Genomic DNA, 107500 nt, shown 5'->3' on the forward strand with positions numbered 1-107500 from the left:
GTATGGTACAGTGGGTGGTGTAGGGTACAGTGGGTGGTGTATGGTACAGTGGGTGGTGTATGGTACAGTGGGTGGTGTATGGTGTGAAGGGTGGTGTATGGTACAGTGGTGGTGTATGGTACAGTGGAGGTGTATGGTACAGTGGTGGTGTAGGGTACAGTGGGTGGTGTATGGTACAGTGGGTGGTGTAGGGTACAGTGGTGGTGTAGGTACAGTGGTGGTGTAGGGTCAGTGGGTGGTGTATGGTACAGTGGGTGGTGAGGGTCAGTGGTGGTGTATGGTACAGTGGGTGGTGTATGGTACAGTGGGTGGTGTATGGTACAGTGGGTGGTGTATGGTACAGTGGGTGGTGTATGGTACAGTGGGTGGTGTAGGTACAGTGGGTGGTATGGTACAGTGGGTGGTGAGGGCACAGTGGGTGGTATGGTACAGTGGGTGGTGTAGGGTACAGTGGGTGGTGTATGGTACAGTGGGTGGTGTATGGTACAGTGGTGGTGTATGGCAGTGGGTGGTGTATGGTACAGTGGGTGGAGTATGATGGGTGGTGGGACAGTGGGTGGTGTATGGTACAGTGGGTGGTGAGGGTACAGTGGGTGGTGTATGGTACAGTGGGTGGTGTATGGTACAGTGGGTGGTGTATGGGGTGGGTAGTGGGTGGTGTGGTACAGTGGGTGGTGTATGGTACAGTGGGTGGTGTATGGGTACAGTGGGTGGTGTATGGTGCAGTGGGTGGTGTATGGTACAGTGGGTGTTGTGGTGCAGTGGGTGGTGTATGGTACAGTGGGTGGTGTATGGTGGTGGTACAGTGGGTGGTGTTGGTACAGTGGGTGTGTATTGCAAGTGGGTGGTGTATGGTACAGTGGGTGGTGTAGGGTACAGTGGGTGGGTGTATGGTACAGTGGGTGGTGTATGGTGCAGTGGGTGGGTATGGTACAGTGGGTGGTTGTATGGTACAGTGGGTGGTGTGTATGGTACAGTGGGTGGTGTAGGGTACAGTGGGTGGTGTATGTGGGTGGTGTATGGGGTACAGTGGGTGGTGTATGGTACAGTGGGTGGTGTATGGTACAGTGGGTGTATGGTACAGTGGGTGGTGTATGTACAGTGGGTGGTGTATGGTACAGTGGGTGGTGTATGGTACAGTGGGTGGTGTAGGGTGCAGTGGGTGGTGTATGGTACAGTGGGTGGTGTATGGTACAGTGGGTGGTGTATGGTACAGTGGGTGGTGTATGGTACAGTGGGTGGTGTATGGTACAGTGGGTGGTGTATGGTACAGTGGGTGGTGTATGGTGCAGTGGGTGGTGTATGGGTACAGTGGGTGGTGTATGGTACAGTGGGTGGTGTATGGTACAGTGGGTGGTGTATGGTACAGTGGGTGGTGTATGGTACAGTGGGTGGTGTATGGTACAGTGGGTGGAGTATGGTACAGTGGTGGTGTAGGGTACAGTGGGTGGTGTATGGTACAGTGGGTGGTGTATGGTACAGTGGGTGGTGTATGGTGCAGTGGGTGGTGTATGGTACAGTGGGTGGTGTATGGTACAGTGGGTGTATGGTACAGTGGGTGGTGTATGGTGCAGTGGGTGGTGTATGGTACAGTGGGTGGTGTATGGTACAGTGGGTGGTGTAGGGTGCAGTGGGTGGTGTATGGTACAGTGGGTGGAGTATGGTACAGTGGGTGGAGTGGTACAGTGGGTGGAGTGTGGTACAGTGGGTGGTGTATGGTACAGTGGGTGGTGTGGTACAGTGGGTGGAGTATGGTACAGTGGGTGGTGTAGGGGTGCAGTGGGTGGTGTATGGTACAGTGGGTGAGTATGGTACAGTGGGTGGAGTAATATAGTGGGTGGAGTGATGGTACAGTGGGTGGTGTATGGTAGTGGGTGGTGTATGGTACAGTGGTGGTGTAGGGTACAGTGGGTGGTGTAGGGTACAGTGTGGTGTGGTACAGTGGGTGGTGTAGGGTACAGGTGGTGGTGTAGGGGTACAGTGGTGGTGTAGGTGCAGTGGGTGGTGTATGGTACAGTGGGTGGTGTAGGGTGAGGAGTGGGTGGTGTAGGGGTACAGTGGGTGGTGTAGGGTACAGTGGGTGGTGTAGGGGTACAGTGGGTGGTGTGATGGTACAGTGGGTGGTGTAGGGGTACAGTGGGTGGTGTGGGGACAGTGGGTGGTGTAGGGTACAGTGGGTGGTGTATGGTGCAGTGGGTGGTGTGGTACAGTGGGTGGTGTATGGTACAGTGGTGGTGTATGGTGAGTGGGTGGTGTATGTTTGATGGGTGGTGTGGTACAGTGGGTGGTGTAGGGTGCAGTGGGTGGTGTGGGTACAGTGGGTGGTGTAGGGTACAGTGGGTGGTGTATTACAGTGGGTGGTGGTGTATGGTGCAGTGGGTGGTGTGGGTGGTGTGGTACAGTGGGTGGTGTGTATGGTACAGTGGGTGGTGTGTATGGTACAGTGGGTGTGGTGTAGGGGGTACAGTGGGTGGTGTATGGTACAGTGGGTGGTGTGGTACAGTGGGTGGTGTATGGTGCAGTGGGTGGTGTGGAGGTGCAGTGGGTGGTGTGTGTGGTACAGTGGGTGGTGTATGGTACAGTGGGTGGTGTAGGGTACAGTGGGTGGTGTGATTACAGTGGGTGGTGTATGGTACAGTGGGTGGTGTAGTGCAGTGGGTGGTGAGGTACAGTGGGTGGTGTAGGGGTACAGTGGGTGGTGTATGGTACAGTGGGTGGTGTAGGGTACAGTGGGTGGTGTGAGGGTACAGTGGGTGGTGTAGGGTACAGTGGTGGTGTAGGGTACAGTGGGTGGTGTGTGGGTACAGTGGGTGGTGGGGTACAGTGGGTGGTGTGGTGCAGTGGGTGGTGTAGGGTACAGTGGGTGGTGTGGTGCAGTGGGTGGTGTGGGGTACAGTGGGTGGTGTAGGGGTACAGTGGGTGGGTGTGGGGTACAGTGGGTGGTGTGGTACAGTGGGTGGTGTGGGTACAGTGGGTGGTGTAGGGGTACAGTGGGTGGGTGGGTACAGTGGGGTGGTGGTGCAGTGGGTGGTGTAGGGTGCAGTGGGTGGTGTGGGGTACAGTGGGTGGTGTGAGGTGCAGTGGGTGGTGTAGGGGTGCAGTGGGTGGTGTAGGGTACAGTGGGTGGTGTAGGGGTGCAGTGGGTGGTGTATGGTGCAGTGGGTGGTGTGAGGTGCAGTGGGTGGTGTGGGGTACAGTGGGTGGTGTGTGGTGCAGTGGGTGGTGTAGGGTGCAGTGGGTGGTGTATGGTGCAGTGGGTGGTGTATGGTACAGTGGGTGGGTATGGTACAGTGGGTGGTGTATGGTACAGTGGGTGGTACTCCGCCCACCTCTCATTCCCTCACACCTTAAGTAACTCACTCCTCACTTCCTCCTCTCCTCCTCTCCTCTCTTATTCACTCACTCACTCTCTCTCACTCACTCCCTCCTCCTCACTTCCTCCTCCCTCTCCTCCTCTCTCCTCCTCTCCCTCCTCTCTCTCACCACTCACCTTACTCTCTCACTCACTCATTCCTCACTCCCTCCTCTCTCTCACTCACTCACTCACTCTCTCACTCACTCACTCACTCCCTCCCTCTCTCACTCACTCACTCTCTCACTCACTTTCTCCAATTTTCTCTCACAAGCGAAACCACTTCCTCCTCACTCTCATTCCCTCACTTTCTTCTACTCTCTCTCACTCACTCACTTTCCTTTACCCTTTCTCACTCTTTCTCTCACTCACTTTCTGCCATTCTCTCACTCACTTTCACCCACTCTTCCTCACACTTTCTCCTACTCTTTCTCACTCTCCCACTTTCTTCCAATCTCTCACTCACTTCCATGATTTGAATACGCAATCAGAGAGAGAGAGAGGGAGAGAGAGAGAGAGAGAGAGAGAGAGAGAGAGAGAGTGTTTCACCTACTTATCGGTTAAGGTGTGTCCTGTGCTGTTCCACATCTAGCCATAACTGACCCCGATACACCGCCCGCCCCGCTATACTGATACACCTGCCCACCCCATTACCAGTGCCCATCAAGTACAGGTACAAGTAAAATTACAGGTAGAGATACGAGTACAGGTAAGGAAATAATTACAGGTATTTAGTTACAGGTAGAGACAATTGAATATGGTGACAGTACACTAACACTCCCCAGGGTCAGTGTACACGGTTCAGTTTTAGTCACCGTATTACAGAATGGATATAGAATCCCTAGAAAGCATTCAGAGGAGAATGGAAAGACTAATCCCGGGCATTAGGAACCTTGAGTACAGAGACAGGTTAAAGCATCTGAATTTGCACTCCCTTGAGAGACGTAGAGTGAGGGGCGATATGACGGAGGTGTATAAATGAAAGTCATGGTTAATCAAAGGTCATATAACAAAGACATTCAAACTATCCAACCAAGAGCGAACTCATAGCAATGGTTTTAAATTAGACAAATTTAGATAAAGGTGCGAGATAGAGTAGTGGATGAGTGGAACAAGTTACCAAACATCATCATTAACTCGAACATGCTAGGTAGCTTCAAATATAGGTTGGATGGATTTATGAGCGATAGGGGTTGGGTGTAAACGGGGCTACCTAGTATGGGTCAATAGGCCCGCTGCATTTTCCTCCATTCTTATGTTCTTATGTTCATCTTAACGCGACGAGGACACCAACCTCTAGGCAGACCTAACCTATTATGGATGAGTGGACTAACATTAAGCAGACCTAACCTAAGCTAACCTATCTTGGATGAGTGGACTAACATTAAGCAGACCTAACCTAATCTAACCTAAAGCAGACGGGTGAACTAACATTGGGGTGAGCAGACCAGACAAACACTGAGCAGTCTTCACGTAACCTAATGCAGGCAGCCACGCGAGGCAGTGTATGACCGTGGCTTCACCAGGTAAACATTACTATTATACACCAGAAGCGTTTCTGTATTTCCTTTTCTGAGACCTAAACAACATAATAATTATATCCCTCTTGCACAGAAACTATCACCCGTCAGGTCAGGAGAGGCGGGCGGTGGGCTGGTTAAACACTGCCATAATTTATGGTATTTGGGAAACAAAGCTTCAAATGTTAAGAGAAAAGAAGAAATTATTATTTTTTTTTTAATTTTTCAATATTCAGTGAGTGTGTGTGTGTGTGTGTGTGTGTGTGTGTGTGTGTGTGTGTGTGTGTGTGTGTGTGTGTGTGTGTGTGTGTGTGTGTGTGTGTGTGTGTGTGTGTGTCAGTGTAAGAATGAGCGAGTGAGTAAATGCGTGAGTGACTGAATGAGTGTGTGAGTGAGTATAAAATTGGGTGAGTGAGTGAATGGATGACAGACAAGTGTAAAATTCTTGCCTCTAAAAATAAAACCAACACGAGTTTTAAAAGGAATTCGAAGATGTCTACAAAATTGGTGTGATTGTTACTGCTTTCTATGAGAGATGGTCACACACACACACAAAGGGAAACTCCATTTGTGTGTGTGTGTGTGTGTGCAGTTTAGGTGACCTTCCTCCCGGCCAGGAAATATTACAATGTCTTCTTCTTCTTCTTCTTCTTCTTCTTCTTCTTCTTCTTCTTCTTCTTCTTCCCTTTCTAACGTTTTATTATTTGCATTTTCGTTTTTATTATTTTTCTATTTCTTCATTTTCTCTACCATCACCTGGTCTGGTGTGGATACACCTGACCAGCACCCCGGTAAATGTCAGGACGACTGAGTAACTCTTCTTGGAAAGGCGTGGAATGGTGGGCAGGGTGTGGTGGTGGTGATGATGACGGTGGTGGTGGTGGTAGGATAGGACGTGTGGTGGTGGTGGTGATGGTGACGTGTGGTGGTGGTGGTGATGGTGACGTGTGGTGGTAGGTGATGGTGACGTGTGGTGGTGGTGGTGACAGGACGTGTGGTGGTGGTGATGGTGATGGTGACGTGTGGTGGTGATGTTGTGGTGTGGTGATGGTGTGGTGTGGTGGTGATGGTGTGGTGATGGTGACGTGTGGTGGTGGTGGTGATGATGGTGACGTGTGGTGGTGGTGATGGTGATGTTGTGGTGTGGTGATGGTGTGGTGTAGTGATGGTGACGTATGGTGGTGGTGATAGTGACGTCTGGTGATGGGTTTAAGCAGGTACGATCAGGTCTGAGGTTAGGTTAGGTTATACTGTTATAACTGGGGGAGACATTAGCGAGTGTCAGGGAAGGGCAATGGCCAATCAGCGAACGACAAACCCGCATAGTACGTGGATTCTGCCTCGCCTTTGCCTGACTCCGCCCATGGGCATGTGACTCCTCCTCCTCCTCTTACTTTCTCCTCCTCTTCTTCCTGCTTTCTTTCTCCTCTTCCTCTTTCTCCTTCATTCCATCTCTCTCTTCTATCGTCTTCTCTTCCTTTATTTTATATCTTACTATTTTTTCTCTACCTTCTCCTACTCCTCCATTCTATATACTCCTCTTTTCTCTCTCCTTCTCCTCCTTCATCCTTTCTCTTTCTCCCCCTCTCTTGTTTATTCTCCTCTATTCTTTCTCCTCTCTCTTCTCTTTCTTTCTTTTTCATCCTTCTCATACTGTCTTCTTTCTCACTCCCTGTCTGTCTGTCTGTCTGTCACCTGTCGGAGGTAGAGGGTGAAGATGGTGATGGTGATGGTGATGGTGAAGGTGATGGTGATGGTGATGATGGTGAAGATGATGATGGTGAAGATGATGATGATGGTGAAGATGATGGTGAAGGTGATGATGGTGAAGGTGATGATGGTGAAGACATTACGGTTACTATTAGACAGATATAAATCCTTTAGTAAGTCTTAATTTATGTGAAAATATTGTATTGAAAGTGTCGTAAGTCGAAGGTATCGTAAGTCTTGAGAATGTGTCGTAAGTCTTTGAAATTTTCAATTCCTTGAGAGTGTCATAAGTCCTGAAAGAAATGATGGTGATATTATATAATTTTGGTGATAGTGAAGATAATGAATGTGTAAGTCTTGGTAACAGAACATCAAGCTGAGGATGGCGACTGTGTTGACATCTGGGTCAATCATCTCTTGGCATGGTGTTGTGTATGTATGTATGTATGTATGAGCCACGACCACCTGTGTGTGCATGTGTGTATGGAGGGGGGTGGGGGGGTTCCTTGTCTGTCTGTCTATCTTATTTGTCTATCTTTCGCTTTCTTTTTTAGACTATCTGGGAGCATAAATACTCTATCTATCTATCTATCTATCTATCTATCTGGATTGTCTTTCTGTTCGACTGTCTCTCTTTCTATCACAGACCATCTGGGTGTACCAAGACCACCTCTAATCTCTCTCTCTCACTCTCTCTCTTTCTTTCTCAGACCACCTGATGGGTATACCTGAGGCTCACCTGTCTGTTTACCTGTCTGTGTGTGTGTGTCTCTCTCAAGACACGTGATAGACAGACGACGACCATCACCACTTAGCTGTCCTAGGATCACCAGCTGGTCACATGTACACCGCGTCACCAGGTGTGTTGGGGAGGGAAGGAGGACCAGCTGAGGCATACCTGGGCGGGCGGGAGGGTAAGGGGGGGAGGGGGAGCCCATCTAGGTCACACCAGGTTACTCAAGTTAGACCTTTCTCTATGTCAAAATACTTTCCTCTAGTTGTAAATCTAATGAGACCATGTGGATTACTGGCTGCTGACGGAGGGGGAGAGAAGAGACTGAAGGAGGCATGAGGTGGAACACGAAGGTAGGTGCTTTAGGTGATGATGATGAAGGAGAGGTCATGGCACCATCTCTTGAGGATAGGTGTTGAGTCAGTCTCTCTCTCTCTCTGTTGAACGCATGACTTTCAATTGGTTTTTATCTTTATATCAATAACAAGATGTCTTATCGGTCCCTCGTGACTCTCTCTCTACTCCTGGTCGACCGATCATTGTTTCAGTCTGTGTGTGTGTGTTCCTACGGCCACATTCAGTCCTACACTCACTCACACACTCGCTTTCACACATTCACTCGCACAGATACTCACTCACTCACTCACCCACACACATCCACACACTCACACCACACACTTACTTACCCACACACTCACTCACCCACACACCCACACACCCACACACTCACACACCCACACACTCACTCACCCACACCCACACACCCACACACCACCACCCACACCACTCACTCACCCACACATCCACACACCTGCCACCACACCCACGCCCCACACACACACTCACACCCACACACCCACACACTCACTCACCCACACACTCACTCACCCACACACTCACTTACCCACACACTCACTCACCCACACACACCTACACACTCACTTACTCTTTTGTCACCAGCGGTAAGGTCAAACAAGGGTAATTAGGATTTGATATCAGACTTGACCTATGACTCGAGTGGGTCATAGCCGGTATTGGATTAATATCTCTCCCTGTTGTGTAATAAACAAGGTGAGGAAATTGTGTTGCTAGTTGACAGTTTTAGCTTATGGTAATATTGTTAACATGTAAGACAATCAGAACTTTATACGGGGATAATAATTTTGATCAATAGTTATTGATCAATAGCTGTCAGTTTTTTTAATATTATCTGTAATTTCAGACGTCATAAATTTTTTAACAAGATTAATTAATTTTCATATTTTCAGTGAATTTTTATTACTATAATAGTCACCTAACCTAACCTAACCTAGCCTAGCCTAGCCTAACCTAACCTAACCTAACCTCCACCTCCCACTAACTTGGCTCCTCATTACTGGTCCATAACACTGCTACAAGTTTTGCTTTTGCCGTCACTACCAGGTTTTTATCTTCTATGGACGTTCTTACTCGGTTAAACATATGACAGACAACCCAGGGATTAAGGAGACAATTGGTCCCTCAGTCCAGGAACTCTGAAGATCGTAACAGTGAGGCATAATAGAATATACTGGACAATTAATATCACCTCACCTAGATATTTTACTTGGACTATTATGACGCTTTTAGGTATATTATTTATTTGACTATACAAGACTCGTGTTGTCTCTTACTGAAGTCTGGTCGATGATAAACAGTTAGATTTGAATGACAACCTGAACTATTGGTCAAGTTATCCATTATTGGAGCGTCAAGGACCACCTATGATGACCTTCAAACTACATGGTACCAATATCCTTTATCATTGTGGGCAATGGGGGGGGGGTCATGACCTTCAGGGCTAACGAGGTCACAGGGATACACAAGGAAAGACAGTGGTCAGTGTGAGTCTGGAGGCATGATGGCAGTATAGTCACCAGCCTACGGACTGTTCCTTTATAAGTGGTTTTCTGAACAACAGTGCCAGTCACCAAGACAGTGCCAGAGGTAACTAGTACACAGTCACTCAGATACGGACAGTCACTTAATACCAGAGCTAAAAAGACACAGTTCCGTGATGGAGGGAAGTATTGTGGTGAGTGCCCGAAGGCAGGTGTGGCCGCATGCGGGATGGTGTGAGGCGTGTGGGCTCGTACACGTGCAGCAGCAGTACCGCAGGTGGGCAGCAGGTGCGGTGACAGGTGATCCAGGCGAGGAGGTGCGAGGAGGGGGTAGAAGACCCCCGAGTGCGGCCAGATCTGTGGCAGGGCAATAATTACCCCTGGATTATCATAGTGGCCACAAAAACTAGGCCCAGCGAGCCAGCCGACCCCCGAGAACGCTGCCACAGCTAGGAAGTCCTCCACCGGACTCTCTCACACACGCACAGGAATTCTGGACGTCGGGGAAGTGGGCGGAGCTTCCTATAGCAGCAGGCGGCGCCAAAATGTATGGACGAGATGGGAATGTAGGTGAAGGGGCGGGGGCTAAAAGTGACGTCACGCGACCGAGTGCCGCTGAGCTCGCCTCAGCCAATCGTGGCGCTGAAAGTTGATGACGTCGGCGCGTGTCGGAGGCGGTGCCAGCTCTACGTCACACAAGAGGTTGGTTGCTTGCGGGCCTGGAATGTGGGGTAACGTATAATGTAGGTCTCGTGGAGCCAGCAGCGGATTATTAAGTATTGAACAGCAGTGCCGTGTGGACGTACAGTAGCCCGTCTCTGGAACACTGGTAGGTAGCTGGTGTGTGTGAGGACTGAGTGTTCCTCCATACTCAACGACCATCTTCCTCAACGCCTCGAGCTCATCCCCAAAAAAGAGGATTAATTCTATATTAACAGATCGATATGTTTACCTTTTTCTACAAACAGTGAACAGAAAAAAAAGAAAGAGAAAAATTAGCCCCCCTAAAATAACATCAACATGCTAAGGGAAAAGAAACAGTATCATGCGGCAGTGATTTCAACGGCCGGGGAAGGAGGAAGCCACGCTGTGTTGTGTTGTGTTGTGGTGATGTGGTGGTGGTGGTGGTTGTCACGCTTCCGGGGGCAAGGAGTCTGGGACACCCTCACCTATCAGTCGGGCATGGAAGGAAGGACTATCCGAGAGGAGGAATAGTCTATCTCCCAGAGGATAGTCTCAATAAGAGGGTGGAGTAGGAAGGAATAGTCACCGCTAGGATAATAGTCTGGCGGAAATATTAACCAAGACGTAACCTGGGAGAGAATATTGGAGTCATATAGGCATTACTCCTTCAGGGGAATAGCTCCTTCGTCGGGTGGGTAATCGCTTGAGAATATTTACAAGGAAGAATCACAACCCCCCATAAATATCCTCCGGTTAAATGCTCGTCAGGATAATATTCTCAAGAATAGTCACACGGGGATAGATAGGATTACAAAACAAGTGGATAGTCTTCAGGAGAATGGATAGTCGTCAGTTATGTAAGGATATTCAATGATAAGAATTAACCTAAAATGTTCTGGATAGTCAAGAATAGTCAACAAAGTTAAGAATAGTCAAGAGATAGTTACCCAGATAGTTAATTGAGGATAGTGACTAGTTGAGGAGAAGTGAGGATAGTGACCTCTGATGTGAGGATAGTGACCAGAGGAGAGGAGAGGTGAGGATAGTGACAAGTGAAGGGAAGGTGAGGATAGTGACAAGTGAAGTGAATGTGAGGATAGTGACCAGAGGAGAAGTGAAGATGGTGACTAGTGGGCAGGTTGGCTGGACAGGTGGGCAGGTGGGCTGGATGAGTGGTGAGGCGTGGGGAGGAGGAGGGGAGTGGTGAGTACTAGGTCAGTAGGTAAGCTGAGTGTACTATTTCCTGCACACTCACAAGTCAATTCACACACACTCACAGACCAACTCACACACTCACAAAACACCTCTGAAATACACTTGTACTGAGTGTATACCGAACAGAACACAGACCATGGTAGTATATGTGTATTTATCATATAATATAATGGTTGAGGTAATACACTGTCTCTGTATACTTGTGGTCTCACCTAACCTAACCTAACCTAACCTAACCTAACCTAACCTAACCTAACCTAACCTAACCTAACCTAACCCAACCTTACCATTAACAGACATACATTGACACTGAAAGTTTATTTACCTGAAAAATATAGGCAAAGTGAACAACAATAACAACAACAACACTATCGACATCTCAGCATAGCCCCACAAGTCGACACAGTTACGGTGAGTGTGTAGATCGACACGTGCAACAGTCGAGGTCAAAGGTCGAGTGAATCATGTCTCAAGTGTACAACGTGATCGTGAGTAAGAGACACATTTAAGAGTGACTTTGGTGATGTCTTCTCATTAAGGTTCTTCATTATTTCTCATACTTGGGGTCAGTATTTCTCATACAAGATCTATAGTGAATGTTCCTCATATTTAGCCTGTTATAGTTACCCCTTATGTCATAACTAAGAGTTCAGCGCCCCTCGTAACTAAGAGTTCAGCGCCCCTCATAACTAAGAGTTCAGCGCCCCTCGTAACTAAGAGTTCAGCGCCCCTCATAACTAAGAGTTCAGCGTCCCTCATAACTAAGAGTTCAGCGCCCCTCGTAACTAAGAGTTCAGCGCCCCTCGTAACTAAGAGTTCAGCGCCCCTCATAACTAAGAGTTCAGCGTCCCTCATAACTAAGAGTTCAGCGTCCCTCATAACTAAGAGTTCAGCGCCCCTCATAACTAAGACTTCAGAGCCCCTCATGACCAAGAGTTCAGCGCCCCTCATAACTACCGCCAAGAGGAGTTAACCATCTCACTAACACGAGTTCCTCCTCATAAGCAATTGTCGGCGTCTTCCTCATCAAAGCTTTTCACCAAGTATTTTCACTCACACTTCCTGTTCCTCACCTCAGCTGCTCCCCGGCCGGTGTCTGAGCATGGAGGGAGGGAGGGAGGTAGTCGGCCCCCACCACACGCCGCCGTGACCTCACTCCTGCTCGTCCTCACTAAACATCAACAACAAAATGATGACACCTCACATGTCCTCTTTCTCATTCCTCCTTCTCCCCCTCCTTCACGACTTTATTCTTTTTCATAGCCTTTCTCTCTCCCTTTCCTTCTTATTCTCGCCACTTCTTCCTTCTCCTCTACCTCCTCTTCTTCTGCTACCCTCATGACGTTATCCTTCCTCATATCTCCTCTCTGATGCCTCTAATATTTCCACCTCCTCCTCCTTCTTCTTCCTCCGTACAGGCACTTCCTTCCCTCCTTCTCCTCTATCATCACAACGCCTCTCCCTCCTCCCCTCCCCCGCCGCCTCATCTCCCCACCACGGCCCGCTCCCGTCATAAAAAGAGAAAGATGGTGCAGAGAGCTGGAGGAAGTGTGTAGCCTAAATTCAGTGAAGGTCCCGCCATGACCCTGCACCAACCTGGCGGTGAGATCGCGCTAACCCGGCACCGCTCACCCCCGTCCTCTGGCCTCCTGTTAGTCCCTCTCCTGTCTCTCCCGGGGATATTTAGACGGGAAATAACCTCTAGATGGATGTACACGAAGGAGGAGGAGGTAGTAGAGGCCAGTAAGTCTCCAGGTGTTGATCACTGGCGGTAGCTTAAACACGCCAGGTAAAAATCGCTCGTCGACACCTCGGTGACCCAGCCAGCGGCAGCCCGGCTTAGCAAGTGAATGTTGGTCCCCCACAGCCATTACGTTCCGCTACTAAAATTATGACGGGAATGGTTAAAAGTTTCTTGTGTGGTGCCAGGGTCACTAGGGCTCCCCCACGTTCACCAGCCGTTCATATAAGATCATCACCACCTGGCCGTGTCACCAACCTACACGATAGAGTGATGGAAGTCGTCAACCAGATCTTCCTCAATTGTCAGTACATATCGAAAATTAGCAGCAAGACTATTTCATCTACGACTGGTCAAAACAATCCGCGTACACTCCAGTTCTAGCACCAGTGAACGTCTCAACACCACGATGACCACAAAAATGATTCACGACACCAAGAATTATTGCATTCAATACCTATTACATATCTCCTATTATAACTGTCTTAAAATAAACAATATTTACGATAGTTCTCAGCTCCAGTGAACGCCAGGATAACAAGACAGTTAACATGTCCTTGATCCATGGCTGCACCAACAGTCGCATTCATAAACTAAAATTTTTTTTTTTTAATATGCATCACAAAACAACAAAACATAATTAAATTCAATAATAATAATAATAATAATAATAATAATAATAATAATAATAATAAACATTCACAAATTTGTATCCGCCTCAAAAAAAAAAAAAAATCAAACTTTACTACGGCTTTCATCATCAGTGAACGCCAGCACATCAAAACAATAACATTGCTCTGACAGATGGAAAGTGACGGACAGCTTGAGTTATCCTATCCACAACACCTCTCTCTGCCCTCTACCAGTTGGATATCCTTCTCTGTACAACGATAACATACCAGTTGGATATCCTTCTCTGTACAACGATAACATATTTTTTGCGTTTGAAAATAAGGATATCTTGTTAATTTGATATTATTTGTTTGTTTAGTGAATATAAATGAAATAAAAATAATTGGCTGAAGGAAATTATATAAATATGGACACAGTGATAAGTTGTGAAAGTGATAAGTGTAAATTTAAGTGAACTTGGTGTGTAGTGATGGTGATAAAGTGCGTAATATGTGGTGGTGATGATGATAAGTGTACAATGTATGGTGGTGATGTAGTGTAGTAATGGTGAAAGGTGTATATCCTGTTGTGTGGGGTGAAGGTGACAAGTGTAGTTACGTTACATGTTGATGGTGACGATGTGTGGTGATGATGACAAACGTATAGTGTCTATGTGGTGTGGGGTAGTGATGATGTGTGATGATGATTATGATATGTAGCAGTGATGGTGATGAGTGTGTAATATATGGTGATGCTGATGGTGATGAATGTGCAATACGTGGTGATAATGGTGATAAGTGTATACTGTGTGATGGTGCGTGGTGATGATGATGATGATGATGATGATGATGATGATGTCTACAAATAGTGTTTATGATTAATAATGGTGATGCTAGTGACACTGACGACACTGATGGTGACAAAGCATAGTGATAGTGAGTGGAGATTGGTGATATATTATGGTGATGGAGATGGTGATGGTGACGTACAGTGTTGGAGATGTCGACGTGTAGTGGTGGTGATGGTGACGTATAGTGATGATAGTGAAGTTAATGGTGATGATAATGAAGTGTAGTGATGGTGATGATAGTGGTGGTAATGGTATTCAACAGTGCTGCCAGATAATGATGGTACCAACACACAGCACTGGTGGCAGATAGTGGTGGCAAATAGTGGTGGTAGTGGTGGTAGGGATGGTGGTTGTGGCATGTAGGGGTATGTGGTATGTTCTCGTGATGGGAATGGTAGTAGTAGTGGCGTATGGTAGTGGTATGAATGGTATAAGAGATGGGAATGGTGTCAGGGTAGTGGTAGTGGTGGAAATGGTGTCAGGGTAGTGGTAGTGATGGGAATGTTGTCAGGGTAGTGGTAGTGATGGGAATGTTGTCAGGGTAGTGGTAGTGATAGGGAATGGTGTCAGAGTAGTGGTAGTGATGGGAATGGTGTCAGAGTAGTGGTAGTGATGGGAATGGTGTCAGAATAGTGGTTAGTAAGCAGCATTAACAAGGCGAGGAGCTGCTGTTATTACGTGCATTAGTGACGATAAAAAGTTGAATGAGGATAACAGTGTGAAGTAATAGTGAACCTACCTAACCCACCTAGCCCACCCCTTTACCCATCTAGCCCACCCCCGTTTACCCATCCTCTGACCCACTTACCCACCCCTACCCATTCTCTACCTAACCCACCTAGCCCACCCCTTTACCCATCTAGCCCACCCCCGTTTACCCATCCTCTGACCCACTTATCCCCACCTCTTACCCATTCTCTGACCCACCTAACCCACCTAGCCCACCCCTTTACCCATCTAGCCCACCCCCGTTTACCCATCCTCTGACCCACTTATCCCCACCCCTTACCCATTCTCTGACCCACCTACCAATCCATTCCTAACCTATTACCTATTCCACTCACCTACTTACCTAAGCTTCTATCTACACCTCTTCCCTATCCTTGTACCCACTTACCCACCTACCAACCCATTTACCCACCCATCTACCCACCTAGCTACCTACCCAGCTCATAAGTGGGTCAGCCAGGCAGGATCCGGGGAGTCAGTCCAGTCTTGTGAGAACCTGATAGTGGTCAGCTGGTACTGTGGGGGGAGGTGGAGGTGGGGGGAGGTGGAGGAGGTGGTGGGGAGGAGGAGGTAGGAAGGAGGAGGAGGAGGGGGAACAGGAAGAGGGAGACAGAAAAATTGGAGGAAGAAGACGGAAGAGTTGGAAGAAGAAGAGGAGGAAGAAGAGGAGGAGGAGGAGGAGTAAGGGAAAGACGAAAGAGTTGGAGGAGATAAAAAAAAGGGGGAGGTGGAAGAAGATAGAAAAAGAGAGAAAGGCAATAAAGGTGGGAAAAGAGAAGACAGGAAGGGCTCCAGGAAGAAGAGGAGGAAGGGGAAAAAGCGTGATAGTGTGTAGGTCAGTGAAACACAATATAAAAACAGGCATTTAGGCTATAAGGTCAAAATTTCCTTCTTTAAATTAAACCTCAAAACATTTCGAGTTATTTTATTTATCTTTATTCCATCTTCCTTTATCCTATTTCTCAATTATTGTTTGTTTATTATTGGTAGTGCAGTGTTACGTAAAGCTGGCCAATAAGGACATAGTTTTTTGAATACCGAGTAGATTATTATTATTGTTATTATTATTATTATTATTATTATTATTATTATTATCATTATTATTATTATTATTCCTCTTTTTCGTCTACATCACTAGTATTTTTATCATTATTGGTGTTATTATCGTCATTATTACAACTGTTATTACTATTATCATTATTATTATCATTACTATTATCATTGTCATTATTGTTATTACTCGTATCACTGCTGTTATTATCGTCATTTAGGTCAGTACACACACAACATGTACACAGTGTGGAGGTACGTACACAGAGGCGCTACAGGCAGTGAGTTGTCTTGACACTGGTGACTGGATTCTCTCACGCACACACACACACACACACACACGAGCGCACCTACAAGCGGATATACGCTCACTCACACACAAATACACACATACGCACACAAACGCTCACACACACACATATACAAACACACGCACTCATACATACTTATACACACACTTGAACACACACGCAATCATATACACACAGACGCATACATATCCCTTAATAAAGTGGACAGCGCGGTGGAGGAGGGAGGGAGGGAGGTGTCCGTGGCATTGACCGAGAGAGGGAGACTGAGCCAGGTGGTGGTGCTGGGAGGGGCGGCCAAGTTCAAGGTCTGTCTCCTGTTTCTTGTTCCGTTGTCGACAGGCGCCGGGATTTCTTGTTTCTGTGTGTGTGTGTGTGTGTGTGTGTGTGTGTGTGTGTGTGGTTGTGTGTGTGTGTGTGTGTGTGTGTGTGTGTGTGTGTGTGTGTGTGTGTGTGTGTGTGTGTGTGTGTGTGTGTGTGTGTGTGTGTAGTGGGGTTGGCGTGTGTGTGTGTGTGTGTGTGTGTGTGTGTGGTTGGCGTGTGTGTGGTGAAGACTCAGGACCTACCGTTAGTAGGCCACATCTCTCTTTCATAAACATTAGTCTTGTTTATTTCTCATAGTAATGTGTTACCTTAGGTCAGGTACTGATGAAAAAACACAAATATGCTCTATAATACATGAAAATACAGCAATTACAGGTAGATTACAGTACATTTACCTGCACACCTGCAATATGTGTATATGTGACATTTAACATGGGAACGAGTTAGGTTAGGTTAGGTTAGGGTCAGAGCTCAAAGGGACCATGATATAGGGTTTCTGGACACACACACACACACACACACACACACACACACACACACACTACAGGAGTCGAATAACAAAGAAAACAGCAAAACGGTAAAACAGAGAGTAACAGTGAAAAGGGATTATAAACTTACAAACAGATGATAATAAACAGTAGTAGTGGACGATGCGAGGAACAACAACAACAGAAAAAACGGTAATATAAAGAACAACAGATTGACAACAACAGACAGTACTATAAAACACGGGAGAAAAACAATATTGTAAACATAAACGGAAATGTCAACAAACGGTAAAAGGTTATAAGTTGGCAAAACGGTAAAGTGAGACGACACAGTAAGCCCAAACAGAAGGTAACAACGGTATTCATAACCACTGTTGAGGCTTGTGGTTACCCGCCTTTCTGCATATACCACACACACACACACACACACACACACACACACACACTTACATATATTAACCCCATCTTCCTATTATCCATGTATCCTCCTTTATCATCCATGCATCTTATCCACGTTATCAATATTATCTGTGTACTCATATTATTTCTTTCCTTACACCCAACAGATCGAGGCAGGGAGGACGCCCCCCAAAGGACCATGTTATTGATAAGAGTGTGTTGGCTCTCCCTACTGCTCGCCCTGGTCAGTACACCAATATATTTTCATCATAGTTCATTATCTATTCTCATTCACAAGTTTAATAGTGGCGACTTTAGTACCAGTGAGAGGACTATACTTGGGGCTATTTTGATCTATGATAATTAATACTGTGGTTTATTTATTTTTTATTTGATTATTTAGTTTACATTGTGATGGCAAATCCTGATGTTCGTCTCCTATTATAAATGATTTTAATACCAATACCGATATAATATAATTCATCTTTTACGTTCCTGATCAGTGAGTTAGTTCCTTAGGTCAACCAATGCTGTGTCGAGTATTTCTTATTTTTGTTTTTAATGTGGGTTAGACAGGTATAACCCACAGGTAGGTGAGGTCAGGTATTGTCAGGTGTTGGGGGGGGGGGAATATTTGGTTATAATTTATAATATACTTTTGAGAAATACTTTTGGTTGGTTCTATAAAATTCCTCAAGGTTAGGAATATCAGGCTATGAACCCTCGTGTGGTGTGTGTACCGACCAAACAACTTCTCTTCCTTCTTCTGGTTAAAGTACTATCACAAGTAATATGTATTAATATACTTTTCTTGCTATCATCATTACTAGTATTATATCTAAATACAGCTATTTATGATTTACATGATTACTATTATTGTTTTCAAGTACAGCTATTGACGATTTAATATTTTTTCCCCTGCCAATAATCGTCAGGTTTTTTTAACACTGAATATCTTCACACTGTATTAACGTTTATCATTATCCTTTGCTCGTAATTGAAGGTCATTATTACTAATCCAATTACGTAGACAAGTCGGTACATTAAACTCGTAACTAGGTCATTACCAAGCAAACAACTCGTCAATGACTGTGCAGTAAATGGCGTTTTGTGGATCTAACCTACTGTGACGTCAGATGTAAACAAACTTTCCCGCGCTGTGGGTCCTCCGTGCCGATGACGGGTTCCCTCCCCTCCATTCACTCCCGTAGACTAACACACACACACACACACCTGGTCTATGGCGCGTGTTTATCAATACGTCTGTCGATTGTAACTGAAGGGACACGAAAAGTAGTTTAAAGAGTATATGTGTATGAGTAAAGAAGGTGGTGATAATGTGAATAAGAGATGCAAATACGGTCAAATTAATGAACATATGAATAAACTTTGCAGGCAGAGAAAGCATAATTATTATACAAAACACATTAATTAGATTTTCAGACACCAATTTAACGATACTGTAATATCATGGGAATTACGGTCTGTTTAATAGATGCGTTTAGGGACAGTTCTTAACATATTCAATTAAGAGCATCACCTGTACAATACTGTCACCCCTGGATAATTATCACACCTGTACTACACACCTGTATACCTAAACCCACACATGTAATACTTAAACAAACTCACAAAACTTGAAACCAAACGCCACGAGAGACACGCTGGGGAAAGGCTGTGGAAAAACTAATGACAACAAAACCAGAGTAGGAATGATTGAGAAGGCCAAAACACAACACACAGGGAGATGACACTAACTCGTGGTGTGAGAACTCTTGAGAGAATAGGGTCAGTCGAGTGTGAGATGAGAGTGTTTGCTGAGAGAAAGCTGTGAGAAGGTCCCTGGGCGTGAGAACTACAGCTAACAGTGTGGTGTGATGTGATGTAAGGAGAAGCAGTAAGAGTTATTTGTCTAAGGAGGAGGAAGTAGAGTGTAGAGGAAGGGTGTGTCGCCAGACTGAACAGGGTACAAGAGGGAAGGATGTGAGGGGTGGGAGACCAGCTATTGATCTGTCTAGCTTTCACAAGAGAGAGTAACTTAGCTTTGGATTCTACAGTTATCAGTTTAGAACCAAAAATTATCAGTTACCAATCAGTGTTATTAATCTAGGATCAGAATAATACAATCTTTAGAGCACCAATTGTATTTTTTTTGAGTTAGAATTATTGATCTAAAGTGATAACAAATGAAGAGCTGTGGTTATGAAGTTATTACCACCCACACACCTCGTTGTAAGTCTTATGTTGCGTGTGCGGTTGTTAGTGCGGTGGTCTGTAAAGCGTCATTTAGTGCGTCGTTTAAGATAATTAGGAATAAATGAGATAATAATCGGATAATAGGATGATTCAAGATAATAAGCAAGAAAATGGTGAAACGCCTTGTGGGGGTAAGTACAGTAGGTGAGGAGTGTAGGGTGAAGGGGTGGGTGAAGGGGTGGGTGATGGGTAGAGGGGTGGGTGATGGGTAGAGGGGTGGATGATGGGTTGACACAATGGGTGGAGGCTGGTGGGTGTCTTAATATGGGGGGGAGACAACAGACGACAGACTCTGGTAATAGTGGGTGGAGAGAGAGAGAGTAGGTCTTGATGGTGGGTGTTGAGGCAGAGACTATAAATATTCCGCCCACACACACACACACACACATGTACTCTGCCCCCCCCACTCACGCACACACACAACCTGCACGCATACACCCACACACCCCCAAATGAGGAAGACAGACTCGCCACACCTGGTCTCGACTCCACTAACAAGTAGTGAAGACGCCTCAGCTGTCCTCCCCAGGTGTGAGAATAACCTTAAAGGCAACACGACAAACCACTTAAGATGTCTTCAATACGATGATTATATTCAAGTGTTATGATGAGCCATTTCTGGTACATGTAAGAATACAGGTGAACTTACAGGTAGAAATACAGGTATGTGGGTCTATTAATTCCGAAACAGTAGTGATGGTACAGACGAAGACTTAGGTACAGAGATTCAATGATTCTGAAACTATGGTAGAGGTACACACACACACACACACACGCGCGCGCGCACACACACACACACAGCTCCCCGCCCTTGACACCCTAACTCCAGCAGCATCATTAAATGAACGTGAGCCATGGGAGGTGCTGATAGTAGGACTGCACCTGGATACCTCCGCCCGCCCGCCCGCATATGTGGGTTACTGTGTTGTGTCGTGAGTGAGTGAGTGAGTGGGTGGGTGGGTGGGTGGCGTGGGAAGGTGGGGGAGGGGGGGGTGGGTGTGGATGCTGCAAGTCACGGTTGGAATTCTCGCGACAAGTCATCTCGTAACCAGACGGAAACGATCCCCGGGGATGAATGTATGTACACCTGAGCGAGAGGAATGTGTCTAAACCCTGGCAGATAAAACACTTAAAACTAAAAACCAATTAAACGATGCTTAATAACCTTAGCAGATGAAACATAAGACAAAAAAAAAACAATAAAAAAAACGACTCCGTAAATGGCACAGGTAAACAATTTCACCCTTCACTCACTGTACTGTACATGAGCTGAGGTGACAAGTACAGGGAGGGTATCAACAGCCAGTGAGCGCCAGACTGTACAAGGCTGCACATGTGAGAGATCAATCACGTCACTGTATAGAACCCACGACGTGATTTTGTTTCCTTCAGTGATAAAAAAAAACGTAAATAAAGTCAATAGGTAACAGAACATCTCGTTTGGTAAGAGAACGTGTTTGTATTTCATCATCATTACGAGATTTCTGCCTTCCTGTACCTGTCTGTATTTACGTCTGTACCTGTAAATGAACTCGTATTTAAATCGTGACTTCCTATAATGTTAAGGTCATTTAGAAGCTACTGGACCACCACCCACCTCACACCTCCCACTCACCTTACCACATCCCCCACAGCACAACACCCCCACCAATTACACCTCCCATCACCACACACACACCACCCCCACCTCCTCCCCCATCTACTAATAGCCCTTTACCTTATATAGATGCTAAATTAGGCCTACACAACCCTTACCCACCTAGGCCTACATAGCCCTCCCTCCCCCCACCTTGCTCCCAGCCCTACTCCCCTTCTTTCACCTCCTATGTTTACTCTCCCTTACCTACCTACTCCCTCCTCCTTTACTCTTCTTCTTCCTCAACCTACCAGGACTTACTTATTCATAACCCCATCCCAACCCCCAACCTCTCCTCCCTCCCTCACCTATCATCACCCAACCGTCGTACCAGTCAACCATTAAGTGTACTCGACCATTGTCATTAGATATAACTGCCCATTAGACATCATAATTACCCATCATAACAACTATACTCACAGCCCACCCTCGATCGACCGGAAACTCCCAAGAGGCGGCGCTGCGGTCGAGGGGTTTTCTCTTCCCCTGCGGTCGACCAGTGAAGTATTTTGCGGTTTATTGCAATGGCTCGTCATCCTCTGCTGTACACACATCACGGAGAGTTAACAGCTTAGGTCTATGTTTACTTAACTACGATAATTATTTTTTTATACTTGTATATTTTTTTTCTTTTCTTTTAGTCGATCTGTTAATTTAATGTAATGATTTTTATAGTTTAATTTATTATAGTTTATTTCCGGGTACCATAGTTTATTTCCGGGCACCGTAGCTTATTTCCGGGTACCATAGTTTATTTCCGGGTATCATAGTTTATTTCCGGGTATCATAGTTTGTTTCGGGGTAGGCCAAAGTGTGTGTGTGTGTGTGTGTGTGTGTGTGTGTGTGTGTGTGTGTGTGTGTGTGTGTGTGTGTGTGTGTGTAAAATAATAATAATAATAATAATAATAATAAACGGTTTATTAATAGAGTTCAATACATTTACAGGACTATACAGTACAGTACAAATGAAGAAAAAATAACATTAAACATTTACAAATTTTAAATCGTGTAAATAAAATGAAACTAAAATTCTCACGGTAAAATAGATCGCATTTGACGTCATAAATTTACAAGGAGGATGAGACCGGTGTAAACATGACGTAAAAAAGTCTTTATTTTGTGTGAAAGTTTAGTAAATAATTCACAACGGAAGAACGTGCGTATTGTGTCGAGTCATGGAGTGGGGTGTGGCTGACTGGTTGGCTGGCTGGGTTATGTAGGTGTGGTGGTAGTAGTGGTAGTGGTAGAGGGTGATAGTGGTAGAGGGTGATGGTGGTAGTGGCAGAGGGTAATGGTGGTAGTGGCAGTGAGTAATGGTGGTAGAGGCAGTGGGTAATAGTAGTAATGGTGGTAGTAGGTAATGGTAGTTAGTGGTTGCAGACATTCTCACTACCGGAACTACCACTACTTTCGTCCTTGCTATTTCCGGCGATCCGATTTCAGACGCTTTCCCCCACCCTCCCTCCACCCCCTGCCCCCATAACCACAACCACCACCACCACAATCACCACCACCACCCACTTGTCAATGGTACCCGATATTATATGAAAAGCTACTACTACTACTACTACTACTACTACTACTACTACTACTACTAATAATAATAATAATAATAATAATAATAATAAACAAGTAAAAAACAGAAGCTATTGCCTTTAATAAAATAATTAACGAAAATAATAAAACAACATTTAGTTAACACGAAAAAAAAACACTAAAATTAACTTGTGTTGAAGGAGAGAGAATGATATGATCCTATTCAACACTGGAGATAATTTTGGTGCCAATTTAATTCGTAATGACAGCGGCGTAACCCGGATGTACGTAAGTCACGATTGTCTAACTTCCGGGTCACACTCGCGTCTCGGTTTACCATTTCTCCACAAGTATTTTTCCATTAATTCTAGCATATTTGTTCATGTTTTGCTGCGGCTTCTTTCTCTTATTATCGTTATAATATATATGTATTTTTCGTGTTATTTTTCTTTGTAATATATATATTTTTTTTAATTTCTTTTTGTCTTCTGTATTTTTACCCTGCTGAAACATTTGTTATTCCAAGCGAATTCTTTATAATAATAATAATAATAATAATAATAATAATAATAACTTCTATTATCATATGAAGGAAACTAGAGATAAGTCTATTGGACATACTAGGATACCCATCTTCCTCACTCTACGTCTCTCAATGTAAGTTTTCTTAACTCATTTAATCAAGTATTTTTCCATTAATTATACATGATCTGTATTGTGTAATAAATATATAATGCTTTTTAGGGAATTCTTAATAATAATAATAATAATAATAATAATAATAATAATAATAACTTCTATTATCATATGAAGGAAACTAGAGATAAGTCTATTGGACATACTAGGATACCCATCTTCCTCACTCTACGTCTCTCAATGTAAGTTTTCTTAATTTTCTCTCTATAATCGTGATTCCTTTAACCCGGGATTAACTTTGCCATCTTATTGTGAATGCTTTTTAGGGACCATTAATCACTCAATAATTCGGTGACCAAAAATGAATCGCATATACACGAGACGTAGTTGGAAAATATCACTACTGGTTCTGTTACTAACACTCGTTGATATAAAGCCTAGTACTCTGCCTTACTTCGTATATAAACAGTAAGCTATATAACGGATAGAAAATACCGCCACACAAACTACACAATACAATCTTTTTTTTCTCTCGAACAGTTGAATAGACGTCACATTATAGCTCAAAGTTAAAATACATATATAAACTTTCACAACCGTAATAGCCCGAATCTTTACTATAATCGGAGTATAATGCTTAGCGTACCATAATTATATAAGGCATATATGTCCGTCAGTCATTGTTGATGTTGGCCATGGTACAGCCCGAGTCCAGAAGAGTTAACCCAATGTTTATTCCTCGTAAATAAAGATCCAGGAATATTATTTTAAACACAAAAATAACTTAGAAAAATATAAATAAAATACAAAGTAAAGAATAAATAAGCTTTTCTAAAATATTATACTCTCAATCAATTTCGTCTCCTTGTTCGTGTTAAGTGAACGTTGTCTAGTTCAGGTAAAATATGTGTATGATGCAATATTTGAAAGTTATTTGAATGATTGACCTTAAAAACTAGTTAGGTTAGGTTAGGTTAGATCGGGATAGGTTAGGTTAGGTTAAGTTAGATCGGGATAGGTTAGGTTAGGTTAGATCGGGATAGGTTAGGTTAGGTTGGTTAATCCTAAAGTGAAATAAACTGGGGGTGGCGAATCTTCAGGTGATCTCCTTAATAAAAAAAATAGGAAGCCTCTCACAAATACACTCTAGGCAAACTTTCTGACATGAAGAGTTTAAGGTCACTAGTACACGGGATGATGATGGGAGATAAGATCAGAAAATGATAGGATGAGAGACGAGAGAAGAGAGGTAACTCAGCAGTCGTTGTCAGTCAGTGGAGTCCTCGTGCACTCTGGTGGTTAATTGGGTCACTGACATAAATTCACAAGGTATTCAATATTTACATGGGTAGTATAGAGATAGGTCAAAAAATGGTAAAACGCAAGATTCAGTGAGCTTGTAAACATTCCTGCCTAGTATTAATCTTTTGTTAATCTTCACTGTTGCCGCCCGTTAAAACACGTTCGTATAACAGTTCACGTTCGTTGACACAAGAAACTAAAGGTTATATACTTCTCGTTGTAGGTTTTATTTAGTTTTCTCTGCAGTGTTTCAACGTTTGTGTGGGAGGAGGGACGAGCATATGGCAACACCACTTCGCCCCATGTAAACTCAATCTTCGTGGCGAGGTTTTCCAATTATTACATTCGTGTTCTTATTTTTATGGACTGTCGGTAACTATACAAAGTGGAATGAGTGAAAAGTAGTGAGAATGCTGTATATACGTGAGAGCAGAAAGGCCTACTGTAATATGTATAAGATAACGGATTTCTGAGGGAGATTTGACCTATATTTCCAAACTAGTGTCAGGGCGGTAACAACACGCTATGTGAAATACTGTGAATAGGATTTTTGACTCAGAGGAAGACAGTGATTTGAATACGTTGGTGAAGAAGTGAATATGAAACTTTACAAACTTTTCAGTAACACGAAACCACAAAATTCTAATCAAATTAATACAAAATGGAACAAATGTACTTTATTTAACGTGTTTTTTTTTTGTTTTTTACAATACTTAAGTGTGATTAATTTTAGGTAATAAGTGTGAGAAAAAAAATAATTGATTACTCCCCGAGGTAAACTTTTAAGAAGAATCAATGTTCCAATAATGTACAGTGTTTACTTTTCGCATCTGATTGTATTTGTCATTCTGTACTAAATACTTCAAGTGAAAACCAAAATAAAATCTTCCCAAACAGAGTGACGGTACTACCTCCTATTCGAATAATCCAGGACGTCGCCTCTGGGAGTTAAAATGACAGGAAATGCGTTGATTGGCGGGAAGGTTAGCGGTTTACCCGGGAAGGCCGATTACATCTTGGTTCTCTTTCATTCAGACTATGATTACGGGGACTTAGGTTCAGTGTATTAAGAAAAATAAGAGCAGTTGCTTCTTAAGAGGAAAATATCACTTAATGTTAATAAATAATAAAAAAAAATAGCCAATAATAACTAACACTGAACCACAAGGGCATCGATTACTGTTTTATCAATATTAAGATCAAGTTATTGGGGTTAACATCAATTCCGTATTTAACTTAAAGAGAATGTGTACAAGATGTGGTTGCTTCGGGGTTAACTTTCACACTGGCCGGCTCCTCCCTCCCCACCACCACCACGTTACAGGAAGAAATTGCGATGTGTCTGTTCATATATATTTTTTTTCTCATGTAGATTTAACGTTTATATGGCCCTCTCAGTTAAAGAATACCCTCCCCCTCCACCACCTCACCTGAAGATTAACCACCCTAATGATACCTGAGATAGTTTAGGTGAGGTTAGATTAGGTTAAGGTAGGTTAGGGTAGGGCATGTGGGTTAGGTTATGGTAGGCTAATTTAGTAAAACATTAGAATCGTTAATCAGGTGAAATAAACAGGGGGTGTCTAATCTTCAGGTGATCTCTTTATAGTACTGTACAGAGATCTTACATTACAAATACGGAGATAACTATTCCCTCTTGGCCATCACTAAAGCCGCGTGGTGGTTATTTTTGTACCTAACCTACACATAGGCCTATTGGTGGAGGAGGGAGATAGGCCTATAGTTCCCAGCCAAGAAGCATAGGACAAAACAGGAGATACCAGGGAAAGTGGGTCAGGCTACTGTTGTCAATTACACCCACACACTGTCTCTCTCTTTCTTTACCCCTGTAGACCTATGGGGTCACTAGTGGTCTGAACCCTGACACCCACGCTAACAATGGGACCCACGACACCTCCGCTAATAATGGGACCCACGACACCCACGCAAATAAAAGGACCCATGATATTTATAGTAACACTGAAACCCGACTTCACACTAACACTAAGACCCATGACACCCACACACTAAGACCCATGACTTCCACACTAACACTAAGACCCATGACACCCACGCTAACACTAAGACCCATGACACTAACACAGACCCCCCTAACACTGACCCACACCCACACTAACACTAAGACCCATGACACTCACACTAACACTAAGACCCACGTGACCACTAACCCGACACCCACGCTAACACTAAGACCCATGACACCCACACTAACACTAAGACCCATGACACCACTAACACTAATACCCCACTAAAACCCACGACACTCACAGTAACACAAATTTTACCCCCAAACATTCCACCAAGTCGAGGTAACACACACAACATGAGTACATTAACAAACCCCCAAAAAGAAAACCAAACGTTACATAATATTCCACATACTGAGGTCACATCTTCAACATGGTATACAACAATCAACACACATCACAGCACATCACGAACCTGTTACTGTGTCTCTGTGGCTAATGACATGATTACACTTGCCTAAAGTAAATAAATAAATATAGGAGAGAGAAAAAAAGGTGTGTATTTGTAAGGGCTAGCAGCAGTGGTGGTGGTGGTGGAAGAAGCTATTTAGTACCAGCCAGGGACGAGGAGTAGAGTCATCAGGCCGTGGAGTGATCCCGTGGTGGTGAGGTTCCCTGGTGACACGCCGGTTGGGGAAGGAGGTGGTGGTGATGACTGTTGTTACTGACGGGCGCGGTAGTGTGGTGACTGGTGATGGTGCTGTGGTTTGTGGGGTTGGTGCTAGGAGTAGTGTTGGTGCTAGGGTAGTGTTGGTGCTAGGAGTAGTGTTGGTGCTAGGAGTAGTGTTGGTGCTAGAGGTAGTGCTGGTGCTAGTAGTAGTGTTGGTGCTAGGGTAGTGGTGCTAGGAGTAGTGTTGGTGCTAGGAATAACATTAGTACTGGTGATAATTCGGTCAATAGTGCTTCCTGCTGGTGACGTCCTGGTGCTGATATAGGTGTCAACACAAACCTAAGGAGCACAACTTATTAGCGTTAGTGATCAATGATGAGAGGTGAGGGCACGTGGCTACCTCGTTACACACCATCACCCTCACCCCAATAGATGTCACGATCAGCTTTCTCAGGGTCAGTTATTAGGGTGATTTAGGGTGATTTATCTCTGTACGCTCTAATCACGGACTCAATCACCTTGGCCAAGATTCTCAAAGGTGTGTGCAATAAATCTTTCCCCTAAATGAAGATGTGAGAAAGAGTCTAACGGGTTTGTTAAAGTTTCGGCACATAAAGGATTCTCAATAATTCGTGTGATCATTTTTCCTCAATAATTGATGATGTGAGAAGGTATATAATCGATTCATAGCTACGACTCAATGGTAGGTTCTCAAAGTGATCTTATGGGAAGAAATTATATATAAAAAGTTCAGATTCCGGAAACATCTTGAGAGAGAGAGAGGCCACGGAAGGAGGTAAGCAACAGGCGGTTCACTCACACGTCCACACCATTGGCCTTCAGTGAGAGGACAACCACCCCAACACACACACACTGAGAACCACACACCACACGCACCAAGGTGGTCACCAAACACCACCTCTAAAACAACAAGCACAAACACACACCGACATTACACCAGGCACACGCACTCATCAGTCAAACGTCACACACAAGCACACGCCTTGACGGTCACCAGGCAGAGTGCACGAAGAAAAACTGATGGTCACCACACACACACACACACACCAAGACGGTCACTAAACGCGTAATCGAACTACACACACACACACACACACACATCAAGAGGGCAGTGAAAGAGACGCTTGGCCAGGCACATGCACGGCGCGCGGTGCACTTGACCTACTGGACTGGTGAAGCTACTACGTGTGTGTGTGTGTGTGTGTGTGTGTGTGTGTGGCCAGCTGAACATGTGGGCCACCTACTCCTCCCGTGCCACGCCCCCCACACCACTACCTCTGCACCACCTCTCACTCCCTCCCTTACACCTACCCCACAACCTCCAGCTTCACCCCCAACCTATCACCTCCACCCCCTTCCACCCTCTCCCCAACCCCCTACCACTCCCTCCCAACCCACCCTTCACCACTCCTCCACAACCCCACCATACCACTCCCCACCTACCTCCCACCTTCACTCCCTCCACCCCACCCTTCCACCCTCTCCACAACCCCACCCTTCCTCCCCCACAATCCCCTTACCCACCTCCCCCTTCCACCACTCCCCACAACACCCTTCCACTCCCTCCCACAATCCCACCCCCTTCCACCACCGTCATGAAACACACAAATGAATCACCTTCTCTGAGGATCGTCCTGCAGGTGTCATTACAACGAGACCATAACAAAACGAGGTGAGGGTATTCACTATCATGGCCTGTAATACTGTGATCAGTTTCGTAATTAAAAGACTGGATGTAAATTATTATGGGTTAGGGAAATAAAGGTCCAGGGTGACCCCAATCTGACCCCATAACATCCCTAATATGACCTCAACACGACCAAATACGACCCCAAAACAAACGTAAGAAAAGAAAGAAGAAAATAAAGAAGATAGATGCAGAAGACGAATTAAAGAAGAAGGAGATGAAGAAAGAAGAAGAAGATTAAAATATTCCTTCCAGCTGACTACTGAGAACCTCTGACTAAGTTATTGGGATTATGTTAACGAGGAGAGAGAGGGAGAGAGAGAGGGAGGGGGAGGTAGGGTGTTTGGGGAGGGAGGGAGAGGCAAGTGTGAAAGTGGTTACGAGCCGTAGTTAGTTCCGTCACGGTATGGTGGTGGTGGTGGTGTGGGGGGATAAACAGACTGGCCGTAACCTGGTTACGGCGGAGTTCATGTGGGGAGGTAATTAAGGGAGAGATCGGTGGAGGAAGGTAGGAAAGGAAGGAATGAAGAAGGGAGAGAGGGAGGAAGGCAGTAGGAATGGAGGAGGGAGGGAAAGGAAGGAAAGTGTGGGAGGAATCGGTGGAGGAAGGGTAGGAATAGAGGAGGAAGGAAGGAAGGAAGGAAGGAAGGAAGGAGGAAGGAAGGAAGGAAGGAAGACATGATACCAATATCCCCCAGCAGCGTCTCCGTCAGTAGTGTAACAACAAAAACCAGGTGTCGGTGTTTGAGCCGCGAGGAGACTGAACACAGAATGGTCAAGTTTTTGCTCCAGCGTGTAAAGTGATTGGTCGTGCATCTATTGTGGTCATTTGCATCTCCCTTACGTCCTCCCCCCCTCCCTAACTACCTCTCTAACCCTCCTCTCCTAACCCTCCCTACCTCTCCCTCCTAACCCCTCCCTCTCCCTAACCCTCCTCCCTCTCCTAACCCTCTACCTCTCCTAACCTCCTCCTCTCCCCTCCTTCTCCCCCTCCCCGGGCTGGTGACACTAATCAACTTTACCTGCATCTACCGAAGCAAGAGTTTGTATATTAGTTAAGTAAGATTGATGGTATTTTTTGACGTGAGAGGAGCACGAGGATACTGACGCTCTTGTGTATTTCTGCAGTAGTGTTCTGTGTATACAAGCGAACATACTCATACACTTCTCTTCAGGGTATACACTATAAACTAGCTTTGTTTTGTTTTTTTCTTGTTGTTTTTAATTACAGTCGGGAATATAGTTGTTATACTGAATATACTTGACACGTAAGGGAGGGAGAGATGCTTAGCTCACAACAATACCACGACCCTAACCTAACCTAACCTTTATAAAGTAAAAACAAAATAAGTAGGACAAAAATAAGATGGACAGATAAGGTGTAATTTTCCTTCCTGTTCATCACTTATTATATTCCCGTGTGTGTGTGTGTGTGTAATAATAATAATAATAATAATAATAATAATAATAATAATAATAATAATAATAATAAACGGTTTATTAATAGAGTTACAGCCGGAGGCTGAAAATATACAGACTTACATTTGATTTAGACATAATGATATAATATGGGTTGAATGCATTTACAGGGTTGTACAGTACATAAATCAGGGTTGTTTATTAATTTAACAATAGAAGGCATGGTGCTGTTCTTATATCTATCGGTGCGGGCTCTTATGGGCTGAATTTTTTTTGTAGTGGTGGACTGAGGTGAGTTGGGTGGGGGCTGCAGGTGGTAGGAGGTGGCGATGGCGAGGGTGTGTGTGTGTGTGTGTGTGTGTCGCCCTCACTGTACTGCCTCACCCACTTTCCCACAGTTCATAAATGATATAAGGTGGAGGCGGTGTGAGTGGCCGGCCCCTCAAGTGGACTATTAACTGTGGAGCGCCGGGTAATGTGGACAACATCTTGGGTGTGGTCAGGGCGAGAGGCACACACACACACACACACACACACACACACACACACACACACACACACACACACACACACACCTACTACTCTAATAAGTTCTAGTTGTTATTGGATTCTGGTTTTAATAGGCCCCAGGTCTATTGGGCTAATTCCCGATCATAAGAATCTACGGTACTAATGGCCCTAAAGAGTAATGGTTTTTAGCTACTTTGACAACACCTGACATCTTTCTTCCTTCCTCCTTCCTTCCTCTTCTTCTCCTCTTCCTTTCCTTTTTCTTACCCCTTCCTTCTTCCTCTCTCTCTCTCACCAGCCCTCCTCCTTCAATTCTTCCCTTTCTCTCTTCTTCCCTTCCTTCCTCCTCCCTTTCCTCTTCTCCTTCTTCCCCAGTTAGTTGTAGCGGGCGTGGTGGGTGACAAGGTGGTGGTAGTGGGCGTGGTGGGTGACGATGGTGGTGTTAGTGGGCGTGGTGGGTGACGATGGTGGTGGTAGTGGGCGTGGTGGGTGACGATGGTGGTGGTGGGCGTGGTGGGTGACAAAGGTGGTGGTAGTGGGCGTGGTGGGTGACAAGGTGGTGGTAGTGGGCGTGGTGGGTGACGATGGTGGTGGTAGTGGGCGTGGTGGGTGACGATGGTGGTGTAGTGGGCGTGGTGGGTGACAAAGGTGGTGGTAGTGGGCGTGGTGGGTGACAAGGTGTGGTGGTAGTGGGCGTGGTGGGTGACGATGGTGGTGGTAGTGGGCGTGGTGGGTGACGATGGTGGGCGTGGTTGGTGATGATGATGGTGGTGGTGGTAGTGGGCGTGGTGGGTGACGATGGTGGAAGTGGGCGTGATGGGTGACGATGGTGGTGGGCGTGGTGGGTGACCATGGTGGTGGTGGTAGTGGGCGTGGTGGGTGACGATGGTGGTGGTGGAAGTGGGCGTGGTGGGTGACGATGGTGGTGGGCGTGGTGGGTGACCATGGTGGGGTGGTGGTGGTGGATGACGATGGCGATGAGCGTGATGGGTGACGGTAGTGAGTAAGAAGAGAGAACCATTATTCATCCACAGTTACGATTGGTCCATTACGGTCCACTTTGGTCCACATAATTACTCAGTAATATATCTTCCTATATAGACTTTTCCACTATGGTCCACTGGTCCATTGGATAATTAACAGAAGGCCAAGGGTCCAATTTGGTCCATTGGTCCAAAACAACAGCGGGTAATACAGAACGTCTTATATGAACTGGTCCACTGCGGTCCACTGGTCTGAAGGAATGTATTTATCAGAGTTCTGGCAGCCACTTCCACGCTCCACCCGTGACCACTTCATGCTCTCATTATGCTCCTCCTCCACGAGTAGGAAATATTGGCAGTAGTCCTCGAGGTGCTTCTTTTGAGGTTTATCCCTTGAATACGATTTAACTCCTTAAATACGACGAGTTAAGCCCTTGAGTACGATGATTTAGTTTGACTATGTAATTTTAACTTTTGAGTAGGTTATTTAACCCTTTCGTAAGTCTTGAATTAGGTTGTTCTTTTAACCCTTAGTGACTAATTCTGAGTGCAAGTTAATTCCGATTACAACACCTTGAGTACGATGACTTAACTCCTTGAGTACGAAGACTTTTCTCAGAGGGTTAAGTGATTGTACTCAAAGGGGCTAAGTACTCGTTTCAGTGGTGGAAAAGTTTGAAGATTTTTCTATAAACAGTTTTTAGTAACGTATTAAAGCCACATATAGAAATCAGAGAGGAGAATAATCTAATCTAACCTAACCTAACCTAACCTAACCTAACCTAACCTAACCTAACCAAACCAAACTAAACCAAACAACAGACCAAACAAATTCTTCAATAAACAAACCTAACTTTTAAACCCTTCTTATATCACCTACTATGGAATTTTCATATCTATTATATATATATATTTTTTTTCAGGGATTAGCCCCAGGCACAGGTCACTGACCCACATAGGGGCCTGGGGACGAAAATGTAATAATAATAATAATTCATAGTAAATAAATTTATAGTAAAAGTAAAATAAAATATTAATGGTAATAATAATAACAACACTGTGATAATAATAAATACAAAGAAATGCAAGAATGAAAAAAATCAACAGTGAGGAACGCTATATGTATGTTGTTTTGTCATGTAATAGAAACAATTGAGAGACCCTACAATTGTGTGTAAGTGAGGCAGAAAAGTCAGATCAGCAACCTGGGACTTGATCACAATTTTCGTGATGTCATATGGCAGCAGGGTCTACCATTAGACTACACATTATGCTGCCAATATCCTCCCAGGCGGTAGTACCTCCCTGTTCGGTAGCTGCCTACTACCTCAGGGGTCGTGTCTGTTTGTCTGTCCGGACCCATACCACTGGCCCAACTGTTGTCAACCTTGGCATGAAGGGGTGATGATCCCCCCCCCCCGAGTGATTCTAAGGGGGTGAGGTAACAGAAGGGAAGGGGATGCACAAGGAGAGGAAGGGGGAGATTAAATTACTACATCATACGTCCATCAGCACCAGTCAGTTGCCAGATAATGTGTGGGTTTCATCCTTCCTTCCTACTGCCTGATGCTTTCTTTCCTACTTCCTTCTCTCGTTCTCGCTTCCTTCCTCCTTTCTAACTTCATTTCCTCTTCTCTGTCTCTTTAACACTTCCTTCCCACTTCCTTCGCTCCTCTCAGCCTCCTTCCCACTTCCTTCTCTCCTTCTTGTTTCCTTCTCTTTTTCTGTAACTTCCTTCCCGTTCCTCGACTCCTCCTTCTTACTTCCTTACTTTGAAGAGCTAAATAAGTAGACAATCACTTAACACCTGCATAAGTAGACTCTATACTTAAAAGCTCTGTAAAGATAAACTCCACTCAAGTGCTTTATAAATAAACGTAATACTTAAGAGATTTATAAGTAGACAATGTACTTAAATTATGCTTCAGTAGACACGTGGTGGGCGAAGTAGTGTTGAAGGTGGCGCTCTGGTGTGTGTGTGTGTGTGTGTGTGTGTTGCTGACGTCACTTGAAGGATAATGTGGCACGGTGTTTGCCACGTGTGTGTGTGTGTGTGTGTGGTGTTGCTAGATTATTGGGAAGATCCCACTTATATTTGGAGACACGGCATTGTAGTTATGAATGCCATGACACACAAACACACACACACACACACACACACACACACACACACACACACACACACACACACACACACACACACACACACACACACACACACACACACACACACACACCAGGGCAATTTTAACAAAAACTTTCATACATCATTCATATTAATTACAATTCGATAAATAGACAAACAAAAAGATAAGACTGACCAACCGGCAGACATACATAGACATAAATAGAATGATAGACTGATTAGTACTCATATTGTATATTACCAACACACAAAAATAAATTCCAGTGACCAAAAAAAAAAAAATCGGTCATCACCTCAAGAGTGTGTGGCCAGTGCAGTAAACATCGAGAAAAGCTGTATATTGAAAAGTCTTGATTCACCGCCGCGGATTGACTGCTGCAGCTCAGAGACGGTGATTGGCGGCCCCTCGCTCACACTCACCCCTGTTAACCTGACCCACTACTGTAGCTTGACGAGGGCTGCAGTTGGGCCCCGGTAGTAGTCAGGCCCCGGCTCTCGTTTGGATATAGTTCTGGTAGGCCCCAAACCAAGCCTATAAATTATGACCGAAACAAAATTAACTTATCCTTATCTTTCTTTATCAAATTTAGTTGATATAACGTAACCTAACTTCATCTAACCTCATATTAAATCTTTCGTACTTACCTCGAACAAAAACTTACCAACTTAATGAACTTGACTGAGCCACCCATAAAAATCTTACGACCGAACATAACCTGTCTTAGAATTTGATAAAAATCTTACGATCCCCAACACGTAACCTGACGTAACCTTACCAGAACCTTACTCTCCCACTTAACCTTCCACACTGTTGCTGAGTGTTGCTGAAGAACATCTTGTCATCACAGGTGACCTCAGGTAAAGGCCTCACCGTATACTAACCTCACCTGTGTTGTGGATTGAACCTCTCACCTCAATAAGGAAGACTCTTAATTGGTTTCCATAATCGTATACATTTATATATTTATTATTGTAAACGGCACATTAAACGGAATCGGAAATCACTGTCGATAAGAAAATAAAAATATAATTATCTCTGTTATCTTTTATCTTCTTATGAATAGTTTACATAATTTTGTTTTTATCTATTTTATAACGTAATATAAAACGTTATTATAAAGTATCAGAGGCAGAGAAAATGGACTTACTCTGGATATCAAATTTACCCCTACACACAATACAGTCGTCTCAGAAAAAAGGAAAATACTTAGAATAAACCTGAAAGGGGTTGATTTAGCCTACATGAGGAGTGTCTAGCCCTTCCCTACCCTATCTCCTATCCTCCTCCCTCACCTCCCAGCCCCACCCTACCTCCCTAGCCACCACACCCTACCTCCTAGCCCCACCCCACATTCTAGCCCTCCCCACCTCCTAACCCACTCCTACCTCCTAGCCCTCCACCCTCACCTCCTAGTCTCCACCACCCTACCTCCTAGCTCCTCACCCTACTCCCTAGCCCTCCACCCTACCTCCTAGCCCTCCACCCACCTCCTCCTAGCCCTCCACCCTACCTCCTAGCTCCCTACCCTACCCTCTAGCTCCTCCAAGCTTTCTCCTCCTCTCCTCACCCCCTCTTAGCTTCCTCCTCTCTACCTCTTCTTAACATCATCCTCTTCCTTAGCTCCTTCAAACCCTCCTCCCTGATAGCCTCCTTCTCTTCCTTCCTAGATCTCCCTTCTCCACCTCTCCCTTAGCTCCTTCTATCTTCTTCCTCTCCCCCTTAGTTCCTCCTGCTCTCCTCCTCTAGCCCCCACGGCCACACAGCCCCGTTACACGACCCGCTACTTCACTAACCCGCTACCAGACCATCCAATATTCTGCCAACACACTAACTCCCCTCACCAACGCCCCCTCGAACGAAACCCAGTGAAACCGAACGAAAACCTGTGAGAACGACGAAAACAAGAAAAATTCCACGAAACCAAACGAACTCCTCTAAGAACGACGTAAAATGAAACACTATGAAACTGAACGAAACACCGTGAGATCAAATGCTTCCTTCCGGCTACCTCCTTCGAAATGAAAAAAAAAAAAATGAAACACGGTGTGACTACGTATTTCTACCCCCACTCCTACATTCCCCCTTCTTCGAAAAGGAAAAAAAAAAACTCCGCAATACCGAACGAATTTCTCCGTCTTGGCTCGCTGCTTCGGTTGCTAGAGGTTGTTCATTCAGAAAATCATAGTTATTACAGGTTGTTGTTGGGCAGGAGGGAACCGAGGGAGTGGTTGTGGCCGAGCTCTGTGTGTGTGTGTGTGTGTGTGTGTATTTATGTATGTGTGGCGGGCGGCTACTGTCACAGTACCCCCACCCCCTTTGGTAATGACGGAGGATGGAAATGAGCTGTGGTGGGTGGGTGGGCTGAGGGTGGTGTGTATCGATATGCTAGAACGTGTGTTGCAGGAATCCGTCATATTTCACTCAGTTCACTAGGTCACACGGCCGCCCCCAACAAGTAGCAACATAACAGTGAAAAGTTGATTTACCTTTCTTGTTTATTGTTTATGTATTGTATAAGTCCACACAAACACCTTAAGGGTAAACGTATGCAAACACTAAATATTGTTTGTTTGTTTGTTTATTTCTCACACAAACACCTTAAGGGTAAACGTATGCAAACACTAAATATTGTTTGTTTGTTTGTTATTTGTCTCACCCACACAAACACCTTAAGGGTAAACGTATATAAACAGTAAATGAGTGACAGTGCCATGATTAATAGAGTACCATGAGTAACAGTGCCACGAGTGACAGTGCCATAAGTATCAGAGTGCTATGAGTAACAAAGCACCATGAGTTACAGAGTACCATGAGTAACAGAGTACCATGAGTGACACAGTGCTAAGTGCCATGATTATGAGTACCATGAGTGACAGAATACCATGAGTAACAAATACCATGAGTAACAGAATACCATGAGTAACAGAATACCATGAGTAACAGAATACCATGAGTGACAGAGTACCATGGGTATACAACAGACCCCGTTAAGTGAGACTCCAAAACCTGAGGAGACACAGATCTATTGTAACTCAGTAGCTGCGGTTCACCCTACCGCAGGAGCCGGTGGTACCCGTTCACAGGTGGGTCAGACGAAGCGGTTTGCGGCGGTGGGGTCTCGGTAACACACCGCCTGGCTCGAACCTGGCTCCTGGGACCTTGAGAACCCCATACCAGTTCTCAGACCGCTCAGCCACATACCCTGCGTATTGGTGAGTGCGTGAGAATGTCCCAGTGCTACTAGTAAATAATGATGACAATAACAACAAAAATAACAACAGCGATAACAACAATAACAGCAATAACAACAATAATAATAACGACAACAGCATCAATAACAACAATAACAACAGCGATAACAACAATAACAGCAATAACAACAATAATAATAACGATAACAGCATCAATATCAACAATAACAACAGCGATAACAATACTAACAGCAATAACAACAATAATAATAACGACAACAGCATCAATAACAACAACAACAACATCAATAACACAAACAACAACAACAACAACAATAATAACAACAGCATCAATAACAACAGCGATAACAACAATAACAACAGTAACAACAATAATAACAACAGCAACAATAACAACAAAAATAACAATACAACAACAACATCAATAATAACAACAACAATAACAACAACAGCATCAATAACAACAAAAATAACAATACAACAGCATCAATAACAACAAAAATAACAATACAACAACAGCATCAATAATAACAACAACAACAATAACAACAACAGCATCAATAACACAAACAACAACAACAACAATAATAATAATAACAAAAATAATAATTAATCCCTTATTCTCTTTCGGTAATTTTTTCTTGGTGTTCTTCCATAAACTTAACCCCGATTACGATGATTTAACCCCCGATTACGATGATTTAACCCCGAATGATTTAACCCCCGATTACGATTTAACATCCCGATTACGATTTAACCCCTGATTACGATGATTTAACTGATTACGATGATTTAACCCCTGATTACGATTTAACACCCCGATTACGATTTTAACCCCGATTACGATTTAACCACCGATTACGATTATTTAATCCCCGATTACGATGATTAAACTCCCGATTACGATGATTTAAATCAATGAATACGATGACTTAACCCCCTAATTGCGATGACTTAGCCAACTGAATATGATGACTTAACTCCCTGAGTACAATATTTCGACTTCCCTGAGTATGATGACTTGTTTATTAAGATATCTGAACCCCTTGAGTACAATGACTTAACCCCTTGAGTAGGAAGACTTAACCGCTTGAGTACTAGTGCTTAATCCTTTGAGTACGATGGCATAACTCGAGTACGATGACTTAACCCTTTGAATACAATGACTTGTCTCCTTGAATACGATGACTTTCCCTTTGAATACGATGACTTAACCCTTTGAATATGATGATTTTAACCTTTGAATACAATAATAACGATGATATTGTACTCAGGGTATTCATTCATCGTACTCAAGGGGTTTAAAACACCTTCCGTCATTAACTACACCTTTAACAGTACCATACAAACAAGCTTCATTAACTTATACATTACCATTTGTATCCCAGAACACAATATCCTTTCCCTTATAACCCGTGACTATAACATCGAAAACTTCTATAAATACAACAACAGTGACGTACAACAGTGACGTCATACAACAATAGTGACGTCATACAACAACAGTGACGTCATAAAACAACGTGACGTAATACAATAACAGAGACGTCATACAAGTGACGTCATAAAACAACAGTGACGTCATACAACAGTGACGTCATACAACAACAGTGATAATACAACAATAGTGACGTCATACCTATAGGAGCCAGCCATCCGCCCTCAGTGACATAAGAAGGTATGGCATTCCTGAAGGTGGATAGGTGGATATTCCTGAAGGTGGATAAGGTGATTTCTGAATGTAGATATTCCTGAAGGTGGATATTCCTGAGAGTGGATATTCCCGAATGTAGATATTCCTGAAGGTGGATAAGGTGAATATTCCTGAAGGTGGATATTCCTGAAGGTGAATATTCCTGAATGTAGATATTCCTGAGGTGAATATTCTGAATGTAGATATTCCTGAGGGTGGATGTCCATGGCATATAATCCACCTGGTCCTCATGACATCCGTAGAAGAAAAAACAAACACACAAACAAACAAACGAACAACAAACAAACAAACAAACAAACAAACAAACAAACAAACACCAGCAACTCAATTAACTAAACCTTTACTAAAATCATCTAAGTTATTCTGGACATCAAAAAAACCACTGTAAATTAGGTCAAGATAATAATTTCTATCTATAACTTCTATCTAATAATTAACTATAACAACTTGAATATAATTTCTATCTATAATTCGTATTTAATAATTTACCTATAACCTGTGTGTGTGTGTGTGTGTGTGTCAGAGTTAGGTTAGGTTAGTGTTATTATGAGTGAAAATACTGAGGATGTATTTTAATGTTTACATACATACATACATACATACATACATGTCTTCAATCAGCTTCACACACACACGCACACACACACACACACACACAGCAGACTTTCACCCATCTCACCTGGTTCACATACAACAGAGATCGGCTCAACTTTACACCCGGACGGAAATGATCGCGTCGCCCCATCGTAAACTTGAGACAGAAGGCGGCTATTGATCGTAAAATCTCATCACAGTTACGATGTTGTACGTGCGTTGATGTGTGGCCCTCGGTGCATTGATGTGGCCCTCGGTTGTGATGTGGCCCTCGGTGTATTGATATGTGGCCTCGGTGATTGATTGTGGCCCTCGGTGTGTTGATGTGTGGCCCTCGGTGTATTGATGTGTGGCCCTCGGTGTATTGATGTGGCCCTCGTGTATTGATGTGTGTCGGTGTATTGATGTGTGGCCCTCGTGTTGATGTGTGGCCTCGGTGTATTGATATGTGGCCCTCGGTGTATTGATGTGGCCTCGTTGTGTCTCGGTGTTGATATGTGGCCCTCGGTGTATTGATGTGGCCCTCGGTGTATTGATGTGTGGCCCTCGGTGTATTGATATGTGGCCCTCGGTGTATTGATGTGTGGCCCTCGGTGTATTGATGTGTTCGCCCTCGGTGTACTATTAATGATGATGTTATAAATATATATTTTTTTTACCTTCATATTCACTGAAGAAAAATACGAGAAAAAAATTATAAATAGCCTTTTTATTGAAATTTTAAAAACCACAAAACAAAATCAAAACAAAAACACACAAATCAATATCAGGGTCAAGATGTGAGCTGTAAGAGACCAACACACGCAAGTTCGATGAGCCAGAGAAACACAGGTGACTGACACACAACTTGCCGCCAGGTGTCAAGGGGAACAGGTGACAACTCTTAATTAAAAAAAAAACGTGGGAAAACCTTGTTGTTTTTAAGGATTGAGAGAGAGAGCATAAAAAAAAGTAGGAAAGTAAAAACACGGTAGGGAAAGCAAGGCAACGCCACAACACGATTCAAAACATGATCGGGAGGAGGAGAAAGCAACACCAGCGTTCTTCTTCATAGGTTCCAACACGAGTCTATCTGCCTATCATCTGGAACTAATTATTGGCTCACTGACCCAACAGCCTTTCAGATCTTTATCCAAGAGTTCACTGTCTAGTCGGCAATTAACAAGGCTATAATTTCACTGAAGGCGGTAGTGGAGGGAGGGAAGGAGGAAGAGAAGAGGGAAGAGAAGAGGGTGGGGCGGTAGAGTGCGGTAGGGCGGGCCGTCCAGCCAGCCAGCCGTGTGCCACATTCCAACCTCACTCAACTCCGCCACGTTTCTGAGGGTGTAAATATGTGAGCGGCCTCATTCGCCTAGTTAGAGTTTTACCTTCTGAATATTTAACAGTATTATCTCTCTCCCTACCCCTCCCTCTCTCTCTCTCTCTCTCTCTCTCTCTCTCTCTCTCTCCCTCCCTCTCCCTCTCTCTCTCCCTCCCTCTCCCTCCCTCTCTCTCTCTCTCTCCCTCCCTCTCCTCTCTCCCTCACCTCTCTCCTCTCTCTCTCCCTCCCTCTCTCTCTCTCTCTCTCTCTCCCCCTCTCTCTCTCTCTCTCTCTCTCCCCTCTCTCTCTCTCTCTCTCTCTCTCTCTCTCTCTCTCTCTCTCTCCTCTCTCCCCCTCTCTCTCCCCTCTCTCTCCCTCTCTCTCTCTCTCTCCTCTCTCTCTCTCTACTTATAAAATAAAAGACAATAAACACAGTATTGACGCGAGTGGTGTAAAGCTATTTTTGTATTAGAAAGCTGTCGAGTCTTGGGTAATGTTTTCCTTGATCACTTTTAATTAACTTTTTGTTTATAAGACTGTTGCTTCAGAGCCCAACCCCCCACCACCACACACACACACACACACACACACACACACACACACACACACACACACACACACACACACACACACACACACACACACACACACACACACACACACACCACACACACACACACACACACACACACACACACACACACACACACACACACACACACACACACACACACACACACACACAACACACACACACACACACACACACACACACACACACACACACACACACACACACACACACACACACACACACACACACACACACACAGATCTCAGTAACTCCTCACTATTTACCTTCTATTTAAATCACCAAATAATCTTTACTTCCTGTCAATAACCCGACTCACTAAAATCAACAAATAACCCAACCTAATCTAACCTAACCCAACCTAACCTAACCTAACCTAACCCAACCCAACCTAATCTAACCTAACCCAACCTAATCTAACCTAACCTAATCTAACTTAACCCAACCCAACCAAACCCAACCCAACCTAACCTAACCCAACCCAACCCAACCTAACCTAACCCAACCTAATCTAACCTAACCCAACCTAATCTAACCAACCATCCTATCCTATCCTAATCTAACCCAATCTGCTAACCTAACTAATCTAACCTAACCTAACCTAATCTAACCTAACCACCACCACCTTGAAAGTGTCGGTTTACTCCAGGTCTTTATCCTCGGCTGGCCGTGAATTTGGGCCTTGATATTGTACAGTACAAGTCCTATGCCATTATGTACCACACCTTGCCCCCCCCCGCCCCATCTCTCTCTCTCTCTCTCTCTCTCTCTCTCTCTCTCTCTCTCTCTCTCTCTCTCTGTCAGTTTATTTACTTTATCTGATTTATTTTTCTCCCTCTCTCATTATCACTTTCTTATTTTGTGAATCTGTCTGTCTGTCTGTCTGTCTGTCGTCTGTCTGTCTGTCGTATGAATTAAGAGAAACTTGTCTCTAGCTTATACATTAAAGATGATATTTGTATTAAAAGGCAGGCACGCACGCACAACACACACACACACACACACACACACACACACACACACACACACACACACACACACACACACACACACACACACACACACACACACACACACACACACACCGTTGCTGAACTGAAAATTTACATAATCCATAAATAGACGTGTGTACACATCCGTAATCGCAGACATTTACACAAACGCACATACATATACATAGACACAGACACACACACACACACACACACACACACATGTACGTGCTAGCTTTCTCCAGCCTGAATCCCATGGACCCTGGTCTCTATCACACACACACACACACACACACACACACACTTCCATGTACACAGCAGCGCGCACATGGTCGCGAAGCGTACACATCCCACCATCTGTTCCGGAAACAACACACCCATACACACACGTACACAGAAACATATGTACATGTACGTACGTATAGTTACATGCTCAGATACACACGTCACAAACCAACTTCTGTTAAACATATATAGGTTCACACAGACACACACACACATACATACATACATACATATACATCATACAGACACAGACAGACACACACACACAGAGTCGGGGGCTGGCTGACCTATTTATAAGACTGCGTTTCCTCGTCGACCACTAGACCCTGCTTAACCTGGCTGGGTACTCTCTCTCTCTCTCTCTCTCTCTCTCTCTCTCTCTCTCTCTCTCTCTCTCAACACACGACTACTACTAATCTTTAAATGGCTAATTCCAAACACCATAAATAATCTCTTAGACTAACCAATGTGTCATGATGAACGTGTGTTATAGGGCATGTGTGTTATAGAGCACATGTGTTATAGAAGCGTTATAGAGTAATTGTTATAGAAGTCATGTCTCAGAAAATGTGTCAGAGAAAATGCGATATAGAAACCTTAAGTTATTAGCAATATGTGCCAAAACTTCCCCCCCAGATCTTCACTCCTCCCTATCCCTCCTCCTTCCTCTCTCCTCACTCCTTCCCTATCCCTCACTCCTTCTCTATCCCTCCTCCTTCTCTATCCTCACTCCTTCCCTATCCCTCACTCCCTCTATCCCTCACTCCTTCCCTCTCCTTCCCTATCTCCTCCTCCCTATCCTCCTCCTTCCCTATCCCTCCTCCTTCCTTCCTCCTCCTTCCCCCATCCCTCCTTCCCTATCCCTCCTCCTTCCCTATCCTCACTCCTCTCCTATCCCTCACTCCTTCCCTATCCCTCACTCCTTCTCTATCCTCCCTCCTTCCCTATCCCTCACTCCTTCCCTACCTCCCCTTCCTAGCACCTCCCTCAAGCCAACAGCAGACCTCTACAAACCATCCTCCTCCCTCCCAGCACCTCCCCACCCTAATAACACAACCTCACCTCTACACCTCCCCCTTCCTAGCACCTCCCCACCCTAATAACACAACCTCACCCCCACCCCCTCCCCCCACCTAACTACATCATCAAGGGGTGGGGGGGGTCATTAAGAGCAGTAGTGCAAGGCCTCATAACAGGTCATTAGCATAGAGGTCTGTGTTGTTGTTGTTGTTGTTGTCCAGGGATAGTCTTCAGCATTATCTAGAGTGGGATTGGTAATGAGGGGGTGGAGTGGGGTGAGTGGGAGGGGAGGGATGGGGTGAGGGGGAGGGACATTCCTTTACAGTATATATCTTCCCCTCCCTCCCCTCCCTCCCCCCCCAGCCAAAAATGCTGTGTATGTGTGTTGGTGTCTGTCTGTTTGTCTGTTTGTTTTTAAGTGTATTTCTGTTTACCTTGTCTTTCTGTCTATTCATTTATGTCTCTGTCTACCTGTCTTTCGCTGTCCATTTACGTTTATGGTTTCCTGTCTTTCCGTTCATCTTTGTCTGTCTGTCTGTCTCTCATTCTAAGTCAATTGATTCATCTCTCTCCATCCAATTATCACTGTTCACCTGTTGTTGTTCTTTAGTCTCGTTACTCACCTGTTCTTAAGTCTGCACAACATCGTCCTCACCACACATCAACAAGTGAGAGGGCAATGTTGGGAAAAGATACGGCAGTGTATATTGCCGGAAACTAAAAGAACCTAACCTATCTTGAGTTAAACTAGCCTAACCTAAACCTGATTTTACCTAACCTAACCTGATTTAACCTAACCTAACCTAACCCGATTTAAACTATCCTAACCCGATTTAATCTAACCTAACCAAACCTAACCTAAACTAACCCCATTGACGCTGTCGTATTACAAACATTCACACGATCACTAATGAAAATCTATCTGTAAGGCTCTCGATATATTTTTGAGACATCCTGTATATAATATTTTAACCGCTATTGTACTTATATTCCTCCCATTATAGATATGTTACATGATTGTTAATTATAATTATAGGTAATTAAATACAGCACTGATGATAGTTTACTTTATAATCAACATATAATTTGAATATAAGGTTTATTAATTAATTTTGTTCTCTTGTTACAGGTAAGTGTGAGGTGTAAGTCATCGTCATCTGAACACCTTGTGAGTACTTGTTTCTGTGTGAGGATGTTGTGAGTACAAACCAACACCCCCACAAAACAAACACCCCCACACACAAACACCCCCACAAAACAAACACCCCCCATACAAACACCCCACACACAAACACCCCACACCCCCACACAAACACACCCCAATCACCCACATCAACACACAAATCAAAACCCATTCAATTCGAACACTTTTCCCACGAACTAATGATCGATACAAACAAGGTCATTACACATACCCTGAACTACTTACAGCTCTATTAAGCTACAGGACCGGCTCTAAGTACCTCATCATCGTAATTAGTGATGCAATTAATGAGGTCGTCTTATTGTCTTGTTGATTAATTATATATAAGGTCATTTATGGGGTGTTAAAGGGTAGAGGGAAAGGAGGGGGAAAGGGAGGAGGAGGGGGAAAGGGAGGAGGAGGGGAAAATGGAGGAAGGGGTTAGGAAGGGGAGGGGGCGCTTTCAAGGATTGGAGTTGATTAATAATAATAATAATAATAATAATAATAATAATAATAATAATAACAACAACAACAACAGTACCATCTCGTCACACACCGCCCGAGGCCAACATAAGAAACAAACAAACAAACAAATTAAGGGCAGGTGAGCTTATATGTGTCACCTGACGACTAATATACTGGACGGTCGAGGTGGGCAGACGGATGGACAGAATAATACCAACCACCATTACTACCATTACCAACCACCATTACTATCATTACCAACCACCATTACTATCATTACCAACCACCATTACTACCATTACCAACCACCATTACTACCATTACCAACCACCATTACTACCATTACCAACCACCATTACTACCGGTACTGACACCAAATTTATTTCATGACCATTGCCTATCGTTGCCAACCACCATTATTTATAGGTGCCAACCACCATTGCTGCCGTTGCCAGCCACCATTACTGCATTACCAACCACCATTGCTGCATTATAGGCCACCATTGCTACCATTTACCAACCATAATTTACTGCCGTGCCAGCCACCATTACTATCATTGCCAACCAAATTTAAGTACCAACCACCATTACTACCATTACCAACCACCATTACTACCATTACCAACCACCATTACTACCATTACCAACCATCATTACTACCATTACCAACCACCATTACTACCATTACCAACCACCATTACCGACCACCATTACTCCATTACCAACCATCATTACTACCATTACCAACCACCATTACTACCATTACCAACCACCATTACTACCATTACCAACCACCAGTACTAGCAAATATTACCATTACTTTCCAACAACCACTATCATTACCGTGTAGAACCACTATTATCCACAACCACTACCACTACTATTCATTACAACAACCATCTGCAACCACTACTACTACTACTATCCACTACTGTCCACAGCCACCACCACACTAACCACTATCAATTACTACCATACAAATTACCAACCACCATCACTATTACCACTATACAACCACAACTAGCCATCACTATTTCTACCACCACCAACCATCTTCCCTACCATTCACAACCAGCTACTATTACCCTAACCACAACCAACCAATACTACCACAACCACAACAGACCAACCACCACTACCACAACCACTACTACCACATCCACAACCAACCACCACTACCACAATCAACCACCACAGCCCATCACGACAACGAAAGGTAATTACCAATACGTTCTCATAGCGTCTTCAGGCCCAGGTACACAGCCAGGTAGGTAGGTAGGTAACAGTGCCTCTCGTGTCCACCTCCCGCTGACCGCCCGCACTCCTGACCGTCCACACTCCTGACCGTATTAACCCACACTAACGGAACTGCTGGTGTCATTCCTTCACTGTTTTTATTTCACCGCTGTTCCTGGGGGGTGTTATTACTGGGTGTGCGTGTGTGTGACAGACATACATACATACATACATACATACATACATACATAAATACATACACATACATACAAACATACATAGTAGACAATGCAGAGAGACAGAGAAGCAGACAGACATAGAAAGAGACAGACAGACAGACAGACAGACAGACAAGAAGGTCATCAACAGGACTAACATACGGACACTTGGTGACTTGTAATGTGGGTCACCAAGTGTGTGTGTGTGTGTGTGTGTGTGTGTGTGTGTGTGTGTGTGTGTGTGTGTGTGTACCAAGTCCTCTTCTTCTCTACTTATCTCTTATCTGTACTCTCTCTCTCTCTCTCTCTCTCTCTCTCTCTCTCTCTCTCTCTCTCTCTCTCTCTCTTCTCTTTCTCTTTCTCTCTCAGTCTACAAAATCTCTCTCTCATAAAAACCAGTATCTCTCTCTCTCTCTCTCTCTCTCTCTCTTCCTTAATTATATTTCCTTCCTTCCTCTGTCTGTCTGTCTGTTTGTCTGTCGTTCACTTAACAACATAATTCCCCTAATTTCCTGATCCTAACAAGACAAAGTAGAAAGTAATTGTCAATAACAAAATTTTATATTAGAAAGTTGATGATGACGACAACACAATCAGTATAAAGTACCAACCCCACTAAAAATCATGGGGGTACTTGGTGATTCAATAAAGAAAGGAATTAATCTAGGAAAGTATGAATGTTTTTTAATTTCTTTTAGAAAATACTTTACCTTAAGAAAGTACGAAATGTTAATAAAAGATCAATAAAAGTTGATCCCGGAAAGTACAAAATGGAAGTATATGATAAAACTTGAAAATAAAAGTAATTGATCCTGACAAAAAAATTACTTGAGAGAGAGAGAGAGAGACACACACACTAACAGCTAGCAACACACACTGCCACAGCTAATGCCCAAAGCTAACCCGGGAAGGTCAGAGTGATAGCTACCGACGGAGGCCATGCAATTTGATTTATTTCCGATGTTTGTTTTTTTACGGAGGTGATAATTAGTGCCCAGGGTGTGGGCAGGGGTGGAGGGTGGAGGGGGGGGGGGAGGAGCTGGGGAGCCTGAGGTGGAGGGGGTGGAGAAGCTGGAAGTAAGAGGAGGAGCTTAGGATGTGTGAGGGTTGGAGGGGTGAGGGATGAGGTTGGAGGGGTGAGGAGCCAGGTGGAGCTGGGTGAAGGAGGGAGAGACATGTATAGGGTCTTCCCCCGCATGGTCCTCCTCCTTCTCCTCGGGTCCTCCTGCTCATGACGACCTGCATTGGGTTCCACTTGGGTCTTGTTCCTTGAGCCCCTTCCTTCCCTCTTCCTTCCCTTCCCTTCCCTTCCCTTCCCTTCCTTCCTTCTTCCTTCCCTTCCTTCCCCTTCCTTCCCTTCCTTCCCTTCCTTCCCCTTCCCCTGCCCCTTCCAGGTCCTTCCACCCCCAACTTTCACCACTCCCTTAGATGGCGTGAGAGGGGCAAGGGGCAAGGGTGGGGGTGGGTTGGGACACAGCGGGCAACCCTCCCTCCCTCCCCCATGTTATCTAGGGTGCTGATCGTGGTGATGATTACTAAGATAACACGAGCTAACACCTCCTATCTGTTACGAGGGGCGTTATGGCTCGTTACTCTGTACCTGGTGTGTGGGCGTGGGTGGGGGTGTGGGCGTGTATGGGGGTGTGGGTGTGTATTGGGTGGTGTGTGATTGTATGTATGTATGTATGTATGTATGTATGTATGTATGTATGTATGTATGTATGTATGTATGTATGTATGGAGTGAATTATCTCATGAACTAAGATATCTTAACCTCTTGAGTACAATAAATTACACCCTTGAATGTTGTTCCCATGGAGAGTACAAAGACTAATCCCCTTGAGTACCACCATAACATTCTATGTACTCATGGGATAAAATCATCGTACTCAAGATATTAAACACTTACATAATATCTCCCACCACGTTACTTATAATAAAGAATGTATAGACTAGGGATATGTGGATATAGTACACTGCAGGTAGACAGACAGACACTGTACTCGACCACCTTCACTTCCCAAACTTAAAAGTCAGGTACACATTCACGGATACCCCAAACTCGAACCAACGGACACTTGAGACAAAAGACGAGTTCTGTATCCACTCAGCCACTACTCTCCAACTACCAATTTCACTTTAGTAAATCAATGACTAAACGATCAATATCACTTAACGATTATGATTGTAAGTAATGTCATTTAACTACTACGTGTCACTTAACGATCTGGATCATAAGTTACGTCACTAAACTATGTTAACTAAACACTGTCATTTAGATAACTACAACCATTACAACTTAACTACCCTTAACGATGCTACGAGGGTAATGGCAGCTACTTGTGATATTTTTTACTGTAATTATTCCTCCTTATTCTTTATGGCCTTTAAACAGCATGTATATATACCCACTATGTATATATAAACACTATGCATATATCCAGTGTTAAGTATTCATTAAGTCCGAACATGTATATTATCATGTATATTTAGAGGAATTATTATTGTAAATTATTCTAAAGTGTAAATTATACAAAGTAAAACAATTCCTATCTTGTAAATCATTCTGAAATACAAACATTCCCTAATAACTGTAAAAAAAAGGTTGTAAAATTCCCTCTAATGTGTAAATTATACGGAGAAAACATTCCTTTAACGTGTAAATGACCTGAACAAGACATTATCCTAATTGGTTACAAAAAAGGGTCATGGTTGTTTGGCCGTGTGCACCAATTGACCTATATGAGATAAACGTCACCAGGATCACTAACTAGGAAGTGTGTGTGTGTGTGTGTGTGTGTGTGTGTGTGTGTGTGTGTGTGTGTGAGGGATGCGTAATAAGAGACTATTACTTCTGTTATTACTACTATTACTACTACTACTACTATTATTTACCTTTCAGGACTAACATTACTACTGACTACTACCACCGCCACCACCATCACCACCACCACCACCATCATCACCACCACCACTACGACCATCATCATCACCACCACTACCACCATCACCACTACCCCCACCTCCACCACCACTACTATATTCCTACTATCCCCACCACCACTACCCCCCCACCTACCACCACCACCATCATCGCCACCACTACCACCACCATCATCATACACCACTACCACCATCACCACTACCCCCACCTACCACCATCATCTACCCACCACCACTACCACCATCACCCTACCCCACCTCCACCACCACTACTATATTCCTACTACCACCACTACCACTACCCCCTACCTACCACCACTACCACCACCACCACCACCACCATCATCATCTACCACTACCACCATCTTACTACCCTCCACCACCACTACTATCATTCCTACTATCCCCCACCACCACCCCCCACCTACCACACTACCACCACCATCTCATCGCCACCACTACCACCACCATCATCATACCATTTACCACCATCACCACTACCCCCCCCACTACCACCACTACCACCATCATCGCCACCACTACCACCACCTCTACCACCCACTACCTCAGCCCTAGATATAAACCTCTCTGTGCACTCGTTGTTGTTGTTGTTGTAGGTAGGTTGTAAAGTACCCACCTCGCTCACAGCTCATCGGTATGCAGTGAGAGACGCCCTTCACCTCACCCCCTAGGCCAAAGTGTCGCGGGTTTTCTCTGAGAAAGTCCTTGGCCCCGGATCCTACAGGGCCTAATACGCTAAATCTCTCTCTCTCTCTCTCTCTCTCTCTCTCTCTCTCTCGACTAAGGATGTGACGACGCACTAACACACCAACGCACTTAACACACTAACGCACTTAACACACCTGATTTAGACAGTTTCTCAAAGCTTCGTGTGAATATTAAAAGGTTAGGCAGGACTGAAGAACTAGGAGTAGTGACCGTGTATAAACTATATGTATACACTCTATGTATATCTGTATTATTCTATGTATACACGCTGAACTAATGTGAGCGTGTATGAAGATTTGACACACACACACACACACACACATTGAGCAGAACTAGAGAGAGAGAGAGAGAGAGGACAAGGGAAGTAAAGCAACATAAGAAGTAAAAGAAGAAGAAGGAAGAAGAAGAAGAAGGAAGAAGAAGAAGAAGGTTAAGAAACAAGTACAGGCAAGAGTAAGTCAGAAATATCTCCAAGAGAAAATGGGGCCAAGATGTCTGGGTCTGTCTGGGGTATGTTGATGGTGGTGCTGTAGTTGTTGTAGTTGCTGTAGTTGTTGTTGTTGTTGTAGTTGTTGGTGTTGTATTTGTTGTTGATGGTGGTGCTGTATTTATGGTTGTTGCTGTAGTTGTTGTAGTTGTTGTTGTTGTTGCTTTTGTTGTTGTTGGTGGTGGTGGTAGTGAGGGTGTTGTATTACTGGTTGTTGTTGTTGTTGGTGGTGGTAGTGAGGGTGTTGTATTACTGGTTGTAGTTGTTGTTGTAGTAATTGTTGTATTTTGTTGTTGTTGTTGTTGGTGGTGGTAGTGAGGGTGTTGTATTATTGTATTTATTGTTGCAGTTATTATTATTGTAATTGTTGTTGTTATTGTTGTATTTCTTATTGTTTTTCTTCTAAGTGTTGTTGTAGTTGTTAATGTAGTTGTTATTGTTGCTATTATTGTTGTAGTTGTTGTGTTTACAGTTGTTGTTCTGGTTGTATTTGTGGTTGTAGTCGTTGTTGTTATTGAAATATCTGGGAGTTTCTCTAGTGTTGTTGTTGACGTCCCTGCTGCCTCTCGTGCTGATGATGACGGTGTGTGTGTGTGTGTGTGTGTGTGTGTGGGGGGTGTGTGTGTGAGGGGTGTGTGTGTGTGTGTGTGGGGGGTGTGTGTGTGTGTGTGTGTGTGTGTGTGGGTGTGTGTGTGTGTGTGTGTGTGTGTGTGTGTGGGGAGGGGTATGTGTGTGTGTGTGTGTGTGAGGGACGGGTGTGTGTGTGTGTGTGAGGGGGGGAGTGTGGAGGTGAGAGGTTGGTTAGTGGGAAGGTCATTGTCAGGGCCAGGTCAGTTGCACTTGCCCGTCACACACACACACACACACACACACACACACACACACATAACCTTCCTCCCTCCCCCCCTCCCCCGCACACATTGTTCCTATCCCAGGCAGCTATAACTATAAACTATGTAAACTACCAATTAGGTGGGGTAACTAGGTCGTTTGCTTGCCACTGAACCCAATCGTTAGCCGGCAATTAAGATGAGTAGTTCAGCTATTTATTGGTGCTAGTGTCTGCCATGTACTGTTGTTGTTGTTGTTGTTTTGTTTTTACAGCGGAGTTAAAGTTAAGATCATTGTTGTGTCTGGTGGCGCCCTTAACACACGTCTCGTTACGGCTACCGCTAATGACCTCGTTAATGACCCATAACTGCACCAATCACAATGTAGGTCGTGTTTTTCTCTCTCCCTCCCCTTACAACCAATAGCAATGTTGTTATTATCATACAACTACCACAATTATTGATAATGGTTGTTGGGTTAGTTAGTGTTATAGATTCATTAGTCTTTTTTTATCTAAACTGCAATAACCACAATCAGTTGTTACCACTACCACCATCACCATCACCACCACCACCACCACCACCACCATCACCACTACCACCATCATCACCACCACCACCACCACCACCACCATCACCACCATCACCACTACCACCACCATCACCAGTAGCCATTACCCTTCACTAATATATCACCCACTGCAGGCCACTCCCCACCTACCACCATTAATCACTGACACCTCTACCACTATTACCAGCCTCACCATCACCACTACCACCATCACCACCACCACCACCACCATCACCACCACCACTACCAGTAGCCATTACCCTTCACTAATATATCACCCACACAGGCCACTCCCCACCTACCACCATTAATCACTGACACCTCTACCACTATTACCAGCCTCACCACCACCATACCACTACCACCACCACCACCATCACCACCACCAGCACCACCATTACCACCACCACCATCACCACCACCACCACCACCACTACCACCATCACCACTACCACCACCATTACCAGTAGCCATTACCCTTCACTAATATATCACCCACTGCAGGCCACTCCCCACCTACCACCATTAATCACTGACACCACTATTACCAGCCTCACTACCACCATCTGCTACCTCTACCACCATCTACCGCTTACTCTGCTAGCTACAAGATTAATCACCAATGACTATACCTCGGCTACCATTATTACTACTAGTTTCAGTTAGGTTCGCTACCACTATTTCTTCCATCTATCACCACTACTACTACCACAACTATCAACCATCTTACTACAGCAGCTACCACTTACATCACTACAATGCTAATCATACTACCACTACTACCAGTCCTACATTACGTCACTACCACCACCATCACACAACCACCATACTTCACCCCCCCCCCATCTACCACAATTCCTTCCCCAACCAGTTTAATAAGGGGATTAAGGCAGGTGGAGGGAAGGTGGAGGGAAAGTGGAGGGTTAAGTGGAGAGTTAAGTGGAGGGGTAGATCACAGACGGCTTCCACTTGAGCACATTAATAAACCCTGAAAATTAATCCAGGTATTGCCAGGTGCCTAATATAGGTTAATGGTTGAGTAAGGTGACCTGACTGCTAGAGGTTACGGTGAGTTAGAGAGAGAGAGAGAGAGAGAGAGAGAGAGAGAGAGAGCTTATTGTTGAAAAATCAGATATATATATAAATATTTTCTATTTTAAAACTTCCGCTGCGTCAGGGAGGAAATTAGAATAATCATCATAAAAATGTAAATGACAGGATGAAGATGTACTTAGGAGGGAGAGAGAGAGAGAGAGAGAGAGAGAGAGAGAGAGAGAGACTCTGACTACGACAATAAAAGCGTAAAAAAGAAGAGAGAAGATATATGTAGGCAAAGAGCATAGTCACCGATGCTCTTTTGTTAGATGACGCCTCGGTCCAGTGTGTGTGATCGTCATTTGTTTCCTTGCGGCTTTGTTATTGTTTTGGTGTCGCTGTGTCGTGTGTAGAGGGGAAAGTTTGCCCTAGACTTCTGCCTTTGTAGTAGTAGTAGTAGTAGTAGTAGTAGTAGTAGTAGTGAAATCCAAGCTCTGTCTGAGATTGCTAACACAGAGCCACATGCGGCCTTAGCTGCATTCACCCATGGAGTCAAGCATCGTTGGAACTACCTGATGCGTACTATCCCTGATATCGGACCCCTCCTCCACCCTCTGGAAGAAGCTATCAGTGTCAATTTCATTCCTAAATTAGTGAAACACCCTGACTTAACCCCAGCAGAAAGAGCACTTCTTGCACTTCCACCAAGACTGGGAGGGATGGGACTAACCAATCCAGAGGAGATTGCTGCCACCGAACATCAAAATTCACTTAAGCTCACGGCAGCCCTCACGGACCACATAATAGCCCAGAATGCAACAGGGGAGGTGGATACCAGTGAAGTAAATAAGATTCGTAGGTCCATTACGACAGATCGACAGCACTGCCAAAATGATAAGTTGCAGCAACTGTTGCTGCAGGTACCAGAAGATTTGAAAAAAAAAATGGGCGCCTCGAACTGGTTAACTACGTTACCGATAAGGGCACATGGTTTCAGTCTTAATAAACAAGAATTTACAGATGCCATTGCTTTAAGGTACGGTCAGCCAGTAGAAGGTTTGCCCTCCCAATGCGTGTGTGGCTCTTCCTATGATGGCGATCACGCCATGGTGTGCAAGAAGGGGGGCTTCATATGCATGAGGCATGATGAAGTAAGGGACCTCACCGCAAATATGTTGAGGGAAATTTGCCGGGATGTCATGGTAGAACCGACCCTCCTTCCACTGGATGGTGAGATCTTCCAACACAGGACTTAAAACACATCTAACGAAGCCCGTGTGGACGTCAGTGCTCGAGGATTCTGGACGCAGGGACAGCGAGCTTTCTTTGACATCAGGATTTTTGATCCCATGGCCGCATGTCACCGTAACCTAGCTCTCGATGCTGCACATAGGAGGAACGAGAACGACAAGAGAAGGGCATATGGGGAGAGAATTCAAAACGTTGATCAATGCAGCTTCACTCGTCTAGTGTTCACAACCTCTGGTGGGATGGGACCAAGTGCAAGATGTTTCTACGCCAGACTCGCGGAGGTGATCTCCGAACAGAAGCAGCAGCCCAGAAGTTACGTTACAGCCTGGATGAGATGTCAACTGTCTTTCTCTCTCCTTCGGTCGGCTTTGCTCTGCCTCAGGGGAACAAGAGCATCTGCCCCAACTCCGACAACTGCTGCAGATATTGACTATGCGGCTACAGTCACTGAATGCCGCATAGATCTGCGGCTCAACTAATTCAACACAGATAGGATAGCTACTTATGTATTAGGATAATTAATATTAAGGTAATAAAATGGTGGCGAAGGTGTGGCTATTGGGGGAGGCTGGAGGCCACGTAAAAAAAAAAAGTAGTAGTAGTAGTCGTAGTAGTAGTAGTAGTTCACCTGTCTATGTTGACGGTGTAAGATGGACAGCTGATGAACGAGTGAAAACTGGTGACTGCTGATAGGTTAGAGATGACTGTGGTGGCTGACGAGGCTGACAGCGATGGGAAAGACTGACAACTGTAAGGGATTGTAAAGCTGACAGCATCTCCACTCATATATATTTACACTCTGGCCAGCTGTAAACATTGTTGAATTAAGCTAACTTATATAAACAATTGAACTGATACATTTTAAAGTGTTGAAATTTTTCAGACTCACAATTTGTTGGAGGTTAAAATGTGTTTGTTGATGTGTTAAGTATATTTGAGAGTGCATCAATGTGTGTTTGTGTGTCAGTCAGAGTTTGCGCGTATACCTGTTTGTTTGTGTGTATGTATTTGTTTGTGTGTCAGTGTTTGTGTGTCAGTGTTTGTGTACGTAAAAATACATCCGAGTCATTGCCACACCATCAGATTTATTTACAAAACACCTGACATAGTGTCTCAGGTAGGCGGGGCTGACTCCATTAACCTGGATGGAGGGCGGTGCGATGGTGGTGGTCATTAGAGGCGCAGCAGGTGAGATGTGGCTCTCTCCCTCTCTCTCTCAGCGCCACCAATACATCAGTCGCCTTAAGATAATTAATATATTCGTTACCTGAGGCGTAGCGCGGCCCCTCACCACCACACAATGACTTTGCTTAATCTGCCCAATGACTTGCATCACCACGGGGCAGACGACACATACATACATACATACATACATACATACATACATACATACATACATACAAAACTAGCCTTACTTCGCCCCCTCTCACATCTTTCCTTTTCTCCTCTTCCACCTGTCCTCTCGTCCACTCCCCATTCCTCTCTTTCCCTCTCCCACCCTTCCTCCCACTCACCCTCACTCCTCCTCCCTCTCTCACACCTTATACTGTTTAAACCTCAATAAAAAACATAAGTTAAAACCCCGATCAAAACCTCACTTAAACCTCTCATGCACAGAGCCGCCGATCATTACCTTTTCACTCTCCAATCATGTATCTGATGTGCAGCGGGGAGAGAATAAAAGGAGGTCCTGATTATTGCCTCTGATTGTCGGGTTGTTCGTGAGGGCAGGAGTGTGCTCAGAATCCTTATTGGCCATCTACTTACCAATCAGATTATTTGGTCTTATTTTATTATTATATACTTATTTAATTTATATTTTCCTTTACTACTATTGCGTGTTATTTTGTCGTATTTATTTATTTATTTATTTGTTTTTGTAGGTTAGGTTATGGCGTTGCTACCGTGATAATTCTCGGGTGAATAACATGATGGTGACCAGGTAGAAGCAGGTGTGTAGGGGGAACCAGTCATATCACCCCCCCCTCTCTCTCTCTCTCCTCTTCTTAGGGTAAACACTCTCTCTCTGTTGTCTCACATTTTATAATCTATATTTTTCTCTTCCTTACTTTCCGCTCTTCTTTCTCTTCACACACACACACACACACACACACACACACACACACACACACACACACACACACACACACACACACACACACACACACACACACACACACACACACTTGAGATGGTTTACGTGTTCACCTGAGAGTTGCTGCTGGTGACTTCTTCAGCCAGTCAGACGTCCAGTCGAGACCGTCAACCAGTCGAGACAGTCAACCAGTCAGGACAGTCAACCAGTCGAGACAGTCAACCAGTCAGACTGTCCCAAGTCAGTCAGACAGTCAGAGACAGTCAACCAGTCGAGACAGTCAACCAGTCGAGACAGTCAGCAGTCGAGACAGAGCCAGTCGAGACCACCAGTCGAGACAGTCAAATCGAGACAGTCAAGCAGTCGAGACAGTCAACCAATCGAGACAGTCAACAGTCAGCCAGTCGAGACAGTCAACCAGTCGAGACAGTCAACCAGTCCAGTCACGGTCAACCAGTCGAGACAGTCAGCCAGTCGAGACAGTCAACCAGTCGAGACAGTCAACCAGTCAGGACAGTCAAACACTCGGCAGTCAAACAGTTAAAACATTTTGTTTCTTTCTGGTGTTTGTAAATATGAGTAATATTTAATCTGGCCTCTCTCTCTCTCTCTCTCTCTCTCTCTCTCTCTCTCTCTCTCTCTCTATCATTAATTTTACTATGGTCATTAAATGGTTCAAAGGATTAAATCATAGCCTAAACAGGTTAAACCATACCATCGTCCTTAAAGGGTTAAACCATCGTCCTTAAAGTGGTTAATAAACTCAACACACAAACCTCTAGAATAAGTCAAATAAACAAAATATTTCCTCTACTTCTTATTCTATTATCTCCTTCCTTCTATTTTTCTTTTCCTTCCATCTTTCCTCTACCTCTCCTACTCCTCCTCCTCCTCCCCTTTCTCTCTCCCCCCAGTACACACACTTTACCACCAACACCGTGCGGGACTTGTGTGAACTGGAGCACCTCTTCACCGGGGCCCGTACAGTGTTAAACCACAAGCGTACACACCGTCGACCATCCCTTACGAAACAGATGGTAAAATAGCCTCTAAGACATATATTTCAAAGTACTGGGTTAGCAGTGGGAGGGTCCAAGGGAATAAGGTGCTACCCCACTCAAGTATGTATGGTCGATCGTCCAATGGTAAATCCGCCGGAAAACAGACCCTGAAGACGATATTTCATGAAGCCCAGGTAGCTCCGGGAGGGTCTATATGTGACCTTACCTAAGCCAGCTTAGAACACCACCAAGCGTCACCACATTCCTGTGTGTGTGTGTGTGTGTGTGTGTGTGTGTGTGTGTGTGTGTACATCAGTGAACGCCGACCTCCACATAGATTTAAATTTGTTCTATTTACATTTTTTAATTTTGTTACTGAATGAAAAAAACAACTTTACTCATTATATTACTGTACGTGTTTATTCATTTAACCGTGTATGTTATGATTTACTTATTTATTAATTTATTTATTAATCTTTATTTCCGGGTCTCAAGTCATCGTAGTCAAGGGGTTAAGTCATCATAGTCTAGGGGTTAAGTCATCGTACTCAAGGGGTTAAATCAGCATAGTCAAGGGGTTAAATAATCATAGCCAAGAGGTCAAGTCATCGTAGTAAAGGGGCTAAGTCATCATAGTCAGGGGTTAAATAATCATAGCCAAGAGGTTGTCATCATAGTCAAGAGGTTAAGTCATCATAGTTAGGGTTAAATAATCATAGTCAAGGGTTGTCATCTAGTAGGGCTAAGTCATCATAGTCAAGGGGTTAAGTCATCATAGTTAAGGGGTTAATAGTCATCAACAGTCTCCAGTAAAGGGTTATAAAAACAAACATCGATGACGTAACGATTATATCCGACTCACAATAATGACGTTCACTTCCTCCTGTCATGACGTAACAAGAAATGATCCCTAATCCAAGAAGACCGGACAACTCGATAACTGCACTGGCTAACATTTACCCCTAAAGACGAGAGGACAAATGGCGTAAAAAGAATCTTGCCCCAATGCCCCATAGCTTCACCCTGCTGACTAATACACGGACGGACAGAGGAACACACACACACACACACACACACACACACACACACACACACACACACACACACCCATAAGCAGATCACATAATTAAAAACCTAACCTAACCTAATCTAACCTAACCTAATCTAACCTAATCTAACCTAACCTAACCTAACCTAACCTGACAAAAATCTACCTCAGCAGCCAACGTTAACAAAAGCAATCCCTTGAAATTAAAGACAATATTTCCATTAAGTCTTGTATTTTTTTTATCACAGAGTCTTGATTTATAAATATATTTCGATTTGTTTAGTTGTGTGTTGTGTGTGTGTGTGTGTGTGTGTGTGTGTGTGTGTGTGTGTGTGGAGAGAGCTGGAGGAAGGAGGAGAGAGGAAGAGGAGGAGGAAGGAGGAAAATTAGGAAAGGTTTAGGAGGAGGAGAAGGAGGAGGGGGGGAGGAAGGGAAGGAGGAAAAAGAAGAGGGAAGAGAGGGAGAAAGAGGAAGGAGTAAGAGGAGGAAGAGTAAGGGGGGGGGGGGAATAAAAGGTAGCGGAACACGATAGTTGGGCCACCGTGTACAATATAATTAGACCCGTGACGCTTGACTCTATCTGTTACACTCTGCTCGCTCCACTTACCAGCCAGTCAGCCAGTCAGTAAGCCAGTCAGTCAGTCAGTCAGTCAGTCTCTCATTACCACCGTGTATATGCAGGTCAGAACATCTTTTTTTAGGAGGTGTTATTCATGTTATCGATATCAACTAGAGCTCAAAAAATTATAGGATTGTACACAGGAGGAAATGACGATATTCCAGGATTTATGTCAGTGTACACAGGAGGAAATGACGATATTCCAGGATTTATGTCATTGTTCACAGGAGGAAATGACGATATTCCAGGATTTATGTCATTGTACACAGGAGGAAAAATGACAATACTCCAGGATTTATGTCATTGTTCACAGGAGGAAAAATGACAATATGCTTTGACGGGAAAGAGACAGGGCGGCTAATGAGTCTTCCGGGTTTTGTGACAGTGTGAGACAGAAGTTGAGGCTATTCTCATCACTACCTCTCACCAGGAAGATTCTAACTCAGACAGAAAATTGATCGAAGCGAGACGACCACCATAAACCTTTAACTCAAGAAGCTTTCACAAATTTGACGGGAAATAGACGGAAATATATTAGTCAGGCCAATCACATAACATCATACCTGTGTGTGTGTGTGTGAGAGAGAATGATACACGTTTAGATGGAAAGTCAGAAAGCACATAGTTGGATTGATGGATAGAGAGATAGATTGAAAGATACATAGATGAAATAAATGGATAGGTAAGTAGATAGATAGATGGATATGAATGAATGAATGAATGAATGAATGGGCGAATGAATGAATGGGTGGATGGATGGATGGATGGATGGATGAATGAATGAATGAATGAATGAATGAATGAATGAATGAATATAAAGACAGGAAACTATTTACGCGTCAGTACAATATCTTACCACCATTTTCAGCGCCGTAACCTGAATGATCATAAAAGAAGGATGAACAAGGGTTAAGTTTCACCAGCGTTAATGACGAGTGCTCGGCCCATGTGAGATTAGGGTGTGACCTGGGCATGGAGGGTTGAGGGCAGGGGAGTGAGTGAGTGAGTGAGGTGACCGGCTCAGTCTTAGAACTAGGTAAGGTAGCAGTGTGTCGAGGTTTTCCCACGCTCCTTACATTGTTCTCACCTCACCTGTACCACCTGTACCGGGTCACCTACCCATGTATACTGGGGGGGGTATATACAGGTCACTTATACGGACGCCACTACCTACCACCACTACCTACCACACCACTGCCACTGCCACTACCACCACCTGCCACTACCGCCACTGCCACTACCACCCCACCTGCCAGCCACCACCACCACCTGCCACCACCACCACCACCACACCACCACCTCCCACCCACCACCCACACACCCCACCACCACCCCTACTACCACACCTGCCACTACCACCACTACTACTACCCACCTGCCACCACCACCACCACCACCACCCGCCTACCACCACCACCCCTCCACCACCACCACCCACCACACCACCACCACCACTACCACCACCTGCACCTCACCACTACCACCACTACCACCACCACTACCCCCCACCACACTACACTACCCCACCTCACCACCACCACACCCTACCACCACCTGCTACCCCACTGCCACTACCACCACCACTACTACCCACCTGCCACCACCACCACACCATCCACCACCCCACCCTCACCACCCACCCCACCACCACCCTCACCACCCCCCCACTCCCACCAACCACCACCACCACCCCACCCCTCCACCTACCACCACCCTACCCCACCTACACCACCTACCACCACCCACCTCCACCCACCCACCAACCACCTCACCTACGCCCACCCTCCCACCCTCCCACCACCACCACTCCCCACCCCTCTCCACCCCACCCCACCACCACCACCCCACCCTCACCAACCCTACCCCCCTCACCCCTTTCACCACCACCAACCACCCACCACTACCCCCAATTCTCCACCAACTACTACCCCACCACACTACACCCCTCACGCCTCTGCCACCACTGACCCCACCCTGGAACCACCACCACTACGCCACCCTCACCACCAACCACCACCACTACCCCACCCTCACCACCAACCACCGCCACTACCCCCCCTCCCCCTTTAGCTCAGTTCACGATGTGGATGTTCGAGTTTTTAATGTAAAGATGGTGTGTGTGTGTGTGTGTGTGTGGGGTCAAGTGGGGTCAGGCAGGGTATGGTTAGCGTCGGCTTGAATATTTAACACACTGAAGAGGTAACAAGACCCCAGCAATTGTTCCTTTACGAAGCTTTTCTTTACAACTGTCACGAGCTTTGTCATGTTGGGTCGAAAAGCTGAGTTATTGATTGTATTCTTCTGCAACTGGCACAAACTTTGCATCATAAAAGAGCAGTTCTTTATCAATTAAAGCTTTTTGTGTTGTTGCAATAATCGTAAATTTTAAAAGAATGAAATGAAATCTCGTCTTTAATTATTATTCCTTTGCAAAAGATACGATCACTGCAACACACACACGATTACTTAGTGTTTAATTATGCTGTTGCAAAGATCTCACGATCTTTGCAACAGATGGTCAAAGACGTAATCTGTATAGAGGCAAATTTGTTTTGTTCTTCGTAATAACTCGTTTTTTTTACAATTTTACAGCGAGATTTGCAATAGACGATGCAACTTATAATTCTTTGTGGTTCATTGTATTTTTTTGGCAACAACCAGAAGCTTTGTGGAAGAGGATGGAACAGAGAGACTTTTTCGTGTTATTTTTTTCTTAGTTATATTTTAATGTTATTCTTTCCTCAGGGTTATGTTTTCCTCCTACCGTCCTACACTCCTTTCCCCTCCTTCCCTCCCTCACACCATCCTGCCAATCTCCCCCTCCCCCTCCCACCATCCTCCTATCCCCCCCTCTCTCCATCATATACATTAACTCCCATCCTCCCCCCTCTCTTCCCTCTTGCCACCCCATCATCACAACAATAAACGCCTCCTCCCCCTCCCCCAGTACCAGCCGTCCACCACACATTAATCCACCTACCACCATCTACCGTCACCTGTTGTTACACCCAGGTATTCCATCCCTTCCGTTATAGCGTTGGAACACGGAAGGTTATGGTCAGGGTCTCGGAGCTTCACACGCTATAATGTGAAATGAATCTGGTTCACTAAAGCTTCGAGGTTTGTTCAGAGGGTCATAGGCTAAGGTTATACCCTCAAAGTTAACATGTAAGAATGAATCTGGTTCACTAAGGCTTCGAGTTACTTCCAGAGGTTCATAAGTTAATGTTATCCTCCCTAACTGGTGACCTGAGAACGTATATAACTGGTTCACTGAGGCTTCGAATCCATATATCCTCAAAGGTTAATTAAATCATCACTAGATTATACGACCATTATTACCCCCTGTAAAGTGGCTGCCGTCCCAACAAGGTTTACATATACTGTACCATTAAACTAAAGAACTAAACTTTAACACTATATACCTAAATTACACTTATTTTCATATGGTTAATTTATACCACTTGGGAGTTACTGTACCTGTACTTTATATTTAAATCACATTTTGTTTTCTAAAGTAGCTGATTCCTTTGTTACTGTCACCTTTTACACGCCTGAGATTCGGAACACAAGGAAAGTGTCTCTGAACTGCTTGTCTTTCCCCTTGATGGTACTTCAGTATCTCATTTACGGTTCGGTACCGTTTCGAATAGGAGTGTAAAGACTTTTTCTATTATTTTTTGTTCGTGGCAGAAAGAACTCTCCGATTCTGTAATGAGGAGGAGAAAGCCCGGTCTCGTATGTACTGTATTCAGCACCACACGTCCTCTCACTCCCAGCAACTGTGGCCAATTGTTTTAGTGACTATGAAGCGACTCTACATAGACGCCCTGTGCACACCACCGCTCTACGATCTAATTAGGTGTAGGTTCAGGTGTGTGTGTGTGTGTGTGTCACTGATGGTTAAGACAGGTAAATATGGGAGGGCTGCGTGGCCAGTCCATCATCAATGAATGGCACAAGTCACACCAGACTTCCTACTCCTCCTCCTATCCAGGCGGAGGGACGAGCGGAGAGGCGGATGTACCAACCCCTCCGACTTATCTCAATATCCCTGTGTACATCTGCGTAAGTTTCTTCAAGACAAACACCTATAAAACGCCTCCGCGCGCGCGGACGCGCGGACGCGCGTGTGTGTGCGTGTGTGTAACTCCACCAGCTAGATATGCCACAAACTACTTACATAGTTTCAAAGAAAGTCGGGCTGGCGGTGGAGGCGGCGAAAATGTCAGGCTGAGCGCTCCTTGAACGAAGGTTTGTGGGACATCTCATTTATATTCCAAACACGAATGGCGCTGGGAGGAGATTCACAATGTACGCTACTTTCCTCATCATTTCGTCTTTTGATAACAGCAGCTGGTGGAGGGCCCCTTGAACGAACAGCTGAGAGACTGAAGGGGGTAGTCAGTCAAGTGGTGCTGGAGAGGTAAGGCTGGCTGGCTGGCTGACCAACTGGGCAAGCCACTAGTTATGAGGTCAACTAACTTCTGCCAGTATTTACTACATGCACGGCCTTGTTCCACAACCTGTTTACCTTCCACAAAAACTAACTAACGCTTGCTGGAATTTCAGTAGGTTAAGTCACTTAGGTTCAAATGGAGTGAGTTAGATGAGTTTGGGTTGGGTTGGGTTGGGTTGGGATGGTTCAGTTAGGTTATGATTTGTGACGTAAGGGTAAGTTAGGATAGGTTAGGTTAGGTTAGGATGAGCTGGACTAGGTTAAGGAGGATAGAATGGGTGAGTGAGAACAGATTATACAGTACTTAAGGGCATTCTTCACGAAGCCCAGTATAATAGGACCACAGACCGGGTTTTGTACTGTGAAGAGACCCAGTGATAACGATGAGAGGAATCGAACCCGAAACAATACCCGATGATGAGATAGAATGAGCGAAAACCCCAGCTGACGAACCCGAAAAACTGTACCCGGGGGTCGAGGAAATCTGAAATCCAGCTCAGAAGGACCCGGCAGGAGTACCCGAGTAGGTCAGTGGGACTCGACGAGAAATAGGAACACTCACGATGCTGACTCGTCAAACCTGTACTCTCTCAACCACCACCCCCCTCCCTCACCCACACCAACAACCCTCCCTCCCTCCCCCACCCACACCAACAACCCTCCCTCCCTCCCTCTCTCCTCTCACTCTCTCCCCATCTGCTTCCTTCCTTCCCATTTCTGTGTATCTCTTTCTCTTTCTTTCCATTTTACTACTTTCCTTTTGCTGTCTGTCTGTCTGTCTATCTCTGCTTCTCTTCATTCTGCTTATTCCTCACAAAGAGAGAGAGAGAGAAAGAGAAAGAGTACGTATCCCTGTTTTGCGCGCGTACTCTCTCTCTCTCTCTCTCACACACACACACACACACACACACACACACACACACACACACACACACCACACACACACACACACACACACACACACACACACACACACACACACACACACACACCAACCTGCCCAACCAAAGAAAAAAAAATATACGTGGGTGTTCTGGAGGGAGGGAGGGAGGGCACGCTTTCTCTTGGTCCACCCACTGGTATTTCCCACCGCCTCTCCCTCCCTCCCTCCACACTCTCCAAAGGCTTCTTGTGCTTCCTTTAAGGCTTCTTCCTCATTCAAGGCTTCGTCTACCTTTTCTCCAGCCTTCACTGACCCAGCCTCCACCCTAAACATTCTTTCAAGGGCATCATTAAGTTGTAGAGACGCCACAGAGCGAACATCTTATAACCATCACTACACACGACTTCTCTCTAGCATACAGAGTAAAGATCTGCAAATGTGGAGTCTCAAGTTATTGTCTTTTTTCTAGTACTCGATGTCAGACACATTATTGTTGTGTGTGAGGCTCGGTACTGGCTGTGTGTGACGCCCGGTACTGGCTGTGTGTGACGCCCGGTACTGGCTGTGTGTGAGGCTCGGTACTGGCTGTGTGTGACGCCCGGTACTGGCTGTGTGTGACGCCCGGTACTGGCTGTGTGTGAGGCTCGGTACTGGCTGTGTGTGACGCCCGGTACTGGCTGTGTGTGAGGCTCGGTACTGGCTGTGTGTGAGGCTCGGTACTGGCTGTGGGTGAGCTTGGTGCAGGCTGTGGGTGAGGCTTGGTGCAGGCTGTGGGTGAGACTTGGTGCAGGCTGTGGGTGAGGCTTGGTGCAGGCTGTGGGTGAGACTTGGTGCAGGCTGTGGGTGAGGCTTGGTGCAGGCTGTGGGTGAGACTTGGTGCAGGCTGCTATCATATTGTTGTACCTTAATACTTTTTCATAAAAATGTTTTATTACGTCCTTGGTGAAGTTATTGATCTTCTTGTTTGTGTTACAGGTGGCGGGCAGCGAGAAGGAGGCTCCCGAGGAGGTGAAGACGGCAGAGCCCCAAGATGTGTCAGACTTACAGGGCGCTCAGCCCGTCGCCCAGGACCGCTCTGCGGCTGCAGAACTGGTCTCTCAGGAGGTGCCAGACCAGATTGCTATAGAGTCTGTAGATCGTCACGCCGCTCTTTACGCTCCCCACCGCCCTTTGGCCATCCCCATCCCACTTCCATTGCCAGTGTCCCCCGGCAGCCTCGTTCTGCCAGGGCACCCCAAGCATGTTGGCCCCCACGCCAGTCCCAAGGAAGGCACCGGATCATCATCGCCTCACCGACCGTTTGGTCCACCTAAACGACAGCGTCCTCCCTTCCGCCCCCCACCCCCTCCCCCAGTGTTCCCTGGTTCCAAGTCCAACCATCACCAAGCACCCCTCTATAAAATCCCCCCACCTCCACCAAACAACTACTCTCCCCCACCCCAGGCAAGACTCCCACCACCCCCACCACAGCCCTCTTACAACATCCCCCACCACAGCCCTCTTACAACATCCCCCACCACAGAACTCCTACAATGGCCCTCCACAGAACTCCTACAACGGCCCCCCTCCACAGAACTCCTACAACGGCCCCCCTCCACCACTACCACCACAGAATTCTTACTCTGGCCCCCCACCTCCTATTCAGCCTCAATACTCGGCTCCTCCACCCTCTCCTCAGCCTACCTACTCAGCCCCTCCACCAGACCCAAGTTACGGTGCACCTAAGCAAGCTGATGTTTTCCCGGGTGACGGAACTCACCCCCCAGCAGCTCTCTCGGGTCAAGTCATCGCCCCAGCACAGGCCCCGGTCGCTGCCCCTCAACGCAAGCAACACTCTGCACCTGAGCAAGCATCGGCATCACAGTCACAACCAATCTACAATCTCCCACCAGTACCAGCTGCGGCCCCTCTCTTTTCCCAAGTCCCCATCTCTGCCCCCGTCCCCGGCCCCGCCCCTGGCCCTGGCCCCGTTGATTACAGTGTCCCCGATGTCGACGTTTCTGGTTCAGCTAACTCATACGTGCCACCGGAGTCACTGGGACCAGCCGACCCCTGGCCCACCGCCGTTCCTGAGATGCCCAAGATCACAGCTCTCGACGTGAAGTGCGAGAAGAACTTGATGAAGGTGAGCATCTCGTTCGACAAACCCTTCTACGGCATAGTGTTTAGCAAGGGCCATTACAGTAACGTCAACTGCGTGCACCTACCGGCAGGTCTTGGCCGCTCCCAAGCCACCTTTGACGTGTCCATCAACGCCTGCGGCACCACCGGCAACACCGAGAATGGCCTCTACGGTTACGGAAGCCAGAGCGGCTCCGGCACTTTCTTCGAAAACACCATTGTGGTGCAGTACGACCCACAGGTACAGGAGGTGTGGGATCAAGCTCGTAAGTTACGCTGCACCTGGCACGACCAGTATGAGAAGTCCGTCACGTTCCGTCCATTCCCTGTCGACATGTTAGACGTCGTCCGTGCAGATTTCGCCGGCGACAATGTAGGTTGTTGGATGCAGATCCAAGTGGGTAAGGGACCATGGGCCTCCGAGGTGTCTGGCTTGGTCAAGATAGGTCAGACTATGACTATGGTGCTCGCCATCAAGGATGATGATAATAAATTCGACATGTTGGTTCGTAACTGCATGGCTCACGATGGTAAGCGAGCGCCTATTCAACTGGTAGATCAGAGAGGCTGCGTCACCCGCCCTAAACTCATGTCAAAGTTCACTAAGATTAAGAACTTCGGGTCATCTGCATCTGTCCTCTCCTATGCTCACTTCCAAGCCTTTAAGTTCCCTGACTCTATGGAGGTTCACTTCCAATGCACCATCCAAATTTGCCGATACCAGTGCCCGGCCCAGTGCAGTGATGACGGTCCTGTAGGTCCAGGCGGCAGCTACGAGGCCCCAGGGGTGGGCCGCACGAAGCGTGAAGTGGAGGAGTCAAAGGAAGAAGAGGGGGCGGAGGGAGTGGATGAGGCAGCGGGAGAAGAGGAAGTAAACAGGAAGCAGAAGGACATTGGAGTAAACCGCGTTATTCAAGTTGTGTCAACGCGGGATCTCTCCTTCGTGCTGGAGAAGAAGGGAGGCACCGACAGCGAACCCAGGGAGTCTGAGACGGCGACGTTGGTGGCGCCCCAGGTGGAGGACCACTCGGGTCTCATCTGCATGTCAACGCCCGGGTTCGCCGCCACGCTCATCGTCCTGCTGGCCATCCTCATCGTGTCTTGCCTCATGTCCGCCTTCTTGTGTCTCCGGTTCCGTGGTCAGGGTGACACCCGCTCCATCATCTCATCTTACGACAACCCCGCCTTTCTACACAAAAAGGGTCACTTCTAGACAGCGAAATCGTCCCCATCCTGTAGAAGAGGAGCGTGGGGGCGCGACGTGAGGCTAGATTAGTGAGCGCTGCACCAAAGCCGCCATGTCACCATGGCTTCGGTTTTATCTAAGGTTGGCGACTCACCAGTCGTGCCACAGCCCCGCGCCCACCACCACAAGCCGCGGCGCCCACGGTGAGTCGCGGCCGGGCATTCAGGCGCCACGAGTCACTCCAGTATGCGGCACCGGGCATGGAGGGTTCCCCTGGGTAACCTCTCCTGCCCCAGCCAGCGAGTCAAGTCGTCGGGTGGTCAGTGTGATGCTCCACACCCAACAGGAGCTGTTTCCTTTGCGTGTGTCTGTGTGTGTGTTTGTGTGTGTGTCTTGTCCCTCTATTTATTCTTCGTTATTTATTGTCGTATTACGCCACCAGGAATCCCAGCGCGTGTTCAGTACCTCCCAGGTTTCTTGTTGTGGAGGGGCTGACGGAGGCTGACCTTCTGGGAGAGGCGTACACGAGCTCTAAGGTCCCAACCTGCCGGCGGTGTTGGGGCTAACCGGGGCAAAGGCCGTATGTATCCGTGATGGGTCACATATACGGCCTCGTGCCCCCAACCTGTAGGATTAATTTGGGTCATACGTAGGGTCTTGGTAAGGTAAAGTGCATGATCGTGTCTTCCTCACTCACTCCTCCGATGCACTGTGTGTCGGAGTACTGCCTGCACCCTCCCCCCCACACTGACCAAGTTGCCATAACTGTCACTATGATAACACATACTCAATATTCTTCTCCACCAACAGTCATCATTATTTTTGTTGTTCACTGTAGAAGTATTTACTTAGGACTGTGTCAAGGGGCCCCAAACATGACTAAAGTGTCGTGTTAAAGAGGTCCCCAGACACGACAGTATAGCCCCTGTGTGAATGATTGCGAGGTTAAGTCCCCCACCTCCTCCCATTAACCAGACGACCCGGCGACACTGACCTCCTCCCCCTGATAATCCAGGGTGAGACACGTAGATAATTGTAAATACTGACTCTCTCCCCGTATCTCTACCCTCCCCAACTATATTTATTTTATCTCAGTTTCCCTCCTTCTCATTAGTTTTATCCCCATTATTCTACGTGTCACTATTTTATACAATGACGGACTAATAATAATAATAATAATTAATAACTGATTAATCATCTAACTCTTTAAATGGTGTGTAAGATCGTGTGTGAAGTTGTTAATGTTGTATTTAGTTTTCATTTGTAGTGTGTGTGTGTGTGTGTGTGTGTGTGTGTGTGTGTGTGTGTGTGTTTACGTTTGACCTGTTTGTGATTTAATTTGTAATAAAATATTTCTGTTACGTGGTGTTTGACTCCATATCCTGTACTGTTGATCACTGACTCTATCTCGAGGGCCCACAACAGCTTCTCTGACTGGCACTTGGGTTGAGATAATTTCTTGTAAGTGGCCATAAAGACAAAACAAAAAAGTGGTCTCTGTGTGGCCGGTAAAAAAATAAGCCTTCGGAATGGTTAAAAAAAAAACAAACACGAAAGGCTCTCTGTGTGGCTCTAACCGTATAATAAGATTTCTGAGTGGCCAATAACCAAATGTAAAATCTTTTGAGTGGCCAATAACCAAATAAAAGTATTCTGAGTGGCTAATAACCAAATAAAATTTCTTCTGAGCGGACAATAACCAAACAAAAAGTCTTCTGAGTGGCCATAAACCAAATACAAGTCTTCTGAGTGGCCAATAACCAAATAAAAAGGTTCCTGAGTGGCTAATAACCAAATAATAAATCTTCTGAGTGGTCAATAACCAAATAAATTCTTCTGGGTGGTCAATAACCAAATAAAAAGCTCTCCGAGTGGTCAATAACCAAATAAAAAGCTCTCTGAGTGGCCAATAACCGAATAAACGTCTTCTGAGTGGCCAATAACCAAATAAAAAGGTTTCTGAGTGGCTAATAACCAAATAATAAATCTTCTGAGTGGTCAATAACCAAATAAATTCTTCTGGGTGGTCAATAACCAAATAAAAAGCTCTCCAAGTGGTCAATAACCAAATAAAAAGCTCTCTGAGTGGCCAATAACCGAATAAACGTCTTCTGAGTGGCCAATAACCAAATAAAAATGTTTCAGAGTGGTCAATAACCAAATAAAAAGCTCTGATTGGACAATAACCAAATAAAAAGCTCTGAGTGGCAAATAACCAAATAAAAAGCTCTCTGAGTGGCCAATAACCAAATAAAGTCTTCTGATTAGCCAATAACCAAATAAAAAGCTCTCTGATTGGCCAATAACCAAATAAAACGCTCTCTGGATGGCCAAAAACCAAATAAAAAGCTTTCTGAGTGGCCAATAACCAAATGAAAAATCTTTTTAATGGGCCAATAACCAAATAAAGTCTTCTGAGTGGTCAATAACCAAATAAAAAGCTCTCTGAGTTGCCAGTGACCAAATAAAGTCTTCTGGGTGGCCAATAACCAATTAAAAAGAAGTCTGAGTGGCTAATGACTCAATAAAAAGTCTTCTGAGTGGCCAGCAAATACGATTTTTTTTACTCTACAGGTGAACAAGAAATTCTCTGTAAGTGGGGCACTTACAATGTACGTTTATCTTAGATTGAACGGGTACTCAGCTTGTAATTAATGAAACAATGAACGCAGTAACAACAATAATGATGATGATGATAATAATAATGATGAATATAGTGATAGTGGTGATAATGAAGCCAGGGAAATTGATGGTGATGATGATGATGATGATAAGGAAATGGATGAAAATGAAGATAATGAAAATGATGATGATGATGAATGATGATTATAGCAGTAAAATGAAGGAAGAAACAAGAAGGCTTAATGTACACCAAACATTGCCTTGATATAATGACACACACACACACACACACACACACACTCCATTGCCAAAAACAAATCATCTGTCTCTGTCTGTCTGTCTGTCTGTCTGCCTGCCTGTCTGCCTGTCTGTCTTTCACCATGAAACTCACACTTGCCGACCAAACTGCAAACAATAAGTGACAAACAACAAATTCATCCAGCTTAATAAGTCTTCGCCTGGCAACACTGACGGACTGAGTTGACTGACTGGAGGAGGAAGCTGGTTGGCTGGTGACATACGGCGAAAAATGATGATTGGTTGGTTTGTATTAACTGAAGAAATGTGATTGGTTGGCAAGTAACAGATGGAGTTAGGCTACTGGTTGGGAATTGGCCCAGTAAGATATCTTTTACATCTTGAGTACGATGCCAACCTTCTGAGTACAATGAATGAGGCTAATGACTAAGATTACTTACCTCTTAGAGTACGATGACTCAACCCACAGTATAGTGTTTAAACCCCTTAAATACGATGATCTATTCCTTTGAGGACGATGCTAGAGGAAAGAAGAGGTTAAGTAATCGTCCTCATGAGGTAAAAGATATCTTATTCACGAGGCTAAGTAATCGTACTCAAAGGGTTGTTAAAAACGTTAGCCACTGAAGCACCTAAATACAGTACACATATTACTACAACACAAACACAAAATACTCTCTAGTAATGTCAGAAATAATCACTGAGTATTGACAACCGTGTGTGTGTGTGTGTGGTACTCGTGCAGAAACGCTTAAAACAATAACTACATAATCAAGACCACACTGTCAACATTAATCATCTGTTCAAATAATCTGATGCTTAAGTATAATATAGAAAATAAATAACAGAAGTAAGGTCTATAATCGCTGTAAAAACAATAAGTAAATAACCATTTTTTGTACGTGGAAACTGGTGTGAGCGGCACATTCATATCAACAACTGTTTATATTTTGAAGTCAGTTTCCCGCGTCTAATGTGCAACAAAGTCTTGCTGTTAACTCTCTCTCGTAATTCTAATTTATTCTGTTTAGCGGTATTGCAGACTATCCTCTTGTTACTTCAATATATCTAAATGTTTGGAGCTACAGTACCTTCGGATCAAACTATTACTCTATGTACCGTATGGTATTTGGAATATACCTGTATTCTGTTTCTTCAATATAAGGCGCTCGAAACTATTTACACGCGAGGAAGTCTAGTGAGCTGCGGCAGCCTGTAGGTCAAGTACTGCCAGGCGTCACCCACTAGGCTAGGAGTGACCATTTCTCGTTGTTAAGAGAGCTGGGAGTGCTATAGTATCATCAAGGGGACCGTTATATAGATAGTGTTGACACGGCTACATGAAGATACGACCGTTGTATAGTTAAAGCAGGAAGCCGCCTCCGAGGTGAGCATGCCGAGTCAATTGTGCTGTACTGGTAACATTACAGCTGAAACGCTTTACAATAGTTACTACTGGGACTATTAGGTTATTAGTACTGAGACTACTAGTTTACAAATATTAGGGCTACTAGTACTGGGACGACTATACTCACAACACCGAAACCATTATGCAGTTAATAGAACATAGAGGTTAATACAGTTGTAGGTGAAGTGGGCCCCTAACCATCAGGATTGGGGCCCATTAGAACTTGGGCCCTAATTCTAAGGTTTAAGTTAGGTTAGATGGGACTGGGATCCAATATTTCTGGTTCGACTAAACTGAAATAGGTTAGATTTAGGTAAGTTAGGTTTGGTTAAGATAGGTTAGGTTAAGTTTGGTTAGGTTACTTTACCTTAGATTAAGTTAGGTTATTATGTTAAGTTCGGTTAGGCTAAGTTACGTTAGGTTTTTACCTACGTTAGGTTAGTTAGGGACTGTTAAGACTGAAGCGCATTCGACTAGTAACCGATCAGTACTATCTTTTAACCTTGGAGCCACTCTGCGTCCCATCTTCGCTACACAGTCAGTCACTCGTGACCTCCACCTCTGGGAGCGGTGCGGTAAACAAACGACGTGGTTGTGGTGGTCTGTGGTGGAGGCGACAACCCCAGGCCCTAGTAGACTGTTGAGTGGTATAGGTTTCTGTTGTCAGGTGACCCTATGGCCACTCCTACCTCAAACGACCGTAAGTTAACTTGAGCCGAATTTCGTGAAGCTCTCTGTTTTTCGTGGAAATACAGCTGTTGCAGCTGCCTTTGAAAGCCCAAAGTTTATTTCAAAGCCCATGAAATCATAGTGCACTAGTAGGTGTAAAGGATTTTTCTGGTGGTGGTGGACGTTGCCAGTTTTTTTCAGAAAACTGGTGGCACTGGTCGGCCACCTCACCAGGCCGAGAACACCATATGCAAATGACGTGGTAAAAACAGCCAAAATGGGGACGTACACATCCCCTTTAAGAATAAAAGACTATCGGACTGTTGTTTTCAGGTAAGCCTGAACATGAAAATGTATGCGAGGTAATTTTTGACATACTGAAAATTAAACAAGAACAAATAGTTGGCTTTCAACTCTTAAGAAACAATAAAGTGGTGGTGAAATTTGGGGAAAACACTGTTTTTGAAAATTTTTGTGAAGAATATGAAGACAAAATTATAAGAATTCCTAACAGTGATGAGACTGTTAAAGTGATGAATTTCAGTAAAACCTTAACTTATGTATCAGTTAAAGATGCTCCCTTTGAAATGGGAAATGAAATTATGTTGAACATCATAAGTAAATATGGTAAAGTGGAAGGAGTGAGGCTGAACAAGTATACAACAGGACCAGCGGCCGGACTGTTGAAGGGAACAAGAACCTTCAAGGTCAATTTAAAGAACAACATTCCATCATCAGTAACAGTAGGTGGCCATAGTTTAACTTTCCTTTATGCTGGACAGAGGAAAACTTGTTATAAATGTGGACATGAAGGTCATTTGGCAATTGATTGTCACACCGAGGAAATAGATAAGGTGAACATTTTTAATGAGGAAAACTTTCCTGTGATACAACTTTCTGGTGAGATCCACAGCTCAAGGGCAGGTGTTAAAGAAGGAGTAGAAAGTGTCACAGTAAGTCAGGTTCCAGCAACAACCCGGCATGGGGTAGAAAGGGAAGAAGTGCCTGTTCAGACTATATCCCAGGATGCCGTAGATCCAGATGGTACCACACACCCAGATTGTTCAGAAAATGCAGCACAGGAAACCTCCAGTACATGTGAGGCCGAAATACATACAGAGAGGAATAATGTGGATCAAACTAAAGGTAAAATATCTTGTGAAAATATGGAATATGATAAAGCAGATGACACGGAAGCAACAAATATGACGGGGACAGTGTGAAGTGGCAAGAGGTGAAAAAATGGATAAAATGGAGGAAATTGTAGAGGCTACCTGTAATATGTCACCAAGCATAAACAAGTACGATGCAAACATGAAAGAACAGAACAAACCGGTGGAAAATTAATTAGAAATTAACGGCAGTGATGATGAAAATCAAGTAAAAGTGAAAACAGATGGTGATGTTTCAAAACAATCTGGAAAAAAGGATTGTACGAAGCAAAATAAAAACAATGAAAACCAAAGTAATTTGAGTGGTCAAGTGAATAGGCGGACAGAAAATGGATTAGAATGTGGGAAAGAAAGAAAAGATGATGGGGAAAAAATGGATCCAATTGGAAAAGATGATTCAAGGTGGGAAAAGGTTGAACATGAACAAAGCTGGACAGTACGAGCAGTTAGTGGTAGTAAGGTGATGTTAAGTAAGAGGGATGGAAAAGAAATAGCCAAAAAAGAGGCGAATAAAGGGAATGAAGAAGAAAAACGAGACGTAAAGAGGAAAAAAGTAAATAAATGATATTTTATTACATTATTATAACAATAATTAAGATGTATATAATGTGCAATATTAAATGTGAATGGTCTAAATAGTTTAGGTAAACAAATGCAACTATTATCCGTTGTTAAGTATTATAATATTGCCATTCTTATGATACAGGAACATGATGTTAAGGATCCAGGGAAATTATCTTGTCTAAATGATTACTTCGAAATTATTATAAACAGTACACATTTGTTAAAAGGAGGAACTGCACTATTAGTTAGAAAAAATTCCATTTTCAAAATACTTAACTATGAGATGGATGAGAATGGCCAAATTTTATATGTCAGAGTTTCTGTGTTAGACCATATAATTCCCATTATTAATATTTATGCCCCATCAGGGAATACAAGGAAAAGGGAGAGAGAAGAACTGTTTTCTAAGAATTTACTATATTATATCAGAAATAATATTGAAAATATAATAATTGGGGGAGACTTTAACTGTATTACCAGCATGAGAGATTGCAGCAATCATGACAACAAAGGGTTGGTATCCAAAGCCTTAACAACTCTTATAAAGGATATAAAACTTCAGGATGTTGCCATGATACAGAATTATCAACTTGAGTTTACATATGTTAGGGATAAATATGGGTCAAGAATTGATAGGCTTTATGTTAAGGGGCTTGAGAACAAAATAGTAAAATGTGATACAGTTCCAGTCAGTTTCTCAGACCATTCAAAGGTTCTGTCAAAAGTAAACATTAACAAAAATGTAAAAGTAGGTAGAGGTTTCTGGAAACTGAATTGTAGTATTTTAAACTCTGATGAGGTACAGGGAAACTTTGGAGTGTTTTGGAAACATGGTAGGGAGAAAATAAACAAATACCATTATATTTTACAGTGGTGGGAACAATGTGCTAAACCAGAATGTAAGAACTTTTTTATAAAAATATGTAAAAGAATGTCGCAAGAAAAATATGGGCTAATTAACTTATTTCAAAGTAGGTTAAAAGAACTTTATGAAGAAGCTAAATACTTTGATGTGAATTATGAAGAAATAAAGGCACTGAAAACCAGAATAAATGAATTAAGGAACAAAATTTGTGAAGGTGTTAAATTAAGATCCGGAATAAAAGACAGAATAGAAGGAGAAGAGGAATTAACTTTTTAATTTTTTTACTTTTATCCTCTTCGCCACTGATCGGCTTTTAGCCGCTTGGGCGATCGGTCACGACTCTTTTCCTTTATATTCTTCACCAAAAGGTCGGCTCGCTAGAAATCTCACGTCTCTGTCACGCACTGTTGGCAAATACTGGGCATGCACCGGCTCCTGAATGTACCTGAACCCGCTCCAGTGTTGGTCAAGTCTTCTCTTGAAAGAGCTCACACTCGGTGCCGTCACAACACTTTCTGGTAGATTGTTCCAAGTTTACAACCCTCACTCCGAAAAAGTTTGCCCTCACGGTTTTCCGGACTTGCGGCTTCTTCAATCTTGAGCTATGACCCCGGAAAAGTGAATCTTTAATAAAACCAGTAAAGGAGAAGGAAATATGGGAAGCAATTAATAGTCTCAACCTTGGTAGATCCCCAGGTAGTGATGGTCTACCTGCAGAGTTTTATAAACATATGTGGAAATTTATCAGGGTAGAGATCATGGAGGTTATTCAGTTTATCTTTAGCAATAAAGTATTAAGTGTGTCACAAAATGCTGGAATAATAAAGCTAGTGCCTAAAAAGGGGAATCTGAATTTAATTGAAAACTGGAGACCAATAACCCTTCTAAATGTAGATTATAAAATAGTTACAAAAACATTGGCAAGGAGAATTAAACCATTTTTACATTCAATATTGTCAAACGACCAATACTGTTGTATTAAAGGAAGGTCAATAATAGATTGTAATATCATGGTTAGGGATATAGTGCAACTTGTTAGCAGTGAGAACCAAAAATGTGCCATGATAAACTTAGATTGGTCAAAAGCATTTGACAGAGTTGATATAAAATTTGTATTTAGGGTAATGGAAAAATTAGGCATTAACAATGTTTATGTAGACTGGATTAAAATGTTGTATGGAAATTGTGAGAGTAAGGTTTTGGTTAATGGCATACAAAGTAAATCATTGAAAGATCAGTAAGACAAGGATGTCCTCTTTCTATGATTCTCTATATATTTTTCCAGGAAACTTTTAATTTATTAGTAAACAGCATTGCCAGAATAATTACCCCACAGTTACCAAACAACATAAAAATTCCCATACTGGGATATGCTGATGATTCTACAGTCTTTGTTGTCACAAACCAGTCCATAACTGAGGTTAGCAGAGAAATAGAAAGGTTTGAAGAAGCATCAGGAGCTATATTAAACAAAGATAAAACAAGTATTATGGGCTTGGGTGAGTGGAAGAAGAGATTTATGGCCTGTGCGGAGGATGAGATGAGCAGAATATTCCAGAATTTTAGGTACTATATATTATGAAGATTACGAACACACTGTTAATATGAATTGGAACAAAATCTTGAAAAATATCAGCATTACTGTGAATTGTTTATCAAACAGAAAATTATCCTTGTACCAAAAAGCAATTATTGTGAACTCAAAAGTTTTGTCCAATGTATGGTACCTATCCCATACATTTCCATTAAATAAAATGTACTCACAGAAAATTGAATCATGTATTTTTAAATACATATGGAGTGGTATGTACCAGCCAATTAAAAGACAATCTGTATTTACCTGTCAAACAAGGTGGTATTGGAGTAGTTAATGTGTTTTGTAAAGCAGCTGCTATATTATGTACAACTTTCATAAACATTGCTTCAGACCATGAAAGGAGGAAATCTTTAACACCATATTATGCAAGTATAAGGACCAGCTATCTATTAGTAATGAAACCTACTGATAATGTTTCCTACTTGTCTCCACCTTATTATAGTAATGCAATCAATACCCTAAGAAGGTTAGCAAGGCATCATAACTTTCCCAATGTCAAGAATAAAGATGTATACAATATGTTAATATGGACAAAACCTGCAGTTGAAGAAAAGTAACTGCCGTTTAAATGACCTTTTATTTGGGAAAATATTACTTGTAAATATATGGATCCTCACCAGAGGCTTCACATATAGGTATATTAATGAAACTCTACCAACAAATCAGAGACTAAAAATGTTAAACATAAAACAAGATGATAGTTGTGTAAGATGTGGTGAGGTAGAATATCCATTACATGTATTTTACTTCTGTTTCCATAACAAAGAGATAATTAAATGGTTTAAAAATCTCCTGAATACAGTCTGCAATGTCAATAGCAAAGTATTTCTATATTTCTTAATGTTTAATATTAACTAGTGATAAGGAAGAGAATACAATGATCATGCTAATGTCAGATTATATTTACTGTGTGTGGTTAAGTAGGAAAGAAAATTATAATGTTAAGGAGACTATAGCCTTTATTAAAGGCAGGATATATTATAATAAATGGATGATCAAGAGTATTTTAAAAGAAAAGTCATCCAAATATTTCACTTACAAATATGTTAATATGTAATATTTATGTATACAGAATATGTAAGTTGTAAAGATAGGTTAGGTTAAGTTTGGTTAGGTTAGGTTAGGTTATTACGTTAAGTTCGGTTAGGCTAAGTTACATTAGGTTTTTATCTACGTTAGGTTACTTAGGGACTGTTAAGACTGAAGCGCATTCGACTAGTAACCGATCAGTACTATCTTTTAACCTTGGAGCCACTCTGCGTCCCATCTTCGCTACACAGTCAGTCACTCGTTGTGACCTCCACCTCTGGGAGCGGTGCGGTAAACAAACGACGTGGTTGTGGTGGTCGGTGGTGGAGGCGACAACCCCAGGCCCTAGTAGACTGTTGAGTGGTATAGGTTTCTGTTGTCAGGTGACCCTATAGCCACTCCTACCTCAAACGACCGTCAAACTGAGTATGGGGCTTCGAAATGCTTAATATAGCAGACATATTGGATATACTGGATTCTCAAACGTTCATAATTACAACATGATGTAATTATTGTATTAAGTTTTGGTTTGTTACAAATTCATTGACATAAAGAAAAGTACACACGATGATTTAACGATAAAACTTTATATTATTCCTATATAAAGCACGAAAGATAACATATTCGCTATATTGTGGTATACCTTTAACACAACTCTTGTATAGTGGCTACCAGAATTCAGATAAGAAACTGGCTTGAACATTACTAATCCCTGGACTTGAAACCTAAAATAACTAACTCCTAACATATATCTACGTGTAATCTAGGACAAGTTGACCCTAATCTAACCTATCCCTAACCTAACTTACCCTGAACCTATCCCAAGCTAACCTAACCCCAACCTTGCTCATATCTAGCCTATCCCAAATAAACCTATCTTAATAATTCGCAGTTTTAGCATAAAGTCCAGGACCAGGAATTCACCGCCTGAAAGCTTAGTTTCTCTTCGAAGCCAAACACTGCTAAAACAGAAAGCAACATATACTAGGCTGGTCACGTTAGCACAACTCACTTAACACACGTTGAAACACCAAGGTGCCAAACAGCCTGAAACCGGTTATTCAGTTTTCTTTCAACAGTAAGGTTCGTGTCTCGTGAGGAATAAGCGAGTGTAAAGACAGTTCTTTTATAACCCGAGTATTGATAAAAATTAAACATCCTGCTTGGCTCTCACTGTCATTTTTCTTCCTTTATCCTTTTCAATAACTTCATTAGCTTTACTCAAAACATGAAATTAGGTTTAATTCATACGTAAAGATAATTATCACAAGTGTTAATCCAAACAATCTTACCCTAACTCTATCGTAATCTAAATTTCGTTGCTGTTGACTAAGAGGAAATGTGACAGTGACAGGCTGACAGCCTTACACTCTTTTAAAAATGAAGAACCGAAGTCAAGTTTTTCAACATGGAAAAACGCCTAACATCACCAAATATTTTTGGACTTCGTGGGTATTTTGCCGCAGATTATGGGATATGTCAAAGGGAAAATATGGCCACGAATGCAGACATAAACACAAATATAAATGGCACCGTACTAAGTATTATTATCACGTGAATTCTAACATTATTTTTAAAAACTATTTCTACTGATACTTACCACGAAATTCACGAATGCTGATGCTTATCCACTTGTGAAGTGGAGTGGGAAGGTTATTGGCCTCACTTCTTCATTTTTCTCTTTTTGTCACGCCAAACCAACTCTACACACTCCCGTCAGTATCCACACACCACTGGCTGATTATCACTACCTAAGGAATTCATTATTCACGAATATTAAGTTCAAAATACCTCGGCGCAGAGCTGACTTGCTACCACACTAGATACAATAAACACTAAACCACTTGACGACAAGGATAATATAAGGATAGTTCACCAAGCCTAGTGAGCTCCGTGTGCCCGCGTCTGCTCCAGCGTGTCAACAAGTTTAACAGATTTCCCAGAGATAAGAAAACTTGTGATAAATGGATAAATGGCTGCAAGCACTCTGATAAAATAAACACCAAATTTGCCCGTGTGTGTCACTTCAAAGAAAGTGATTACGGACTTGAGTACAGTGTAAAGAAAGTGGAATTAAAAGTGTCAAGAAAAAGTAAACCACTGTATCCATGGGCTGTACCAACCCTACAACTTCCAATGGCAAAATCCGACTGTAGGTATGTATTGTATTGTAAATGTCCAGGCATTCTAGTCCTTGCTATATAAAATCAGGAAATATGTTGTCTTGTCTGATTCGTACTAGGCTAGCTGAGAACTTGTTTGAAGAGAGTTCATATTTATTTTGTATCTCCTTAGTTCTGGAATGTCTGTTGATATCAAGGTATCTACAGGAAGGTGAGACATCCCTCTTGCTATATGTGGTCCAAAAAAACTCTGAAAATATTTAATAGTCTTGAAAAAAGTAAAGTTAAGTACTGTACGTGGGTTTCAGGTGTCAACACCGCGCTTGTTTCAAGACACGAGGGAAGATTTCTTGTAATTTCTTAAGCAATAATCCAGTGTTTGTAAATATAAGAAAAACCAGTTTCAGGTGTCAACACCGCGGAGCATTCTCTAAAAAGGAAACAATCAAACGTCAACCAAGGCAAGGCCGTCACCATCCGTGCTGCCCCAACTCAACAGGTGACTTGCGTCACTAGCGTGACGTCATTGTATGGGGCGGAGCGAAAGTTTATGACGTAACAGCAGTTTGTCCTTACTGTTTACAGTTCTTGGTTGACAGAGGTTCACACTGAAATGGACCGAGGAGCATTTAGCAAGGACCTTTAACCCTCCCTGATCCATTGAAACAAGGACTGAGACTATAAGAGGAAAGCTCAGTCAATGTTATTGTTTTTATTCTCCTCAATGGTGACGTCGCCAGGCGGTTGGACGATAAAACACATGAAGACCATTGCGCCCTGCATGATATCGTGTGATAACACCAGATTATTAAATAAAAGGAATTTATATAAAATCAGTAGGTTATCGAATTTAGATATCTAGGGATAATTTCTCAAAGCAACACAGCAATTATTTGGCAGTAAAAGATAATTATTTGCTTACTTATAAATATGTTTTTGAATGTAGATTTTCCTGGTGATTCCAAAAATATATATTTTTATAAATTATTTTTTAAAAAGACATTATTTTTATTAGGTTAGGTTGAATAATATTTTTTGAATTAGCAGAAAAAACATTGATATATATATATATATATATATATATATATATATATATATATATATATATATATATATATATATATATATATATATTATATATATATATGCTGATAACCACAAGGAAAGAAGAAAACACGAAGTTCCCAAGCGCTTTCGTGTAATTCACATCTTCAGGGGTGAATATATATATATATATATATATATATATATATATATATACTGTATTTATTGGACACGGTACTGTACATGAAACCGAAAAAATCCCACCATTTAATATGAAAACAAAATGTCGCACACAGTTAACAAAAGAACTTTATTGTATTTTTTGAGCTACAATCTTAATAGCTATATAAAGAACATGACAGCATTAACAGTTGGTAACAGAGTTGGCAGTGACACCACTTGTCCACATCTTTTATTGTGCTCTCTAGTTTATTGATGACCAACATGATTAAAGAAAAAGGGTACTGTACTGCACTGTACTGTACTGCACTGCACTGTACTGTACTGCACTGTACTGTACTGCACTGTACTGTACTGTACTGTAAAGCTTCAAACCTACACAACTATCATGTATTGGTGGAAATTTAAGAATCAAGGTCTTAAGATGAGGCTCCAAGAGTGGAAAAGGTTTGAAGATCAGGCTATTCATTCAGTTAAATTGTCATAAACTTAAACTATGCAGGTACTGTATATATGTATGCAGGTATACAGTTCAGCATGGGTATGCTGCATGGCCTATTGTTTAGACTAAAAAGTTTCCAGTGGTTGCACCTTACCGATTCTTAACCGTTTGGTTTTTCACGAAACGACACAAAATTGCCAATTCACTTTCAGTCACACAATTTCTTCATTCTTGCTACATATACTTGTGTTTTGCTTTTTCCCAGAGATAGTAGGTGGTTGAGGGACTGTACTGTATTGTACCAACAACATTCTATGACTGTACCACCAACACTCCATCACTGTACCACCAACACTCCATCACTGTACCACCAACACTCCATCACTGTACCACCAACACTCCATCACTGTACCACCAACACTCCATCACTGTACCACCAACACTCCATCATTGTACCACCAACACTCCATCACTGTACCACCAACACTCCATCACTGTACCATCCATCATTGTACCACCAACACTCCATCACTGTACCACCAACACTTCATCACTGTACCACCAACACTCCATCACTGTACACTCCACTGTACCACCAACACTCCATCACTGTACCACCAACACTCCATCATTGTACCACCAACACTCCATCACTGTACCACCAACACTCCATCACTGTACCACCAACACTCCATCACTGTACCACAACACTCCATCACTGTACCACCAACACCCATCATTGTACCACCAACACTCCATCACTGTACCACCAACACCCATCATTGTACCACCAACACCCATCACTGTACCACCAACACCCATCATTGTACCACCAACACCCATCACTGTACCACCAACACTCCATCACTGTACCACCAACACTCCATCATTGTACCACCAACACTCCATCATTGTCATTGTACCACCAACACTCCATCACTGTACCACCAACACTCCATCACTGTACCACCAACACTCCCATCACTGTACCACCAACACTCCATCACTGTACCACCAACACTCCATCACTGTACCACCAACACTCCATCACTGTACCACCAACACTCCATCATTGTACCACCAACACTCCATCACTGTACCACCAACACCCATCTTGTCCACCAACACTCCATCCACCAACACTCCATCACTGTACCACCAACACTCCATCATTGTACCACCAACACTCCATCACTGTACCACCAACACCCATCTTTGTACCACCAACACCCCACTGTACCACCAACACTCCATCATTGTACCACCAACACTCCATCATTGTACCACCAACACCCATCATTGTACCACCAACACTCCATCATTGTACCACCAACACTCCATCATTGTACCACCAACACCCTTCATTGTACCACCAACACTCCATCATTGTACCACCAACACCCATCATTGTACCACCAACACTCCATCATTGTACCACCAACACTCCATCATTGTACCACCAACACCCTTCATTGTACCCAAAGTATAAAGATATAAGTGTATCTTTAAACCTTAATTGTACCATTGTAAGTAAGTAATTTAAGAAAGTTGTTCTTATATGACACAAATTACCTGGAATGGGCCGCATAATCAACAAATCTCTGATAATCATAAGAGAATACAGTGTGGTTACTCTACAAAATGGAATCCTCTTATTAGATTGCGACAGTTTACTTAGATTTAACACTTAACATATAATTCTATTCACATTACTAATCATGTAGACCAAAATCTAAAAATAATAGGAAATAATAGTACTCACACATTGGTATAGGTTAATAATAACACTAACCTTGTTTATAGCATATTCTTTCTCATGATGTTAGTATTCTGTAACATACTGTATATTTGTGTTAGTATCCCTTACCCATTCAACGTTTTCTCTGACGGTGAGACACAGCAGAGACCATGCTTTCTTTCATATTTTGTACACCTAATAATTTAACTTGTGTGTGTGTGTGTTTGTGTACAATGGCGGATGCAGGGGGGTCCTATGGGTCCGGACCCCATTTTTCATTAGAAAATTTCGATACTTTTCTTTAATGTAGTATTGCACTCAGGCGTTTGTGTACAGTAAAACGTAATTATTGACATCAGAATATCTCCTAATATCAAGTACACATGGCTTCAAAGTGGTCTTAAAATACCCATGATATTGGTCAGATTAAAAAAAATGGAGGGCTTGCAGCCCCCTTCCCCCCCAGCTGGGTGGGCTCGCAGCGCTCCCCATGTTCCCCACCCACAACTTTGGATATTCCTGGATCCGCCCCCGGTCTGTGTATGTAATAATAATAATAATAATAATAATAATAATAATAATAATGATAATAATAATAATAATAATAATTAACGGTTTATTGAAAAAGCATGGCAAGCGGAAGGCTGAAAATAAACAGGTACATAATTAGGGAATGGGTCTCTTGATTGACAAATAATATAAAACATAAGTGATACAAATATGATATGTAATAACAAGGTGGGAGAAGATTATACTGCAGGGCATTTCAACATAGTGACAGTGCAAAAAGGTAACATTGACTGGGAGTGAACACACTGGTTGATTACGAGTTATTGATAACTTTTACAGTGGTTGGGATTGGGCTGTTCTTATAGCGATCAGTACGTGGTCGTATGGGCTGGACATGTGTGTGTGTGTGAAAGCTCAGTTTGCATAAACCGGAATTCCATGGTCCGACTTACAGGCCAAAGTGACCGTGTGTTGGGCCATAAGGGGAAAGGATAAGGTGACAGATTTAAAACAATATTTAATAACAATATTATTTTCTTATAAACTCACATGAAATGTAGTACAGGTAACAAAATAATTAGTGTTAATTTTTGTTTATTAGGGGATGCACTACACCCCATTGAGGTATCTCGGTACAGACTGATCTAAACGCACACTAGACCTACTCCATAATTCAAGCAACAGTCTAAGGGTGAACGCCAGGTTACTCATCCTAAGACGTTACATCAACTCTACGTGAGCAATTGTTCAGGTATTATTGTCAGTGAGAGCAGCGTTGACCCACAACGCGTCTACACTGACCACTACATCTTACTACACTGACGGCACGTTAGAGCTCTGGGGGGTTTTGTCTGAGTAGATCCATATTAGACCACGAGTAGATCAAGGTCACGTGAGGACAGACTAAACCATCCAGAACTAAAACATTTATGTCCTATTTCTCTTACACATCTTATAGTCCCATGAGACCGTTCCTGCACCTCAAAAAGTCTTGAAGATAAATACACACTTTCCTTAACTGAGTCTTCACATGGAATATTAAGAAGATTTTTTGCAGTATTCAGAAGTTGGGTATAAATGGGAAAAAAGGTTTAATACATAAACTTTAGACTAACAAAACCTAACGAAGCTCACATACAAACATATGTTTAAATACATAATATCTTTGATAGTTTCCTAAGAGGGTAAAGATAAGAAAGGCAATTTTAGTCTTATCGCACTTGCACGTTCTCCTGGACTTCCTTGGAGACTTGGCTGGCGTCAGGAGCCGCCTGGTGAGGGGGTCGTGGCCGCTGGGTCTTTTCCAGAATAGAGAAGACCCCCATCAACTGTTGGGCGGAGGCAGGACAGCTGCTGTACAAGGTGGAGCAAGACTGGTCCGCACCGGTCGACGTTTTTCCTAGCCAGGCAGCTCGGTCGTAGGTGCCCTTATGGGTCCGCAGGGCCTCGGAGGTTGGGGCGTCGGTCGCGGTGCTGTTGACGCAGTGGGAATAACGTTAATTGAAGATCTGTATATCTGACACTCAAAACTAATCTAATCTAAATAAAACCGAAACTTCACTACGATCTATGACCAAACATTCAAGTGTAAGCTGGTCCCCTGATAAGCAGTGTGTCCGGCACTGCACTCGAGCACCTTCACTTCCCAACTGTAAAGTCACGTGCCCAATTACATCTGAGTGTCCTGGGCACGAAGCAGCGACCCTTAGGTCAGGAGACGAGTACTACACCACCGTACATCAGCGCGGCTATAAATGTTTTGTCATAAGTTCACTCACGCAGTAAATCCTTTGTGTCGATGAACAGCATTGAAGATACGAAGTTGTTTCAACAAGAATTGTAGTCTAAATGAACTACAATTTCAGACTTCTAAAGTAATTAAGATCTAGAACAAATTAGAAGTACTCAGATTACATTATATGCAGTACATGAGAGATATCCTGGATTTATAGAAAACTGCAAGTTCTCAGTTCTCTGGCCTTATGGAGTCACACACTTTAATAATACGAGTGGGTATGTAGTGCCATCTGCTACACCAGTCTCACATGTAGATACACAGAGGTACAACTAATACATAAAGTAATTCTAAATAAAACCCAGTAAAGACATAAGATATTGGGGATGACACACACCTGAAAGCAACCATAATGAGCTGCTCGTCCGGGGTGAGGTGGTTGTAGGGGGCGGCGGAAAGCTCACACACAGTCCTCAGCACACAGCCGTCCTCGTCCAAGTCACCAATCATATCGAAATATTCCTCCTCATCTGAGCCAATCAAAATCTTCTCCTGTGAATGATATTTTTACTTCACTAAAACACTTTATAAATGAAGGAATATAAATACTAATGAATCATGGGAAAAAAAAAAGCTTTATCACAGATGGCTATTGTTAGAAGTGTGTTTATAGAAGGACATAATATTTTAGTCATTGATAATTCCACAAACTCACTTTTTTTCTTCGTCTTATTGGATGACAAGAGTGGTAACTTTCACACCCATAGTACACGATCCTTCCCTGAGTCACGTCATAGAGTACACGATCCTTTCCTGAGTCACGTCATAGAGTACACGATCCTTCCCTGAGTCACGTCAAAGAGTACACGATCCTTCCCTGAGTCACGTTAAAGAGTACACGATCCTTCCCTGAGTCACGTTAAAGAGTACACGATCCTTCCCTGAGTCACGTCATAGAGTACACGATCCTTCCCTGAGTCACGTCAAAAAGCTTTATCTTATGGGTCCGCAGGGCCTCGGAGGTTGGGGCGTCGGTCGCGGTGCTGTTGACGCAGTGGGAATAACGTTAATTGAAGATCTGTATATCTGACACTCAAAACTAATCTAATCTAAATAAAACCGAAACTTCACTACGATCTATGACCAAACATTCAAGTGTAAGCTGGTCCCCTGATAAGCAGTGTGTCCGGCACTGCACTCGAGCACCTTCACTTCCCAACTGTAAAGTCACGTGCCCAATTACATCTGAGTGTCCTGGGCACGAAGCAGCGACCCTTAGGTCAGGAGACGAGTACTACACCACCGTACATCAGCGCGGCTATAAATGTTTTGTCATAAGTTCACTCACGCAGTAAATCCTTTGTGTCGATGAACAGCATTGAAGATACGAAGTTGTTTCAACAAGAATTGTAGTCTAAATGAACTACAATTTCAGACTTCTAAAGTAATTAAGATCTAGAACAAATTAGAAGTACTCAGATTACATTATATGCAGTACATGAGAGATATCCTGGATTTATAGAAAACTGCAAGTTCTCAGTTCTCTGGCCTTATGGAGTCACACACTTTAATAATACGAGTGGGTATGTAGTGCCATCTGCTACACCAGTCTCACATGTAGATACACAGAGGTACAACTAATACATAAAGTAATTCTAAATAAAACCCAGTAAAGACATAAGATATTGGGGATGACACACACCTGAAAGCAACCATAATGAGCTGCTCGTCCGGGGTGAGGTGGTTGTAGGGGGCGGCGGAAAGCTCACACACAGTCCTCAGCACACAGCCGTCCTCGTCCAAGTCACCAATCATATCGAAATATTCCTCCTCATCTGAGCCAATCAAAACCTTCTCCTGTGAATGATATTTTTACTTCACTAAAACACTTTATAAATGAAGGAATATAAATACTAATGAATCATGGGAAAAAAAAAGCTTTATCACAGATGGCTATTGTTAGAAGTGTGTTTATAGAAGGACATAATATTTTAGTCATTGATAATTCCACAAACTCACTTTTTTTCTTCGTCTTATTGGATGACAAGAGTGGTAACTTTCACACCCATAGTACACGATCCTTCCCTGAGTCACGTTAAAGAGTACACGATCCTGAGTCACGTCATAGAGTACACGATCCTTCCCGTTCAAAGAGTACACGATCCTTCCCCACGTCATAGAGTCGATCCTTCCCGTCACGTCATAGAGTACACGATCCTTCCCTGAGTCACGTCATAGAGTACACGATCCTTCCCTGTCACGTCAAAGAGTACACGATCCTTCCCTGAGTCACGTCATAGAGGACACGATCTTCCCTGAGTCACGTTAAAGAGTACACGATCCTTCCCTGAGTCACGTCATAGAGTACACGATCCTTCCCTGAGTCACGTCATAGAGGACACGATCCTTCCCTAAGTCACGTCATAGAGTACACGATCCTTCCCTGAGTCACGTCATAGAGGACACGATCCTTCCCTAAGTCACGTCATAGAGTACACGATCCTTCCCTGAGTCACGTCATAGAGTACACGATCCTTCACAGAGTCCACCAGGTGAGCTTAGCGGCCACCTACCTGAGTGTCCCGCTTGACCCTGATGCGGTGGTCGTCGAAGTAGGAAGCAGGGACGATGTAGTAGCCTCCAGGGGCGCCCGCACCGGTGTAGTGGGCGGGGTTGTAGTAGGGTCCAGGGGCGCCCGCACCGGTGTAGTGGGCGGGGTTGTAGTAGGGTCCAGGGGCGCCCGCACCGGTGTAGTGGGCGGGGTTGTAGTAGGGTCCAGGGGCGCCCGCACCAGTGTAGAGGGCGGTGTTGTGGTGCTGCTCTTGGTCGTAACCGGAGTCGAGTAAATCGGTGACGCCCTCAGACTGCCCTGAACCTAGTACATTCTCTTTGAGCTTCGTCAACCCGACGTATTTGAGAACCTAGACAGAGAAACAAACATAAGGAGAAATAAGTAATGCATTCATGTTTATATCACCTCTGTCGTAATTTTTTTTCTTTTAATTTCGTATGATTTTCCCTTTACATTATTCATTGTATGAGTTATTGATGTATTTTGTGGTTTAATTTTGTATTTAACTTTTTCAGACACACTTGTGAGAGAGAGAGAGAGAGAGAGAAGACATGACTTGCCTTCAGCGCAGCCAGGCCGCCGAGGCTGGTGGCGAAGCTGAGGGTTCCTTCTGCTTCAGGTAAAGTTGTCACCCACGCCGCGGCACACACTAGCAACACTCCCACCCGCATCCTGTAGTCTGGTAAGAGAAGAAAGACGTTGTTTGTTTTAATACCTAGATAATACGACACACACACACACACAAAATACTCTTCCAAATTATTATTGTTTCATGTTTCACTGTCCACACTGTTCGAATTGGTTCTCCTCAACACTGTGTTTCTTTCGTATTAAATCACCCACTTAACTTACGTCTTGAAGAGAGGTGAGTGTGTAGATACCGCGAGAGTCAACACGAACTGAGGACAAGTAATGGCCCGTCAGCCCTTTATATATACCCTCCCTTGCACCACAACCAACCTGACTGAACCATGCACCCCTGAACGCACGCCCCCAACAGACGCATTAACGCACATAACCCATAAATACCCTTGTTGTCTCTTCCTCTCTGTCCTTCCACATGTTCATGGACTCTCGCCCTTTCACCTGAGCTTCCAACACGCAACAACTATGTGTCCCTTTTTCCAGTGAGGTTCCTAGAGGCTCTCACCCACCCACCTACCTGCCTGCCTGCCTGCCTGCCTGTACTTCTCTGGACCCGAGTGTCATAACCCCTCCAGGAATTCCTCGCTCATACATTCACTCAGAGAAGTTTTTTGATGGTGATAAAAACAGATTAATAGCTACAGTGAGGAAGTTTACAGAGAAGAAGTGTGATAGAAGTGATGAAAGAAGTGTGATAAAAGGGATGAAAGAAGTGTGATAAAAGTGATGAAAGAAGTGTGATAAAAGGGGTGAAAGACGTGTGATAAAAGGGATGAAAGAAGTGTGATAAATGTGATGAAAGAAGTGTGATAAAAGGGGTGAAAGACGTGTGATAAAAGGGATGAAAGAAGTGTGATAAATGTGATGAAAGAAGTGTGATAAAAGGGATGAAAGAAGTGTGATAAAAGGGATGAAAGAAGTGTGATAAATGTGATGAAAGAAGTGTGATAAAGGTGATGAAAGAAGTGTGATAAATGTGATGAAAGAAGTGTGATAAAGGTGATGAAAGAAGTGTGATAAAAGGGATGAAAGAAGTGTGATAAAAGTGATGAAAGAAGTGTGATAAAAGGGATGAAAGAAGTGTGATAAAAGGGATGAAAGAAGTGTGATAGTGTGATAAAAGGGATGAAAGAAGTGTGATAAAAGGGATGAAAGAAGTGTGATAAAAGTGATGAAAGAAGTGTGATAAAAGTGATGAAAGAAGTGTGATAAAAGGGATGAAAGAAGTGTGATAAAGATGATGAGAGAAGTGTGATAAAGGTGATGAAAGAAGTGTGATAAAGGTGATGAAAGAAGTATGATAAAGGTGATGAAAGAAGTGTGATAAAAGTGATGAAAGAAGTGTGATAAAAGTGATGAAAGAAGTGTGATAAAGGTAAAAGGGATGAAAGAAGTGTGATAAAAGTGATGAAAGAAGTGTGATAAAAGGGATGAAAGAAGTGTGATAAAGTGATGAAAGAAGTGTGATAAAAGGTGATGAAAGAAGTGTGATAAAAGGTGATGAAAGAAGTGTGATAAAAGTGATGAAAGATAAAAGGGATGAAAGAAGTGTGATAAAAGTGATGAAAGAAGTGTGATAAAAGTGATGAAAGCAGTGTGATAAAAGGGATGAAAGAAGTGTGATAAAAGGGATGAAAGAAGTGTGATAAAAGTGATGAAAGAAGTGTGATAAAAGTGATGAAAGAAGTGTGATAAAAGGGATGAAAGAAGTGTGATAAAGATGATGAGAGAAGTGTGATAAAGGTGATGAAAGAAGTGTGATAAAGGTGATGAAAGAAGTATGATAAAGGTGATGAAAGAAGTGTGATAAAAGTGATGAAAGAAGTGTGATAAAAGTGATGAAAGAAGTGTGATAAAGGTGATGAAAGAAGTGTGATAAAAGTGATGAAAGAAGTATGATAAAAGGGATGAAAGAAGTATGATAAAGTGATGAAAGAAGTGTGATAAAGGTGATGAAAGAAGTGTGATAAAGGTGATGAAAGAAGTGTGATAAAAGTGATGAAAGAAGTATGATGATGAAAGAAGTGTGATGAAAGAAGTGTGATGAAAGAAGTGTGATAAAGATAAAGGTGATGAAAGAAGAAGTGATGAAAGATAAAGTTGATGAAAGAAGATGAAAGAAGCGGTGATAAAGGTGATGAAAGAAGTGTGATGAAAGAAGGTGATGAAAGAAGATAAAAGTGATGAAAGAAGTAAAGGTGATGAAAAAGTGTGATGAAAGAATGATAAAAGGGATGAAAGAAGTGTGATAAACAGGTAGATAGGATGAAATTCTATGTATGGCAGTGAAACCCCCCTCCTCCCTCCCCTCTCCTCCCTCCTTCAGCTCCTCCCTCCTCCCTCCCTCCATCTTCCTCCCTCCTCCCTCCCTCCCCAAAAAAAAAACCCAGGCAGGACTCATCCAATCACAACTTAGTATTACTCTTATCCTGGAATTACTCGCCGCGCCATTGGAGAGTTTCTTTACCTATTAATATAAGGTTTTACTCCAGGTATAATTATAAGAACGAGGCAGAGTCAAAACACACAACGCACGGGAGAAACGGAGAGAATAATTGAAGAAATAGTACGAGAAGAAGATAAATGAGAGAGAGAGAGAGAGAGAGAGAGAGAGAGAGAGAGAGAGAGAGAGAGAGAGAGAGAGAGACTTAATTAGGCTCCATTTAGTACAAAAATTGGCTTTAACTCAACGAAATTTTACACCTGGAAACAAAAATATGCTGGGAGTTGATGAGGGACTCGGCCATCACCCCGAGACACCTGCTGATGATAACCTGTTGTATCTGGTGCTAATAATTAATTGTTCTTGATACTGTGTGATGTTTCTCCCTTATTGTTACACATACACACCTGTCGTGTTTATAAGACAGGTGGGTGTTAATGTATAGCCTCATTAGCAAGGATTTTGTTTCATGTATCGATGTTGTTGTTGGTTGTATAGGTGTACTGTGAGTGTCTTTCATAGCTATATCCTGGGTTCGATTCCTGGCCCGGGACAGGTGTGAGAAGGTTGGGTGTTATCCAGTGATCATCTACCAAATATTAAAGGGTTCCTCCAGGTACTTTAGTTTCCTCCTGTACTAACACTGGACGATAAAGATCATAACAAAGTAACACAGAACAGACCCACCGCCTAATGGCTCTGGTAAGTGGTGAAATGGGAAATAAAATTAGCATTAAATGATGTATTACTACGCGTCAACAATGTAGGCTTTTAAATGCGTATTCCTTGATTAGTTAAGTACACTCGTCATTAATATAAACTTATGTGTGTGTATCTTTTTATCTTATTTTTTCTATTTTGAACATAATTTAGAAATATATATGGTAAGTTTTCTCTCTTTATTTTTTCAGGTCACCAACCACCCGCCATAATCAACTGGGATTTATTCATTTTCCTCGGCATGTCCGGGAGGCGAGAGGACACAGAAGTCACGTAAGGTCTTGATGAGAGTGAAAGCATTTATCCTAACTTCTTTTAGTGTCCAGTGTGAAAGATCTTGTACTGGAATATTAAAAAGAAATGGGACAGATGTTTACCACACACACAAACACACACATCAGAGCAAGACAGCGGATATTACAACGCTTCATGTAGGGTCAGTCAGCCTTGGATGACCCGGTAGGCGACCTTTCTTATCTCTCAGTGAGTATTTCCTTAATATTAAGTAATAAGTCGATGGTCAACAAAAGTTACGTTGGTCAGGGGGGGGATCCCTTGTTTATAGGTTAACACTGACCGATCAATGCTAGTCAGGGCAGGTGCTCAGGTTCTCAGAGACTTGGAACCTTATTTCTTATTCCATTAACCAGGTATTTGAGAGGATATCTATGAAGCTTCTTTAGGATGTAACATAAAATATATATATATAATTAGTCAGATGTTATATTGTCCTTTACCGTAACTCAACGACTTTCTAAAATTCAGTGATTCTAGTCAACGGAATATTTACATCGGTGCCCAGTGACGTCAGTAATGGAGGCCTGGAGGGGCTAGGTGCCGAAAACAATTGTTGATGAGTAGTGTATTCAATTTCAATTGTTTATTCCTTGATTGAGGAAGCGGGATCCTAGTGCTGTCACTAGGTACCCCTGTACAATAACACCAGAAGCATCTGGCAAGTGTCACAAGTATATACAGTATAAATATTATAAAGGGGCTCACTAAAGCCTAAGGAAGGAAGGATATTCCTTTAACACATAATCAATATTATGAGTAGTGTATTGACTAATTTAGAATACGTGTTTGAAGACTTTAGCTGAAGCGAAGCAGAACATTATAAAATCAACTGGTGAGAAATTATTACTTTATTATGAGTGATCTTATTTTATTTAGATTACTCCTTTATTTAAGCGTAGCTATTACTTCGGTGGATTTATTTTTGCTATTGTTTTTATTATTTATTTTACGGTCAGGAAATGACTAGTAAATTTGTAAGGTTTGACCAAAGTAAATTAATAGACAGACGAAAGTTCCTAGAAAGCTGTACTTTCTTCTTGGACATTAAAAAAAAAAGATGAAGATCTCATTACTTTCAGCGCATCATATATCCCTTGAAACTATTCGCTCTACCTGGCTACCTGACCAGACCGTCACGTAGCAGAGTAGGGTTTCAACATTTATTTACTCATATTTCTTTCTGTGTTATGTAGTGTAGTGTGTTCTCGTGTTGCTATTCTCACGTAACTTATAATGCAAAACAAACGTAACTTATAATGAAAAACAAACGTAACTTATAATGAAAAACAAACGTAACTTATAATGAAAAACAAGCGTAACTTATAAAGAAAAACAAACGTAACTTATAATGAAAAACAAACGTAACTTATAATGAAAAACAAACGTAACTTATAATGAAAAACAAACGTAACTTATAATGAAAAACAACATTTATTACCTATGTGGCAAATAACTATGTTAGTACTGTATTAACGATTGTAAATAACAGAATAGTTGATAGATATTTTGAATCAATTAAAAACAAAAGAACAAAAACTAGAACAACAAAAGCACAACAAAACACAACAAAGAAAACAAAGATAACACTAATGGAAACAAATTCTTACTCAAATGATTTAAGGTTCTTACTATGACTACGTGTTGGACGGTAGAAGGGACGGTAAGGGGGCGGTAAGGGGGGAGGAGGCTGTATAAGGTAGCGCGGGGCAGGTCCTGGGTTGAGGGTTTTTACCGCTCCTCGTCTGCCTCACTTCTGGGAAAGGACTGGCACACCACACGCCTCAATTACCATACCTGGGCATCCGGAACTTTCTTCTCTCCTGTAAACGGTAATATTGGGTTTTTCGGGATCTGGTCGACGTTCTTATGTTCAGCTTTTCATTCTCACCATTCATAACCTTCTTACAATATGTCCCAGTGTCCCTTGTTAGACTAGGTATCATTCTCACCTTAGAATATGTCCCAGCCTCCCGTGTTAGCAGCTCAGAGATGTTAGCTATACCTGGAGCCGTAAGGTTGTATGTACCCGAGAAGCTCTGAGGTTTTCTGGTCATTTCACCACGAGGCAAATATGGGATATGTGGGCTACAGTACTCGTGGTTTTGGCCTAACCTAACCTAACCTAACCTAACCTAACCTAACCTAACCTAACCTAACCTAACCTAACCTTTCCCGTAATGACTGACCACCACTCTTAAGACAGTACAGAGTGTAGTGGTCCAGCTGCGGCTCAACTCCTGGTACACACTGCTGTCACCTGCCTCGCGCCTGTCGACTTTTATATGAATAAGAATTAAAACCTAATATAGACAACTTATATTTATAAAGAAAATTTAATTATTATTATTATTATTATTATTATTATTATTATTATTATTATTATTATTATTATTATTATTATTATTATTATTATTATTATTATGGTGCTTCAAATGTTATGCTTTATACTAAATTAGTAATTACTCTAAACCAGTGTTCCCCAACCCTGTGCCCCGGGTCACAGTACTATGACCCAAACCACTTACTAGTGTGACTCGGCGAACTACTGGGACCACCCGCGCTGTGACTCAGGAGCAGCTGTGACCCACTTAATACGTAACATGAGATTGGCAGCACTGCAGACTCACCGAAGAAAAAAGCGAAATTTACAGCAGCGAAGAGGAAATGAAGTGCAGCTTACGTCAAGTATGGGTTTCATCTGACTGACGAGGAAAAAGAGGAGCATCCAACAGCATCGTGTCTGCTATGGCCCAAAATGATGCCAAAACAATGCCCGATGCCACACAAGCTTCGCCGTCACCCGGAGTGAAATTCTAATCTTCAGAGTAAGCTGCAGATTTACTGTATATTGAAAACTTGCTCCACAAGAAGGGTCAGTCTTCGCGAAAATCTGAAGAGCACTACAAGGCGACATCAGATACCAATCTCGTCACTGCATCTTTGAAAGTAGCGTACCTGCTCGCTACCAACAAGAAACCTTTCACAGAAGTTGAAGAAATAATCGTACCAGCAATGAGCATCCTTTCGGAAAAGTGCTTGGTGAAAGTGCTGCTGCGAAGCTGAGTGAGGTCGCCCTTTACGCCACAACAATTAAACGACGGTCGCGGATGATTGCTGAAGACCTCCTTGTACAGCGAGCAGAAACGGTGAAGAAAAGTTCCTGCTATGGATTGCAATTTGACATATCCACGGATCTTACAAACAGGGTTCAATTGATGTGCTTCTTTCACTATGCTGACTGAGCATAGTGTGACTCTAATTATTACTGTAATATACTTGTACACCCATAATAGTTGTTTTATTTCTCAGATGACAAACTTGAAATGTGACCAAATAATCTTGGAGGTACAGAGAACTGTGACCCAGTGTTGAAAAGGTTGGGGGAACAGCTCTAAACACCATTAATTAAAATGATTGAAGAGTTTTCTGATCTGTCCCAGACAAAAGGTACACACTGATGACCTGCCGTCGTGTGTCTTATGTCCTTCATTCCTGTGTATAGAAATCATCCACACCTGTAAAACACACCTACCTTACGTGTACACAAACCCTCCAGGTACACGTGTACACCACATTCATCAGACATTTATATGGAACATTATCAGGGCCGGCCCCAGCTATGTGCGGCCTCTGCTGCTGCCCAAGGCCACCATCACTTAAGGGGCCCCTCCTGAATACAATATATTTGGCTGAGTAAGAAGTGCTTGTGGCATCTTCGTCATGTCCCCGTGTACCGTGTTACTGATGCTTCGTGACCGCTGGGTATTGAGGCAAATATCTGGTATACTTGTGTTGTTCAGTTGAGGACGAAATTACCTTGACATATTTTGGCGATATCTAACTTCAGGGTCATCTGGTGAGGGAGATTAGGATTTTAGATTTTGTTTATTCCGATTTTCTTTTATTTTATTGTGATTTTGTAGTTGTATCTCTGACATAGTTTGTAAGGATGTGCAGTGCTCACCTGGTATTACCCAGTCACATGGTTGCCAAGTGTCGAGGGAATTTGGGGACTACAACTGAACATATCTATCATGTCTAGGTTGAGGCGTCTCGTTTATGATGGTGTTACTACCTGGTAATGACTATAGTTGTTCTGCTACGCCTGAATCTATAATCATACTGGGATTTCAAAATAAAAACTTGGTGAATGTGAACACAAATCAACCACCTTCAGCTGAGCCCTTTCTCACCCCCCCATCACCCACAACACCTGCAGAAACGAAAGAAACTCCCCAGGTGCCTGACTTTACTTTTACCCTAACGTCTCTGTTATGCACTGTTGGTAAGTACTGGGGATGCACCGGCTCCTGAATGTATCTGAACCGGCTCCAGTGTTGCTCAAGTCTGGCTTTCAAACAGCTCACACTCGGTGCCGTCACAACACACTTTGGCAGATTGTTCAAAGAGTTCACAATTCTCACTCCGAACAAGTTTGCCCTCACAGTTTTCTGGACTTGTGGCTTCTTCAACCTTGAGCTACGACCCCTAGTGGGGCGGGCGTTCGCCAGCTCCAGGTATGTACATTCGACTGAGTAGTGCCCTTTGAGATGTTTATACACTTCAATTAGGTCGCTCCCTGCCCGTTTGTAGTATAAGATAGGTAGTTGCAGGCGCTCTACTCCTGCTGGGTAACTCAGGTTCCGTAGAGCAGAGCAGGCACCAGTCTGGTGATCCTCCCAAGGACACTTTCAATTAATTGACGGTCTCTAACATACCTCGGGGACCAGACGGGGTGACAGTACTCCAGACGGGGAAGCACCTCCCTCTTGAAGGTCGTTACGAGCGACGGACCGTCCAGATATCTAAGCGACCTTCTTATAAGACCTACTAGTTTCGTTCCTGATTCACCTTCTTCTCACAATGGCCCGAGAACTTAAGTTCATTGTCGACATACACACCTACTGTAGGTCCTTTTCATATTCGGTCTCAATTAATGCAGTCTCTTCGTCCTGTTGGGACATATGGTACGCCTCCTTATTGTTGGTGCGACCCGGGTGCATCCTTTTGTACTTTATGACATTAAATCTCAGCAGATATTTCTTCGACTATTCTTGAAGCTAACAGACATCCTTCTGCAGCTCTTAACAGTCTGTTTGGTTCTTAATTTTCCTAAGTAACTTGGCATCGTCCGCAAACATTTGTATGGAGGAGTGTATAGCTTCTGGCATGTCATCTATGAAGCAAACAAATGAAGACGTAGATAAGAAGGGGAGATGGTACTTTCTTGGCCTTGATCTGACAAAATTTCTCATGATTTGTTAATTTTTCTCTAAATCGGAAGACCTGTTGTTTATAATGATACTTTGTGATCCAGCGGCTGAATGGTTACAGCTCTCACCTCCTCTCCGAAAGGGTCACTGATTCGATCCCCAAGCACTGCCAGTCCTCTCAGCTGTAAATTCATATCTAACATAGGCATAGGTATAAGTTGGGGAATAATGTCTGTTGAGTGTAGTTCCGGCTACGTTGCCTTCTTGTGTACTTGAAGGCTTGGTAAACATTGTGCTGTATGGGCGTTGTCCCTAATACATATGGGTAAATTTGTACGGCGCTTATACCCCGCTTACCTTTCATGAATGTGGTCTCTGACTCTCTGGTTCAACTACCCAGGTCTGGTGTGATGCTACCAAACATCTCAGGTTGTCTCCAGTCTTTCTGATTTCCTCCTGCACGTATACTGATGGTGATGTACTTAAGGTTACACCATTTAATGTAACTAAAGATATGGATTTCTATATCTCGTATGGCAAAATAAACCAAGACACCGTGACAGTATACCTAATGCTATCACTTTATATTTGAAATTATGTCTCTCAAGATTCTTAATTTTTGATGGTCTTGTGGAATTAATAACTTGATACACACTTAAAGACTTTAGCTGATAAAACCTAGAGCTAGAGGCGGCCGTTTAAGTCCCAGTCTATTTAATGACGGATATCGTGGGTTGTCATTGGTTGAATCAATTTACTGTTTACCTTTGTTTGTTTGTCTTCACTGTTTACATAAATATTCAACAACAGTGAGATTTTTATTAAGATTTTAAAGAATATCTCCTTATATATCTGTCTCTCTGTTCAAGGTAACGTTTAAGTCAGTCTGTATACTATTGTTACCGCTAAAAATTGTTTACGTTTTCTATAATACAAATGTAAGAGAATATGGATATAATTTACCATAGACTCTTTTAATATACGGTGTGACGGTTCAATGGATGTCCCTAATTTAGTGCCATGTTCCGTTGTCCCAGATAGGTGATTTCGGGACACATATTTATCCAGTATTAAGTTGTTCTATTACGATAACTTAAAAAATCAATAACCATCCAAGCCAATAGCCACAGTAACCACCCCTGTTTATGAGGGCTGTTTCAACCAACCAACCACAACCCGGTAATGTTTATTGTTTGGTCAGAGGACGGTGGTAGTGGGCCAGGAGTACACAACCATACGGCGACTTATGCTTAGAGTGACCTGTAATGATAGAGTAAGGCATAAAGAATATCTTGAAGACCTTATGGTAGCTAGACTATGGTTACGTTGCGCTCTAAACCTATATCTGTGTACTGCAACTAGCATATAAAAACTGATGTAATTGACTCTCATCAGGGTAGGTCTATACTTAGGATGAATAACAGCACCATTATATCGTTCAACAGCAACATATTTATTTGGTAACGTTTGGGAAATATCTCTTGTCATCGTCGGACCTAAAATTGAAAATAACAAAATTTAATAATTATGATAAAGTTAAATAAAATACAACATTGAGTAGAACACATGCCTTAGGAGGAGGAGGAGGAGGAGGAGGAGGAGGAGGAGGAGGAGGAGGAGGAGTAGGAGGGGAGTAGGAGGAGGAGGATGAGGAGAGGAGGAGGAGGAGGAGTAGGAGGATGATGAGTAGGAGGAGGAGGATGAGGAGTAGGAGGAGGAGGAGGAGTAGGAGGATGAGGAGTAGGAGGAGGAGCCATTGGACGAAGGAAGGATGAAGGAAGATAAAAATAAAAAGAGGAAAAACAAAACAAGTGAAGATCTGTAGGGTAGATGTGAGGGGTGGAGGAAAGGAGGAGAGAAAGACAGAGATGGAGAGAGGAAGATCCGATAATAATGGAAGAGAGGAATATAAGAGAAGAATAAGATAAATGAGAGGAAATAAGAGATTCAGAATTGTAAGATAAGATGTGAATGATAACAAGAGAAAGATCGATCGAGACGAGAATAAGATATATAGATAGACCGACCGACAGACAGACAGACAGACAGACAGACAGGTAGAGAGAGAGAGAGAGAGAGAGAAAGAGAGAGAAAGAGAAAGAGAGAGAGAGAGAGAGAGAGAGAGAGAGAGAGAGAGAGAGAGAGAGAGAGAGAGAGGATTACATCTACCTTCTAAGAGATACAGTCATTGAAATGTTCTCACGTAGAGACAAAAGAGACATCTATCAGTGCTAGTAGAGTCTCAGGGCAATTTCAACGCCATTAACGCCGTAATCTTGGCCCCGCAGCGTTAACTTAACCAATTCAACGCGTTCTCACAATTACTTAGTGGAAGATGACAATTTTACGTACGAACCTTTAAGAATTCAGAGCCATTATTTTCTGTCGTGGTCCACCAGACAACATTATCAAACTCTCCACTAAACATTAACACCCGGATGACCAGTGTTAGTAAAGAACCACGGACAGCTTCACCAAATCGAAACTAACCATCTAAACAAAACTCTTAATACCTAACCTAACCACATCAGTTCAAGGTTATTTTCAGTTAGGTTAGATTAGGTTAAGTATGGTTAGGAAAAGTTAGGTTAGATTAGGTTAAGTATGGTTAGGAAAAGTTAGGTTAGATTAGGTTAAGTATGGTTAGGAAAAGTTAGGTTAGATTAGGTTAAGTATGGTTGGGATAAGTTAGGTTAGATTAGGTTAAGTATGGTTGGGATAAGTTAGGTTAGATTAGGTTAAGTATGGTTGGGATAAGTTAGGTTAGATTAGGTTAAGTATGGTTAGGATAAGTTAGGTTAGATTAGGTTAAGTATTGTTAGGAAAAGTTAGGTTAGATTAGGTTAAGTATGGTTAGGATAAGTTAGGTTAGATTAGGTTAAGTATGGTTAGGATAAGTTAGGTTAGATTAGGTTAAGTATGGTTAGGAAAAGTTAGGTTAGATTAGGTTCACAGTACAGAAAAGGGACAAAGTTCTGGAAGTGGGCAGCGTGGTGAAGCATCGACATTGACTCCAGCGGGATGGACTTAACTTTACCCTATTGATGTACAAGTGTCTGTAGTGGTTTAATGGCGCTGATGTGGTATAATGGCGCTGATGTGGTATAATGGCGCTGATGTGGTATAATGGCGCTGATGTTGTATAATGGCGCTGATGTGGTATAATGGCGCTGATGTTGTATAATGGCGCTGATGTGGTTTAATGGCGCTGATGTGATTTAATGGCGCTGATGTGGATGTGGTTTAATGGCGCTGATGTGGTATAATGACGCTGATGTGGTATAATGACGCTGATGTGGTTTAATGGCGCTGATGTGGTATAATGGCGCTGATGTGGTTTAATGGCGCTGATGAAGTTTAATGGCGCTGATGTTAGGGTTTTATACCTGGCCTTCTTCCATATATTCGTAGGTTTAACTAACTGGTGTTGGTGTTTTAAATGGCAGGAGTGTGGAGCTGTGTGTAGGAGGGGAGTTAGACAGTGAGGTGATCAGTGTGGTAGTGTAGGCAGGCAGGCGGGTAAGACCTACTATAATGACCTGTAAGATGAACCTACTCTGTAACTATAACCTACCCTGTGACCTCCCTGATCAATAGTATTATCTTTGTGTTCATAATTTACTGTAAAGTGTCCGTAACTAAAGTGTTTGGTGATTAAAGTGTCTAAAGTTGGTAAAGTAACGTAATAAGTCCAAGTTCAAGTCTAAGTAGTCTCAAAGATAAGTGTAAGTGTTAAGTTATAGTCACCCTTAAGTTTATGTCAGTATAGTATTTTTTTAAGTATTAGTTTAAAGGTTTGGTTAAGTTAGGTTAGGTTAGATTTTGTAAGGTTTGGTTAAGTTAGGTTTGGTTAGGTTAGGTTAGATTTGGTTAGGTTAGATTTTGTAAGGTTTGGTTAAGTTAGGTTAGGTTAGGTTAGGTTAGGTTAGGTTATGTTAGGAATGGTTAGGTTAGGTTAGATTTGGTTAGGTTAGGTTAGGTTAGGTTAGATTTGGTTAGGTTAGATTTTGTTAGGTTAGATTTGGTTAGGTTAGGTTAGGTTAGGTTAGGTTAGGTTAGGTTAGATTTGGTTAGGTTAGGTTAGGTTAAGTTAGGTTAGCTCTATTCGTTGACCAATCGGTATCGTTGTCCCGTAGAACACAACAAATGGCGCGATACAGTGAACATTACATCAAAATCCTGGAAAGACGTTACCAGAGTCTGTATGTCGACTAGGCCTAATGAATGCTCTACCCTCTGTCCCTAGGCCTATCTACCTGCGTGAGGTGTAGTTGTGAGGGAGATGTGTAGGGGATTAGGTACATGTGAGGGATGTGGGGGTTAGGTAGGCAAGCAGGAGTGAGGGAGGTAACGCTCCTTGTAGACGCCATAAAGTAAACTAAAGTAAAGTAAAACTCCATAAATCTACAAATAGTTAAGTTACTCATCATACCAATATTAACCTACCCATCAGTATACCTTGACACACTCTTGAGCATCACCCAAACGATCAAACTACAGGTGGTCCAGAACGAAGCCTTAAGATTGGTCATAGGTGAAAGATGTTCCAATTATAAACCCAGAGCCGATATATAGCGAAACCTGGAAGTATGAACCATCTCCCAGTAGGTGACCCCATTTAGGATAGGATTAATTACCTATAATACCACAGTGTTGACTAACTGGGGAGAGACAACCAGATAAATGGCTCTAATTCGTCGATAATAACTAGCTCAATGTATAATTTCACCACACTATTAGCTGGGCTAGTTAATGGCAAGGTTAACTACTACTTCCTTCTCCACTTGTTGAATCTCTAAACTATTAATAGTCTTTCTACTCTCTCTCTCTCTCTCTCTCTCTCTCTCTCTCTCTCTCTCTCTCTCTCTCACACACCAGTCCATCAAGCTCTACTCTCTAAAATTTTCCAGCTAAACATCTTATATAAACATTACAACTAACACTCCTCGTTAACTCTCCCTTGTTTTTATATTCTTTTCTACTTCTTAAACATCTTTGGTAACTTTAAAAACAACTATATTATATATTTTTGTTTCCTCTTGGTGGCAGACGTCTTCACATTGCCTTCGCACGTAAATATATTCATTCTATAGTGATGTAAAAATATAGAAGGAACATTTTTAGGCAGATGTGAGGAGGTTGATGAGGGTGGAGGAGGAGTGTACAGGTATTAGGGAGGGAGGTAAGGGAGAATGAGGGAGGAGAGAGAGAGGGAGGAAAAGGTAGGATGGGGGGGGGGAGGGAAGGGGAGGACCTTTTATAACTTGACCTAGAAAGTTCTACACGTCACTAGGGAGAAAGTTGCCATGTACTCAATTATCACATTTCCTCCCCCAAGCTCTCCCTTGCATGGCTCTCTACTTGACTATCAAAATCTTGGGAAATAATCTTGATGATCTACCAAACAGCCCAGTAACACTACCATGATTATCTCTCTCGATGTGTAAGCTACCATGAACTTATAATGGTTGTGGCTACGTGTGAGTGTTGCCACCATAAGATATTTCTTATGTTTTAAAGGTGTGGTTTAGGTCCAGATACTGAAAGGTGCGGGCCATTAATATTCATCTTAAGTGAACATATAAGAATGTCTTACGTAACTGACTTAAGGGAAAACACAAAAATAAAATTAGTTTCGCTGAGACCCGACCTTGATTGGATATATTTAATTTATATGAGATTAGAAGGTTGAATTAACATGTAGAATAGATTTTAAAGGATCTTCTATGTTCATTATATGGTGAAGTTTATGTCAGTCAGCAAGATGTATTCCTACACTGACAGATAAAAGGAATAATCATCGTACGAGGTTATTGATGTCCACGATTTTGTCTTACGATCTTTTAAATAATTGCAATAGCTCTCCCTTGACCTTCCCCACATAAGAACAACAGAAGAATGTAGAAAACTGTACTAGTCCCGTTGTCCCTTACTGGGCAGCCCTGTTTACATCCAACCCTTATCACTCCTATATCCGTCCAACCTATATTTGAAACTTCCTCGCTTGTTCGAGTTAATGATGATGTTTGGTAGTTTCTTCCACTCATCCACAACCAATGTTTACCTTATTCCTTCCTAACTCTAAATCTGTCTAACTTAAAACCATTGTTACGTGTTTACTCCTGGATTGATAGTTTAAGTGTCTTAGTTATATCACCTTTATTTAGCCCCATCTTCCATTTATACACCTCGATCATATAACCCCTCACTCTACTGTACGTCTCCCAAAGGAATGTAAATTCAGTTTTCTTAATCTGTCTCTATACTCATGAGCCTTAACGCCCGGGATTAACATTGTCACCCCTTCTAAATGCTTTGTAGAGAACCAGTATCCATTCTATAGTACAGTGACCAAAACCTGAACCACATAATCCAAGAGTGGTCTCACATCCCCGAGATAATATCACGGATCCTGTTACTGTCGCTGCTAGACCTGAACCCAGCTTTAGGCGCCTACTTATCACTACCTCTATACGTTTCTCACAATGGGATCCCTCTATGTCGACGTAGTTCAACTGATGGTTAGTTCCCCTGTTTCCATTCCCTAGTCTAAGAACTTGACATTTTTCCATGTAAAATTTTTCTTCCATTTTTCAGTCTATATTAAATTTTATTCAGGTCTTCCTATATTTTTTTTGAGTCCTCGTTGGGTTTAATTATTCGTCTTATTTTTGTGTTGTCAATAAATTTACTCATGTTGTAAATGTCGTTATCTATGTTGTTATGTTTATAATAAAGAATAAGGGTCCGAGGACTGAGCCTTAGGGTACTCCACTAGTGATGTTACCCCAGTCAGATTTTGTTACATTTATGATGTAGATGATAGCTGTGGTGTTGATGATGATGGTGGTGTTGATGGTGGTGATGATGATGGTGGTGTTGATGATAGTGGTGGTGGTGGTGGTGTTGATGATGGCTGTGGTGTCGAGGATGGTGATGGTGTTAAGGGTGGTGTAGATAATAGCTGTGGTGTTGATGACGGTGATGATAGTGTTGAGGGCGGATGGAGAGACAGGAAACAGGGAAGAGGCATACGTCCAGGAGGAAGATGAGGAGGAGGAGGATGAGGAGGAGGAAGAGGATGAGGAAGAGGAAGATGAGGGGGAAGATGAGGAGGAGGAAGAAGATGAAGAATGAATAAGAAGAGGAGGAGGAGGAGGAGGAGGAAGATGAGGGTGAGGAGGGTGAGGAGGGTGAGGAGGAGGAATACATTAATATTCATATCCACCTCTTGGAGAATGGCGGCGTGACGTGATGGTCCTCTCCGCCGCCTCTCCTCTACACCATCTTGGCTTTAGTTCCTAGAAGCCCGTGCCTTGGGGCCAGTGGGTGCCTCTCTTACCTGCTGATGGACGAGTGATAGCAGCATGTAACTAATTCACTTAGAGAGAGAGAGAGAGAGAGAGAGAGAGAGAGAGAGAGAGAGAGAGAGAGAGAGAGAGACTTGGAATGATGGCGTTGAAGTTAAACTGAAGACTAAAGAAAAAGAAAGAAAGAGAGAGAGAGAGACTTGGAATGATGGCGTTGAAGTTAAACTGAAGACTGAGAAGATCCGATTTCGTGTGTGGAGAATAACGAGTAAAGGCTTGGTGAATTAGACTCGTGATCCAGGAAGCATGAATGTTAACACAGCTCTCAGCTCAGCTCCATCCCTCAACATAGCTCTCAGCTCAGTTCCATCCCTCAACATAGCTCTCTGTGTCCGTGTGTTTGTTGTTCTTGTTTATGTTTCTTAGTTTATGTTTACTCTAATAATTTTGTGGTTTTATTTGTTTTATGTTTATATGGGACTTGTGTGGTTTATTTACGTTGTGTGTTTATGTGTATTATACCTGTTGTAATGTTGTGGAATTATATAGCATGGGATTACCTGGAGATTAGTCCCAAGATTATTTCACCTTAAGATTAATCACCCTAACCTAACCTAACCTAACCTAACCTAACCTAACCTAACCTAACCTAATTTAACGTAACTAAACCTAAGCCTAACCTAACCTCACCTAATTTAACGTAACTAAACCTAACCTAACCTAATTGTGTATGTTTGGTTCCCGTTCACAATTACCCGTTACATATAACCCATAACAAGTCATTTTCACCAAGACTTATTCTTCCGAGAAACCTTTTGTGGGTTAGATTACCGCGCGATGAGACTCCCTATGGCGGAGCTTAATGTCAGGGTGAGCTATAGGGTGTATGGTGCCTTGGTGGTATTGATGGTGAGTCGTGTTTTTCCTCTTACTCTGGGTACGATCCCATGTGCTGATAATTTTGTCTAAGGTCTGTTTTCCTTTAGTGTTCGATGTTGTGTGTGTGTGTGTGTGTGTGTGTGTGTGTGTGTGTGAAGTAGGCGTTTATAAGTGTGTCTATATGCCTATGTGTTTTGGATGTGTATATGATATATGACACACACACACACACACACACACGTCAAAACACCAACGCGTCAGTTTTAACACTTTATACAATATGTCATCTCAGTAGAAAAGTTAACACACTCTTTTTAACTAAACTGTTAACAATAGAAACCTAAGTGAGCTTGGCATGTGAGGTCGTACGATTGGACGATGATGATGATGATGACGATGACAATGACAACAATTAAAATAAAGTCAAAGATATAATAAGGATTGGACTAACACGACCCAATCAGGATAACGGGTTATAAAGTTTCTCTACCTTGCTACAGGCACTAACCCACCTACCTAATACACAAGGGGGCGGCAAACAGGTCAGTGAAATTATCCAAGCGTGTTCAGGTTAAGACTCAACGTGGTGGGAAGGAGTGACCAAGGTTCCAGGTATCAATAATGTCCCTCGAAATTATAGATAAGTAGTGATCGTATCTAGTCACGGTGGGTGTCGCGTGGGTGTCTTAGTTTACATGAGTCAGTTAGATCCATTCTCACAGCCCCAGTTTAAAGGGGAAATTCATGCCGAGGAATGCAAGAGGTTAGGTTAGTCTAGTCTTCCTGTGTGGTAGCCAGATGTGGTGACCAGGTGTGGCGGCGACATTAAAGTAACGGGAGGACTGCCACTACGGTCTTACTGTCACTTGCTTACTCACAAACACCTCCTCGCTCGCCGCCAGCCTTCTTATTCCTCGTGGCGTCCCGCTGAGAGTGTTGCTGGTGCCGCTGCTGTTTGTGTTACTGATGGTTGGGGTTGTTGATTCTGGTGCTATTGGTTACTAGTTACTGTTTCTATTGGTGCTACA

At 43.3% G+C, this 107500-nt stretch overlaps 2 protein-coding genes across 3 annotated transcripts; one reads left to right on the forward strand and one right to left on the reverse strand.

The window, feature by feature from the left end:
- Positions 1-9896: 9896 nt before the first annotated feature.
- Positions 9897-69398, forward strand: LOC121866992. The gene is given in 4 exon segments (XM_042366750.1): positions 9897-10003; positions 17742-17818; positions 66106-66504; positions 66506-69398. Coding segments are annotated over 3 exon segments (2403 nt in total). The 5' UTR covers positions 9897-10003; positions 17742-17773; the 3' UTR covers positions 68465-69398.
- Positions 69399-84998: 15600 nt separating this feature from the next.
- On the reverse strand, positions 84999-89908 carry LOC121871048. Of its 2 annotated transcripts, none has more exons than XM_042373139.1 (5): positions 89818-89908; positions 89526-89644; positions 88967-89314; positions 86791-86945; positions 84999-86131 (listed from the first exon to the last, which is right to left on the reverse strand). In XM_042373139.1, exons 2-5 carry the CDS (start codon positions 89634-89636, stop codon positions 85870-85872), a joined length of 876 nt encoding a protein of 291 aa, XP_042229073.1. In that variant the 5' UTR covers positions 89637-89644; positions 89818-89908; the 3' UTR covers positions 84999-85869. The 2 variants fall into 2 exon arrangements, with proteins under 2 accessions (XP_042229073.1, XP_042229082.1); XM_042373148.1 differs by lacking the exon at positions 86791-86945 and adding an exon at positions 88096-88250.
- Positions 89909-107500: the final 17592 nt, after the last annotated feature.

Source organism: Homarus americanus, unplaced genomic scaffold (genome assembly GCF_018991925.1).
Source record: "Homarus americanus isolate GMGI-L3 unplaced genomic scaffold, GMGI_Hamer_2.0 scaffold32583, whole genome shotgun sequence".
Lineage (NCBI taxonomy): Eukaryota > Metazoa > Arthropoda > Malacostraca > Decapoda > Nephropidae > Homarus > Homarus americanus.

Bases quoted from the DNA above. Each gene is read 5' to 3' on its own strand.
- LOC121871048 (XM_042373139.1), bottom strand. From the start codon at position 89,636: ATGCGGGTGGGAGTGTTGCTAGTGTGTGCCGCGGCGTGGGTGACAACT. The intron at 89,315-89,525 runs GCAAGTCATGTC...TTCTCTGTCTAG, and splicing joins GCGGCCTGGCTGCGCTGAAG to GTTCTCAAATACGTCGGGTT. The intron at 86,132-86,790 runs GTGTGTGTCATC...CTGCGTCAACAG, and splicing joins CTCATTATGGTTGCTTTCAG to CACCGCGACCGACGCCCCAA.